Source organism: Pseudophryne corroboree, chromosome 3, assembly GCF_028390025.1.
Source record: "Pseudophryne corroboree isolate aPseCor3 chromosome 3, aPseCor3.hap2, whole genome shotgun sequence".
NCBI lineage: Eukaryota > Metazoa > Chordata > Amphibia > Anura > Myobatrachidae > Pseudophryne > Pseudophryne corroboree.
The window spans coordinates 24,491,453-24,635,631 of NC_086446.1; the positions used below are offsets into that span (position 1 = coordinate 24,491,453).

Sequence of the window (144,179 nt, forward strand, 5' to 3'; positions counted from 1 at the left end):
CATAACCCTTATGTAAGCAATAACTATATACAAGCCTTGCAGAAATATGTCCGCACTGGGACGGGCGCCCAGCATCCTCTACGGACTAGGAGAAAAAGATTTACCGGCAGGTTTAAAATCTTATTTTCTCTTACGTCCTAGAGGATGCTGGGGACTCAGTAAGGACCATGGGGATTATACCAAAGCTCCAGACTGGGCGGGAGAGTGCGGATGACTCTGCAGCACCAATTGAGCAAACACGAGGTCCTCATCAGCCAGGGTATCAAACTTGTAAAATTTTGCAAAAGTGTTTGAACCCGACCAAGTAGCTGCTCGGCACAGCTGTAATGCCGATGCGCCTCGGGCAGCCGCCCAAGAAGAGCCCACCTTCCTAGTGGAATGGGCCTTTACCGAATTTGGTAACGGCAATCCAGCCGTAGAATGAGCCTGCTGAATCGTGTTACAGATCCAGCGAGCAATAGTCTGCTTAGAAGCAGGAGCGCCAACCTTGTTGGCTGCAAACAGGACAAACAGAGCCTCTGTTTTCCTAACCCAAGCCGTCCTGGCTACATAAATTTTTAAGGCCCTGACTACATCAAGGGACTTGGAATCATCCAAGTCACCCGTAGCCACAGGTACCACAATAGGTTGGTTCATATGAAACGATGATACCACCTCAGGCAAAAATTGAGGATGAGTCCTCAACTCTGCTCTATCCACATGGAAAATCAGATAGGGGCTTTTGTGAGATAAAGCCGCCAATTTGGACACCTGCCATGCAGATGCCAAGGCCAACAACATGATCACCTTCCAAGTGAGAAATTTTAATTGAACCCTTTGAAGAGGTTCAAACCAGTGAGATTTTATGAACTGTAACACCACGTTAAGGTCCCATGGTACCACTGGGGGCACAAAAGGAGGCTGGATGTGCAGCACTCTCTTTACAAAAGTCTGGACTTCTGGAAGAGAAGCCAATTCCTTCTGAAAGAAAATTGATAGGGCCGAAATCTGTACCTTAATGGAGCCTAACTTTAGGCCCATATCCACTCCTGTCTGTAGAAAGTGGAGAAAACGGCCCAGATGGAAATCTTCCGTAGGAGCATTCTTGGCTTCACACCAAGATACATACTTCCTACAGATACAGTGATAATGTTTCACCGTCACCTCCTTCCTAGCCTTTATTAGAGTAGGGATGACTTCCTCCGGAATACCTTTCCCAGCTAGCATTTGGCGTTCAACCGCCATGCCGTCAAACGTAACCGCGGTAAGTCTTGGAACATGCAGGGCCCCTGCTGCAACAGGTCCCCCCTGAAAGGAAAAGGCCACGGATCTTCTGTGAGCATTTCCTGAAGATGTGAATACCAGGCTCTTCGAGGCCAATCTGGAACAATGAGTATTGTCCGCACTCTTTTTCGTCTTGTGATTCTCAATATTTTTGAGATGAGCAGAAGAGGAGGGAACACATAGACCGACTGAAACACCCATGGTGTCACCAGGGCGTCCACTGCTACTGCCTGAGGGTCCCTTGACCTGGCACAATACCTCCGAAGCTTCTTGTTGAGGCGTGACGTCATCATGTCTATTTGAGGAAGTCCCCAATGACTTGTTATCTCTGCAAAAACTTCTTGATGAAGTCCCCACTCTCCTGGATGGAGATCATGTCTGCTGAGGAAGTCTGCTTCCCAGTTATCCACTCCCGGAATGAAGATAGCTGACAGAGCGCTTAAGTGATTTTCCGCCCAGCGAAGAATCCTGGTGGCTTCCGCCATTGCCACTCTGCTCCTTGTTCCGCCTTGGCGGTTTACATGAGCCACGGCTGTGATGTCTGATTGAATCAGAATCGGTAGGTCGCGAAGAAGATTCTCCGCTTGTCGTAGGCCATTGTATATGGCCCTCAACTCCAGTACGTTGATGTGTAGACAAGCCTCCTGGCTTGACCAGAGTCCCTGAAAATGTCTTCCTTGTGTGCCTGCTCCATATCCTCGGAGGCTCGCATCCATGGTCATCAGAACCCAGTCTTGACAACCGAACCTGCGACCCTCGAGAAGGTGAGCACTCTGCAGCCACCACAGGAGAAAGACCCTGGCCCTGGTGGACAGGCTTATTTTCTGATGCATTTGTAGATGGGACCCCGACCACTTGTCCAGAAGGTCCCACTGAAATGTCCTCGCATGGAACCTGCCGAAGGGAATGGCCTCGTAGGCCGCCACCATTTTTCCCAGTACTCAAGTGCATTGATGGACTGACACTCTTTTTGGTTTTAGCAGGTCCCTGACCATGTTCTGGAGTTACTGGGCTTTTTCCATTGGGAGAAAAACCCTCTTCTGTTCCATGTCCAGAATCATGCCTAAGAAAGATAGCCGAGTCGTTGGAATCAACTGTGACTTTGGTAGATTTAGAATCCAGCCATGCTGCTGCAGCACTCTCAAGGAGAGCGATACGCTTTTCATCAACTGATCTCTCGATCTCGCTTTTATCAGGAGACCGTCCAAGTACGGGATAATTGTGACTTGCGCAGGAGCACCATCATTTCCGCCATTACCTTGGTGAAAATCCTCGGGCCGTGGAAAGCCCAAACGGCAACGTCTGAAACTGGTAATGACAGTCTTGTACAGCGAATCTCAGGTACGCCTGATGAGGATATATGGGGACATGAAGGTATGCATCCTTTATGTCTAGTGACACCATAAAATCCTCCCCTTCCAGGCTGAAGATAACTGCCCGGAGCGATTCCATCTTGAATTTGAACTTTTTCAAGTACAGGTTTATGGATTTTAGATTCAGAATGGGCCTGACCGAGCCATCCGGTTTCGGACCACAAACAGGGTTGAATAGTACCCTTTCCCCTGTGGGTCCAGGGGAACCTTGATAATCATTTGCTGTTGATACAGCTTTTGAATTGCAGCTAAAACTATTTCCCTCTCTGGGGGAGAAGCTGGCAAAGCAGACTTGAAAAATCGGCGAGGAGGTACCTCTTCGAATTCCAGTTTGTAGCCTTGGGATATAATTTCCATCGCTCAAGGATCCACATCTGACAGAACCCAGACCTGGCTGAAGAGTCGAAGACGTGCCCCCACCGGTGCGGACTCCCTCAGTGGAGCCCCAGTGTCATGCGGTGGATTTAGTAGAAGCCGGCGAGGACTTCTGCTCCTGGGAACTAGCCGTAGCGGGCATTCTTTTCCCTCTACCCTTACCTCTGGCGAGGAAGGAAGAGCCCCGACCTCTTCTGGACTTATGCGACCGAAAGGACTGCATCTGATATTGTGGTGTTTTCATCTGCTGTGGGGGAACATAAGGAAAAAAAGATTTACCCGCGGTAGCCGTGGAAACCAGGTCCGCGAGACCCTCCCCAAATAAGACCTCACCCGTGTAAGGTAAAACTTGCATATGTCTCTGAGTCGGCATCACCCGTCCATTGGCGGGTCCACAGGGCTCGCCTAGCAGAAATAGCCATGGCGTTGGCTCTTGAACCTAACAGCCCAACGTCTCTCGCAGCGTCTCACATATATAAGGCTGCATCTTTAATGTGACCCAAGGTCAATAAAATGCTCTCCCTATCTAGGGTGTCAACGTCAGATGGCAAGTTATCTGCCCATGCTGCTACTGCGCTACATACCCATGCCGACGCTACTGCCGGTCTGAGCAAGACAGTCATATGTGTATAAATTGATTTTAAGGTAGTTTCCTGTCTGCGATCAGCAGGATCCTTGAGGGCTGCCGTGTCCGGAGATGGCAGCGCCACCTTTTTGGACAAGCGCGTTAAAGCCTTGTCCACCCTGGGCGAGGATTCCCAACGTAACCTGTCCTGCGCGGGGAAAGGGTACGCCATAAGAATTCTCTTGGGAATCTGCAGTTTCTAGTCTGGAGTTTCCCAAGCCTTTTCAAATAACGCATTCAGCTCATGAGATGGGGGAAAGGTTACCTCAGGTTTCTTTTCCTTAACCATGCATACCCTCGTGTCAGGGACAGAGGGGTCATCTGTGATATGTAAAACATCCTTTATTGCAATAATCATATAATGAATACTTTTGGCTACCCTTGGGTGTAACCTTGCATCATCGTAATCGACACTGGAGTCAGAATCCGTGTCGGTATCAGTGTCTGCTATGTGGGACAGGGGACGTTTCTGAGACCCTGAAGGGCCCTGTGACACAGCCAAAGCCATGGAGTGACTCCCTGTTACTTCCCTGGACTCTGCTTTGTCCAATCGCTTATGTAATAAAGACACATTGCATTTAATACATTCCACATATCCAACCAATCAGGTGTCGGCGTCGCCAACGGAGACACCACAATCATCTGCTCAACCTCCTCCTTAGATGAGCCTTCCGCTTCAGACATGCCGACACACACGTACCGACACCCCCACACACTCAGGGATATATATCTATATGGAGACAGTCCCCCAATAAGGCCCTTAGGAGAGACAGAGAGAGAGTATGCCAGTACACACCCAGCGCCACCGGACCCTGGAATAAAATCCTAGTCAGTACAGTGCTTTTGTATATATAATACACTCACTGCGCCAAATAAATGTGCCCCCCCCCTTCTTTTGTACCCTCTGTACTTGTGTTCAGCAGGGGAGAGTCCGGGGAGCCAGCTTCTTTGCAGCGTGCTGTGGAGAAAATGGCGCTGGTTAGTGCTGGAGGATCAAGCTCCGCCCCCTCAACGGCGGGCTTCGGTCTTGCTCAAATGTTTATACTGGCGGGGGTTTCTGTAATATACTGCCTCCGCAGTATATATATCTATGCCAGTGTCCCTAGAAGTTTATGATTGCTGCCCAGTGCGCCCGCCTTGCACCCATACAGTGCCGTCAGTGTGTGTGAATGTGGGAGCAATGGCACGCAGCGTTACCGCTGCGCGGTACCTCAGTGAAGATCAGAAGTCTTCTGCCGCCTTTGAAGTCTTCTTTCTTCTTATACTCACCCGGCTTCTATCTTCCGGCTTTGTGAGGACGGCGGCGCGGCTCCGGGACGAACGAGGGTGAAACCTGTGTTCCGACCCTCTGGAGCTAATGGTGTCCAGTAGCCTAAGAAGCAGAGCCTATCATTTAAGTAGGTCTGCTTCTCTCCCCTCAGTCCCACGATGCAGGGAGCCTGTTGCCAGCAGTGCTCCCTGAAAATAAAAAACCTAACAAAAGTCTTTTTCAGAGAAACTCAGGAGAGCTCCCCTGCAGTGCACCCAGTCTCCTCTGGGCACAGGATCTAACTGAGGTCTGGAGGAGGGGCATAGAGGGAGGAGCCAGTGCACACCCACCTAAAGTCTTTAGAGTGCCCATGTCTCCTGCGGAGCCCGTCTATACCCCATGGTCCTTACGGAGTCCCCAGCATCCTCTAGAACGTAAGAGAAGGGATTTCTGGTGCCGCAACTTCCCCAGTTATATGGAATTGTTTCAGAAATTATTCCACACAATACTGTAAGTGTAAGACGTCATATGTAATGTGTACACACCGTAACCATAAGGTAAGTGACATACTCTCAATTATATATTATACCCACAGTGATGTCACTCTCTCATTTCCATGTTCTACCCGCAGTGATGTCACTCTCATTTATATATTATACCCACAGTGATGTTACTCTCTCATTTCCATGTTCTACCCGCAGTGATGTCACTCTCATTTATATATTATACCCACAGTGATGTCACTCTCTCTTTTCCATGTTCTACCCGCAGTGATGTCACTCTCTCATTTACATGTTATACCCGCAGTGATGTCACTCTCATTTACATATACCCACAGTGATCTCACTCTCTCATTTACATGTTATAGCCAGTCATGTCACTCTCTCATTTACATGTTATACCCACAGTGATGTCACTCCCTCATTTCCATGTTCTACCCACAGTGATGTCACTCTCATTTCCATGTTCTACCCGCAGTGATAACACTCTCTCATTTACATGTTATACCCGCAGTGATGTCGCTCTCTCATTTACATGTTATACCCGCAGTGATGTCGCTCTCATTTACATGTTATACCCGCAGTGATGTCACGCTCTCATTTACATGTTATACCAGCAGTGATTTACTCTCTCATTCACGTTATACCCGCAGTGATGTCACGCTCTCATTTACATGTTATACCCGCAGTGATGTCACTCTCTCATTTACATGTTATAACCGCAGTGATGTCACTCTCTCATTTACGTTATACCAGCAGTGATGTCTCGCTCATTTACATGTTATACCCGCAGTGATGTCACTCTCTCATTTACATGTTATACCCGCAGTGATGCCACTCTCATTTAGATATGTTATACCCGCAGTGATGTCACTCTCTCATTTACATGTTATACCCGCAGTGATGTCACTCTCTCATTTACATGTTATATCAGCATTGATGTCACTCTCTCATTTACATGTTATACCTGCAGTGATGTCACTCTCTCATTTACATGTTATACCCGCAGTGATGTCACTCTCTCATTTACATGTTATACCCACAGTGATGTCACTCTCATTTACATGTTATACCCGCATGAAGTCACTATCTCATTTACATGTTATACTCAGTGATGTCACTCTCTTATTTACATGTTATACCCGCAGTGATGTCACTCTCATTTACATGTTATACCCGCAGTGATGTCACTCTCTCATTTACATGTTATACCCGCAGTGATGTCGCTCTCTCATTTACATGTTATACCCGCAGTGATGTCGCTCTCTCATTTACATGTTATACCCGGAGTGATGTCACTCTCTCATTTACATGTTATACTCAGTGATGTCACTCTCTCATTTACATGTTATACCCACAGTGATGTCACTCTCTCACTTACATGTTACACCCGAAGAGATGTCACCATGTTTAGCCAATCACTATCATAACCTGATATCCCATAATGCTTCACACATCTGGCATCTATCACTAGCAACGTTCCTCATTTCCCATACAGCTGTCACTCAGGAGATTCCTGTGAATGATAATTACCCCACGCTCAGGCCCCTCATGATTTACCTCACATATAGCGTCACATTTAAGTGTAGGCTCTGCAGGGTGCAAGGTTTCGTATGGCTTTAGTTCTAATAATAAAAACTCATATAAAAAAAACAAAAACAAAGCAAATGTGTGTGTGTGTGTGTGTGTGTGTATATATATATATATATATATATATATATATAAATATAAAGGTACAGTACAGGTATAAATCCAACATCTCAAATTATAAAAAAAATGAAAAATAATCATCTGACAAGTCGTATACATAGGATTCTGATGTGGTATTGCCCAGCTGAGCTGAAACAATGATCCTCAATACAATGGGCCTCGGTCGGCATTCCCTGCTCAATTTATTTAATATTATGGATGGATTGTTGTGTGGAAAATGTGGCAAAGTTTTGTCTACTGATGGCACTGTGTACTGTCCATTCAGCTATTGTTGGTTCTCAAAACACAAGAGATAACACCAAAAGAATTGCAGTGTTCACAATATTTAAAGTATTGCATATCATGTCTATCAGCTCATGTTTTTAAAATGTATTTTTTGATGTACAACAATTTGTGATTTCCGTGTAAAACATTTCCCACACTCAGAGCATGAAAAGGGCTTCTCACCTGTGTGACTTCTCTCATGTCTAAAAAGTGGTGGTTTCTGTGTAAAACATTTCCCACACTCAGAGCACTTAAATGGTTTCTCACCTGTGTGACTTCTCTGATGTGTAACAAGATATGATTTACTTCTGAAATATTTCCCACACTCAAAACATGGAAATGGTTTCTCACCTGTGTGACTTCTCTGATGTGTTGCAAGATGTGATTTCTGTGTAAAACATTTCTCACATTCAGAACATGGAAATTGTTTCTCACCTGTGTGACTTTTCTGATGTGTAAAAAGATGTGATTTCTGTGTAAAACATTTCCCACACTCAGAACATGGAAATTGTTTCTCACCTGTGTGACTTTTCTGATGTGTAACAAGAACTGATTTCCTTGTGAAATATTTCCCACACTCAAAACATGGAAATGGTTTCTCACCTGTGTGACTTCTCTGATGTGTAACGAGATGTGATTTGTGCATAAAGCATTTCCCACACTCAGAGCATGGAAATGGCCTCTCACCTGTGTGACTTCTCTCATGTATAACAAGACCTGTTTTCCTTTTGAAACATTTCCCACACTCAGAGCATGGAAATGGCCTCTCACCGGTGTGACTTCTCTGATGTGAAATTAATGCTGTTTTCTGTGTAAAACATTTCCCACACTCAGAGCATGGAAATAGCTTCTCACCTGTGTGACATCTGAGATGCTTAACAAGATGTGATTTAAATGTAAAACATTTGCCACACTCAGAACATGGAAATGGCTTATCACCTGTGTGACTTCTCTCATGTACAACAAGAGCTGATTTCTGTGTAAAATATTTCCCACACTCAGAGCATGGAAATGGCTTCTCACCTGTGTGAATTCTCTCATGTATAACAAGATATGATTTCTGTGTAAAATATTTCCCACATTCAAAGCATGGAAATGGTTTCTCACCTGTGTGACTTCTCTGATGTGTAACAAGATATGATTTACTTCTGAAATATTTCCCACACTCAAAACATGGAAATGGTTTCTCACCTGTGTGACTTCTCTGATGTGTTGCAAGATGTGATTTCTGTGTAAAACATTTCTCACATTCAGAACATGGAAATTGTTTCTCACCTGTGTGACTTTTCTGATGTGTAACAAGAACTGATTTCCTTGTGAAATATTTCCCACACTCAAAACATGGAAATGGTTTCTCACCTGTGTGACTTCTCTGATGTGTAACGAGATGTGATTTGTGCATAAAGCATTTCCCACACTCAGAGCATGGAAATGGTTTCTCACCTGTGTGACTTCTCTGATGTGTAACGAGATGTGATTTGTGCATAAAGCATTTCCCACACTCAGAGCATGGAAATGGCCTCTCACCTGTGTGACTTCTCTCATGTATAACAAGACCTGTTTTCCTTTTGAAACATTTCCCACACTCAGAGCATGGAAATAGCTTCTCACCTGTGTGACATCTGAGATGCTTATCAAGATGTGATTTGAGTGTAAAACATTTGCCACACTCAGAACATGGAAATGGCTTATCACCTGTGTGACATCTGAGATGCTTAACAAGATGTGATTTGAGTGTAAAATATTTCCCACATTCAAAGCATGGAAATGGTTTCTCACCTGTGTGAATTCTCTCATGTGGAACAAGACTGCATTTCCTTGTGAAACATTTCCCACACTCAGGACAGGGAAATTTTTTATCACCTCTGTCAGCTGTACTGTGCGTAGTATTACTGGATATATCAGTAGAACATTCACCATGATTAGAGGGATCAGATGCTATATCTGCACTGCGAGGTACTGGGTGTATATATAGAGAAACTGGATTGTCTCCTGGAGAATCCTCAGTGATGTTATCTTCTATGTTACAATGTGGAGACAATATGTGATCTCCCTCCAAGGTATTCTTCATTGTGCCTCCATCTGCTGGGAATAAAATGTATGGAAACAGAATTATTTCCATTTTGTTTTAATTTACTAGGAACAAAACTGCATACTATGACTAAGTTCATGGTGATTAGTGGTTCATCTATTACAACACACATTTACAGTATAACAATGATGAGTCTTGTCTTACAATATAAAGACACCACATCACCCAGCTGTGACAGCTCTCTTCTGCTGGCATTGGCTATATCACAGAATTTACATCTGTGCCAAATATACTGCATGTGTAGTGTGGCTGAGGGGTACAGACGGCACATAAGGGAGTGTATAGCGGTAGTGCGGGTGAGGGGTACAGACGGCACATAAGGGAGTGTATAGCGGTAGTGCGGGTGAGGGTAACAGACGGCACATAAGGGAGTAACATACATAGTAACATAGTAACTAAGGTTGAAAAAAGACAATTGTCCATCGAGCTCAACCTATTTGTGGTCTCCTATGCAGTCTTATTATAGGACTACTCATTTTTATGTTAGGACTAGTTATTTTAACTATAATGCGTGCCTACGTACCATAACCCTGAATATCTTTATCCAATAGGAATTTATCTAACCCATTCTTAAAGTGTTGACTGAGTCCGTAGTTACTACTCTCTCAGGCAGGGAATTCCAAACACGTATTGTCCTTACTGTGAAAAAACCTAAGCAAGTGACCACGTGTCCTCTGTGCTGATCTTATAGAAAACAGGTCCTTCCCAAGCTCTGTGTATTGACCCCTTATATATTTGTAGAGGTTGATCATGTCCCCTCTTAGTCTCCTCTTTTCCAATGTAAACATGCCTAGCCTTGTAAGCCTTTCCTTGTATTCCAGCATCTCCATGCCCTTGATTAGTTTGGTTGCCCGCCTCTGAACCTTTTCTAGCTCCAGGATATCCTTTTTGTAAAATGGTGCCCAAAATAGCACACAGTATTCAAGATGTTGCCTCACTAGTGATTTATATAATGGGAGTATAACACTCTCGTCCCTAGCATCAATACCCCGTTTTATGCATGCTAATATCTTATTAGCCTTCTTTGCTGCAATTCTACTTTGGGTACTGCTGCTTAATTTGTTATCTATGTGAACCTAAGTCTTTTTCCAGTACAGAATCCCCTAATATTACCCCATTTAGTATGTAGGTGTTATTTTTGGTCTTGCCTCCACAGTGCATTACCTTACACTTGTCTGTGTTGAATCTCATTCTCCATTTTGCTGCCCATGTTTCCAGTTTAGTTAAGTCGTTCTGAAGAGACTCAGCATCCCCCTCCGTATTTATAACCTTACACAATTTGGTATCGTCTGCGAAAATTGATACCATGCTCTCTAGACCTACTGTTAGGTCGTTGATGAAAATGTTGAACAAAAGTGGTCCAAGTACAGACCCTTGTGGCACACCACTTAGTACTTTAGTCCAATTTGAAAATGATCCATTGACCACAAAGCGCAGCTCCCTATTAGCTAACCAATTACTGACCCAAGTGCATATTGTGCTCCCTAGCACTGCACTATTTCTTGTAGCTTGTAGATAAGACGCATGTGTGGTACAGTGTCGAAAGCTTTGTCAAAGTCTAAAAAGATTCTATCCACCTCCTTACCCTGATCCAGGTTCGCACTTACTGTTTCATAAAAGCCAAGTAAGTTGGTCTGACATGATCTGTCCTTCACAAATCCATGTTGGTTCCTTTTAATGACCTTATTTGCTTCAAGGAACTTTTGAATACTGTCCCTTAGAATACCTTCCAATACTTTCCCCACTGTAGATGTAAGACTAACTGGTCTATAATTACCAGGTTCAGCTTTGCTCCCCTTTTTAAATATCGGCACTACCTCCGCTATACGCCAGTCTTTGGGAACCATACCCGATTTAACCAAATCCATGAAGATCAAAAATAGAGGTCTTGCTAGTTCAGCGTGCAGCTCCATAAGGGTGAATTCCATCGGGACCAGGTGAGTTATTATTATTTAAATTTTTTAATCGGTCACCGACTAACTCCTCACATAAATAAGCATTTAGCAGTGTATAGCGGTAGTGCAGGGTACAGACGGCACATAAGGGAGTGTATAGCAGTAGTCTGGGTGAGGGGTACAGATGGCACATAAGGGAGTGTATAGCGGTAGTGTGGGTGAGGGGTACAGACGGCACATAAGGGAGTGTATAGCGGTAGTGTGGGTGAGGGGTACAGACGGCACATAAGGGAGTGTATAGCGGTAGTGAGTGTGAGGGGTACAGACGGCACATACGGGGGTGTATAGTGGTAGTGTGGGTGAGGGATACAGTCGGCACATAAGGGGGTGTATAGCGGTAGTGTGGATAAGGGGTACAGACGGCACATAAGGGGGTGTATAGTGGTAGTGTGGGTGAGGGGTACAGGCGGCACATAAGGAAGTGTATAGCGGTAGTGCAGGTGAGGGGTATAGATGGCACATAAGGGAGTGTATAGCGGTAGTGCGGGTAAGGGGCACAGACGGCACATAAGGGAGTGTATAGCAGTAGTGCGGCCGAGAGGTAGAGACAGCACATTAGGGAGTGTATAGCGGTAGTACAGGTGAGGGATAGAGACGGCACATAAGGGAATGTATAGCGGTAGTACAGGTGAAGGGTACAGACGGCACATAAGGGAGTGTATAGCGGTAGTGCGGCCGAGAGGTACAGACGGCGCAAAAGGGAGTGTATAGCGGTAGTGCGGATGAGGGGTACAGACGGCACATAAGGGAGTATATAGCGGTAGTGCAGGTGAGGGGTACAGACGGCACATAAGGGAGTGTATAGCGGTAGTGTGGGTGAGGGGTACAGACGGCACATAAGGGAGTGTATAGCGGTAGTGTGGGTGAGGGATACAGATGGCACATAAGGGAGTGTATAGCGGTAGTGCGGGTGAGGGGTACAGACGGCACATAAGGGAGTGTAAAGCGATAGTGTGGGTGAGGGATACAGACGGCACATAAGGGAGTGTATAGCGGTAGTGTGGGTGAGGGGTACAGACGGCACATAAGGGAGTTTATAGCGGTAGTGCGGGTGAGGGGTACAGACGGCACATAAGGGGTATAGCGGTAGTGAGGGTAAGGGGTACAGACGGCACATAAGGGAGTGTATAGCGGTAGTGCGGGGTACAGACGGCACATAAGGGAGTGTATAGCGGTAGTGTGGGTTTGGGGTACAGACGGCACATAAGGGAGTGTATAGCGGTAGTGTGGGTGAGGGGAACAGACGGCACATAAGGGAGTGTATAGCGGTAGTGAGGGTGAGGGGTACAGACGGCACATACGGGGGTGTATAGTGGTAGTGTGGGTGAGGGATACAGTCGGCACATAAGGGGGTGTATAGCGGTAGTGTGGGTAAGGGGTACAGACGGCACATAAGGGGGTGTATAGTGGTAGTGTGGGTGAGGGGTACAGGCGGCACATAAGGGAGTGTATAGCGGTAGTGCAGGTGAGGGGTATAGATGGCACATAAGGGAGTGTATAGCGGTAGTGCGGGTAAGGGGCACAGACGGCACATAAGGGAGTGTATAGCAGTAGTGCGGCCGAGAGGTAGAGACAGCACATTAGGGAGTGTATAGCGGTAGTACAGGTGAGGGATAGAGACGGCACATAAGGGAATGTATAGCGGTAGTACAGGTGAAGGGTACAGACGGCACATAAGGGAGTGTATAGCGGTAGTGCGGCCGAGAGGTACAGACGGCGCAAAAGGGAGTGTATAGCGGTAGTGCGGATGAGGGGTACAGACGGCACATAAGGGAGTATATAGCGGTAGTGCAGGTGAGGGGTACAGACGGCACATAAGGGAGTGTATAGCGGTAGTGTGGGTGAGGGGTACAGACGGCACATAAGGGAGTGTATAGCGGTAGTGTGGGTGAGGGATACAGATGGCACATAAGGGAGTGTATAGCGGTAGTGCGGGTGAGGGGTACAGACGGCACATAAGGGAGTGTAAAGCGATAGTGTGGGTGAGGGATACAGACGGCACATAAGGGAGTGTATAGCGGTAGTGTGGGTGAGGGGTACAGACGGCACATAAGGGAGTTTATAGCGGTAGTGCGGGTGAGGGGTACAGACGGCACATAAGGGGTATAGCGGTAGTGAGGGTAAGGGGTACAGACGGCACATAAGGGAGTGTATAGCGGTAGTGCGGGGTACAGACGGCACATAAGGGAGTGTATAGCGGTAGTGTGGGTTTGGGGTACAGACGGCACATAAGGGAGTGTATAGCGGTAGTGTGGGTGAGGGGAACAGACGGCACATAAGGGAGTGTATAGCGGTAGTGAGGGTGAGGGGTACAGACGGCACATACGGGGGTGTATAGTGGTAGTGTGGGTGAGGGATACAGTCGGCACATAAGGGGGTGTATAGCGGTAGTGTGGGTAAGGGGTACAGACGGCACATAAGGGGGTGTATAGTGGTAGTGTGGGTGAGGGGTACAGGCGGCACATAAGGAAGTGTATAGCGGTAGTGCAGGTGAGGGGTATAGATGGCACATAAGGGAGTGTATAGCGGTAGTGCGGGTAAGGGGCACAGACGGCACATAAGGGAGTGTATAGCAGTAGTGCGGCCGAGAGGTACAGACAGCACATTAGGGAGTGTATAGCGGTAGTACAGGTGAAAGATAGAGACGGCACATAAGGGAGTGTATAGCGGTAGTACAGGTGAAGGGTACAGACGGCACATAAGGGAGTGTATAGCGGTAGTGCGGCCGAGAGGTACAGACGGCGCAAAAGGGAGTGTATAGCGGTAGTGCGGATGAGGGGTACAGACGGCACATAAGGGAGTATATAGCGGTAGTGCAGGTGAGGGGTACAGACGGCACATAAGGGAGTGTATAGCGGTAGTGTGGGTGAGGGGTACAGACGGCACATAAGGGAGTGTATAGCGGTAGTGTGGGTGAGGGATACAGATGGCACATAAGGGAGTGTATAGCGGTAGTGCGGGTGAGGGGTACAGACGGCACATAAGGGAGTGTAAAGCGATAGTGTGGGTGAGGGATACAGACGGCACATAAGGGAGTGTATAGCGGTAGTGTTGGTGAGGGGTACAGACGGAACATAAGGGAGTTTATAGCGGTAGTGCGGGTGAGGGGTACAGACGGCACATAAGGGGTATAGCGGTAGTGAGGGTAAGGGGTACAGACGGCACATAAGGGAGTGTATGGCGGTAGTGCGGGGTACAGACGGCACATAAGGGAGTGTATAGCGGTAGTGTGGGTTTGGGGTACAGACGGCACATAAGGGAGTGTATAGCGGTAGTGTGGGTGAGGGGAACAGACGGCACATAAGGGAGTGTATAGCGGTAGTGTGGGTGAGGGGTACAAACGGCACATAAGGGAGTTTATAGCGGTAGTGCGGGTGAGGGGTACAGACGGCACATAAGGGGTATAGCGGTAGTGAGGGTGAGGGGTACAGACGGCACATAAGGGAGTGTCTAGCGGTAGTGCGGGTGAAGGGTACAGATGGCACATAAAGGACTGTATAGCGGTAGTAAGGGGTACAGATGGCACATAAGGGAGTGTATAGCGGTAGTGCGGGTGAGGGGTACAGACAGTACATAAGGGAGTGTATAGCGGTAGTTCGGGTGAGGGGTACAGACGGCACATAAGGGAGTGTATAGCGGTAGTGCAGGTGAGGGGTACAGACGGCACATAAGGGAGTGTATAGCGGTAGTGTGGGTGAGAGGTACAGATGGCACATAAGGGAGTGTATAGCGATAGTGCGGGTGAGGGGTACAGACGGCACATAAGGGAGTGTATAGCGGTAGTGCGGGTGAGGGGTACAGACGGCACATAAGGGAGTGTATAGCGGTAGTGTGGGTGAGGGGAACAGACGGCACATAAGGGAGTGTAAAGCGGTAGTGCGGGTGAGGGGTACAGACGGCACATAAGGGGGTGTATAGCAGTAGTGTGGGTGAGAGGTACAGACGGCACATAAGGGAGTGTATAGCGGTAGTGTGGGTGAGGGATACAGATGGCACATAAGGGAGTGTATAGCGGTAGTGTGGGTGAGGGATACAGATGGCACATAAGGGAGTGTATAGCGGTAGTGTGGGTGAGGGGTACAGACGGCACATAAGGGAGTGTATAGCGGTAGTGCGGGTGAAGGGTACAGATGGCACATAAGGGAGTGTATAGCGGTAGTGAGGGGTACAGATGGCACATAAGGGGGTGTATAGCGGTAGTGCGGGTGAGGGGTACAGACGGCACATAAGGGAGTGTATAGCGGTAGTGCGGGTGAGAGGTACAGACGGCACATAAAGGAGTGTATAGCAGTACTGCGGGTGAGAGGTATAGAAGACGCATAAGGAAGTATATAGCGGTAGTGCGGGTGAGGGGTACAGATGGCACATAAGGGAGTGTATAGCGGTAGTGTGGGTGAGGGGTACAGACGGCACATAAGGGAGTGTATAGCGGTAGTGTGGGTGAGGGGTACAGACGGCACATAAGGGAGTGTAAAGCGGTAGTGCGGGTGAAGGGTACAGATGGCACATAAGGGAGTGTATAGCGGTAGTGAGGGGTACAGATGGCACATAAGGGGGTGTATAGCGGTAGTGCGGGTGAGGGGTACAGACGGCACATAAGGGAGTGTATAGCGGTAGTGTGGGTGAGGGGTACAGATGGCACATAAGGGAAGTTATAGCGGTAGTGCGGGTGAGAGGTACAGATGGCACATAAGGGAGTGTATAGCAGTACTGCGGGTGAGAGGTATAGAAGACACATAAGGAAGTATATAGCGGTAGTGCGGGTGAGGGATACAGATGGCACATAAGGGAGTGTATAGCGGTAGTGTGGGTGAGGGGTACAGACGGCACATAAGGGAGTGTATAGCGGCAGTGTGGGTGAGGGGTATAGACGGCACATAAGGGAGTGTATAGCGGTAGTGCGGGTGAGGGGTACAGAGGGCACATAAGGGAGTGTATAGCGGTAGTGCGGATGAGGTACAGACGGCACATAAGGGGGTATATAGCGGTAGTGCGGGTGAGGGATACAGATGGCACATTAGGGAGTGTATAGTGGTAGTGTGGGTGAGGGGTACAGACGGCACATAAGGGAGTGTATAGCGGTAGTGCGGGTGAGGGGTACAGGCGGCACATAAGGGAGTGTATAGCGGTAGTGCAAGTGAGGGGTACAGACGGCACATAAGGGAGTGTATAGCGGTAGTGCGGGTGAGGAGTATAGAAGACACTTAAGGGAGTGTATAGCGGTAGTGCGGGTGAGAGGTAAAGACGGCACATAAGGGAGTGTATAGCGGTAGTGCGGGTGAGAGGTAAAGACTGCACATAAGGGGGTGTATAGCGGTAGTGTGGGTGAGGGGTACAGACGGCACATACGGGGGTGTATAGTGGTAGTGCGGGTGAGGGGTACAGACGGCACATAAGGGAGTGTATAGCGGTAGTGTGGGTGAGGGGTACAGATGGCACATAAGGGAAGTTATAGCGGTAGTGCGGGTGAGAGGTACAGATGGCACATAAGGGAGTGTATAGCAGTACTGCGGGTGAGAGGTATAGAAGACACATAAGGAAGTATATAGCGGTAGTGCGGGTGAGGGATACAGATGGCACATAAGGGAGTGTATAGCGGTAGTGTGGGTGAGGGGTACAGACGGCACATAAGGGAGTGTATAGCGGCAGTGTGGGTGAGGGGTATAGACGGCACATAAGGGAGTGTATAGCGGTAGTGCGGGTGAGGGGTACAGAGGGCACATAAGGGAGTGTATAGCGGTAGTGCGGATGAGAGGTACAGACGGCACATAAGGGGGTATATAGCGGTAGTGCGGGTGAGGGATACAGATGGCACATTAGGGAGTGTATAGTGGTAGTGTGGGTGAGGGGTACAGACGGCACATAAGGGAGTGTATAGCGGTAGTGCGGGTGAGGGGTACAGGCGGCACATAAGGGAGTGTATAGCGGTAGTGCAAGTGAGGGGTACAGACGGCACATAAGGGAGTGTATAGCGGTAGTGCGGGTGAGAGTTAGAGACGGCACATAAGGGAGTGTATAGCGGTAGTGCGGGTGAGAGGTACAGATGGCACATAAGGGAGTGTATAGCGGTAGTGCAGGTGAGGGGTACAGAGGGCACATAAGGAAGTATATAGCGGTAGTGAGGGGTACAGACGGCACATAAGGGAGTGTATAGCGGTAGTGTGGGTGAGGGGTACAGACGGCACATAAGGGAGTGTATAGCGATAGTGCGGGTGAGGGGTACAGACAGCACATAAAGGAGTGTATAGCGGTAGTGCGGGTGAGGGGTATAGAAGGCACATAAGGGAGTGTAGAGCGGTAGTGCAGGTGAGGGGTAAAGACGGCACATAAGGGATTGTATAGCGGTAGTGCGGGTGAGAGGTATAGACGGCACATAAGGGAGTGTATAGGGGTAGTGCGGGTGAGGGGTACAGACGGCACATAAGGGAGTGTATAGCGGTAGTGCGGGTGAGGAGTACAGACGGCAGATAAGGGAGGGTATAGCGGTGGTGCGGGTGAGGGGTACAGACGGCACATAAGGGAGTGTATAGCGGTAGTGCGGGTGAGGGGTAAAGACGGCACATAAGGGAGTGTATAGCGGTAGTGCGGGTGAGGGGTACAGACGGCACATAAGGGAGTGTATAGCGGTAGTGTGGGTGAGGGGTACAGACGGCACAAAATGGAGTGTATAGCGGTAGTGCGGGTGAGGGGTACAGACGGCACATAAGGGAGTGTATAGCGGTAGTGTGGGTGAGGGGTACAGATGGCACATAAGGGAGTGCATAGTGGTAGTGTGGGTGAGGGGTACAGACAGCACATAAGGGAGTGTATAGCGGTAGTGCGGGTGAGAGGTAAAGACGGCACATAAGGGAGTGTATAGCGGTAGTGTGGGTGAGGGGTACAGAAGGCACATAAGGGAGTGTATAGCGGTAGTGTGGGTGAGGGGTACAGATGGCACATAAGGGAGTGTATATCGGTAGTGCTGGTGAGGGGTAAAAGGCGGCACATAAGGGAGTGTAAAGCGGTAGTGTGGATGAGGGGTACAGATGGCAAACACAAATGTGAGTGGGAGTGATGGGAAAGTAATAGTTATGGTAGACTTACCATTGTTAACGATCTTTCTGCGAGGTAGAGCGGGTTCCACAAGGAAACATCGGGTGTAGAGCAAATCTTGATCCAGAGGCACCATCAGGCTAAAGCTTTAGTTGTTCTAGGATGCACTGGGGCCTCCTCTATAACCCCACCTCCAGGCACTGAGAGCTCAGTTTCATTGACCAGTCCAATGCAGGAGCAGGTAAGAGAGAAGGCAGATGTTAGTCACATAGGACCACATTCTCACGACAGGAGAAGGTACCAGCAGCTAATGCCATACAACCCAAAGGAGCTAGGTGCGTCATGGTGGGCACCCTATGGAACCCAATGTACTTTGCAGAAAGAGAGTTAACAATGGTAAGTCTACCATTACTTTTACTTTCTGCAGCAGGGTACACAGGTTTCCACAGCAGTTCTCAAGGAAGCGCCTTAGCGGGTAAGAGAACCCGGCGTCCAAAGGAAGCATCCTGGGAGTCGGAAGTATCAAAGGCATAGAACCTAATGAACGTGTTCACAGAGGACCAAGTAGCCGCCTTGCACACTTGTTCTGTGGAAGCGCCACAGCGGGCCACCGAAGAAGATCCAACAGAGTAGAATGGGCTTTAACTGCAGCAGGAGCGGGGAGTCCAACCTGCGCATAAGCTTGTGCAATTACCATTCTAATCCATCTGGCCAAGGTTAGCTTGTTCGCAGGACAGCCACGTTTGTGGAAATCAAACAGTATACAAAAAGGGCATCTGACCTCATGATAGAGGCAGTCCTCTCCATATAGAGCCCTTACTAGAGCCAAAGAACGTTCTTTGGGAGACAAGTCCGAAGAGATAAAGGCAGGAACCACAATCTCTTGGTTAAGGTGAAAAGATAACACCACCTTAGGTAAATAACCTGGGCGAGTTTATAGAACTGCCCGGTCCCGGTGAAATATGGGAAAGGGTAGACGACAGGACAAAGTGCCTAAGTCCAACACCTGTCTTGTAGAGGCAATAGCCAGCAAGAACAAGACCTTGGCCATCAGCCATTTAAGGCCCACCGATTCAAGAGGTTCAAATGGAGACTCTTGCAGGGCATTCAGCACAACAGACAAAGCCCATGGAGCCACAGGAGGGACACAGGGAGGCGGAATCCAAATAATGCCCTGAGTGAATGTATGAACATCAGGTATAGAGGCAATTTTTCTCTGAAACCAAATCGACAAGGCAGATATGTGAACCTTGAGGGAGGTCAGACGGAGACCTAAGTCCAGGCCTCTTTGCAGAAAAGCCAGTATTCTGGAAGTTCTGAATCTATGGACATCGTAATACTTATCAGCACACCAGGTGAAGTAAGGATTCCGAACCCTGTAATAAATCCGGGCAGAGGACGGTTTGCAGGCTTTTAACATTTTTTGAACAACCGCCTCTGAAAATCCTTTGGCTCTCAGGAGTGATGCTTCAAGAGCCACGTCGTTAAAGCCAGTCTTGCCAGATCTGGGTAGAGACAAAGGCCCTGTATGAGGATGTCTGGTCACTGAGGAAGTAGAAGGGAATGCCCTGTCGACAGACACTGCAGGTCTGAGAACCAATGCCGTCTGGGCCACGCTGTAGCGACTAGAAGTAGCATTCCTCCTTCCTGTTTGAACTTCCTTAGAACCCTGGGCAGGAGCGACACTGGAGGGAACAAGTAGGGGAGCCAAAAGTTCCATGGCACCACCAGTGTGTCCACGAACGCTGCTTGAGGATTCCTGGTCCGAGATCTGAAGACCAGTACTTTGTGTTTGTGTTGAGATGCCATGAGGTCTATGTCAGGTAGGCCCCACCTGGCCACTAGGAGTTGAAAGACTTCTGGATGAAGACTCCACTCTCCGGTGTGTATGTCCTAGTGACTGAGGTAGTCCGTTTCCCAGTTCAGGACACCCGGAATGAACACTACCAATATACTTGGCAGACGGCGTTCTGTCCAACAAAGGATCTTTGTCACTTCCCTCATTGCCATGCGGCTTCAAGTGCCGCCTTGATGGTTTATGTATGCCACCATAGTGGCGTTGTCTGATCAGACTTGAACAGGCATGTTCTGTACCAGAGGCAGGGCAAAAGACAATCTGTTGAACACTGCCCATAGCACTAAAATGTTTATTGGGAGGAGATTCCTCTTTGGTACACCAACCTTGAAAAGAGTGTTGCTCTAGCACCGCTCCCCATCCCCTCAGACTGGTGACTGTTGTCAGTAGGACCCAGTTGGGGATCCAGAAGGGATGGCCCCTGCTCAATTGCTGGTACTGGAGCCACCAGGTCAGTGACAAACGAACCTCCAGAGTTAATGAGATCATTAGAGATCTGATCCGATGAGGCAGGCCGTCCCACTTGGAAAGAATTGTTGCAGAGGGCGGGAATGAAATTGAGCATACTCTACCATGTCGAATGCCAACACCATCAGGCCAAGTACTTGCATCGCCAAGTGTATCGACACTCTGGGGCGATGGATGAAGTGTCTTATCCTGTCCTTAATTCTCAGGACCTTGATTGGAGACAGGAACAGCCTCTGACTGTGTGTGTCTAGAAGTGCCCCTAGGTGCACCATGGTCTGAGCTGGGATTAGCGAAGACTTCTTCCAATTGATCAGCCATCCATGGGCTTGTAGGCAACTCACTGTCAATTGCAGATGACTGAGGAGGACATTGTGGGAACTTGCCAGAATCAGCAGGTTGTCCAAGTACGGCAGGATTTTGACTCCCTGGCGACAGAGGTGGGCCGTCATCACGGCCATGACCGTGATGAAGATCTGAGGCCAGTCCAAATGGCAGAGCCTGGATTTGGTAGTGAATGTCACCAATAGAAAACCTCAGGAACTGCTTATGTGATATGGCAAGAGGACTATGCAGATATGCATCCTGTATATCCATGGATACCATGTAGTCTCCGGGTTCCATAGCCAGCACAATTGAGCGAAACGTTTCCATACGAAACTTAGCTATCCTCACAAATTTGTTCAGCGATTTGAGGTTGAGTATAGGCCGGAAAGACCCATTGGCTTTCTGTATTAGAAACAGGGTCGAATAATAGCCTCTGCCTCGCTGGGACTAAGGGACCGGCAAACCACTCCTGTACTCAGGAGGAACCTACAACCGTTTGCAGAGCCTGCGCTTTCAACGGATCCGCAGGTAGGACCATAGTGCAGAACTGGTGAGAGGGACGTCTGTTGAAGGAGACATCGTACCCGTGAGAGACAACTTCCAGTACCCAAGCGTCTGAAGTGGTCTTCAACCATACCTGGGCGAACTGTAGAAGTCGTTCTCCCACCCTGGGGTCCCCCAGGGGGAGGCCCTCTCTGTCATGCAGCAGGCTTGTCTTGTTTTGCAGCAGGATGACAGGCTGCCCAAGACTGTTTCGCCTTGGGCTTTGTTGTTTTGGGAGCACGTGATTGTCTCTGGTATGTCTGACCCTTAACTTTCTCTTGAGGCCGAAAGGAACGAAAAGTGGTACTCTTCACCTTCTGTGTAGAAGGATTTGTAGGCGGAAGAAAGGAAGTAACATAGTTAAAGAGGTTGAAAAGAGGCAAATGCCCATCTGGTTCAACCTGTATTCTGTATTAAGCTGAGTTCATTGTAATGTCCCTGCTGAAGTAAAGTTTTATGTCTAGTTATCAACTATAACTCATGTTCCTCCCAGGTTATCAATGTCAATATTTGAAATGCTATAACCTTGGATATCTTTTTCAGTCAAAAATTTATCCAATCCATTTTTAAATGCATTTACAGAGTCCGCCATTACCACCTTCTCTGGCAGGGAATTCCAAATCCTTATTGCCCTAACAGTGAAGAACCCTTTCCTACGATGCGTACGGAATTTTCTCTCCTCTAGCCTCAGCGAGTGCCCTCGTGTCCTATACAGAGTTCTTTTAATAAACAATTCCTCTGATAACTGTTTGTAGTGTCCCTTTACATATTTGAAGATATTAATAATGTCTCCTCTTAGGCGCCTCTTTTCCAGTGTATACATATTCAACATAGTAAGCTTTTCCTCATAATCCAATCCCTCTATCCCTTTAATCAATTTAGTAACTCGCCTTTGAACCCTTTCGAGTTCACAGATATCTTTTTTTATAATGTGGTGCCCAAAATTGAACACAATATTCCAGGTGCGGACGTGCCAATGATTTGTACAGCGGCAGGATTACTCTCTCATCCCTTGTCTCAATTCCCCATTCTATGCACAATAGCACCTTACTTGCCTTTTTTGCTGCACTTTGACTTTGTATACTGTTATTAATCCTATTATCTATGAGCACCCCCAAATCTTTTTCCAATACTGTTACACCTAGATTTTCCCCATTTAATATGTAGGATGCAAGTTTGTTTTTAGTCCCGAAATGCATAACTTTGCATTTTTCTATGTTGAACCTCATTCTCCATTTAGACGCCCAGATTTCAAGTTTAGATAAGTCATTCTGTAGAGCCTCCACATCTATTTCCGAATTAATTACCCTACACAGTTTAGTATCATCTGCAAAGATTGACACTGTGCTTTCCAGGCCTATTTCTAGGTCATTGATAAATATGTTGAACAGTAATGGCCCGAGTATGGACCCTTGAGGTATACCGCTGATTACTGGTGCCCAGCTGGAGGAGATCCCATTGACCACTACTCGCTGTATCCTGTTATCCAGCCAGTTACTTATCCATGTGCAAATAGTTTTTCCTAGGCCAAGCTCCTTTAATTTGATGATCAGTCTCCTGTGAGGCACTGTATCGAAGGCTTTTGCAAAATCTAAATAGACCACATCCACCGCTTTTTCCTGGTCAAGATTGTCGCTCACTTCCTCATAGAAGCTAACTAAGTTAGTTTCACATGATCTATCCCTCACAAACCCATGCTGGTTCTTGCTAATAATCTTAGCGGTCTGCAGATACTCATGTATGCCATCCCTTAAAATTCCTACCAATATTTTCCCCACTATAGATGTCAAACTAACTGGTCTGTAGTTACCTGGATGATTTTTAGATTCCTTTTTAAATAATGCCACTACCTCAGCTATACGCCAATCCTTCTGTACCATGCCTGATCTAATTGAACTATTGAAAATCAAGTATAGGGGTCTTGCTAGTTGTGACTTAAGCTCCATACGAACCCTCGGGTGAAGTCCATCTGGTCCAGGTGATTTATTAATCTTAATTTTGCTTAGTCTCTCCCGGACTACTTCTTCACTTAAACAAGCATCTAGCCATGAATCATTGCTGTCACTATCGTTATGCACTACTCCCACCGTCAGTTCTTCTCTGGTGAACACTTCAGTATTTCCTCTTTTATTTCGTCATAATTTATCAATACTCCAAATTCGTCTTTTATTGGACCTACGTTTTACTTTTTTTTAACCTTTTACTGTTTATGTATTTAAAAAACTTTTTAAGATTGGTTTTGCTCTCCATAGCAGTTTTTCGTTTTCAATTTTAGCTGCTTTTTTGATCTTTTATTGCATTCCTTGTAGTACTGGAATGACTCCTCCTTTCCATTAGATTTAAATGCTTTGAAAGCACGCTTCTTTTTATCCATTTCTTCCTTGACCTTCTTATTAAGCCACATCGGTTTGAGTTTGTTACTCCTGCGTTTACTGCCCATGGGAATGAATTTGTGAATATTGCTATCTAGTAACCCTTTTAAAGCATCCCACATTTCCGTAGTGTTCTTGCCATGAAACAAAACTTCCCAGTCAATGCGGTTTAGTGCACTCCTCAGCATACTGCAGTTAGCCTTCCTAAAGTTAAATGTTTTGGTTGATCCCATATAGTGATGTTTCTTGAAACTGATGTCGAATGTGACAGCTGCTAATTCAGACACTATTTTATTTAGGTCCTCTCCAAATAAAATGTCCCCAGTGAAGGGGAGTACCTCCAATGTCTTTTTGGAGTGTGTGTCCACCTTCCACGAACTTAACCACAATATGCGGGGAGCCAGGACATACGTGGTTGACGCTTTGGCTGCCAATGCTCCCGCCTCAGAGGACACCTCCTGAATGTAATAGGCGGTGGTGCAAATGTGAGTCAGGTATTTCTGGCATTATCAGAAATATCCTCGGGCAGCTCTTCCTCTAACGCCTGATCCCACACCTCAATACCTTTGCGGCCCAGGAGGCTGCTATAGTGGGTCCATGAATGGCCCTTGTAAGGGAGTATATAGATTTCAGTCATCCCTCCACACACTTATGTTCCTTCAGTGAGGTGACAGTGGTGACAGACAGAGTAGACAACACCTCGAGACAGATGACATGAGAATCCACCGGTGGCGGATTCTCCCTCTTATTAGATAACCCTGTAGGGAGAGGATAGCGAGCCAAAGCCCGTTTAGGAAGCGGGAATTTCTTGCCTGGATTAGACCAGGGTTCCCGTCTGATGTCCACAAGATGATCAGAATGGGGTAATACAGTTTTAACCACTTTCTGCTGTTTAAACATATCAGTTTTCTTTGCCACTGTAGTGGACTCCTCATCATCAGAGATTTGTAGGATCTGCTTAATAGCAACCACTAAGGCAGGGATATCAATTTGCGAGAGAGAATTCTCATCAGTAACACAGGATTAAGTGTCTGATAGGACAGTATGCTCCCCCTCCTCTTCAGATGAGACATCAGAGAGGTTAGTGGATTGTGAGGAGGAAGCAGTCCGTTTAGAAGACCCAGGGACACGGGAGTGACCTGGTGTAGATTTCTGTCTAACCAGAGACTGATTCAACTGCTGCAGCTGGTTAGACAAATTTTACACCCAAGACAGATTAACCATAGGAATAATTTGTAGTGGTAGTGGCACCGGAGGTCCCATAGGGGGGGGCTAACGGTCCACCAGAGTCCCCAGGAGGGTAGTGAACATGGCCCAGGGTGGCTCCATTGCAGTTACAGGAGCTACAGGCTGACTGGGAGGTGTATGACACGTAGTACACAGACCATCATACAATGCATCCCCCTCAGGTAAATTTCTGGAGCATGCCTGGCAAGTTACAGGAGCCTCCAGAGTTTTACTGCCCTTATTGTTAGACATTGTGAATAAGGCAACAACTGGACTAATTAGTACGATGAAGACAGACAGAGTACACAACCTGCGGATAAAATCCTGGTATTACGTGACTGTAACACAGTAGACTATCCGTTTAGCGATAAATACTGTGTACACTATATTAGCAGGTGCACCTAGTCCCTTAGGGTAGAGACTATAGTGATAGATATATCTGGGAAACACTGAGAGTGAAACCTCACAGCAGGTACAGGCACACACAGTCACAGGCAATGCAGAGATTATGATCTGAAATAAAGCTGCACTGGACTAGTATATATATATATATATATATATATATATATATATATATATAGAAAGAGCGTAGGTGCAGCACTCGGGTTCACAGTAGCATAAAAAACAGACGGAGACTGTATTCTTCAATCAACGTTTCAATATAGAAATATATCCTGAAGACAATATTTCTATATAGAAACGTTGACTGAAGAATACAGTCTCAGTCTGTTTTTTATGCTGCTGTGAACCCGAGTGCCGCACCTACGCTCTTTATATATTTTCAAATGTGAGGGTACCTGCTTAATTTATACAGCGCTAGGAAAACTGGATAAGGAAATAACAATATGTATTTTATTGTATAAGAGGTGTTGCAACACTTAATTTAAAAACATCGTCATAGATGTACATAGGTAAAAAGAAATTTTATAGATCTATATAAAATTATATATGCATATATATCCTATAAAATGGGCAAGCACAGCACAGCAATTCGTCTGGTATATTACCATGCAAGAAGAGGAGCAATCAGTTGGTATATGTATACTCCAAGGAACTCGTGCCACAGTCCTGGGGGCAATTTGCAATGCTGACAGATGAGAGTCCACAAATTTCTTAGGACCGACCTTTGCATGGTTTCCGAGCAGCAACTCAGTCCAGTTTGAAGCTTGGTCTCCTGTATTGTTAGTGGATAACTGTCAAATCCCCGTTTTTAGCTTGTGCGGACTTCTAGGCTTGTTCCTGATGCAGAGTGGTGGAGTTGATGATGCCCTCCTTCTCTTAACCAACGCGTTTCGCTGTACCAACAGCTTTCTCAAGGTATGTGTGCTTGCTGTGAAAGTGCCCTTTTTAAATGCTGTGCTAATTGCCCATTGTTAACAGCTGAGAGCGATTTCAACATCTAATATTTAAAAAATTATAATACCATATCCAGTTTGTTATATTAATAGGTGTAGGGGACAGATGTATATGTCAACATAAATCACTTTTATTGTATATTTCTTTGTTGACATATACATCTGTCCCCTACACCTATTAATATAACAAACTGGATATGGTATTATAATTTTTTAAATATTAGATGTTGAAATCGCTCTCAGCTGTTAACAATGGGCAATTAGCACAGCATTTAAAAAGGGCACTTTCACAGCAAGCACACATACCTTGAGAAAGCTGTTGGTACAGCGAAACGCGTTGGTTAAGAGAAGGAGGGCATCATCAACTCCACCACTCTGCATCAGGAACAAGCCTAGAAGTCCGCACAAGCTAAAAACGGGGATTTGACAGTTATCCACTAACAATACAGGAGACCAAGCTTCAAACTGGACTGAGTTGCTGCTCGGAAACCAAGCAAAGGTCGGTCCTAAGAAATTTGTGGACTCTCATCTGTCAGCATTGCAAATTGCCCCCAGGACTGTGGCACGAGTTCCTTGGAGTATACATATACCAACTGATTGCTCCTCTTCTTGCATGGTAATATACCAGACGAATTGCTGTGCTGTGCTTGCCCATTTTATAGGATATATATGCATATATAATTTTATATAGATCTATAAAATTTCTTTTTACCTATGTACATCTATGACGATGTTTTTAAATTAAGTGTTGCAACACCTCTTATACAATAAAATACATATTGTTATTTCCTTATCCAGTTTTCCTAGCGCTGTATATATTGTTCTTTTTGTGTTACTCATAGGGGCCAACTACCCCTTATTTAACAGCAGCTCTAAACGAAAAGCACCTCAGTCTCATAAGCGCTGAACCATTACCTCGGTAATTCCCCCTCCATACCTGCTTAATTTGCATTTAGCTGGATGGGAGTGCCGCACATCAGTAAATAATTGATTGGGGTTTAGTTAGTGAATTGCCCACGCACAGAAGCCTGCACACCAATCACCAAGGTACCCCAACTTCTTGCAGGTCCTACACTATCACAGAGTCTTAAAACCTGGCAACTGTTTCACATATAATATAACTGCAAATATGCCCACTTGGTTTAATGTGCACTAGTCACCTGACACTGGCTGATAAATTACTAAGGGACAGCTGACACAGGTTTAGGACCATTGAGTCTACAATTTTTCTGTTTGTATGTATTTAAAAAAAAATCGTAACTACCGCTGTCTGTATAGAGACATGTAGAATACTCAAGTGTTTTACAGGCGGGTTCACAAAGGAGACCTTGCCCTGTAGTCCCGGAAACCAGCCGCAACTATACATATAAGATGGCGCCCAGCGTCTCAGTCAGGGAATGAGGTAGAGTGTAAGGAAGCTCAAGGGCGGGAAATCTGCAAGGAGATGGCGCCCTGGGCCGGGGCTACAGGTCAAGTGCCGTCTCACCTATGCTGATCCTCACCGCCGGTACTACGGAACCTTATTAAAATGGGGTGTTAGTACACTCGACCTATGCCCTGGCAGTCTAGTGGGGCCCTTGCTCGGTGACAGTGTACACGCCAGCGTCGCAGTCCGTCTCCCCAGACTGCGACTTGGAACGCGATTTAATGGCGGGTCCCGCCTGGAGGACCCTCTTACCTCCTCCCTTCATAGCAGCCACGTGAACCAGGAGAGTAGTCTGCGACTGTGTGCCTAAGGCGGGACATCTCCGCCGCAAGTACCCGGGAGTATGCAATGCCGTTTGGGAGGTGACGGAGTCGCAGCGCTGAATGTCACACTGACATACCAACGCTGCTGCCCTTGAAGTCTTCTTAGAAAGCTTTTTCAGGTGTGCCCAGTGCAGCCCTCCTGTTAGGTGACCTGTTGCTGCAGGCACCACTTGAAACTGAGCTCTCAGTGAGTGGAGGCGGGGTTATAGAGGAGGCCCCAATGCATCATGGGACAGCCTAAAGCTTTAGGCTGATGGTGCCTCTGGATCAAGAACCGCTCTACACTCCGATGTTTCCCTGTGGAAACCAATGTACCTTGCTGCAGAAAACACAATGCCTATATTCTAACCCTGCCTCTTATCTATTCTTATACCAATTGTCAAGTCAATTTATTCACGTTTCGCCGTGATTGAGCAAAAAACATACAATGTTTCACTTTTCTAAATTATTAGGGACAGGGATGGAGGATTATGGGTAATGTGACATGAGTAGCACAGAGAGGATTATGGGTAACAACACACTACAGAACAAGCATCTACCTTTATTGTGTTGCCGCTAATACACACATCAGCACATGTATCTCTGACAACGTTGTGCTAACCCTCTATGGCTACAGTTAAGACTCCAAGTTTCTCTAACTGAGGTCTGGAGGAGGGGCATAGAGGAAGGAGCCAGTGCACACCCATACCTAAATTCTTTCTTAGTGCCCATGTCTCCTGCGGAGCCCGTCTATCCCCATGGTCCTTATGGAGTCCCCAGCATCCTCTAGGACGTAAGAGAAATAGGGGCTGATGGATCCTGATGTATGAGATACACCAGAGAGTGTGGGGAGGAGACTGGTAAGATCTCTGGGTAATACACAGTGACATGATGTGAGGAGGAGAGTATAGTAGGGGCTGATGGTTCCTGATGTAAGAGATACACCAAAGTGTGTGGGGAGAAGACTGGTCAGATCTCTGAGCTGGTAACACACAGTGACATGATGTGAGGGGGAGAGCAGGAGTATAATAGGGGCTGATGGCTCCTGATGTATGAGATACACCAGAGAGTGTGGGGAGGAGACTGGTCAGATCTCTGGGCTGGTAACACACAGTAACATGATGTGAGAGGGAGAACAGGAGTATAATAGGGGCTGATGGCTCCTGATGTATGAGACACACCAGACAGTGTGGGAAGGAGACCGGTCAGATCTCTGGGCTGATTACAGAGACAAGATGTGAGGAGGAAAGCAGGAGTTTAATAGGGGCTGGTGGCACCTGATGTATGCGATACACCAGAGAGTGTGAGGAGAAGACTGGTCAGATCTCTGGGCTGGTAACACACAGTAACATGATGTGAGGAGGAGAGCATGAGTATAAATAGGATTTTAATTGCCTACCAGTAAATCTTTTTCTCTTACGTCCTAGGGGATACTGGGAATCCATTTAGTACCATGGGTATGTACCAAAGCTCCCAAACCGGGTGGGAGGGTGCTGAGGTTCCTGCAGAACTGGTAGACCAAACTGAAGGTCCTCAGAGGCTAAGGTATCGAACTTGTAGAACTTAGCAAACGTGTTAGAACCCGACCAAGTAGCTGCTCGGCAGAGCTGTAAAGCCGAGATACCTCAGGCAGCCTCCCAAGAGGAACCCACTGACCGAGAAGAGTGGGCTTGAACAGATTTCGGAATCTGCAAACCTGCCGTCGAATAAGTATGCTGGATAGTGGGCCTGATCCAGCGTGCAATGGACTGCTTCGAAGCAGGACACCCAATTTTGTTGGGATCCTAAAGAACGAACAGCGAGTCTGATTTCCTGTGACGAGCAGTTCTCTTCACACAGACCTTCAAAGCCCTTACGACATCCAAAGACTTTGAAGCAGCAGAGGCATCCGTAACAGCCAGAACCACAATAGCTTGGTTGATGTGAAACACGGACACCAGCTTAGGAAGAAATAGCTGACGAGTCCTGAGTTCAGCTCTGTCCTCATGGAATAAAAGGATTTTGGTTACCTACCGGTAAATCCTTTTCTCTAACGTCCTAAGTGGATGCTGGGACTCCGTAAGGACCATGGGGAATAGCGGCTCCGCAGGAGACTGGGCACAACTAAGAAAGCTTTAGGACTAACTGGTGTGCACTGGCTCCTCCCACTATGACCCTCCTCCAGACCTCAGTTAGAATCTTGTGCCCGGCAAAGCTGGATGCACACTAGGGGCTCTCCTGAGCTCCTAGAGAGAAAGTATATTTTAGGTTTTTTATTTTACAGTGAGATCTGCTGGCAACAGACGCACTGCAGCGAGGGACTAAGGGGAGAAGAAGCGAACCTACCTAACTGGTGGTAGCTTGGGCTTCTTAGGCTACTGGACACCATTAGCTCCAGAGGGATCGACCGCATGGAACCGGCCATTGATGTTCGGTCCCGGAGCCGCGCCGCTGGCCCCCTTACAGAGCCAGAAGCAAGAAGAGTCCGGAAAATCGGCGGCAGAAGACATCAGTCTTCACCAAGGTAGCGCACAGCACTGCAGCTGTGCGCAATTGCTCCTCATACACACTTCACACTCCGGTCACTGATGGGTGCAGGGCGCTGGGGGGCGCCCTGAGCAGCAATAAAAACACCTTGGCTGGCAAAAATACCACAATATATAGCCCCAGAGGCTATATATGTGGTAAATACCCCTGCCAGAATCCATTAAAAAGCGGGAGAAAAGTCTGCCGAAAAAGGGGCGGAGCTATCTCCCTCAGCACACTGTCGCCATTTCTCCCTCACAGCTCCGCTGGAAGGAAGCTCCCTGGGTCTCCCCTGCAGTCTACACTACAGAAAGGGTAAAAAAAAGAGAGGGGGGGGGGGCACTAAATTTTGGCGCAATATACATATAGCAGCTATAAGGGGATATAATTTAGTTAATCCCTGTATTATATAGCGCTCTGGTGTGTGCTGGCATACTCTCTCTCTGTCTCCCCAAAGGGCTTTGTGGGGTCCTGTCTTCTGTCAGAGCATTCCCGGTGTGTGTGCGGTGTGTCGGTACGGCTGTGTCGACATGTTTGATGAGGAGGCTTATGTGGAGGAGGAGCAGGTGCCTATAAATGTGTTGTCACCCCCTACGGGGCAGACACCTGAGTGGATGGACTTGTGGAAGGATTTATGTGAAAGTGTCGACTCCTTACATAAAAAATTTGACGACATGCCAAATGCGGGACAGCCGGCTTCTCAGCTCGTGCCTGCCCAGACGTCTCAAAGGCCATCAGGGGCTCTAAAACGCCCGCTACCTCAGATGGCAGACACAGATGTCGACACGGATACTGATACCAGTGTCGACGACAAAGAGACTAATGTTATGTCCAGTAGGGCCACTCGTTACATGATTGAGGCAATGAAAAATGTTTTACACATTTCTGATGTGACCCCAGGTACCACAAAAAAGGGTATTATGTTTGGAGAGAAAAAACTCCCAGTAGTTTTTCCCCCTTCTGAAGAATTAAATGAAGTGTGTGAAGTAGCGTGGGCTTGCCCAGATAAAAAATTGGTAATTTCTAAAAAGTTACTAATGACGTACCCTTTCCCGCCAGAGGATAGGTCACGTTGGGAAACACCCCCTAAGGTGGATAAAGCGCTTACACGCTTATCAAAAAAGGTGGCACTACCGTCTCCGGATACGGCCGCCCTGAAGGAGCCTGCTGATAGGAAGCAGGAGGCTCTCCTGAAGGCTATATATACACACACTGGTATTATACTGAGACCAGCTATTGCTTCAGCATGGATGTGCAGTGCTGCTGCTACATGGTCAAATTGCCTGTCAGAAAACATTGACACCCTAGACAGGGACACTATATTGCTAAACATAGAGCATATTAAAGACGCTGTCTTATACATGAGAGATGCACAGAGGGATATTTGCCGGCTGGCATCGAAAATAAGTGCACTGTCCATTTCTGCCAGGAGAGGGTTATGGACTTGGCAGTGGACAGGTGATGCAGATTCTAAAAGGCACATGGAAGTTTTGCCTTATAAGGGTGAAGAGTTGTTCGGGGATGGTCTTTCAGACCTAGTGTCCACAGCAACGGCTGGGAAGTCAGCATTTTTACCACATGTCCCCTCACAACCAAAGAAAGTACCGTATTATCAGGTACAGTCCTTTCGTCCCCAAAAGAGCAGGCGGGTTAGAGGCGCGTCCTTTCTGCCCAGAGGCAGAGGTAGGGGAAAAAAGCTGCAGCATACAGCCAGTTCCCAGGAACAAAAGTCCTCCCCCGCTTCTTCTTTTAAGTCCGCCGCATGACGCTGGGGCTCAACAGGCGGAGCCAGGTACGGTGGGGGCCCATCTCAAAAACTTCAGCAATCAGTGGGCTCACTCACAAGTAGATCCCTGGATCCTTCAAGTGGTATCTCAGGGGTACAGGCTGGAATTCGAGACATTTCCCCCCCGCCGTTTCCTCAAATCTGCCTTGCCAACAACTCCCTCAGGCAGGGAGGCTGTGATAGAGGCAATTCACAAGCTGTATTCCCAGCAGGTGATAGTCAAGGTGCCCCTACTTCAACAAGGACGGGGTTACTATTCCACAATGTTTGTGGTACCGAAACCGGACGGTTCGGTGAGACCCATTTTAAATTTGAAATCCTTGAACACATATATAAAAAAATTAAAGTTCAAGATGGAATCGCTCAGAGCGGTTATTGCAAGCCTGGAAGAGGGGGATTACATGGTATCACTGGACATCAAGGATGCTTACCTGCATGTCCCCATTTACCATCCTCACCAGGAGTACCTCAGATTTGTGGTACAGGATTGTCATTACCAATTCCAGACGTTGCCGTTCGGCCTGTTCACGGCACCGAGGGTATTTACCAAGGTAATGGCCGAAATTATGATACTCCTTCGAAAAAAGGGAGTTTTAATTATCCCATACTTGGACGATCTCCTGATAAAGGCGAGGTCCAGAGAGCAGTTGTTGGTCGGGGTAGCACTATCTCGGGAAGTGCTACAACAGCACGGCTGGATTCTAAACATTCCAAAGTCACAGCTGGTTCCTGCGACACGTCTACTGTTCCTGGGGATGATTCTGGACACAGGCCCTCATTCCGAGTTGTTCGCTCGGTAAAAATCTTCGCATCGCAGCGATTTTCCGCTTAATGCGCATGCGCAATGTTCGCACTGCGCCAAGTAAATTTGCTATGCACTTAGGAATTTTACTCACGGCTTTTTCATCGTTCTGGCGATCGTAATGTGATTGACAGGAAATGGGTGTTACTGGGCGGAAACAGGCCGTTTTATGGGCGTGTGGGAAAAAACGCTACCGTTTCCGGAAAAAACGCAGGAGTGGCCGGAGAAACGGAGGAGTGTCTGGGCGAACGCTGGGAGTGTTTGTGACGTCAAACCAGGAACGACAAGCACTGAACTGATCGCAGATGCCGAGTAAGTCTGAAGCTACTCAGAAACTGCTACGAGGTGTGTAATCACAATATTGCAAATACATCGTTCGCATTTTTAAGATGCTAAGATTCACTCCCAGTAGGCGGCGGCTTAGCGTGAGCAACTCTGCTAAAATCGCCTTGCGAGCGATCAACTCGGAATGACCTCCACAGTCCAGAAAAAAGTGTTTCTCCCAGAGGAAAAAGCCAAGGAGCTGTCATCTCTAGTCAGAGGCCTCCTGAAACCAAAACAGGTGTCGGTGCGTCACTGCACGCGAGTCCTGGGAAAGATGGTAGCTTCCTACGAAGCAATTCCATTCGGCAGGTTCCATGCCAGAACCTTTCAGTGGGACCTGTTGGACCAATGGTCCGGATCGCATCTTCAAATGCATCGGCTGATAACCCTGTCTCCACGGACCAGGGTGTCTCTGCTGTGGTGGCTGCAGAGTGCTCATCTCAGAGAGGGCCGCAGATTCGGCATACAGGACTGGGTCCTGGTGACCAAGGATGCCAGCCTTCGAGGCTGGGGGGCAGTCACACAGGGAAGAAACTTCCAAGGACTATGGTCAAGTCAGGAGACTTCCCTACACATAAATGTTCTGGAACTAAGGGCAATTTACAATGCCCTAAGTCAGGCAAAACCCCTGCTTCAAAACCAGCCGGTACTGATCCAGTCAGACAACATCACGGCGGTCGCCCATGTAAACCGACAGGGCGGCACGAGAAGCAGGACGGCGATGGCAGAAGCCACAAGGATTCTCCAATGGGCGGAAAATCACGTGTTAGCACTGTCAGCAGTGTTCATTCCGGGAGTGGACAACTGGGAAGCAGACTTCCTCAGCAGGCACGACCTCCACCCGGGAGAGTGGGGACTTCATCCAGAAGTCTTCCAAATGATTGTAAACCGTTGGGAAAGGCCACAGGTGGACATGATGGCGTCCCGCCTAAACAAAAAGCTAGAAAAGTATTGCGCCAGGTCAAGAGACCCGCAGGCGATAGCTGTGGACGCTCTAGTGACACCGTGGGTGTACCGGTCGGTTTATGTGTTCCCTCCTCTTCCTCTCATACCAAAGGTACTGAGAATAATAAGGAGAAGAGGAGTAAGAACTATACTCATTGTTCCGGATTGGCCAAGAAGAGCTTGGTACCCGGAACTTCAAGAAATGATGTCAGAGGACCCATGGCCTCTGCCACTCAGACAGGACCTGCTGCAGCAGGGGCCCTGTCTGTTCCAAGACTTACCGCGGCTGCGTTTGACGGCATGGCGGTTGAACACCGGATCCTGAAGGAAAAGGGCATTCCGGAGGAAGTCATTCTTACGCTGATTAAAGCTAGGAAAGAAATAACCGCAAACCATTATCACCGCATATGGCGAAAATAAGAATTTACTTACCGATAATTCTATTTCTCGTAGTCCGTAGTGGATGCTGGGGACTCCGTCAGGACCATGGGGAATAGCGGCTCCGCAGGAGACAGGGCACAAAAGCAAAAGCTTTAGGATCAGGTGGTGTGCACTGGCTCCTCCCCCTATGACCCTCCTCCAAGCCTCAGTTAGGATACTGTGCCCGGACGAGCGTACACAATAAGGAAGGATCTTGAATCCCGGGTAAGACTCATACCAGCCACACCAATCACACTGTACAACCTGTGATCGGAACCCAGTTAACAGTATGATAAAACGTAGAAGCCTCTGAACAGACGGCTCACAACAATAACAACCCGATTTTTTTGTAACAATAACTATGTACAAGTATTGCAGACAATCCGCACTTGGGATGGGCGCCCAGCATCCACTACGGACTACGAGAAATAGAATTATCGGTAAGTAAATTCTTATTTTCTCTAACGTCCTAAGTGGATGCTGGGGACTCCGTCAGGACCATGGGGATTATACCAAAGCTCCCAAACGGGCGGGAGAGTGCGGATGACTCTGCAGCACCAAATGAGAGAACTCCAGGTCCTCCTCAGCCAGGATATCAATTTTGTAGAATTTTACAAACGTATTTGCTCCTGACCAAGTAGCTGCTCGGCAAAGTTGTAAAGCCGAGACCCCTCGGGCAGCCGCCCAAGATGAGCCCACCTTCCTTGTGGAGTGGGCATTTACAGATTTTTGGCTGTGGCAGGCCTGCCACAGAATGTGCAAACTGAATTGTACTACAAATCCAGCGAGCAATCGTCTGCTTAGAAGCAGGAGCACCCATCTTGTTGGGTGCATACAGGCTAAACAGCGAGTCAGATTTTCTGACTCCAGTCGTCCTGGAAACATATATTTTCAGGGCCCTGACAACGTCAAGTAACTTGGAGTCCTCCAAGTCCCTAGTAGCCGCAGGTACCACAATAGGTTGATTCATGTGAAAAACAGAAAACACCTTAAGGAGAAATTGAGGACGAGTCCTCAATTCTGCCCTGTCAGAATGAAAAATTAAGTAAGAGCTTTTATATGATAAAGCCGCCCATTCTGACACACGCCTGGCTGAAGCCAGGGTTAATAGCATCTTCACCTTCCATGTGAGATATTGTAAGTCCACAGTGGTGAGTGGATCAAACCAATGTGACTTTTAGGAAACTCAAACCAACATTGAGATCCCAAGGTGCCACTGGGAGCACAAAAGGAGGCTGTATATGCAGTACCCCTTTTACAAACGTCTGAACTTCAGGTACTGAAGCCAGTTCTTTCTGGAAGAAATTCGACAGGGCCGAAATTTGAACCTTAATGGACCCTAATTTTAGGCCCATAGACAGTCCTGTTTTCAGGAAATGTAGGAAACGACCCAGTTGGAATTTCTGTAGGGCCTTCTTGGCCTCACACCACGCAACATATTTTCGCCAAATGCGGTAAAAATGTTTTTCGGTTACATCCTTCCTGGCTTCGACCAGGGCAGGGATGACTTCATCTGGAATGCCCTTTCAGGATCCGGCGTTCAACCGCCATGCCGTCAAACGCAGCCGCGGCAAGTCTTGGAACAGACAAGGCCCCTGCTGGAGCAGGTCCCTTCTTAAAGGTAGAGGCCACGGGTCTTCCGTGAGCATCTCTTGAAGTTCCGGGTACCAAGTCCTTCTTGGCCAATCCGGAACCACGAGTATCGTTCTTACTCATCTCCTTCTTATGATTCTCAGTACTTTTGGTATGAGAGGCATAGGAGGGAACACATACCCTGACTGGTACACCCACAGTGTTACCAGAGCGTCCACCGCTATTGCCTGAGGGTCCCTTGACCTGGCGCAATATCTGTCTAGTTTTTTGTTCAAGCGGGACGCCATCATGTCCACCTTTGGTTTTTCCCAACGGTTTACAATCATGTGGAAAACTTCCCGATGAAGTCCCCACTCTCCCGGGTGGAGGTCATGCCTGCTGAGGAAGTCTGCTTCCCAGTTTTCCACTCCCGGAATGAACACTGCTGAGAGTGTTATCACATGATTTTTCGCCCAGCGAAGAATCCTTGCAGTTTCTGCCATTTACCTCCTGCTTCTTGTGCCGCCCTGTCTGTTTACGTGGGCGACTGCCGTGATGTTGTCCCACTAGATCAATACCGGCTGACCTTGAAGCAGAGGTCTTGCTAAGCTTAGAGCATTGTAAATTGCCCTTAGCTCCACCATATTTATGTGGAGAGAAGTCTCCAGACTTGATCACATTCCCTGGAAATTTTTTCCTTGTGTGACTGCTCCCCAGCCACTCAGGCTGGCATACGTGGTCACCAGGACCCAGTCCTGAATGCCGAATCTGCGGCCCTTTCATAGATGAGCACTCTGCAGCCACCGCAGAAGAAAACACCCTTGTCCTTGGAGACAGGGTTATCCGCTGATGCATCTGAAGATGCGATCCGGACCATTTTTCCAGCAGATCCCACTGAAAAGTTTCTGCGTGAAATCTACCGAATGGGATAGCTTTGTAAGAAACCACCATTTTCCACAGGACCCTTGTGCAATGATGCACTGATACTTTTCCTGGTTTTAGGAGGTTCCTGACTAGCTCGGATAACTCCCTGGCTTTCTTCTCCGGGAGAAAACATCCTTTTCTGGACTGTGTCCAGAATCATCCCTAGGAACAGTAGACGGGTCGTCGGAAAAAGCTGCGATTTTGGAATATTTAGAATCCACTCGTGCTGTCGTAGAACTACTTGAGATAGTGCTACTCCGACCTCCAACTGTTCTCTGGACCTTGCCCTTATCAGGAAAGCGTCCATATTTCTTTTAAGAAGAATAATTTCGGCCATTACCTTGGTAAAGACCCGGGGTGCCGTGGACAATCCAAACGGCAGCGTCTGAACTGATAGTGACAGTTCTGAACCACGAACCTGAGATACCCTTGGTGAGAAGGGCAAATTTGGACATGTAGGTAAGCGTCCCTGATATCCAGTGACACCATATCGTCCCCTTCTTCCTGGTTCGCTATCACTGCTCTTGAGTGACTCCATCTTGATTTGAACCCTTGTATGTAAGTGTTCAAATATTTCAGATCTCACCAAGCCGTCTGGCTTCAGTACCACAATATAGTGTGGAATAATACCCCTTCCCTTGTTGTAGGAGGGGTACTTTGATTATCACCTGCTGGGAATACAGCCTGTGAATTTTTTTTTTTTCCAATACTGCCTCCCTGTCGGAGGGAGACGTTGGTAAAGCAGACCTCAGGAACTTTTGAGGGGGAGACGTCTCGAATTTCCAATGTACACCTGGGATACTACGTGTAGGATCCAGGAGTCCACTTGCGAGTGAGTCCACTGCGTGCTGAAACTCTTGAGATGACCCCCCACCGCACTTGAGTCCGCTTGTACGGCCCCAGCATCATGCTGCGGACTTGGCAGAAGCTGTGGAGGGCTTCTGTACCTGGGAATGAGCTGCCTGCTGCAGTCTTGTTCCCTTTCCTCTACCCCTGGGCAGATATGACTGGCCTTTTGCCCGCCTGCTCTTATGGGGATGAAAGGACTGAGACTGAAAAGACTGTGTCCTTTTCTGTTGAGATGTGACTTGGGGTAACAAAAGGTGGATTTTTCAGCTGTTGCCATGGCCACCAGGTCCGATGGACCGCCCCTTTATACGGCAATACTTCCATGTGCCGTCTGGAATCTGCATCACCTGACCACTGTCGTGTCCATAAACATCTTCTGGCAGATATGGACATCGCACTTACTCTTGATGCCAGAGTGCAAATATCCCTCTGTGCATCTCGCATATATAGAAATGCATCCTTAAAATGCTCTATAGTCAATAAAATATTGTCCCTGTCAAGGGTATTAATATTTTTAGTCAGGAAATCCGACCAAGCCCCCCTCAGCGCTGCACATCCAGGCTGAGGCGATTGCTGGTCGTAGTATAACACCAGTATGTGTGTATATACTCTTAGGATATTTTTCAGCTTCCTATCAGCTGGCTCCTTGAGGGCGGCCGTATCTGGAGACGGTAACGCCACTTCTTTATAAGCGTGTGAGCGCCTTATCCACCCTAAGGTGTGTTTCCCAACTCGCCCTAACTTCTGGCGGGAAAAGGTATACCGCCAATAACTTTCTATCGGAGGAAACCCACGTATCATCACACACTTCATTTTATTTATCTGATTTAGGAAAAACTACAAGTAGTTTATTCACACCCTACATAATACCCTTATTTGTGGTACTTGTAGTATCAGAAATATGTAACACCTCCTTCATTGCCCTTAACATGTAACGTGTGGCCCTAAAGGAAAATACGTTTGTTTCTTCACCGTCGACACTGGAGTCAGTGTCCGTGTCGACCGACTGAGGTAAATGGGCGTTTTTACAAGCCCCTGACGGTGTCTGAGACGCCTGGACAGGTACTAATTTGTTTGCCGGCCGTCTCATGTCGTCAACCGACCTTGCAGCGTGTTGACATTATCACGTAATTCCTAAATAAGCCATCCATTCTGGTGTCGACTCCCTAGAGAGTGACATCACCATTACAGGCAATTTGCTCCGCCTCCTCACCAACATCGTCCTCCTACATGTCGACACACACGTACCGACACACAGCACACACACAGGGAATGCTCTGATAGGGGACAGGACCCCACTAGCCCTTTGGGGAGACAGAGGGAGAGTTTGCCAGCACACACCAAAAACGCTATAATTATACAGGGACAACCCCTTATACAAGTGTTTTCCCTTATAGCCTTTTCACATATGTAATCATATCGCCAATTAAGTGCCCCCCCTCTCTGTTTTAACCCTGTTTCTGTAGTGCAGTGCAGGGGAGAGCCTGGGAGCCTTCCTCACAGCAGAGCTGAAAATGGCGCCGTGTGCTGAGGAGAATAGGCCCCGCCCCCTAAAACGGCGGGCTCTTCTCCCGGAGTTTGTGAGATCTGGCAGGGGTTAAATACATCCATATAGCCTCAAGGGCTATATGTGATGTATTTTAGCCATAAAAAGGTATTATACATTGCTGCCCAGGGCGCCCCCCCCCCAGCGCCCTGCACCCTCAGTGACCGCTGGTATGAAGTGTGCTGACAACAATGGCGCACAGCTGCAGTGCTGTGCGCTACCTTATGAAGACTGAAAGTCTTCTGCCGCCTATTTCTGGACCTCTGGACCTCTTCAACTTCGGCATCTGCAAGGGGGGTCGGCGGCGCGGCTCCGGGACGAACCCCAGGGTGAGACCTGTGTTCCGACTCCCTCTGGAGCTAATGGTGTCCAGTAGCCTAAGAAGCCAATCCATCCTGCACGCAGGTGAGTTGAACTTCTCTCCCCTAAGTCCCTCGATGCAGTGAGCCTGTTGCCAGCAGGACTCACTGAAAATAAGAAACCTAAAAAACTTTTTCTAAGCAGCTCCTTAAGAGAGCCACCTAGATTGCACCCTGCTCGGACGGGCACAAAAACTGAGGCTTGGAGGAGGGTCATAGGGGGAGGAGCCAGTGCACACCACCTGATCCTAAAGCTTTTGCTTTTGTGCCCTGTCTCCTGCGGAGCCGCTATTCCCCATGGTCCTGACGGAGTCCCCAGCATCCACTTAGGACGTTAGAGAAAATATGTTGCGTGGTGTGAGGCCAGGAAGGCCCCAACGGAAGAATTTCAGCTGGGTCGTTTCCTGCACTTTCTACAGTCAGGGGTGACTAGGGGCCTAAAATTGGGTTCCATTAAGGTCCAGATTTCGGCTCTTTCGATTTTCTTCCAGAAAGAACTGGCTTCACTACCTGAAGTTCAAACTTTTGTTAAGGGAGTGCTGCATATTCAGACCCCTTTTGTGCTTCCAGTGGCACCTTGGGATCTCAATGTGGTGTTGGATTTCCTAAAGTCACATTGGTTTGAGCCACTTAAGACCGTGGATTTGAAGTATCTCATGTGGAAAGTGGTAATGTTGTTGGCCTTGGCTTCGGCCAGGCGTGTATCAGAATTGGCGGCTTTGTCATGTAAAAGCTCTTATCTGATTTTCCATATGGATAGGGCAGAATTGAGGACTCGTCCCCAGTTTCTACCTAAGGTGGTATCAGCTTTTCACTTGAACCAACCTATTTTTGTGCCTGCGGCTACTAGGGACTTGGAGGACTCCAAGTTACTGGACGTAGTAAGGGCCTTGAAAATTTATGTTTCCAGGACGGCTGGAGTCAGGAAGACTGACTCGCTATTTATCCTGTATGCACCCAACAAACTGGTTGCTCCTGCTTCGAAGCAGACTATTGCTCGCTGGATTTGTAGCACAATTCAGCTTGCGCATTCTGCGGCTGGCCTGCCGCAGCCTAAATCTGTAAAAGCCCATTCCACAAGGAAGGTGGGCTCTTCTTGGGCGGCTGCCCGAGGGGTCTCGGCTTTACAACTTTGCCGAGCTGCTACTTGGTCAGGGGCAAACACGTTTGCAAAATTCTACAAATTTGATACCCTGGCTGAGGAGGACCTTGAGTTCTCTCATTCGGTGCTGCAGAGTCATCCGCACTCTCCCGCCCGTTTGGGAGCTTTGGTATAATCCCCATGGTCCTTACGGAGTCCCAGCATCCACTTAGGACGTTAGAGAAAATAAGATTTTACTCACCAGTGAATCTATTTCTCGTAGTCCGTAGTGGATGCTGGGCGCCCGTCCCAAGTGCGGACTGTCTGCAATGCTTGTATATAGTTATTGTTACCTAAAGGGTTATTGTTGAGCCATCTGTTGAGAGGCTCTGTTATGTTCATACTGTTAACTGGGTATAATATCACGAGTTATACGTTGTGATTGGTGTGGCTGGTATGAGTCTTACCCGGGATTCAAAATCCTTCCTTATTGTGTCAGCTCTTCCGGGCACAGTATCCTAACTGAGGTCTGGAGGAGGGTCATAGTGGGAGGAGCCAGTGCACACCAGTTAGTCCTAAAGCTTTCTTAGTTGTGCCCAGTCTCCTGCGGAGCCGCTATTCCCCATGGTCCTTACGGAGTCCCAGCATCCACTACGGACTACGAGAAATAGATTTACCGGTGAGTAAAATCTTATCTTCTCGTAGTCCGTAGAGGATGCTGGGGTCCACATTAGTACCATGGGGTATAGACGTGTCCACAAGGAGCCATTGGCACTTTAAGAGTTTGAGAGTGTGGGCTGGCTCCTCCCTCTATGCCCCTCCTACCAGACTCAGTCTAGAAACTGTGCCCGAGGAGACGGACATCTTCGAGAGAAGGATTATACACAGATATTGGTGAGATTCATACCAGCTCACACATACAAGGAACGTCAAGCCAACGAAGCTTGAACACACAGCAACTGCTGAAACATTACATACCAAGTAACAATGCAGTACATAACTAAACAAAGTAGTTCCGAACCAAATAACGGTTGCAGGAAAACGAAGCGCTGGGCGGGTGCCCAGCATCCTCTACAGACTACGAGAAAAGGATTTACCGGTAGGTAACCAAAATCCTATTTTCTCTTACGTCCTAGAGGATGCTGGGGTCCACATTAGTACCATGGGGATGTAACAAAGCTCCCAGAACGGGAGGGAGAGCGCGGAGGCTCCTGCAGAACTGATTGACTGAACTTCAGATCATCAGAGGCCAAAGCATCGAACTTGTAAAACTTTGCAAATGTGTTCGACCCAGACCAAGTTGCAGCTCGGCAAAGTTGCATTGCCGAGATACCCCGGGCACCCGCCCAGGAAGACCCCACCTTACGAGTAGAGTGGGCCGTAACAGATTTTGGACACAGCAGTCCTGCCATAGAATAAGCGTGCTGGATAGTGAACCGAATCCAGCGAGAATAGTCTGCTTAGAAGCAGGACACCCAATTTTCTTGGGATCATATAGGACAAACAGAGAGTCCAACTTTCTGTGACGAGAAGTTCTCTTCACATATATCTTCAGAACCCTTACAACATCCAAGGACTTTGATGTAATTGAGGAGTCTGTAGCCACTATATTGCACCACAATAGGTTGGTTGATATGAAATGCCGACACAAACTTCAGAAGAAACTGCGGACGTCTCCGGAGCTCAGCTCTATCTTCGTGGAAGATCAAATAAGGGCTTTTACAGGATAAAGCCCCCAATTCAGACACGCGTCTAGCAGAAGCTAAGGCCAACAACGTGACCACCTTCCATGTAAGAAATTTGACCTCTACCTCCTGTAGAGGTTCAAACCAATCCGACCTGAGGAACTGCAACACCACGTTAAGGTCCCAAGGCGCCGTAGGCGGTACAAAGGGAGGTTTGATGTGCAGAACTCCCTTCAAAAAAGTCTGAACCTCAGGGGGGGGGGCAGCCAATTGTTTCTAAAAGAAAATGGATAGGGCCGATATCTGGACTTTCACAGATCCTAACCTCAGGCCCATAGGAAGAGGAGAAAACGTCCGAGTTGAAACTCCAATGCAGGAAACTTCTTGGATTCACACCAAGAGACATATTTCTTCCAAATACGATGGTAATGTTTAGACATACCCCTTTCCTAGCCTGTATGAGGGTAGGAATTACCTTCTTCGGAATGCCCTTCCGAGCAAGTATCAGGCGCTCAACTTCCATGCCGTCAAACGCAGCCGCGATAAGTCTTGATAGGCGAATGGCCCCTGCTGCAGCAGGTCCTCCCGAAGAGGAAGAGGCCTCTGCTCTTTTTGCAGTAGATTCAGAAGGTCCGCGTACTAAGCCCTTCTTGGCCAGTCTGTGGCAATGAGGATTGCTTGAACCCTTGTTCTCCTTACGAGCTTTAGGATTCTTGGGATGAGTGGGAGTGGTGGAAACACGTACACTGACTGAAACACCCACGGAGACACCAAGGCGTCCACTGCCACTGCCTGTGGGTCCCTTGACCTGGAACAATAACGCTGAAGCTTCTTGTTGAGATGATAGGCTATCATGTCTATTTGGGGTAATCCCCAAAGGTCTGTTATTTCCTTGAACACCTTCCGGGTGGAGACCCCACTCCCCTGGATGGAGATTGCGTCTGCTGAGGAAGTCTGCTTCCCAGTTGTCTACTCCCGGAATGAAGATGGCTGACAGCACCAAAGCGTGCTTTTCTGTCCAGAGGAGTATTCTTGTCACCTCTGACATTGCCGCTCTGTTCTTCGTTCCGCCTTGTCGGTTAATGTAAGCCACTGTTGTTAAGTTGTCCGACTGAACTTGAATGGCCTGATTTCTTAGTAGAGGGGCCGCCTGAAAAAGACCGTTGTAGACGGCTCTTAGTTCCAGGATGTTGATGGGCAGGCCGGCTTCCAGGCTTGACCAACATCCTTGGAAGGTCACTCCCTGAGTGACTGCTCCCAAGCCCCGAAGGCTCACATCCGTGGTTAGAAGGACCCAGTCCTGAATCCCGAACCTGCGGCCCTCCAGAAGGTGAGGCAATTGGAGCCACCAGAGGAGTGAAATCCTGGCCTTTGGCGACAGACGAATTCTCTGGTGCATGTGGCGATGAGAGCCCGACCACTTGTCCAGGAGATCCAGTTGGAAGGGCCAAGCATGGAACCTCCCGCACTGGAGAGCATCGTAAGAGGCCAGCATCTTTCCCAACACTTTTCCTGTGGAAGAAACACTTTCTGCTCTTCGGTATCCAGGATCATTCCCAGAAAGGACAACCTCTGGGTTGGTTTCAAATGTGACTTTGGAAGGTTCAGAATCCAACCATGACTCGTGAGAAGTTGTGTTGTGAGAACAATGGACTGCAGCAGCTTCTCCTTGGACGATGCCTTTATCAGCAGATCGTCCAGATATGGAATGATGTTCACACCCTGCTTGCGGAGGAGAACCATCATTTCTGCCATCACCTTGGTAAACACCCTCGGTGCTGTGGAGAGGCCAATGGCCGGGCCTGGAACTGGAAATGACAGTCCAGCAATGCGAAACGGAGATAAGCCTGATGCGGCAGCCAGATTGGAATGTGGAGGTACACATCCTTGATATCCAGGGATACCAGGAATTCCCCCTCTTCCAGACCTGATATCACCGCCCTGAGAGACTCCATCTTGAACTTGAACTCCTTTAGAAAGGGGTTCAACGATTTTAGGTTCAGAATGGGCCTGACCGAACCATCCAGTTTCGCTACCACGAAAAGGTTCGAATAGTAACCTGTGGCCTGCGCAGGAGGAGAAACTGGCACAATGACCTGTGCCTCCACCAGCTTTTGGACAGCTTCTTGTAGTACAGTGCTGTCTGCCAACAAAGCTGGTAAACCTGATTTGAAAAAACGATGAGGAGGGAGAGTTTGAAATTCCAGCCTGTATCCCTGGGATACAATATCTATCACCCAGGGATCCAGGCCGGACGATACCCAGACGTGACTGAAGTGTCTGAGTCTGGCTCCCACCGGCCCCACCTCCAGGCCGCACGATCCACCGTCATGCGGAGGACTTTGGCGTACCTGAAGCAGGATTATGTTCCTGGGAACCTGCAGCGGCAGTTTTCTTGGCCTTAAGTCGACCTCCCCTAAAGAAGGTATTGGACGGTCTGGCCTTTCTAGGCATGTTAGGCTGAAAGGACTGTGTTGCAGATGAAGAGAAGGAATTCTTCGCAGCAGCTGCTGCTGAGGGAAGAAACGGAGACTTACCCGCTGTAGCGGTGGATATCCACGTGTCTAGAGCTTCCCCAAAGACAGCCTGACCTGTATAGGGTAGGTACTCCACACTTTTTCTGGATTCCGCGTCGGCCGACCACTGGCGCAGCCACAGTCCCCGACGAGCTGAAACAGACACGTAAGATATTCCCGTAGCCATGGAACCCAAGTCTTTCATGGATTCTACCATAAAACCTGCTGAATCATGTATGTTGCGTAAATATAATGCATCGTCATCCCTATCCATTGTATCCAAATCCTCAAGTAAGGAAGCCGACCACTTTACTATCGCCTTTGCAATCCATGCACTAGCAATAGTGGGACATAATATGGCCCCTGAAGCAGTGTACATTGATTTAAGTGTGTTACAAATTTTTCCCTCCTCAGGGAAAGGAAATGCCACCTGGACTCTTTTAGGGATCTGGAATTTTTTCTCAGGGTTCTCCCATGTTTTCTCAAATATAACATTTAATTCCCTTGACGCAGGGAAGGTTAGCAAGGCTTTCTTATTTTCAGTGAAGAAAGACTCCTCAACCTGCTCAGGTGTGGTATCATTAACATTCAACACATCCCTGATAGCATCAATCATCAATTGCACCCCCTTTGCAAGAGATGCGGACCCCCGCAACACATCCCCATCACCGTCTGTGGTGTCAGAATCGGTATCCGTGTCGTCTTGTGTGACCTGCACAAGCGCACGCTTATGTTGATATATAGCGGACCGTCCTGAGGTACCAGAAACCGTCCATACTGCCATAGAGCTCTGTAATACCTGGGCTGCAGATTCATTACTTGCAACCCTGTCAGGCATATGAGAAATCCAAGATTTGATAGAGGAAAACTACTCAGGCTCCATTGCTGGTATCAAACCAGTGCTATCCTGATTACATGGAATGGGATCATCCTTAGGAGGATAAATCCTCTGCAGCATATGACACAGTGTCCCTGGACATAGCTAAAGGAGACCACAAAACACTCCACACTCACACAGGTGAGGGCAGACAGAGTTTCCCCCCCAAGAATGGCAAGAGAGACACAGAGATTAGAGCCAACCCACACACAGCGCTTTTACCAAAGGGAGACCCCTTGTCAGCGCTGACTGTGCACCTTAATAGGACACACAGTCGTATTACAGCCCCCCCCCCCACTTCTACAACCCCCTGGAATCATTTACAGATAGCTGGAGTTGCTGTGGAGAGACCTGATTCTCCTTCTCAGCGCTGTGCAGGCAGGAAAATGGCGCTGAAACGCTGCTGGGTCCGCTATGAAGAGAAGCTCCGCCCCTTTAATGGCGCTGTCTTTCCGCTCTTCATGGATTATACTGGCCTGAGGAATTAGTGCTGACTGAGATCCGGGGACCCCGACAGGCTTCTGGACCAGTGTAGGGTGTCGCGCTGGCTCAGGGTGCCCCTCACAGCGCCGCACCATGTACCACTGAGCCATCCCCGGAGAGCAGTTAATACTGCGCTCCCTCCCCGCTGCCCCCATCTTCACACCGACCCTCCGCTTGCTAGGGGGGTTGGTGTCTCACTCGCCACTGATTCTTCAGCTCTGCAAGGGGTTGGCGGCATGCTGCTGGGGTGAGCGGTTCCCCTGCGGCGGAGAATGATCAGACCCCTCTGGAGCTCAGTGTCCAGTCATCAGAGACAGTGGCTCAGACCCCGCAGGGCGGACACTGCTCCACCCCTTAGTCCCTCACTGCAGGGAGGCTGTTGCCAGCAGCCTCCCTGTAAAATAATAAACTCTAAAAAACACATTTACCAGGAAAACTCAGGAGAGCTCCCCTAGCTGTGACCGGCTCTTCCGAAACACATTTTCTAAACTGGGTCTGGTAGGAGGGGCATAGAGGGAGGAGCCAGCCCACACTCTCAAACTCTTAAAGTGCCAATGGCTCCTGGTGGACCCGTCTATACCCCATGGTACTAATGTGGACCCCAGCATCCTCTAGGACGTAAGAGAAATAGGGGCTGATGACTCCCCCACTTTGCAGATACATTTTTCTCATTAGTTTGAAACGACAGAGGACAGAGGAGGGTGTAGGATAAGAGATTGCAGTAGTGACTGAGCAAGGAGAATATGTGACTCTGCTCTGTAACAAGTGTTTATTACTCACCTGTGCTGATATCTGTAGGGATTTCCTCCTCCTTACACTGCTGATCACCCCTCACATACGTCTCTTCTTCTCCCTTCTTTATATCTTCTACCTTTTTATTAGTCAGATCTTCACCCTTAATAACCCAGATATAAATTAATGACTGAAAATGCCAGACATCATTTAGTCAGAGTAATCAGGAGACTGTCAGAGTATTAGACACCCAGAGCGCTGTACAGACCATATAGTGCAATGGCTGGGTACCCCCTTGCAGTCCCTGTTGTGTTATATGTACCCCTGACACCTGGAAAGCAATACGTTTGGAATGAATATAATTCAGATAAAATATTTAGGTGCCTTAGGAGTCTAGAAAAAGTCCCGGTGCATTGTTAGATGAAACCGGTTAAATGCACGGCTCCGAGACCTCACCTTCACTAAGCTTCTGCCTCTGTATAGACGCACACTACAGACGGCACTTAATACATCGGAGAGACGCACAGCAGCAGAGACCATCCAATTTTATCTATTTGTACCGAGTGCTTAGAGAAAGGTGTTACACTTTCTTCTTTATTCTATGGGCAATCCGTATTGATTTTATTTATGGGACATATCACAATTTCTGAAAAATGTAAAATGTACAATAAATCTGTGATCCCCATCTGCTTTCTTATACAGGGATAGATGTTTTCATGTTGTTATCAGGGTCCTACTGTGGTGCATGGGGCTAGAGACCCCCAATTACACTGCTTTCCCTGTGTGTCTCATTATCAATGGGATATCCTGCACCACAACATTTTTCAGTACCCCTGGACTTCACAGCAAGTATTCCTGGGGGTATTAGTACACAAGGCAGAGAACAACTGTGAAAAGTAACTTTGGTATATTAGTGAGACCCTAAATCCCACCTACCTTATCCTCCTGTGGGATCCTGTGATTCTCCTCTGTACGATCCTGGGAATACAGAGGACGGGGACATCTCTCTGGGGTATCTCTGTTACTGGGCCCATCTGTAGGAGACACACAGTGACCGAGTACAGTGTATATAATAAGAATTTACTTACCGATAATTCTATTTCTCGTAGTCCGTAGTGGATGCAGGGGACTCCGTCAGGACCATGGGGAATAGCGGCTCCGCAGGAGACAGGGCACAAAAGTAAAAGCTTTAGGATCAGGTGGTGTGCACTGGCTCCTCCCCCTATGACCCTCCTCCAAGCCTCAGTTAGGATACTGTGCCCGGACGAGCGTACACAATAAGGAAGGATTTTGAATCCCGGGTAAGACTCATACCAGCCACACCAATCACACTGTACAACCTGTGATCTGAACCCAGTTAACAGCATGATAACAGCGGAGCCTCTGAAAAGATGGCTCACAACAATAATAACCCGATTTTTGTAACAATAACTATGTACAAGTATTGCAGACAATCCGCACTTGGGATGGGCGCCCAGCATCCACTACGGACTACGAGAAATAGAATTATCGGTAAGTAAATTCTTATTTTCTCTGACGTCCTAAGTGGATGCTGGGGACTCCGTCAGGACCATGGGGATTATACCAAAGCCCCCAAACGGGCGGGAGAGTGCGGATGACTCTGCAGCACCGAGTGAGAGAACTCCAGGTCCTCCTCAGCCAGGGTGTGCCCCTGACCAAGTAGCAGCTCGGCAAAGTTGTAAAGCCGAGACCCCTCGGGCAGCCGCCCAAGATGAGCCCACCTTCCTTGTGGAATGGGCATTTACATATTTTGGCTGTGGCAGGCCTGCCACAGAATGTGCAAGCTGAATTGTACTACACATCCAACTAGCAATCGTCTGCTTAGAAGCAAGAGCACCCAGTTTGTTGGGTGCATACAGGATAACAGCAAGTCAGTTTTCCTGACTCCAACCGTCCTGGAAACCTATATTTTCAGGGCCCTGACAACATCTAGCAACTTGGAGTCCTCCAAGTCCCTAGTAGCCGCAGGTACCACAATAAGCTGGTTCAGGTGAAACGCTGACACCACCTTAGGGAGAAACTGGGGACGAGTCCGCAGCTCTGCCCTGTCCGAATGGACAATCAGATATGGGCTTTAGTGAGACAAAGCCGCCAATTCTGACACTCGCCTGGCCGAGGCCAGGGCCAACATCATGGTCACTTTCCATGTGAGATATTTCAAATCCATAGATTTGAGCGGTTTAAACCAATGTGATTTGAGGAATCCCAGAACTACGTTGAGATCCCACAGTGCCACTGGAGGCACAAAAGGGGGTTGTATATGCAGTACTCCCTTGACAAACTTCTGGACTTCAGGAACTGAAGCCAATTCTTTCTGGAAGAAAATCGACAGGGCCGAAATTTGAACCTTAATGGACCCCAATTTGAGGCCCATAGACACTCCTGTTTGCAGGAAATGCAGGAATCGACCGAGTTGAAATTTCTTCGTGGGGCCTTCCTGGCCTCACACCACGCAACATATTTTCGCCACATGTGGTGATAATGTTGTGCGGTCACCTCCTTCCTGGCTTTGACCAGGGTAGGAATGACCTCTTCCGGAATGCCTTTTCCCTTAGGATCCGGCGTTCAACCGCCATACCGTCAAACGCAGCCGCGGTAAGTCTTGGAACAGACATGGTACTTGCTGAAGCAAGTCCCTTCTTAGCGGCAGAGGCCATGAGTCCTCTGTGAGCATCTCTTGAAGTTCCGGGTACCAAGTCCTTCTTGGCCAATCCGGAGCCACGAGTATAGTTCTTACTCCTCTACGTCTTATAATTCTCAGTACCTTAGGTATGAGAAGCAGAGGAGGGAACACATACACCGACTGGTAGACCCACGGTGTTACCAGAACGTCCAGTTATTGCCTGAGGGTCTCTTGACCTGGCGCAATACCTGTCCAGTTTTTTGTTCAGGCGGGACGCCATCATGTCCACCGTTGGTCTTTCCCAACGGTTCACAATCATGTGGAAGACTTCCCAATGAAGTCCCCACTCTCCCGGGTGGAGGTCGTGCTGAGGAAGTCTGCTTCCCAGTTGTCCACTCCCGGAATGAACACTGCTGACAGTGCTATCACATGATTTTCCGCCCAGCGAAGAATCCTTGCAGTTTCTGCCATTGCCCTCCTGCTTCTTGTGCCGCCCTGTCTGTTTACGTGGGCGACTGCCGTGATGTTGTCCCACTGGATCAATACCGGCTGACCTTGAAGCAGAGGTCTTGCTAAGCTTAGAGCATTGTAAATTGCTCTTAGCTCCAGTATATTTATGTGGAGAGAAGTCTCCAGACTTGATCACACTCCCTGGAAATTTTTTCCTTGTGTGACTGCTCCCCAGCCTTTCAGGCTGGCATCCGTGGTCACCAGGACCCAGTCCTGAATGCCGAATCTGTGGCCCTTTAGTAGATGAGCACTCTGCAGCCACCACAGAAGAGACACCCTTGTCCTTGGAGACAGGGTTATCCGCTGATGCATCTGAAGATGCGATCCGGACCATTTTTCCAGCAGATCCCACTGAAAAGTTCTTGCGTGAAATCTGCCGAATGGAATCGCTTCGTAAGAAGCCACCATTTTTCCCAGGACCCTTGTGCAATGATGCACTGACACTTTTCCTGGTTTTAGGAGGTTCCTGACTAGCTCGGATAACTCCCTGGCTTTCTCCTCCGGGAGAAACACCTTTTTCTGGACTGTGTCCAGAATCATCCCTAGGAACAGCAGACGTGTCGTCGGAGACAGCTGCGATTTTGGAATATTTAGAATCCACCCATGCTGTCGTAGAACTACTTGAGACAGTGCTACTCCGACCTCCAACTGTTCTCTGGACCTTGCCCTTATCAGGAGATCGTCCAAGTAAGGGATAATTAAGACGCCTTTTCTTTGAAGAAGAATCATCATTTCGGCCATTACCTTGGTAAAGACCCGGGGTGCCGTGGACAATCCAAACGGCAGCGTCTGAAACTGATAGTGACAGTTTTGTACCACGAACCTGAGGTACCCTTGGTGAGAAGGGCAAATTGGGACATGGAGGTAAGCATCCTTGATGTCCAGGGACACCATATAGTCCCCTTCTTCCTGGTTCGCTATCACTGCTCTGAGTGACTCCATCTTGATTTGAACCTTTGTATGTAAGTGTTCAAATATTTCAGATTTAGAATAGGTCTCACCGAGCCGTCTGGCTTCAGTACCACCATATAGTGTGGACTAATACCCCTTTCCTTGTTGTAGGAGGGGTACTTTGATTATCACCTGCTGGGAATACAGCTTGTGAATTGTTTCCAATACTGCCTCCCTGTCGGAGGGAGACGTTGGTAAAGCAGACTTCAGGAACCTGCGAGGGGGAGACGTCTCGAATTTCCAATCTGTACCCCTGGGATACTACTTGTAGGATCCAGGGGTCCACTTGCGAGTGAGCCCACTGCGCGCTGAAACTCTTGAGACGACCCCCCACCGCACCCGAGTCCGCTTGTACGGCCCCAGCGTCCTGCTGAGGACTTGGCAAAAGCGGTGGAGGGCTTCTGTTCCTGGGAATGGGCTGCCTGCTGCAGTCTTCTTTCCTTTCCTCTATCCCTGGGCAGATATGACTGGCCTTTTGCCTGCTTGCCCTTATGGGGACGAAAGGACTGAGGCTGAAAAGACGGTGTCTTTTTCTGCTGAAATGTGACTTGGGGTAAAAAAGGTGGATTTTCCAGCTGTTGCCGTGGCCACCAGGTCCGATGGACCGACCCCAAATAACTCCTCCCCTTTATACGGCAATACTTCCATGTGCCGTATGGAATCTGCATCACCTGACCACTGTCGTGTCCATAAACATCTTCTGGCAGATATGGACATCGCACTTACTCTTGATGCCAGAGTGCAAATATCCCTCTGTGCATCTCGCATATATAGAAATGCATCCTTTAAATGCTCTATAGTCAATAAAATACTGTCCCTGTCAAGGGTATCAATATTTTCAGTCAGGGAATCCGAGCAAGCCACCCCAGCGCTGCACATCCAGGCTGAGGCAATCGCTGGTCGCAGTATAACACCAGTATGTGTGTATATACTTTTTAGGATATTTTCCAGCCTCCTATCAGCTGGCTCCTTGAGGGCGGCCGTATCTGGAGACGGTAACGCCACTTGTTTTGATAAGCGTGTGAGCGCCTTATCCACCCTAAGGGGTGTTTCCCAACGCGCCCTAACTTCTGGCGGGAAAGGGTATAACGCCAATAATTTTCTATCGGGGGAAACCCACGCATCATCACACACTTCATTTAATTTATCTGATTCAGGAAAAAATAAGAATTTACTTACCGATAATTCTATTTCTCGGAGTCCGTAGTGGATGCTGGGGTTCCTGAAAGGACCATGGGGAATAGCGGCTCCGCAGGAGACAGGGCACAAAAAGTAAAGCTTTAGGATCAGGTGGTGTGCACTGGCTCCTCCCCCTATGACCCTCCTCCAAGCCAGTTAGGTACTGTGCCCGGACGAGCGTACACAATAAGGGAGGAATTATGAATCCCGGGTAAGACTCATACCAGCCACACCAATCACACCGTACAACTTGTGATCTAAACCCAGTTAACAGTATGATAACAGCGGAGCCTCTGAAAAGATGGCTCACAACAATAATAACCCGATTTTTGTAACTATGTACAAGTATTGCAGATAATCCGCACTTGGGATGGGCGCCCAGCATCCACTACGGACTCCGAGAAATAGAATTATCGGTAAGTAAATTCTTATTTTCTCTATCGTCCTAGTGGATGCTGGGGTTCCTGAAAGGACCATGGGGATTATACCAAAGCTCCCAAACGGGCGGGAGAGTGCGGATGACTCTGCAGCACCGAATGAGAGAACTCCAGGTCCTCTTTTGCCAGGATATCAAATTTGTAGAATTTTACAAACGTGTTCTCCCCTGACCACGTAGCTGCTCGGCAGAGTTGTAATGCCGAGACCTCTCGGGCAGCCGCCCAAGATGAGCCCACCTTCCTTGTGGAATGGGCCTTAACCGATTTAGACTGTGGCAGGCCTGCCTCAGAATGTGCAAGTTGAATTGTGTTACAAATCCAACGAGCAATCGCCTGCTTAGAAGCAGGCGCACCCAACTTGTTGGGTGCATACAGTATAAACAGCGAGTCAGATTTTCTGACTCCAGCTGTCCTGGAACATATTTTCAGGGCCCTGACAACTCCTAGCAACTTGGAGTCCTCCAAGTCCCTAGTAGGTGCAAGGCACCACAATAAGCTGGTTCAGGTGAAACACTGACACCACCTTAGGGAGAGAACTGGGGACGAGTCCGCAGCTCTGCCCTGTCCGAATGGACAAACAGATATGGGCTTTTTTGAGAAAAAACCACCAATTTGACACTCGCCTGGTCCAGGCCAGGGCCAAGAGCATGGTCACTTTTTATGTGAGATGCTTCAAATCCACATATTTGACTGGTTTTAAACCAATGTGATTTGAGGAATCCCAGAACTACGTTGAGATCCCACAGTGCCACTGGAGGCACAAAAAAGGGGTTTGTATATGCAATACTCCCTTGACAAACTTCTGGACTTCAGGAACTGAAGCCAATTCTTTCTGGAAGAAAATTTACAGGGCCGAATTTGAACCTTAATGGACCCCAATTTGAGGCCCATAGACACTCCTGTTTGCAGGAAATGCAGGAAACGACCGAGTTGAAATTTCTTTGTGGGGCCTTCCTGGCCTCACACCACGCAACATATTTTCGCCACACGTGGTGATAATGTTGTGCGGTCACCTCCTTTCTGGCTTTGACCAGGGTAGGAATGACCTCTTCCGGAATGCCTTTTTTCCCTTAGGATCCGGCTTTCCATCGCCATGCCGACAAACGCAGCTGCGGTAAGTCTTGGAACAGACATGGTACTTGCTGAAGCAAGTCCCTTCTTAGCGGCAGAGGCCATAAGACCTCTGTAAGCATCTCTTGAAGTTCCGGGTACCAAGTCCTTCTTGGCCAATCCGGAGCCATGAGTATAGTTCTTACTCCTCTACGTCTTATAATTCTCAGCACCTTAGGTATGAGAAGCAGAGGAGGGAACACATACACCGACTGGTACACCCACGGTGTTACCAGAACGTCCACATCTATTGCCTGAGGGTCTCTTGACCTGGCGCAATACCTGTCCCGTTTTTTGTTCAGACGGGACGCCATCATGTCCACCTTTGGTATTTCCCAACGGTTTACAATCATGTGGAAAAAACTTCTCAATGAAGTTTCCACTCTCCCGGGTGGAGGTCGTGCTGAGGAAGTCTGCTTCCCAGTTTCCATTCCCGGGATGAAAAACTGCTGACAGTGTTATCACATGATTTTCCGCCCAGCGAAAAGTCCTTGCAGTTTCTGCCATTGCCCTCCTGCTTCTTGTGTCGCCCTGTCTGTTTACGTGGGCGACTGCCGTGATGTTTTTCCCACTGGATCAATACCGGCTGACCCTGAAGCAGAGGTCTTGCTAAGCTTAGAGCATTATAAATTTACCCTTAGCTCCAGTATATTTATGTGGAGAAAAGTCTCCATACTTGATCACACTCCCTGGAATTTTTTTCCTTGTGTGACTGCTCCCCAGCCTCTCAGGCTGGGCTCCGTGGTTACCAGCATCCAATCCTGAATGCCGAATCTGCTGCCCTCTAGAAGATGAGCACTCTATAACCACCACAGGAGAGACACCCTTGTCCTTGGATATTGGGTTATCCGCTGATGCATCTGAAGATGCGATCCGGACCATTTGTCCAGCAGATCCCACTGAAAAGTTCTTACGTGAAATCTGCCGAATGGAATTGCTTCGTAGGAAGCCACCATTTTTACCAGGACCCTTGTGCAATGATGCACTGTTTTTAGGAGGTTCCTGACTTGCTCGGATAACTCCCTGGCTTTCTCTTCCGGGAGAAACACCTTTTTCTGGACTGTGTCCAGAATCATCCCTAGGCACAGCAGACGCCTAAGCTAAACTTTCCTAAGCAGCTCTTTAGGAGAGCCACCTAGATTGCACCCTTCTCGGCCGGGCACAAAAATCTAACTGGCTTGGAGGAGGGTCATAGGGGGAGGAGCCAGTGCACACCACCTGATCCTAAAGCTTTACTTTTTGTGCCCTGTCTCCTGCGGAGCCGCTATTCCCCATGGTCCTTTCAGGAACCCCAGCATCCACTAGGACGATAGAGAAACTACAGGTAGTTTTTTCACACCCCACATAATACCCTCTTTTGTGGTACTTGTAGTATCAGAAATATGTAACACCTCCTTCATTGCCCTTAACATGTAACGTGTGGCCCAAATGGAAAATACGTTTGTTTCTTCACCGTCGACACTGGAGTCAGTGTCCGTGTCTGTGTCGACCGACTGAGGTAAATGGGCGTTTTAAAGCCCCTGACGGTGTTTGAGACGCCTGGACAGGTACTAATTGGTTTGCCGGCCGTCTCATGTCGTCAACCGACCTTGCAGCGTGTTGACATTATCACGTAATTCCCTAAATAAGCCATCCATTCCGGTGTCGACTCCCTAGAGAGTGACATCACCATTACAGGCAATTGCTCCGCCTCCTCACCAACATCGTCCTCATACATGTCGACACACACGTACCGACACACAGCACACACACAGGGAATGCTCTGATAGAGGACAGGACCCCACTAGCCCTTTGGGGAGACAGAGGGAGAGTTTGCCAGCACACACCAAAACGCTATATTATACAGGGACAACCTTATATAAGTGTTTTCCCTTATAGCATCTTAATATATAATAATATCGCCAAATAAGTGCCCCCCCTCTCTGTTTTAACCCTGTTTCTGTAGTGCAGTGCAGGGGAGAGCCTGGGAGCCTTCCTAGCAGCGGAGCTGTGTAGGAAAATGGCGCTGTGTGCTGAGGAGAATAGGCCCCGCCCCCTTTTCGGCGGGCTTCTTCTCCCGTTTTTTTGACAACCTGGCAGGGGTTAAATACATCCATATAGCCCCAGGGGCTATATGTGATGTATTTTTAGCCAGCATAGGTACTTTCATTGCTGCCCAGGGCGCCCCCCCAAGCGCCCTGCACCCTCAGTGACCGTTGGTGTGAAGTGTGCTGAGAGCAATGGCGCACAGCTGCAGTGCTGTGCGCTACCTCATGAAGACTGAGAAGTCTTCAGCCGCTGATTTCTGGACCTCTTCTCTCTTCAGCATCTGCAAGGGGGTCGGCGGCGCGGCTCCGGTGACCCATCCAGGCTCTACCTGTGATCGTCCCTCTGGAGCTAGTGTCCAGTAGCCTAAGAAGCCAATCCATCCTGCACGCAGGTGAGTTCACTTCTTCTCCCCTAAGTCCCTCGTTGCAGTGAGCCTGTTGCCAGCAGGACTCACTGAAAATAAAAAACCTAACAAAACTTTTACTCTAAGCAGCTCTTTAGGAGAGCCACCTAGATTGCACCCTTCTCGGCCGGGCACAAAAACCTAACTGAGGCTTGGAGGAGGGTCATAGGGGGAGGAGCCAGTGCACACCACCTGATCCTAAAGCTTTTACTTTTGTGCCCTGTCTCCTGCGGAGCCGCTATTCCCCATGGTCCTGACGGAGTCCCCAGCATCCACTTAGGACGTCAGAGAAATGTGATTATCAGGTGATGTGTGTATATAGGGGCCCCCATACCTGCTCTCCCCTGTACAATACAGGACAGTCTCCTCTTACCCAGTGATGTGAGGGGCCGGTGATTCTCCATCATCACGTCCTTGTACAGACCCCTGTGTTCCTCTATATACTCCCACTCCTGCATGGAGAGATAGACAGTGACATCTTGACACCTTATAGGAACCTCGTATAAAAACTACTTTCTTTGTCCACTGCTCAGCTTACTTAACATAAGGAATAAGCAATATTTGTTGACTACTCTATATATGATTTGTACTTAACAAATCAAGTGAAAGATGCTCCTTAGAGTTATGTAAGCTGGTAAGGATATGGAGAAGAAAAGACTATAATTGTAGAGAATTACTGAGAACAGTCACACCTAGGCATTGGGCTTCCCTGAGAGAGAATTACTGAGGGCGGTCACACCTAGGCAATGGGCTTCCCTGAGAGAGAATTACTGAGGGCGGTCACACCTAGGCATTGGGCTTCCCTGAGAGAGAATTACTGAGGGCGGTCACACCTAGGCATTGGGCTTCCCTGAGAGAGAATTACTGAGGGCGGTCACACCTAGGCATTGGGCTTCCCTGGGAGAATTACTGAGGGCAGTCACATCTAGGCATTGGGCTTCCCTGAGAGAGAATTACTGAGGGCGGTCACACCTAGGCATTGGGCTTCCCTGAGAGAATTACTGAGGGCGGTCACACCTAGGCATTGGGCTTCCCTGAGAGAATTACTGAGGGTGGTCACATCTAGGCATTGGGCGTCCCTGAGAGAATTATTGAGGGCGGTCACACCTAGGCATCGGGCTTCCCTGAGAGAATTACTGAGGGCAGTCACACCTAGGCATTGGGCGTCCCTGAGAGAGAATTACTGAGGGCGGTCACACCTAGGCATTGGGCTTCCCTGAGAGAATTACTGAGGGTGGTCACATCTAGGCATTGGGCATCCCTGAGAGAATTATTGAGGGCAGTCACACCTAGGCATTGGGTTTCCCTGAGAGAATTACTGAGGGCGGTCACACCTAGGCATTGGGCGTCCCTGAGAGAATTACTCAGGGCAGTCACACCTAGGCATTGGGCTTCCCTGAGAGAATTACTGAGGGCGGTCACACCTAGGCATTGGGCTTCGCTGAGAGAATTACTGAGGGCAGTCACACCTAGGCATTGGGCTTCCCTGAGAGAATTACTGAGGGTGGTCACACCTAGACATTGGGCTTCCCTGTGAGAGAATTACTGAGGGCAGTCGCGCCTAGGTCTTGGACTTGGGATCCGGTCTGAAGATCGACAGTGTCTAGGTCGACAATGTTTAGGTCGACCACTATAGGTCGACAGTCACTAGGTCGACATGGATGGAAGGTCGACAGGGTTTCTAGGTCGACATGTGCTAGGTCGACAGGTCTAAAGGTCGACATGAGTTTTTCACATTTTTTTTGGGGGGGGGGGTTTCATACTTAACGTTCCACGTGGACTATGATTGGAACGGCAAAGTGTGCCGAGCGAAGCGGCAGCGGAGCGAAGGCACCATGCCCGAAGCATGGCGAGCGAAGCGAGCCATGCGAGGGGACGCGGTGCACTAATTTGGGATCCCGGTCACTCTACGAAGAAAACGACACAAAAATAAATAAATCCTCATGTCGACCTTTAGACCTGTCGACCTAGCACATGTCGACCTAGAAACCCTGTCGACCTTCCATCCATGTCGACCTAGTGACTGTCGACCTATAGTGGTCGACCTAAACATTGTCGACCTAGACACTGTCGATTTAATGAACCACACCCCTTGGACTTCCCTGAGAGAATTACTGAGGGCGGTCACACCTAGGCATTGGGCTTCCCTGAGAGAATTACTGAGAGCGGTCACACCTAGGCATTGGGCTTCCCTGAGAGAATTACTGAGGGCAGTCACACCTAGGCATTGGGCTTCCCTGAGAGAATTACTGAGGGCGGTCACACCTAGGCATTGGGCTTCCCTGAGAGAATTACTGAGGGCAGTCATACCTAGGCATTGGGCGTCCCTGAGAGAGAATTACTGAGGGCGGTCACACCTAGGCATTGGGCTTCCCTGAGAGAATTACTGAGGGTGGTCACATCTAGGCATTGGGCATCCCTGAGAGAATTATTGAGGGCAGTCACACCTAGGCATTGGGTTTCCCTGAGAGAATTACTGATTGCGGTCACACCTAGGCATTGGGCGTCCCTGAGAGAATTACTCAGGGCAGTCACACCTAGGCATTGGGCTTCCCTGAGAGAATTACTGAGGGCGGTCACACCTAGGCATTGGGCTTCCCTGAGAGAATTACCGAGGGCAGTCACACCTAGGCATTGGACTTCCCTGAGAGAATTACTGAGGGTGGTCACACCTAGACATTGGGCTTCCCTGTGAGAGAATTACTGAGGGCAGTCGCGCCTAGGTCTTGGACTTGGGATCCGGTCTGAAGAACGACAGTGTCTAGGTCGACAATGTTTAGGTCGACAGTCACTAGGTCGACATGGATGGAAGGTCGACAGGGTTTCTAGGTCGACATGTGCTAGGTCGACAGGTCTAAAGGTCGACATGAGTTTTCACATTTTTTTGGGGGGGGGATTTTTTCATACTTAACGATCCACGTGGACTACGATTGGAACGGCAAAGTGTGCCGAGCGAAGTGGCAGCGGAGCGAAGGCACCATGCCCGAAGCATGGCGAGCGAAGCAAGCCATGCGAGGGGACGCGGTGCACTAATTTGGGATCCCGGTCACTCTACGAAGAAAACGACACAAAAAATAAGAATTTACTCACCGGTAATTCTATTTCTCGTAGTCCGTAGTGGATGCTGGGCACTCCGTAAGGACCATGGGGAATAGCGGGCTCCGAAGGAGGCTGGGCACTCTAGAAAGATCTTAGACTACCTGGTGTGCACTGGCCCCTCCCACTATGACCCTCCTCCAAGCCTCAGTTAGGTACTGTGCCCGGACGAGCGTACACAATAAGGAAGGATTTTGAATCCCGGGTAAGACTCATACCAGCCACACCAATCACACCGTACAACTCGTGATATGAAACACAGTTAACAGTATGAAACAATAGAGCCTCTCAACAGATGGCTCAACAACAACCCGATTTAGTTAACAATAACTATGTACAAGTATTGCAGATAAACCGCACTTGGGATGGGCGCCCAGCATCCACTACGGACTACGAGAAATAGAATTACCGGTAAGTAAATTCTTATTTTCTCTAACGTCGTAGTGGATGCTGGGAACTCCGTAAGGACCATGGGGATTATACCAAAGCTCCCAAACGGGCGGGAGAGTGCGGATGACTCTGCAACACCGAATGAGAGAACTCCAGGTCCTCCTTAGCCAGGGTATCAAATTTATAGAATTTTGCAAACGTGTTTGCCCCTGACCAAGTAGCAGCTCGGCAAGTTGTGAAGCCGAGACCCCTCGGGCAGCCGCCCAAGATGAGCCCACCTTCCTTGTGGAATGGGCATTGACAGATTTTGGCTGTGGCAGGCCTGCCACAGAATGTGCAAGCTGAATTGTACTACAAATCCAACGAGCAATAGTCTGCGCAGAAGCAGGAGCACCCAGCTTGTTGGGTGCATATATGATAAACAGCGAGTCAGATTTTCTGACTCCAGCCGTTCTGTAACCATATATTTTCAGGGCCCTGACCACGTCTAACAACTTGGAGTCCTCCAAGTCCCTAGTAGCCGCAGGCACCACAATAGGCTGGTTCAGGTGAAACGCTGACACCACCTTAGGGAGAAACTGGGGACGAGTCCTCAATTCTGCCCTATCCATATGGAAAATCAGATAAGGGCTTTTACATGATAAAGCCGCCAATTCTGATACTCGCCTGGCCGAAACCAAGGCCAATAACATGACCACTTTCCAAGTGAGATATTACAGATCCACGGTCGTTAGTGGTCCCAAGGTGCCACAGGAGGCACAAACGGGGGCTGAATATGCAGCACTCCTTTTATAAATGTCTGAACTTCATGTACTGAAGCTAGTTCTTTTTGAAAGAAAATCGACAGAGCCGAGATCTGTACCTTAATGGAACCTAATTTAAGGCCCATAGTCACTCCTGCTTGCAGGAAATGCAGAAATCGACCTAGTTGAAATTCCTCTGTTGGGGCCCTTTCGGCCTCACACTATGCAACATATTTCCGCCATATGCGGTGATAATGATTTGCTGTAACCTCTTTCCTGGCTTTAGTAAGCGTAGGAATGACTTCCTCCGGAATGCCCTTTTCCTTCAGGATCCGGCGTTCAACCGCTATGCCGTCCAACGCAGCCGCGGTAAGTCTTGGAACAGACAGGGCCCCTGCTGCCGCAGGTCCTGTCTGAGTGGCAGAGGCCATGGGTCCTCTGATATAATTTCTTGAAGTTCTGGGTACCAATCTCTTCTTGGCCAGCCCGGAACCACAAGTATCGTTCTTACTCCTCGCCTTCTTATTATTCTCAGTACCTTTGGTATGAGAGGCAGAGGGGAGAACACATAAACCGACTGGTACACCCACGGTGTTACCAGAGCGTCCACAGCTATCGCCTGAGGGTCCCTTGACCTGGCGCAATATCTTTTATAGCTTTTGTTGAGGCGGGACGCCATCATGTCCACCTGTGGCCTTTCCCAATGGTGTACAATCCTTTGGAAGACTTCTGGAGGAAGTCCCCACTCTCCCGGGTGGAGGTCGTGTCTGTTGAGAAGATCTGCTTCCCAGTTGTCCACTCCGGGAATGAACACTGCTGACAGTGCTAACACATGATTTTCCGCCTATTGGAGAATCCTTGTGGCTTCTGCCATCGCCATCCTGCTTCTTGTGCCGCCTTGTTGGTTTACATGGGCGACTGCCGTGATGTTGTCTGATTGGATCAGTACCGGCTGGTTTTGAAGCAGAGGCCTTGCCGGCCTCAGGGCATTGTAAATGGCCCTCAGGTCCAGAATGTTTATGTGTAGGGAAATCACCTGACTTGACCAAAGTCCCTGGAAGTTTCTTCCCTGTGTGACTGCCCCCCCAGCCTCAAAGGCTGGCATTCATGGTCACTAGGACCTAGTCCTGTATGCCGAACCTGCGGCCCTCTTGAAGATGGGCACTCTGCAGCCACCACAGTAGAGATACCCTGGTCCTTGGAGACAGGGTTATCAGCCTATGCATCGGAAGATGCGGTCCGGACCACTTGTCCAACAGGTCCCTCTGAAAAGTTCTTGTATGGAACCTGCCTAATGAGATTGCTTCGTAGGAAGCTACCATTTTTCCCAGGACTCGCGTGCCATGATGCACCGCTACCTGTTATGGCTTCAGGAGGTCTCTGACTAGAGATGACAACTCCTTGGCTTTCTCCTCCCGGAGAAAACTATTTCTGGTTTATGTCCAGAACCATCCCCAGGAACAGTAGACGTGTCATAGGAACCAGCTGTGACTTTGGACTGTTTAGAATCCAACCGTGCTGTTGTAGCACTTTCCAAAATAGTGCTACCCCGACTACCAACTGCTCCTTGGACCTCGCCCTTATAAAGAGATTGTCCAAGTGCGGGATAATTAAAACTCCCTTTTTTCGAAGGAGTATCATCATTTCGGCCAATACCTTGATAAAACACCCTCGGTGTCATGTACAGTCTAAACGGCAGTGTCTGGACTTGGTAATGGTAATCCTGTACCACAAATCTGAGGTACTCCTGGCGAGGATAGTAAATGGGGACATGCAGGTAAGCATCCTTGATGCCCCGGGATACCATGTAATCCCCCTCGTCCAGGCTTGCAATAACCGCCCTGAGCGATTCCATCTTGAACTTGAATTTTTTATGTATGTGTTCAAGGATTTTAAATATAAGAAGGGTCACACCGAACTATGCGGTTTCGGTACCCCAAACCGTGTGGAATAGTAACCCCGTCCTTGTTGAAGTAGGGGCACCTTGAGTATTACCTGCTGGGAATACCGCCTATTAATTGCCTCTAGCACAGCCTCCCTGCCTGAGGGAGTTGTCAGCAAGGCATATTTAAGGAAACGGCTGGGGGGAGACATCTCTAATTCCAGCTTGTACCCCTGAAATACTACTTGAAAGAAACAGGGATCACCTGTGAGCGAGCCCACTAATTGCTGAAATTTTTTGAGACGGCCCCCCACCATACCTGGCTACACCTGTGGAGCACCCGCGTCATGCTGTGGACTCACAGGAAGCGGGGGAAGAATTTTGATTCTGGGAACAGGCTGCTGGTGCAGCTTTTTCCCTCTTCCCTTGTCTATGTACAGAAAGGAAGCGCCATTTGACCCGCTTGCTTTTCTGAAGCCGACAGGACTGTACCTTTTTCTGTGAGGAAACCTGAGGTAAAAATATTTCTTCCCAGCACATTGCTGTGGATACGAGGTCCCAGAGACCACCCCCAAATAATTCCTCACCCTTATAAGGCAGAATCTGTATGCGCTTTTTAAGTCAGCATCACCTGTCCAGTGACAGGTCTCTAATACCCTCCTGACAGAATGGACATTACATTCATTTTGGATGCCAGCCGGCAAAATATCCCTCTGTGCATCCCTCATATATAAGACGACGTCTTTAATATGTTCTCATATTAGCAAACTAGTATGCTTAACAGGGTCACCGACCACGCTGCAGCAGGACGATCTGCAGGTTTCAGTCTAGTACCTGAGTGTGTAAATACAGACTTCAGGATAGCCTCCTGCTTTTTATCAACAGGTACCTTCAAAGTGGCCGTTCCTAAAACGGCAGTGCCACCTTTTTTTGACAACCGTGTGAGCGCCTTATCCACCCTAGGGGATACCTCCCAGCGTAACTTATCCTCCTGGCGGGAAAGGGTACGCCATCAGTAACTTTTTATAAATTACCAGTTTCTTAACGGGGGAACCCACGCTTTTCACACACTTCATTTATTCATCTGATGGGGGAACAAAACACTGCCTGTTTTTTCTCCCCAAACCTAAAAACCCATTTTCAGAGGTGCTTGGGTTAATGTCAAAAATATATAACACATTTTTTATTGCCGGGACCAAGTCACGGCTGTTCCTAGTGGATTTTGTATATGTCTCAACCTTGTCGACACTGGAGTCAAACTCCATGTCGACATCTGTGTCTGCCATCTGAGAGAGCGGGCGTGTTTGAGCCCCTGATGGCCTTTGAGACGCCTGGGCAGGCGCGGGCTGAGAAGCCGGCTGTCCCACAGCTGTTACGTCATCCACCCTTTTATGTAAGGAGTTGACACTGTCGGTTAATACCTTTTACCTATCCATCCACTCTGGTGTCGGCCCCACAGGGGGCGACATCACATATATCGGCCTCTGTTCCGTCACCATAAGCCTCCTCATTCAACATGTCGACACAGCCGTACCGACACACCGCAGACACACAGGGAATGCTCTAAACGAGGACAGGACCCACAAAAGCCCTTTGGGGGGACAGAGTGAGAGTATGCCAGCACACACCAGAGCGCTATATACTGCAGGGACTAACTGAGTTATGTCCCCTATAGCTTTATATATATATATAATGTATACTGCGCCTAAATTTAGTGCCCCCCCTCTCTTTTTTTAACCCTTGTAGACTGCAGGGGAGAGCCAGGGAGCTTCCCTCCAACGGAGCTGTGAGGGAAAATGGCGCCAGTGTGCTGAGGAGATAGTCTCCGCCCCTTTTTCGCGGCCTATTCTCCCGTTTTTTATGGACTTCTGGCAGGGGTATTTACCTCATATATAGCCCCTGGGGCTATATATTGAGGTATTTTTGCCAGCCAAGGTGTTTTTATTGCTGCCTCAGGGCGCCCCCCCCCAGCGCCCTGCACCCTCAGTGACCGAAGTATGAAGTGTGTGAGAGGAGCAATGGCGCACAGCTGCAGTGCTGTGCGCTACCTTGGTGAAGACTGAGTCTTCATGCCGCCGATTTTCCGGACCATCTTCTTGCTTCTGGCTCTGTAAGGGGGACGGCGGCGCGGCTCCGGGACCGAACATCAAGGCTGGGCCTGCGGTCGATCCCTCTGGAGCTAATGGTGTCCAGTAGCCTAAGAAGCCCAATCCGGCTGCAAGCAGGCGAGTTCGCTTCTTCTCCCCTTAGTCCCTCGCTGCAGTGAGCCTGTTGCCAGCAGGTCTCACTGAAAATAACAAATTCTAAGACTATAACTTTCTAAGAGCTCAGGAGAGCCCCTAGTGTGCATCCAACCTCGGCCGGGCACGAAATCTAACTGAGGCTTGGAGGAGGGTCATAGTGGGAGGGGCCAGTGCACACCAGGTAGTCTAAGATCTTTCTAGAGTGCCCAGCCTCCTTCGGAGCCCGCTATTCCCCATGGTCCTTACGGAGTTCCCAGCATCCACTAGGACGTTAGAGAAATAAATAAATCCTCATGTCGACCTTTAGACCTGTCGACCTAGCACATGTCGACCTAGAAACCCTGTCGACCTTCCATCCATGTCGACCTAGTGACTGTCGACCTATAGTGGTCGACCTAGACACTGTCGATTTAATGAACCACACCCCTTGGACTTCCCTGAGAGAATTACTGAGGGTGGTCACACCTAGGCATTGGGCTTCCCTGAGAGAATTACTGAGGGCGGTCACACCTAGGCATTGGACTTCCCTGAGAGAATTACTGAGGGCGGTCACACCTAGGCATTGGGCTTCCCTGAGAGAATTACTGAGGGCGGTCACACCTAGGCATTGGGCTTCCCTGAGAGAATTACTGAGGGCGGTCACACCTAGGCATTGGACTTCCCTGAGAGAATTACTGAGGGCGGTCACACCTAGGCATTGGGCTTCCCTGAGAGAGAATTACTGAGGGCAGTCACACCTAGGCATTGGGCTTCCCTGAGAGAATTACTGAGGGCGGTCACACCTAGGCATTGGACTTCCCTGAGAGAATTACTGAGGGCGGTCACACCTAGGCATTGGGCTTCCCTGAGAGAATTACTGATGTGTGAAATATGGTGTGTGTGCCCACTTTGCCAGCGTATTTCATGCCCAAAACAGTGTTGGTCCAGGCAAAATACAAGTGGGTCACATGCAAGTAGCCACCCTCTGTTGTTTCTGGGGGTCAAATTTGTGGCCCAAGACTAGTTAACCCTTGCACAAGGAAATTTTCTGAATAAGAAGCTGGAGCTCGAAGAAGAAGCTAACTTCAGCATCGTAGGACGTAAGAGAAAATGCTCTGTTCCTGGACTTTCCTGGTAATGTATGATTGCCAGCACCTGTGGTGAGCTAGTTAATTGATAAGAAAGGCGTTTCACCACAGGTGATGGCAATCATACATTACCAGGTAAGTCCAGGAACAGAGCATTTTCTCCCTCATGGAGAGGGTCAGGTAGGCAAGTATAGTTATTCCTTTCCCTAACCGCTCATTACTGTTATTAGTCTGCAGCTGCTGCTATAGTAACAGGACACCACAGGCTGCTCCCCCTGTATAATATTAATAACAGTACACCACATGCTGCTCCCCCTGTATAATATTAATAACAGTACACGACATGCTGATCCCCCTGTATAATATTAATAACAGTACACCACATGCTGCTCCCCCTGTATAGTAAGACGCCATTACCTGATCTCGACGGACACAGAAAGGCCGCGACAGTCGATGACAACGCCCTTCCGGGGATTCCTGTGTGAACCGCATAGGGCGGAAGTAAGGTGGAACGCACAGACCGGAAGTAGGGTATGATTGGCACAGGCTGCATCCTGGTGACTGGCCCCTCCCCTCCTACACCTAGGACACAGCACCGCCCTCTATAATTACTTTTACCATATATGTCCTCAGTGCAAGAAGCCGGCGGCCATTTTCTTGTAGACCAGTCCGGAAGCAGCAATAGGTTCCCTGGCCTTGTAGTGAGTGTGACGTCAGGTGCGGCGGCCATTTTCCCCTGGTCTGAGCTCCGCCTTCCTTCTATCATTCACACAAGGTAGCAGGAGCACAGAGCAGCCATTGCTGTGTCTGGCAGCAGGTAATGATATTATTATTATTATTATTATTATTATTATTATTATTATTCTGTAGGCTGAGCAGCTCTGGTGTCAGGTTGCTGTAATACAGGGGGAGCAGCCACTGGTTCCTTGTTATAGTGCAGCTGGAGCAGCCTCTGGTGCTGCATTATGCCTGTACAGGTGGCTGACACTCTAGTGTCCTATTACTGTAATACAGGTGGCGCAGACCCCGCCGTTACCCTAATACAGGTGGCACGGACCCTGCCGTTACCGTAATACAGATGGAGCGGACCCCGGTATTACCGTAATACAGGTGGCGACGACCCCGCCGTTACCGTAATACTGGAGGCGCAGACCGCACCGTTGCCGTAATACTGGAGGCGCAGACCCCGCCGTTACCGTAATACAGGTGGAGCAGACCCCACCGTTAACGTAATACAGGTGGCGCAGAACCGCCAGTACCGTAATACAGGTGGCGCAGAGCCCGCCATTACCGTAATGCAGATGGTGCAGAGTCCGCCGTTACCGTAATACAGGTGGCGGAGACCCTGCCGTAATACATGTGGCGCAGACCCTGCTGTTATCATAATACAAGTGTTGCAGACCCCGCCGTTACCGTAATACAGGAGGCGCAGACCCCGCCGTTACTGTATAACTGGAGGCGCAAACCCTGCCATTACCGTAATACGGCTGGGGCAGGACCCCCTTACCGTTATACAGGTAGCACACACCCCGCCGTTACTGTAATACAGTGGCACAGACCCCGCCTTTACCATAATACAGATGGTGCAGAGCCCGCCATTACCGTAAAACAGCTAGTGTAGACCCCACCGTTACTGTAATACAGGTGGCGCAGACCCCACCATTACCGTAACACATGTGGTGCTAGGTTGGCTTCAGGCACCAGTCTGGAACACTCTTCAGCAGCCCAACCAGATCGGTTATTCCCTTAGTGCTAGAGGTCACTGCTCAGGGCCAGCGCCACATACGGTGAGGTGCCTCAGCACTGTTCTGCCTTCTGAAGCAGTGGTGGTTCCTCCACACAGCAAGTTCATCGTAGCTCTGAGGGGGAGATGTACTAAGCAGTGAAAAGAGTGGAGAATTGAGCCAGTGGAGAAGTTGCCCAAGACAACCAATCAGCTGCTCTGTATAATTTTATAGTATGCATATTATAAATGTTACATCAATGCTGATTGGTTGCCATGGGCAACTTCTCCACTGTCACACTTCACCACTCTTTTCACTGCTTAGTACATCTCCCCATTAGTCTGTTACCTCAGGCAGTTCTCTTCTTTTTATTGGCAGGCAGCCATACCCAGTTACCTGCAGTGTTGGCTGGCTCTTCTCTTTTGGTGCCCCACTGCTCAACTGCTGCTGCTCACTGCTTCTCATTAAGTCTGGCAGCCTCACATGTCACAGCTACCCACTGGCAGTCGCCAGACTCCTGACACTCCTCACACTGGTGAGAGTGATCTTGGAGCGTCACACTGACATAACTTATATCTATAGTAATTATACAGCGACATGACTGGGGAGGTGAGGAGGACCTGGGAGTGACACAGTGACATCACTTATATCTGTAGTAATCATACAGGGACATGACTGGGGAGGTGAGGGGATCTGCGAGCATCACAGTGCCATCATTTATATCTATAGTAATAATATAGGGACATGACTGGGGAGGTGAGGGGATCTGGGATTGTCACAGTGACATCACTTATATCTAGAGTAATTATACACGGACATGACTGTGGATGTGAGGGGACCTGGGAGTGTCACAGTGACATCAAATATATATAGTTCTAATACGGGGACATGACTGGGGAGGTGAGGTTGTTTGGGAGGGTCACAGTGACATCACATATCTATAGTAATAATACAGGGACATGACTGGAAAGGTGAGAGGATCTGGGTGCGTGACTGTGACATCACTTATTTCTTCATCGGGGTACATAGGATTCCACAGGGAACCATAGAGGTTATAGTGGTGGATGAGAATCTGGGCACAAAACATAGCTTTCAGGCGTATTTGAGAATGCTTGGCTTCCCTAATCACATACCCTCCAACATGACCCGCCCTTACTAGGTACAAAATGCTCTGTTTCTGGACTTCCCTCTTAATTTATTATTGCCATCACCTGTGAAGAAACAGCTTTCTTATAATTTAACTAGTTCAACACAGGTGATGGAAATCATAAATTAAAAGGGAAGTCCAGAAACAGAGCATTTTGTACCTAGTGGGGCGGGTTATGTTGGAGGGTCTGTAATCAATAACCTTGCCTCCAGGCACAGGCAATCAGTTTTGAGTTGGTGCCTGCAGAAAGCAGGATCTGGGAGCGTCACAGTGATATCACTTATACCTAGAGTAATAATTGGGACATGACTGGGGAGGTGAGGGGATTTGAGAGAGTAACAGTGACATCACTTATAATACAGGGACATGACTGGGGAGGTGAGGGAATCGGGGAGTGTCACAGTGACATCACATATCTATAGTAATAATACAGGGACATGACTGGGAAGGTGAGGGGATCTGGGAGATTTACATTGACATCACTTATATCAGGCATGTCCAAACTGCGGCCCTCCAGCTGTTGTGAAACTACATATCCCAGTATGCCCTGACACAGTTTTGCTGTCAGAGAATGCTAAAGTTATGTCAGGGCATGCTGGGATGTGTAGTTTCTCAACAGCTGGAGGGCCGCAGTTTGGACATGCCTGACTTATATCTTCAGGGACACGACTGTGGATGTGAAGGAATCTGGGAACATCACAGTGATGTCACTTATATCTGCTATAGTAAAAATATAGGGACATGACTGGGTAGGTTAGGGGATCTGGGAGCATCACAGTGATGTCACTTATACCTAGAGTAATAATTAGGCCATGACTGGGGAGGTGAGGGGATCTGGTAGTGTTACAGTGACATCACATATATAAATATATATATATATATCTATATATATATATATATATAGTAATAATACAGGGACATGACTGGGGAGGTGAGGGGATTCAAGAGTGTCACAGTGACAACACTTGTATCTATAGTAATAATACAGGGAAGTGAATGGCTAGGTGAAGTGATCTGAGTGACACATTTACGTCATTAATATCTATAGTAATAATACAGGGACATGACTGGGGAGGTGAGGGGGTCTGGGAGTGTCACAGTGACATCACATATCTATAGTAATAATACAGGGACATGACTGGAAAGGTGAGATGATCTGGGAGCGTGACTGTGACATCACTTATTTATTCATTGGGGTACATATGGTTCCACAGGAAACCATAGGGGTTGTAGTGGTGGATGAGAATCCGGGCACCAAACAGAGCTTTCAAGTGTATTTGAGAATGCTTGGCTTCCAACCTCAATAACCTTGCCTCCAGGCACAGGCAATCAGTTTTGAGTTGGTGCCTGCAGAAAGCAGGAACTGGGAGCGTCACAGTGATATCACTTATACCTAGAGTAATAATTGAGACATGACTGGGGAGGTGAGGGGATCTGGAAGCGTCACAGTGACATCACTTATATCTATAGTAATGGGTGTAGTATTGTATGCCGGCGGCCGGGCTCTCAGCGACCAGCATACCGGCGCCGGAATCCCGACCGCCAGCATACCGACAGTGTGGCGAGCGCAAATGAGCCCCTTGCGGGCTCCCTGCGGGCACGGTTGCCTGCTACGCGCACCATGCTATTTATTCTCCCTCTAGGGGTGTCGTGGACCCCCAAGAGGGAGATAAAGTGTCGGTATGCCGGCTGTTGGGATTCTGGCGCTGGTATACTGTGCAGCGGGATCCCGACAGACGCTAAACTGAAGACCACTCTATAGTAATAATACAGGAACATGACGGGAGGTGAGGGGATCTGAGAGCGTCACACTGACATCACTTATATCTATAGTAATAATACAGGAACATGACTGGGAAGGTGAGGGGATCTGGGAGCATTACAGTGACATCACTTATATCTATAGTAATAATACAGGGACATGACTGGGGAGGTGAGGGGATCCGGGAGTGTCCCAGTGACATCACTTATATCTATAGTAATAATACAGGGACATGACTAGGGAGGTGAGGGGATCTGGGAGTGTCCCAGTGACATCACTTATATCTATAGTAATAATACAGGGACATGACTGGGGAGGTGAGGGGATCTTGGAGTGTCACAGTGACATCACTTATATCTATAGTAATAATACAGGGACATGACTGTGGATGTGAGGGGATCTGGGAGCATCACAGTGATGTCACTTATACCTAGAGTAATAATTGGGACATGACTGGGGAGGTGAGGGGATCTGGGAGTGTCACAATTACATCACTTATATCTACAGTAATAATAGAGGGACATGACTGGAAAGGTGAGATGATCTGGGAGTGTGACTATGACATCACTTATTTCTTCATCTGGGTACATAGGGTTCCACAGGGAACCATAGGGGTTGTAGTGGCGGATGAGAATCCGGGCACCAAACAGTTAGAGCTTTCAAGCGTATTCGAGAATGCTTGGCTTCCCTCCTCAATAACCTTGCCTCCAGGCACAGGCAATAAGTAGCCCCAAAAGCTTTTTATTTTTACTCAAGGAGAGATTTTTTATTGTTTCTTTCTGGGTCGTCAGTGTTGTAACTCAGGCTGACTTCAGCGCTGCAGCTCAGTCACCAAACAGCTGGCGCCAAAACTCCCGCTTGTCCAGAGCCTCAGATTGGGTACTTGTGGCTGGGCACGCACACTGCGACTAGAACCGCAGGCTGTGGGGATCCCAGGACTGCCTGGCCGGCACCCAGGGGGCAGGTAAAAGGGTTCCCTCTATGGGACCCGCATCTACATCATTGTCCGCCATGGTCTAGTGAGATGGACTGCGACACTGGCGAGGACATTGTCTCCGGACAGGGAACCCACTTGACCACCAGTGTGTCTATTGGCATAGGTCTAGGTGGTAAAACACCTATTTAATAAGGCCCAATAGTACCTGGGGTGGATGACCAGCATAGGGAAGGTGACGCTTGACCTGTAGCCCCTCCCCCAGCTCTGGGCGCCATCTACTGCGGATTTCCTGCCCTTGAGCTGCCACCTTCTCCCTCCTTCCCTCACAGAGACCCGGGCAGCCATCTTACAGCAAAGCAGCAAGCAGGTCTCCGGGAACGCTGGGCTAAGTCACCCTGTAAAAACGTCTGACACGGGGGCGTGGCCTAACGTCTGCACAGCAAGGACGTGCTTCTGAAGAGCTCCGGGGCCCAGCGGAATAAAAGCCCTGCAAAGTGCCTCCTGCTGCGGGCATCGGGCTTCCCCTGTCTACCTGAGACCCACTGGAGCCGGCCACCGACGGTCACGGAGCCGGGGAACAGCCTGCTCTGTCCCTGCGGGTTGTGGCCTAGGCGAGCCGGAAAGCCGGGGACTGGAGTTTGGGGCCGACCCGCAAGTTGAGCTCCACGGCGCGGGTGCCCCGCGACCGGGCCGGAAATCAACAAGGGACCCCTCCTGACATCCTCACATCTCCTACCTGCACTCCCTAGGGCCTGCTGTCCCCTGCAGCGGTAGGGGGGACCCCCACACAGCCCCACAGGAGATAGAAGAAGGGAGAGAAGCAGCTCTGTGTGTGCTGCGGCGGCCATCTTGGATTCCGGGGACACAGTCTGGAGTAAGCTGTGCACTCTTGTGTGCAGCCGTGGATGTCTATATAACACACATGAAGGCTGCATTCCCTTCAGTGCCCAGCCCATCTGGAATACAGTGAGTAATTGCTGCTGCCACAGCAGCCATTCCTTATTTGCTCCCCTGCTCCATAGAAGCCTGTGACAGGAGTCCAGGGCCGCCACCTTGCTTCCTGGCAACCAGCCAGAGTAAAGATAAGCTGCACTACATCACACTCTCCTCACTCCTGCAGGCGCCCGTAGTGGAGACGACCATGAAAATGCTTTAACACCCACCATGCGTGCCCGGGCCACTATGTGAAAGGTCGGGCTGCGATCCACCCCAGATGCAGGGATAGCACCTGAAAGGGTTACGGCTCCATTACTGTGACGATCGGATCCACACATCCCCGAAACACCCTCAAGATGATATAACGCAACACAATAAAATACTACGCGTGCCATAATTAAGTAGCTGGACTTTATATATAATACTCTCTGGCACTTTACTCCCAACTCCGTGGCTGGAGTACCTAAAGCTGGCAAATCCATCCCCCTCTGGCGGTCGTTACTGTTAGCTACTTGTTCTACACTAACTGAAACCCGGAATACGTCGCAGTTTGGACCCCGATTACTCTCTAAGTACTTGCTGCGGCTCACCCCTCCGTCCTCCGGGCTCCCTGGAGCCTGCAATACTTGTTTTCCATCCCCATAGGAACCCGGCGCGGAGTGGTGGACCAGCAGCCTGACCTGCCTGGATTACTCGCTCACTGTACAATCTACGGACTGTGTCCATCATCCAATAATTTTCCGATCCTTTTTCTTTTTCTCTCCCACTCCCACCCCCCTTTTCATACATGCCATTATGTCCAAGAACAAAAAAGTAACGCAAGCCCCGACTAACTTCTTTGGCTCAAAGTCTAAGGGCCCGCAGAACCCCAACATGACCACGAGCTCCCCTCCCTCTCCGTGCTCTTCGGAAGTGGGTATCGATCCCCAGATACAGGCGGTAATGTTGAGCCTACTGGAGGGAGTGTAGTCTGCATTCAAACAGGAACTCTCGAACGCCATTGCAGAATTTAAGTCGGATCTCACAGCCCTCGGTAACCGAACAGACGCCTTGGAAACAAAGACCGACGATCTCTGCCGCTCCCAACATCGCCTTGACAGAGAGCTCACTAGGCTACACGAGGAAATGGAGACCCTTAAAGAGCGACAAGAAGACCAGGAAAATCGCTCGCGTAGAAATAATTTGCGCATACGCAGTGTTCCAGAATTGGTCCTCGGCCCTTCGCTGCCGTCATTTCTGAGAGAATTCTTCATACACCTCGTACCAGACCTCACGGACGAAGAGTGTCTCTGTGACAGGGCTCATAGAGCACTTCGTGCTAAACCGTCTCCTGCTCAACCGCCCAGGGATGTTATTGTCCGTTTCCATTATTTCCGCTCAAAAGAGAAAATCCTATCCTCCGTCCGAGACTCCCCAGAGATCCTGTTTAAAGGTATGCAGCTACAGATCTTTCAGGACCTGGCTCCCTCCACTATCCAAAAACGACGGGACCTCCAATCGGTCACCCGGGTCCTGCGACAGCACCAGATCAGATACAGATGGGGATTCCCCTTTCAACTCCACGTCTCGGCCAACAACGCTGTTCACTCTGTCAAGACTTTAACTCAAGGCCAGGAACTGCTTGCAAAGCTGGATCTCCTCCCTGCATCATCTGTAGCCGACATGGCGGCCTCATCATCTAAACCGCCACACTCTCAGTCTCCCCTGCCTGAATGGACAAGGGTGACACGACAACGCACTGTGGACAGCGACCCTCCCTGACCTGGGGTGACCCCCCGCTACGGCTTGTCCACGAAATGTTGGTGCAGCCCTGAAACGAGCAACGGCTGCGGAAGATTTGACCTCCGTCCAAAATCTAATGTCGTAACTATTCTTTGTTATTGCTGTTATAGTTAAGTTTAATTAATTTGTACTCCTGTGGTATCCCCCCCTTTTTTTTTTCTCTCCTCCCCCTCCCCCCCCCCTCCCCTTTTTTTTCCTTAACTTTTTGTTTGTAATTTTACTGCCTGGACACAGTTCTCCATGTTCTATATTATACTCTGTTCTTTATAAATGAAAAATGGCCACGACCATTCTCAACCCTTGTGGCCCGGGTGACATACACCCTCTCACATGGTATCTCTGTTACCCCCCCACAATCCCTTATTGTTGCTTACATTGTTACATATACAATTTTTTTTTCCCTGCGGCCCCCGAATGGGACCCACAATTTCAGGGATGTTTCCCCGTTTGGGGTTTTTCTTCTCTATGTTCTTCCCCCTCTCTCTTTTCATGTGGCCTCTGCTTGACCTTCCCGCTCCTTTTCTTGCTCTGCCCAGAGGGGTGGCCTCCTCCAGGCTCAAACTGTACGTTATCGGATCATGTTTGGCAATCTGTCATATTCCCTCACGTGACTAGCCATGTTCCTTAAAATATTTTCGGTCAATGTAAATGGCCTGAACTCCCCTAGGAAGCGTACTGTGTTTCTGAGTGCTTGCAGACGTGAGAAAGTCGACATAGCATTCCTTCAGGAAACACATCTCACCGGTTCCCACACTCAGCTTAAGGGCAAATGGTTCTCCCAGTCCTACTTCGCCTCGGCAGACTGTAAAAAACGTGGTGTGGCCATTTTAATTCACCGCAACATCCCGTTTATCCACTCTAGGCCAGTGACAGACCCAGACGGACGGTTCCTTATGGTAATGGGTACCCTCCGCTCTATGGCTCTCACTTTGGTCTCCACCTACGCCCCCAACCAAGACCAATCTCTGTTTTTTGACTCTCTCTAAACGCCTGTCACGAGAAGCACAGGGAAGCATTATCATGGGTGGTGATTTTAATACCATAATCGACCCGTCGTTAGATAGATCCGGCCCTCCACCTCACGCTTCCATGACGACCCTACCTCGGGCCTCCCGTACACTCACCGCCACCATGAAACACCACGGCCTTTGTGACACTTGGCGTTCCCAACACCCCCACACCAAAGATTTTACCCATTTCTCAGCTCCGCACCAACACTATTCCAGGATCGATATGATTCACATCTCCTCTGCCCTCGCACCTCTGATTACTGATGCGGGCATCACGCCACTGACATGGACAGACCATGCTGGGGTCTACCTCCTCATAGATATATACCGCACGCCCCGTCGGAAATATAAATGGCGTCTTGACGACTCGCTCTTGCAACACCCCTCTGCACTAGAGGAAATTAGACTGGCAATCACACACTATTTCACCGAAAATATGTCTCCTGATATCTCACTTAATGTCCTTTGGGAAGCTCACAAAGCCACGATTCGCGGCGCTTTGCTGGCGAAATCGTCGGCGATTAGGAAAAAAAACGCGCAGGAGATCGCCTCCCTCGAATCAGAACTAGCCACCTTACTATCCAAACATAAGGCATCCCCCGACGCTTCCCTGCTCCCTCAGATCGATTCCCTCCGGGGACAACTTAACACCCTCCTCTCTAACCGTGCAGCACTAATTCTTCGGAAACTGCAGCAACGTTTTTATGATAAAATGGACAAAATAGACTCCCTACTGGCCAACAAACTACGTCGCAAGCAGGCGCTGGGCGCAATAGATAAGTTGTACTCGCCACAAAGGGGAACCTATACATATGACCCTGAAGTGATGACCGAAGATTTCCGCCTGTTTTATAGCTCCCTTTATAACCTGTCTGACCCGCCCCCTCTGTCGCCTGACGGGGCTGGGGGAGCACGCGCATACTTGTCTGATACCCCCCTCCCAGCCCTATCTGACACCCAGTTAGAAGCCCTTAATAGTCGGATCTCGGAGGAGGAGACAATAGCCGCCATACGTTCCATGCGCTCGTCAGCCGCACCAGGCCCGGATGGTTTCACAGCCCAATATTATAAACTGTTCGTGAAAGAGCTTGCCCCACACCTATCCTCCCTATTTAACGATATTCTTGAGGGAGCCTCCTTCCTGCCGGAGACGACCTGGGCCGACATAGTGGTAATCCCAAAGCCTGACAAAGACCCGACCAGTTGCTTAAATTATAGACCAATCTCCTTATTGAATGTCGACCTGAAAATATATGCGAAAATATTAGCTAACCGTCTGGCTCCCCTGATGCCCGGTCTGGTCCACCCGGATCAGGTCGGCTTCATCCCTGGACGCCAGGCGTCTGATAACACTAGAAGGGCTATAGATCTAATTTACTCAATTCAAAAACGGAAATCTCCCTCTCTTATTCTGGCTCTCGACGCAGAGAAGGCCTTCGACCGCATTTCGTGGTCTTTTGCCTTTGCGGTCCTAGACAAAATGGGATTCTCTGGAAAATTCCTAGAGGGGATTAAAGCACTCTACCGCTCCCCGTCGGCCCAGGTTTTGGTTAACGGTGTCTCATCCACCAGCTTTGGGATTACCAATGGTACCAGGCAGGGATGCCCCCTCTCCCCTTTAATCTTCGCACTAGTCATGGAACCCCTTGCAGCAAAGATCCGTGATAACACCACTATCCACGGAATATCCACAGGCCTATCCGAACACAAGATAGCGTTATATGCTGATGATGTCCTGATCTCCCTCACAGACCCAGCCTAGTCCCTCCCCGCTCTCTTATCTGAGATCAGTTCGTATTCACAGTTATCTGGTTATAAAATAAATATTAACAAAACAGAGGTCCTCAACTTTCATATCCCGGCAGCTCTCAAACAAGACCTTCAAACTATCCTTCCCTGTAACTGGTATGCAAAGAAAATCAAATACCTCGGTGTGTACCTGACCCATCATCACCATCAGCTTTTCCAAGCATACTATCCCCGCTTATTGCAGACAATCCAGGAAGATTTGCTGGAATGGTCCAGCTACTTCATCTCATGGATAGGCAGAATAAACTCCGTCAAGATGAGCGTGCTCCCTCGACTTCTGTATTTATTTCAGACTCTCCCGATTTATGTTCCTACCTACGTCTTTAAGACATTACAACGCCAATCCTCCTTTTTTATCTGGAATCATAAACGTCCCCGCGTTAGACTCAAATTGCTTCAGCGCCCCACCAGAAATGGGGGCCTGGGTATTCCGGACTTTCAGAAATATTTTTATGCTGCGCAACTCTCTCAATGTGCACAATGGTGCAACGAGGGCGGGACGCGGAAGGTTTGGGTGGGGATCGAGGCAGAGGAGACAAGTCTAGCTACACTATCCTCCCTATTATGGCTCCACCAGAACCAACGCCCCCGGACAGCCCTCTCACACCCGGTAGTAAGTCGCTCACTAGCGACATGGGACGTGACAAACAGACGGTTCAGTTTGGCCCCATACCCGTCCCCGTTAATTCCGCTCTTTCATAATCCAGCCTTCCCCCCAGGTATGTGTAGAACCTCGCATACATCCTGGCGCTCGAGTGGTTTGCTATATGTTAACGACATCACCTCCTATGCCACCTTCCCACAATTTGCAGATATCCGAGAAGGAACGGTAATCCCTCCCTCATACTTCTTTCGTTATCTGCAAATTCGACATTTCCACTCCACCACTACCACTACCCTTCTCCACAGACAATTATCCCCCTTCGAATACATTAGCTGGAAACGCACCAGCACCAAGTGCCTCATTTCAGATATTTATGCTTTACTTAGCGATTACCCCACTTCACCCCGGACCCCCCACGAGTTAGCATGGGAAAAGGAGCTGGGATTTACTATAGATAATGAAGATTGGGTTGACATCTGGGATAATGCGGCCTCCAGCTCCATATGTGTGAGAATAAAAGAAAATATCTACAAATTACTATACCGCTGGTATTATGTTCCTTCCCGTCTACATACTATGTTTCCTGACACTCCAGATAGCTGCTGGAGGGGTTGTACGGATGTTGGCTCATTCTTACACATATGGTGGACCTGCCCAAAAATCTTTAAAATTTGGGGTGAACTTATTACCTTGCTCTCGCGCTTATTTGACACCTCCATCCCTCCTGACCCCCAATACTTTTTGCTCCCCATGACCCTCCCTACTCTTAACAGACACCAAAACAAGCTATTTCGACATGTAGTTTCGGCAATGACATGCCAAATAGCCACGGACTGGAAGAGCCCGACTCCCTCCCCAATGCCGGTGATAATCTCCCGAATTTGGTATGTCCACAAAATGGAATATATGACCGCTGTCATACGTAACACCTCAAAGCAATTTGATAAAGTATGGTCCCCGTGGCTAAGCCTACAACAGGCTCCCTCCCCATTTGCAACATGACATGGCACACCGCTGCTCTGCCCACCTCTTGTCTCTGAAGGCCACCCCTTCACCCCCTTCTACCCCCCTTCCTTCTTTTCTGAATTGATATGCTCTGCCCCCTCTACCTTTCCGACCCCTTCTATCCTCTCTCTGAGTATTCTTTTCTTCTTATTTCCTCCGCTAACTCTCTTTGACGGACGGCCACTCCGTTGCCGAGAGTTACCCACTTCAAATGCCTTAACTTTAATCTTTTACAAAAGGAAAAAAAAAAAAAAAAGGATCCACTCAGTTGATGTAACAATTTATTGTAGCTACATTTGCTCTTTAAATGCCCATTTTGTCTGGGTGTTCTGTTATTATTGTAACCAATTTGTGATCCATCTAATAAAATGTGTTTAAAAAAAAAAAAAAAAAGTCTGACACGCCAGGTTTTTACATTCACGGATATATTCTACCTGCTTCAAAACATGCTGAGTAGTTGATTCAAGCGTTCTTTACAGTACTATTGTATATTCTCTGCATTGTATGTGACCGTGCTAGTTCTGCTGCCTGTTTTCACTTTCAGTGTATCTATCCCGGTTATTTCTCAAAGTGTATGTATATATATATATATAGATATGTGTGTTTAGTCACGTACCACGCTCTGCACTTGTATCTCACTGCATTTAGTGTGCAGGGTGAGACCACTTTGTTCTGACATGTCTAACACAAAGGGACGCAAACAAGCAGAATCCCCTGTGTTACTCTCATGCAGAGTTTGCTCGGGAGGGTTACCTGCGGAGGATGTCATACATGATGTCCTCTGTGCTAACTGTTATACACCCCCTAGTTGGTCAACACTTCCTGCCTCCACGCAGGAGCTTCCCTGGGCTGCCTCTTCTACACTGTTAGGTACTTTTGTAGACCACCAAATGCCTACTATGGCACTACCTCCTAATATAGTACCAATAGTAAATCCACCTTGGGGAGATAACCTGTCTAATCAGATGGAACAATTAACGCAGACCCTGACTAGACAAAAGGCTCCGTCAGGGCATCAGCATGTCACTGGTTCCTCTAAGCAGGCTACCTCATCCTCCCAATCCACAGTCTTCTCAGACGTGTCATCTGAGGAGGAAGGTGAGCATACAGCTCTATCTGACACTGACTGCTGTGCTGCAGAAGAGGAAACTTCCATTTTGATAGATGTTCCTGCTCTTGTAGAAGCAATTAAACACATTCTTCAACTCTCGGATGAGGAAGAACCCACAGCGGTTGCTAAGAAAACTTATATGTTTAAAAAGCAAAAGGTGATTTAAATTGAATTATTCCAATCTGATCATTTGATGGAAATTAGGCAGGAATCCTGGAACACTTCTGGTAAGAAGTTCTCTTTATCTAAGCGTACATTAGCTCGTTATCCTCTGTCAGTGGCTATCTGTAACAGGTGGAAAACCCCACCTCCAGTGGACTCTCATGTCACCCGTCTTGTGGTGTCGTCCACTCTGCCTGTCATCACTGTCACCTCAGTGAAGGAACCAACAGACAAACATATTGAAAGCTGTCTAAAATCTATTTATTTCCTCACAGGGGCTATACATAGTCCCACTGTGGAGGCTTCTTTGGCCGCAAAGGCTATTGAAGCATGGGTGCAGGAACTTGAGGAGGAATTGCCTTCCGTATATGTCAGATGAAGGCAGTATGTATCTGTTTCTCATTATATTCAGGAAGCTTTACCTGAGGCTGGCGTGTTGGCTGCTAAGGCATCAGCTACATCTATATTAGCACGCCTACATACTTGGAAGGTAGATTTAGATTCCAAGAAAACTTTAGAAATTCTTCCCTTTACTTTAGAAATTCTTTTTGGGGAGGAGATAAATAAAATTGTGTCTTGGCTGCAGCCAAGACGGCCTTTTTGCCCCGGACCAAGCCTGCTCAGAGGGCCAAAAATGCTACTTTTCGTCTTTTTCGTCCACAAGGAAAAGCTAAAGGACAGTCATTCCCTAGATAGTCACGCCCGGAAAAACCATCTAAGCCCAAGATCAAGCAACCCTGGGCAGCTCATCAACCTGCAGCAAAGTCTGACAAGCCTGCAGACTGACGAGGTGGGCCGCTTTCTGGGGGACCCCAGGGTGGGAGACCAACTTCTGCACCTTGTACGGGTTTGGAACACAACCACTTCAGATGCCTGGGTGCTAGAAGTTGTCTCACGGGTACACCGTATCATTCAAGGGACGTCCCCCTCAACAGTATTTCACCATGGGCCTACCATCAGACCCGGAAAAGGCACAAATTCTACAGACTGTGGTCAGTTCTCTCCTACACTCAGGAGTGATTGTGTTGGTTCCTCAGTCCCAACGGGGCAGAGGCTACTACTCGACCCTGTTCCTGGTTCCAAAATCCAACGGGTCACACTGGCGTATTCTAAATCTCAAATCTTTGAACAAGTTTGTGAGAGTTTCCAAGTTTCACATGGAACCATTGCGTTCCATAGTTCTAGCCATGGAACCTGGGGACTTCATGGTTTCCCTAGATATACAAGATGCATGTCTGTATATTCCTATTGCTCCTTCGCATCAGCGGTTCCTGCGTTTTGCTATTGGCAACCAACATTATCAATTCCAGTCTCTGCCATTTGGCCTGGCTATGGCACATTGCATTTTTACCAAGGTCACGGCTGTCATGACTGCATATTTCTGTCGCCAGAGTATACGGATTCTTCCACACCTGAACGATTTGCTGAATCTGGTGAACTCACGCGACGTTCTCCTCCGTCATCTCCAACTGACAATGGCCTTCCTGCAGAATCACGGCTGGCTGATAAATTGGAACAAGTCCTCCCTTACTCCATCACAAAGGATGGTGCATCTGGGAGCACTTCTAGACACAGTCAACGACTGTACCTATCACCGAACAAAGTCTTGAAACTACAGAGCAGGATACAACACTTCCTTCACCATACTCGGGTGTCTGTGCATTCAGCAATGTAAATTCTCGGGCTGATGGTGTTAACATTCGACATGGTCGAGTTTGCTCAGTATCACTCCCGTCCCCTGCAACGTCTGATCCTTTCCAGGTGGAACGGCCAGCCTCATCTCATCAGATCACAAATGATGTCTCTGACTATGGAGATTTGCCTGTCACTGACCTGGTGGCTCCAGGACCAGCAACTGAACAGGAGATCTTCAACTGAGTCCTGCTTATGACGAATGCCAGCCTGTGCAGCTGGGGAGCAGTGACCGAACAGCACTCTTTTCAGAGACGTTGGACCCGGGTAGGGTCTCACCTGCCAATCAATGTGTTGGAATTGAGGGCAGTGTTCAATGAATTAACCCTAGCCCGCCCTCTAATACAAGAAAGACCACCACGGTGGCTTATATCAATCATCAGGGTGGCACTTGCAGCAAGATGTAGATGCAAAGGTGTCCAAAATTATCAGATGGGTCGAACGTCATCTGCCGCCATTTCTGCGGTATTCATTCTGGGCGTACTCAACTGGGAAGCAAACTTCCCGTCGTCAGGATATTCTCACCGGAGAGTGGTCTCTTCACCCAGGGGACAGATCTCCAGACGTGGATCTCATGGCTTCTCGGCACAATTACAAATTTCCGGTCTTTGGATCACGAACCAGGGATCCTCAGGAAGCATTCATAGATGCATTTTCAGTCCCGTGGACGGGTCCTTCGGAAGTTCAAACAAGAAGGAGGAAACCTCATTCTGGTAGCTCCAGCAAGGCCCAGATGTCATTGGTTCGACGATCACCAGGGCCTCTCAGCAGGGCAACCCCTTCCACTTCCTCAGCGATGGGACGTTCCCTCTCAGGGCCCATATCTCCATCCGGACCTGGCCCGGCTGTCTTTGACGGCGTGGCTCTTGAATCAGCGATCCTGAAGATAAAAGGATTTACTATAGAGTATGGCACACTTACTTCACTTGGTGCGCTGTCAAGCGTTATGATGCCACTCATTTTCGAACCTCCAGAATTCTTGCATTTCTTCAAAGAGGTTTAGACTTAGGCCTTCGTCTTGCCTCTGTCAAGGTACACATTTCTGCCTTGTCTGGTTCCAAAGCAGGATTGCCTCACTACCTGATGTGCACACGTTTCTTCAGGGTGTCATTCCCATTGAACCTCCCTATGGGCCTAATTCAGACCTGATAGATGTGCGAAAAAACGCACATCTATGATCAAAATCTTAGACATGCGGGGGGACGCCCAGCACAGGGGAAGTCCGCTCCGCATGCTGGGTCCTGCTCCCCCCCGCAGACATGTGAAAGCATCACACGCCGGCAATGCTTTCGCACCTGCAGAGTAGCTCTCTGCCTACACAGCCTAGGGTGGCAGGTGGCTACCCGCCATGTTTAGAGTCTCAGTGGCTGCGTGTGACGTCACGCAGCAGCCTCGGCCCCACCCTGCAAATGGTCCGGAGACGACTGCATTGTCAAGCCTGCACACCCCCAACGCCGCCGAAACGCTCGCGTCCGCCCCGCAACCGCATCTGCTTGTCAATCAGGCAAAGGCAATCGCACAAGTGAGATGCCGTCACATCTCCCTGTGTGCGCACGCGCAGTGCGGCTGCCGCGCGTTCGCGCACAGCACAGGGCTTCAGCCAGCGTATGCTGCAGCAACCAGGTCTGAATTAGGCCCTATGTCCCTCCTGTGGCTCCATGGGATCTGTCTGTTGTGTTGGACACTCTTCAGGAGGCCCCCTTTCAACCTCTGGTCTCAAATGGCTGACTGCCAAGACACTTTCTCTTGCGTCCTAGAGGATGCTGGGAACTCCGTAAGGACCATGGGGTATAGACGGGCTCCGCAGGAGACATGGGCACCCTAAAGACTTTTTATGGGTGTGAACTGGCTCCTCCCTCTATGCCCCTCCTCCAGAGGGGCATAGAGGGAGGAGCCAGTTCACACCCATAAGAGGAGATCCTGTGCCCAGAGGAGACTGGTTGCACACTAGGGGAGCTCTACTGAGTTTCTCTGAAAAGACTTTGTTAGGTTTTTTTATTTTCAGGGAGCACTGCTGGCAACAGGCTCCCTGCATCGTGGGACTGAGGAGAGAGAAGCAGACCTACTTAAGTGATAGGCTCTGCTTCTTATGGTACTAGACACCATTAGCTCCAGAGGGTCGGAACACAGGTGTCGTCCTTGCTGTTCGTCCTAGAGCCGCGCCGCCGTCCTCCTCACAGCGCCGGAAGATAGAAGCCGGGTAAGTAAGGAAGCAAGTATACTTCAAAGGCGGCAGAAGACTTCAGATCTTCACTGAGGTACCGCGCAGCGGTCGCGCTGCGCACCATTGCTCCCACACACACACAAGGCACAGCAAGGGTGCAGGGCGCAGGGGGGGGCGCCCTGGGCAGCAATTATGGCCTCAGAATTAGACTGGCAGATATATAGATACTGCAGAGGCAGTATATATTAAAAACCCCGCCAGTATAAAGAAAATTAGCGGGACCGAGGCCCGCCGTCGAAGGGGTGGAGCTTGATCCTTCAGCACTAACCAGCGCCATTTTCTCCACAGCATGCTGCAGAGAAGCTGCTCCCGGACTCTTGCCCTGCTGTACAAGTAACACATGGCAAAAACGAGGGGGGGGGGACATTTATTTGGTGCTAATTTTGTTATAAAAGCACTTTACAGGTCTGGGACTTTGTTTGAGAGCGTAGGGGCGCTGGGTGTGTGCTGGCATACTCTCTCTCTGTCTCTCCAAAGGGCCTTATTGTGGGTCTGTCCCCATATCCATATATCCCAGTGTGTGTGAGGGTGTCAGTACATGTGTGTCGACATGTCTGAAGCGGAAGGCTCGTCTAGGGAGGAAGCAGAGCAGATGGTGGTGGTGTCTCCGTCGGCATATGGAGGTTTTACCTTACAAGGGTGAGGTTTTATTTGGGGAAGGTCTCGCGGACCTGGTTTCCACAGCTATCGTGGGTAAATCTACTTTTTTGCCTTTTGTTCCCCCACAGCAAAAGAAAACTCCACAATATCAGATGCAGTCCTTTCGGTCGCATAAGTCCAGAAGAGGTCGGGGCTCATCCTTCCTCGCCAGAGGTAAGGGTAGAGTGAAAAGAACGCCTGCTACGGCTAGTTCCCACGAGCAGAAGTCCTCCCCGGCTTCCACTAAATCCACCGCATGACGCTGGGGCTCCACTGAGGGAGTCCGCACCGGTGGGGGCACGTCTTCGACTCTTCAGCCAGGTCTGGGTTCTGTCAGACGTGGATCCTTGGGTGCTGGAAATTGTGTCCCAAGGCTACAAACTGGAATTCGAAGAGGTGCCTCCTCGCCGATTTTTCAAGTCGGCCTTGCCAGCTGCTCCCCCAGAGAGGGAAATAGTGTTAGCTGCAATTCAAAAGCTGTGTCAACAGCAAGTGATTATCAAGGTTCCCCTAGTCCAACAGGGGAAAAGGTATTATTCAACCCTGTTCGTGGTCCCGAAACCGGATGGCTCAGTCAGACCCATTTTAAATCTAAAATCCCTAAACCAGTACTTGAAAAAGTTCAAATTCAAGATGGAATCGCTCCGGGCTGTGATCTCCAGCCTGGAAGGGGGGGATTTTATGGTGTCACTAGACATAAAGGATGCATACCTTCATGTCCCCATATATCCCCCTCATCAGGAGTACCTGAGATTCGCTGTACAGGACTGTCATTACCAGTTTCAGACGTTGCCGTTTGGGCTTTCCACGGCCCCGAGGATTTTTACCAAGGTGATGGCGGAGATGATGGTGCTCCTGCGCAGGCAGGGAGTCACAATTATCACGTACTTGGACGATCTCCTGATAAAAGCGAGATCGAGAGATCAATTGCTGAAAAGCGTGTCTCAATCCCTGAGAGTGCTACAACAGCACGGTTGGATTCTAAATCTACCAAAGTCTCAATTGATTCCAAAGACTCGTCTATCATTCTTAGGCATGATTCTGGACACAGAACAGAAGAGGGTTTTTCTCCCAATGGAAAAAGCCCAGGACCTCCAGAACATGGTCAGAGACCTGCTAAAACCAAAAAGAGTGTCTGTTCATCAATGCACTCGAGTTCTGGGAAAAATGGTGGTAGCCTACGAGGCCATCCCCTTCGGCAGGTTCCATGCGAGGACATTTCAGTGGGACCTTCTGGACAAGTGGTCCGGGTCCCATCTACAAATACATCAGAAGATAAGCCTGTCCCCCAGGGCCAGGGTGTCTCTCCTGTGGTGGCTGCAGAGTGCTCACCTTCTAGAGAATCGCAGGTTCGGCATTCAAGACTGGGTTCTGATAACCACGGATGTGAGCCTCCGAGGATGGGTGTGAAGATACGGGGTTCTTCTAATCACTCAGACACAGAGCCGATGAAACCAAAGTGATGGTTTATTTCTCACAGCACACAGGAATAGATAATTCACAGGAAGCAGAAGTAAATATAGCCCAGAAACAGTATACAGGTAGCAGTCCAGATAGTAAGTCCCAGTAGAGGATTTAGGTCCACAGCAATACCGTGCAGAAGTTCCAGATAAACAGGTCCACACAGCAGAACTATCACTGAGTCCACACAGCAGTGATAGCAGATTAGTCCATGCGGTAGTAAGTACATATGGTGATGCGTTCCACAAGGTTCCCTGGCAGAGAATCACCCCTTAGCCAGAGTCCTGCGACTAACATGCAGAGCTGACCTGCGCAACCTCTTTTAAAACCTTCCAAATGCCCATCATGCCGCGCTCACCTGGGGAGGAGACGCAGGTTCCTGATTGGTGGTATCCCACCTCGGGTATTTCCCTGCTCCCTCCCACAGCTGGCCTTCTCCTGCTGACCACATGCTGGGTCAGGCTCCGCATTGTCTGTGAGGGACCAGGATGGAACAGAGGAAAGTAAACAGAAGGAACAATGACAGGGAAATTGGTTTAAGTCCTGATTGTCCCCTGTGGAGGAGAAGCTTCAAAGAGACATTACTTGGTCCTCAAATGTATTTCCTGTGTGACCATATAAGGATCACAAGATGGACTCAATAGGCATAGCAATGATAACCTGTAATAACCTCATACCAGACTGGCATTCTCCTACAATAACATAACATGACAGCACTATGTGCCAGGTCACAGCACACCTGTATTTACCTGGGTAAGATTATAGTACAGAATATATAGGCTAATGGATGAACACACACATGGGGTAATAGTGACACAAGCCAGAGAGACATGGGAACAGAAGGAATAAAAAGTACATTAAACGCTATAAAGATTGAAACACCACAAATACAGTATTAGCCCCTCGATATCCCCACATTCCTTCCTCTACTTTTTTATTCCTGTTCTGAAGTGTTGAGGAAACAATACCACCCAGGAGCGGTGGGTGCAGGGGAGAGAATATCATGCATGTGTGTACCACCTGAGTCCCACAGGGTGATGTCACACCAGACCCATGTGGTAAGAGGCAGTAGTGTTAAACAACCAGCAAGGACAATATTACAATATGACACATTCATTTTCACCAGCAGGGGATTTAGCAATTCAGGTGTTTGGTATCCCCACTCCGCAACATTGCAAACTTTTACACCCGGCACACCTAGTGGGTGTACTAATACCTGTGCCTCTGGCACAACGGGGCAGGGAGTACCTTCCACCTCCCCCCCTTGCACAAGGAACAGCTGCCTAAAGGCAGACCAATGTTGGTGTTCTGCCCCCAGCACTTCCGCAACTCTGTCCAGTCCTTCCTTCCTCAAACCCCAACTAGGGGGCGGGCAAATCTCCGTACAGCACGTGGTCTCAATACCCAGTGCTGAGGATGGACCCTTCATCAGAAACAATTCAGCTGGTGGCTGCAGGGGAGTCACCAGCACAGGCTGGTCCTGTGCCCGCGCTTCCCCCTCAAAAGCCAGTATCTCACCTGCAGCGCCTTCTGCGCACTCCTCCTCCTGGATAACCTCCTCCCCCGCCAGTCCTGTGCGCTTGGTAGCTGGTGGGGTACCAGTCAGGGTTTTAACAACTGAAGCTTCCACAATTATCTCCACAACTTTCTCTTGCTCTGCAGATGGAAGGGGAGCGGGTTGCACTGTGCCTTCACCCAGGTAAAGGAGACAAGGTAACAAGCGGCATCTCCCAACCTCCACTTGATCTGTAGTTGCTTGGATCTGGCTTATGGCAGGCACATCCCTCGGCACATAGTTACAGTCCACACTTTCACAGGTATTACGGTGGTGCAACACATCCTTTTCTAGTTCCTGCTCTGATATTATGTCAACAGTCTCTGCTACCAATGTCACTTTTGAATCACAGGGTACGTACCAGTATTCACATCGTAGCTCCTCATTCTCCAAATCGTTAAAATGGAATAATCCTTCATAATCTTCTTGTGGAGTTAGGGTAGCAGGAGATACACAGGGCATGTTCTCATCAGCCTTCCTCAGTGAAATGAATGGGGCTGCCATTGCCAATCCATCGCGATGAGCCTCCCCCAGCTGAATAAGCTGGGCATCCTGGAGCAAGAGGCCATCCGTGACTGGTATGTTTGTAGTTGGGGAGTGGAACAATACTCCCCCATCCATGGTGATCTCTTGGGCACAGTCTTCATAGATTCCCTGGCAGCTGGTTACTAGGTCTACATCTTCCACCTCAGCAAAAGGGAAGGTGTAGCACAGCTCCTCCTGGGATGACTGTATTGTGGGCATAGCCTTCACTTCAGCGCTAGCCTCTCCCAGCATAGTACACCGGGCAACTGCTTCCCTTGGGTGTGGGAGAAGCTGTTGCAGACGGTGCCTTTCTCCATCCACCCTACAACACTGGTCTAGCCATGCTGGGGTATCCAGGAGCCCCTGATCCATTGCCTCTTCCTCTGCCACAATGAAGCACTCCTCCAGACACTCCAGCTGTTCCCACACACTCATCCCTGGGCCGAGACGAAGGATCCACGCCCGGTAATCGGTGAACGCTTTTGTTGGATCCCGCTGATCCTGGAGAATAAGCTGGAGGATTTCCCTGCGAGTGCAGAATTGGAAAGGGATGCCTCGCAGCTGGCATTCTGCTATCAGCTCCTCCATGCTCATTTCTTCCAATGTGGTTATGGGCCCCGTTGACAATGACTTTGCTCCCTTGGTAACAGGCACTTGCAAGGCGGACCCCTCAGTCATCTGCCCGGGTTGCACTGGCCCCATTTTGGATATTTCCTCTGTCTCTAACCCAGAAGATAATTGATTCTGGACTTGCCCTTCAGCCTCAGAATATTGACTTCTCTGTATCATTTGGGTCACTGTAGCACTCACTTCCTCTGTGAATTCTACAAACTCTGGCTCCCTCAGCAGATTCCATGAGGCTGCCTCACTTTTACAGTGCAGGAATGCATCCCCCAGGTAACACAACTTGTCCTGTATGCTGGATACTCTCCAGCCACTGATCATCCGCCTAGCTTCATTCCAGTACTCCCAAATGTACTGCATCTTTATAGCACTCAATAACAGATCCGGCTTACCAGCCTGCCGATACACCGACACACCTCCATCCACGAGCTCCACTGCCCTGGGCGACTTGAGGCGTTCATTTTCTTTCCTTGGAAACATTTTATTTTGCACAGGACTGACACCTGCTCACTTGTTACCACCTCACTGCAGATCCTCTTGCATTACATATGGCCTGTTCCTCTGCTCTCTGCTGGGCCTTCACGCTTCCTGCGGTCGTTGTTTGGTGTCTGAATGATCCCACCGCTGCCGCCAAATGTGAAGATACGGGGTTCTTCTAATCACTCAGACACAGAGCCGATGAAACCAAAGTGATGGTTTATTTCTCACAGCACACAGGAATAGATCATTCACAGGAAGCAGAAGTAAATATAGCCTAGAAACAGTATACAGGTAGCAGTCCAGATAGTAAGTCCCAGTAGAGGATTTAGGTCCACAGCAATTCCGTGCAGAAGTTCCAGATAAACAGGTCCACACAGCAGAACTATCACTGAGTCCATACAGCAGTAATAGCAGATTAGTCCTTGCAGTAGTAAGTACATATGGTGATGCGTTCCACAAGGTTCCCTGGCAGAGAATCACCCCTTAGCCAGAGTCCTGCGACTAACATGCAGAGCTGACCTGCGCAACCTCTTTTAAAACCTTCCAAATGCCCATCATGCCGCGCTCACCTGGGGAGGAGACGCAGGTTCCTGATTGGTGGTATCCCACCTCGGGTATTTCCCTGCTCCCTCCCACAGCTGGCCTTCTCCTGCTGACCACATGCTGGGTCAGGCTCCGCATTGTCTGTGAGGGACCAGGATGGAACAGAGGAAAGTAAACAGAAGGAACAATGACAGGGAAATTGGTTTAAGTCCTGATTGTCCCCTGTGGAGGAGAAGCTTCAAAGAGACATTACCTGGTCCTCAAATGTATTTCCTGTGTGACCATATAAGGATCACAGGATGGACTCAATAGGCATAGCAATGATAACCTGTAATAACCTCATACCAGACTGGCATTCTCCTACAATAACATAACATGACAGCACTATGTGCCAGGTCACAGCACACCTGTATTTACCTGGGTAAGATTATAGTACAGAATATATAGGCTAATGGATGAACACACACATGGGATAATAGTGACACAAGCCAGAGAGACATGGGAACAGAAGGAATAAAAAGTACATTAAACGCTATAAAGATTGAAACACCACAAATACAGTATTAGCCCCCCGATATCCCCACAATGGGGAACAGTCACACAAGGAAGGAATTTTCAGGGACTATGGTCAAGCCAGGAGGCTTGTCTACACATCAACGTACTGGAATTGAGGGCCATATACAACGGCCTACGACAAGCGGAGAATCTTCTTCGCGACCTACTGGTTCTGATTCAATCAGACGTCACAGCCGTGGCTCATGTAAACTGCCAAGGCGGGACAAGGAGCAGAGTGGCGATGGTGGAAGCCACCATGATTCTTCGCTGGGCGGAAAATCACGTAAGCGCTCTGTCAGCAGTCTGCATTCCGGGAGTGGACAACTGGGAAGCAGACTTCCTCAGCAGACACGATCTCCATCCAGGAGAGTGGGGACTTCATCAAGAAGTTTTTGCAGAGATAACAAGTCATTGGGGACTTCCTCAAATAGACATGATGGCGTCACGCCTCAACAAGAAGCTTCGGAGGTATTGTGCCAGGTCAAGGGACCCTCAGGCAGTAGCGGTGGACGCCCTGGTGACACCATGGGTGTTTCAGTCGGTCTATGTGTTCCCTCCTCTTCCTCTCATCTCAAAAATATTGAGAATCTTAAGACGAAAAAGAGTGCAGACAATACTCATTGTTCCAGATTGGCCTCGAAGGGCCTGGTATTCAGATCTTCAGGAAATGCTCACAGAAGACCTGTGGCCTCTTTCTCTCAGGGAGGACCTGTTGCAGCAGGGGCCCTGCGTGTTCCAAGACTTACCGCGGTTACGTTTTACGGCATGGCGGTTGAACACCGAATCCTAGCTGGGAAAGGTATTCCGGAAGAAGTCATCCCTACGCTGATAAAGGCTAGGAAGGAGGTGACGGCGAAACATTATCACCGTATCTGGAGGAAGTATGTATCTTGGTGTGAAGCCAAGAATGCTCCTACGGAAGATTTCCATCTGGGCTGTTTTCTCCACTTTCTACAGACAGGAGTGGATATGGGCCTGAAGCTAGGCTCCATTAAGGTACAGATTTCGGCCCTATCTATTTTCTTTCAGAAGGAATTGGCTTCTCTCCCAGAAGTCCAGACATTTGTAAAGGGAGTGCTGCACATCCAACCTCCTTTTGTGCCCCCAGTGGCACCATGGGACCTTAACGTGGTGTTACGGTTCCTAAACTCTCACTGGTTTGAACCGCATCAGACGGTTGAATTAAAATTTCTCACTTGGAAGGTGGTCATGTTGTTAGCCTTGGCATCTGCGAGGCGGGTGTCCGAATTGGCGGCCTTGTCTCACAAGAGCCCCTGTCTGATTTTCCATCCGGATAGAGCGGAGTTGAGGACTCGTCCTCAATTTTTGCCCAAGGTGGTTTCATCATTTCATAAGAACCAACCTATTGTGGTGCCTGTGGCTACGGGAGACTTGGAGGATTCCAAGTCCCTTGATGTAGTCAGGGCCTTAAAAATTTACGTAGCCAGGACTGCTAGGGTTATGAAAACAGAGGCTCTGTTTGTCCTGTATGCAGCCAACAAGGTTGGTGCTCCTGCTTCTAAGCAGACTATTGCTCGCTGGATCTGTAACACGTTTCAGCAGGCGCATTCTACGGCTGGATTGCCATTACCAAATTTGGTAAAGGCCCATTCCACTAGGAAGGTGGGCTCTTCTTGGGCGTCTGCCCGATGCGTCTCGGCTTTACAGCTTTGCCGAGGAGCTACTTGGTCGGGTTCAAACACTTTTGCAAAGTTCTACAAGTTTGATAACCCTGGCTGGGGAGGACCTCATGTTTGCTCAATCAGTGCTGCAGAGTCATCCGCACTCTCCCGCCCGGTCTGGAGCTTTGGTATAAACCCCATGGTCCTCACGGAGTCCCCAGCATCCTCTAGGACGTAAGAGAAAATAAGATTTTAAACCTACTGGTAAATCTTTTTCTCCTAGTCCGTAGAGGATGCTGGGCGCCTGTCCCAGTGCAGAATATTTCTGCAAGACTTGTATATAGTTATATATATATATATATATAGTATATAGTTATAGGGTTATGTTACAGTTGAGATCAGTCTCTGGCTGATACTGTTTGTTCATGCTGTTAACTGGTTGCGTATATTCCATGTTATATGGTGTGGATGGTGTGGGCTGGTATGAATCTTGCCCTTAGATTAACAAAATCCTTTCCTCGTACTGTCCGTCTCCTCTGGGCACAGTTCTATAACTGAGGTCTGGAGGAGGGGCATAGAGGGAGGAGCCAGTTCACACCCGTAAAAGGTCTTTGTAGTGCCCATGTCTCCAGCGGAGCCCGTCTATACCCCATGGTCCTTACGGAGTCCCCAGCATCCTCTACGGACTAGGAGAAAAAGATTTACCGGTAGGTTTAAAACCTTATTTCTCTGACGTCCTAGTGGATGCTGGGACTCCGTCAGGACCATGGGGAATAGCGGCTCCGCAGGAGACAGGGCACAAAAGTAAAAGCTTTAGGATCAGGTGGTGTGCACTGGCTCCTCCCCCTATGACCCTCCTCCAAGCCTCAGTTAGGTTTTTGTGCCCGACCGAGCAGGGTGCAATCTAGGTGGCTCTCCTAAAGAGCTGCTTAGAAAAAAGTTTGTTAGGTTTTTTATTTTCAGTGAGTCCTGCTGGCAACAGGCTCACTGCATCGAGGGACTTAGGGGAGAGAATTTCAACTCACCTGCGTGCAGGATGGATTGGATTCTTAGGCTACTGGACACCATTAGCTCCAGAGGGAGTCGGAACACAGGTCTCACCCTGGGGTTCGTCCCGGAGCCGCGCCGCCGACCCCCTTGCAGATGCCGAAAAGTGAAGAGGTCCAGAAACCGGCGGCAGAAGACTTTTCAGTCTTCATAAGGTAGCGCACAGCACTGCAGCTGTGCGCCATTGTTGTCAGCACACTTCATAGCAGCGGTCACTGAGGGTGCAGGGCGTTGGGGGGGGCGCCCTGGGCAGCAATGATAGTACCTTATTCTGGCTAAAAATACATCACATATAGCCCCTGGGGGCTATATGGATGTATTTAACCCCTGCCAGGTCTCAGAAAAACGGGAGAAGAAGCCCGCCGAAAAGGGGGCGGGGCCTATTCTCCTCAGCACACAGCGCCATTTTCCCTCACAGAAATGCTGGTGGGAAGGCTCCCAGGCTCTCCCCTGCACTGCACTACAGAAACAGGGTAAAAACAGAGAGGGGGGGCACTTATTGGCGATATTTATAATATTTGAGCTGCTATAAAGGGAACACACTTATTAAGGTTGTCCCTATATATATTTATAGCGCTTGGGTGTGTGCTGGCAAACTCTCCCTCTGTCTCCCCAAAGGGCTAGTGGGGCCCTGTCTTCTATCAGAGCATTCCCTGTTTGTCTGCTGTGTGTCGGTACGTGTGTGTCGACATGTATGAGGACGATGTTGGCGTGGAGGCGGAGCAATTGCCTGTAATGGTGATGTCACCCCCTAGGGAGTCGACACCAGAATGGATGGCTTTGTTTATGGAATTACGGGATAGTGTCAGCACGCTACAAAAGTCGGTTGACATGAGACAGCCGGCAAACCAGTTAGTACCTGTCCAGGCGTCTCAGACACCGTCAGGGGCTGTAAAACGCCCTTTACCTCAGTCGGTCGACACAGACCCAGACACTGACACTGAATCCAGTGTCGACGGTGAAGAAACAAACGTATTTTCCAGTAGGGCCACACGTTATATGATCACGGCAATGAAGGAGGCTTTGCATATCTCTGATACTGCAAGTACCACAAAAAGGGGTATTATGTGGGGTGTGAAAAAACTACCGATAGTTTTTCCTGAATCAGAGGAACTGAATGAAGTGTGTGATGAAGCGTGGGTTACCCCAGATAGAAAACTGCTAATTTCAAAGAAGTTATTGGCATTATACCCTTTCCCGCCAGAGGTTAGGGCGCGCTGGGAAACACCTCCTAGGGTGGATAAGGCGCTCACACGCTTATCAAAGCAAGTGGCGTTACCGTCTCCTGATACGGCCGCCCTCAAGGATCCAGCTGATAGGAGGCTGGAGAATACATTAAAAAGTATATACACACATACGGGTGTTATACTGAGACCAGCAATCGCCTCAGCCTGGATGTGCAGTGCTGGCGTGGCTTGGTCGGAGTCACTGTCTGAAAATATTGATACCCTGGATAGGGACAGTATTTTACTGACTATAGAGCAGTTAAAGGATGCATTTCTTTATATGCGAGATGCACAGAGAGATATTTGCACTCTGGCATCAAGAGTAAGTGCGATGTCCATATCTGCCAGAAGAAGTTTATGGACGCGCCAGTGGTCAGGTGATGCGGATTCCAAACGACATATGGAAGTATTGCCGTTTAAGGGGGAGGAATTATTTGGGGTCGGTCTATCGGATCTGGTGGCCACGGCAACGGCCGGAAAATCCACCTTTTTACCCCAGGTCACCTCCCAGCAGAAAAAGCCGCAGGCTTTTCAGCCGCAGTCCTTTCGTTCCTATAAGAACAAACGAGCAAAAGGACATTCCTATTTGCCCCGAGGCAAAGGAAAGGGTAAGAGACTGCAACAAGCAGCTCCTTCCCAGGAGCAGAAGCCCTCCCCGGCTTCTACAAAGGCGTCAGCATGAAGATGGGACCTTACAAGCAGACTCAGGGGCGGTGGGGGGTCGCCTCAAACATTTCAGCGCACAGTGGGCTCACTCGCAGGTGGACCCCTGGATCCTGCAGGTAGTATCTCAGGGTTACAGGTTGGAATTCGAGAAGTCCCCTCCTCGCCGTTTCCTAAAGTCTGCTTTGCCAACGTCTCCCTCCGACAGGGCGACGGTATTGGAGGCCATTCACAAGCTGTATTCTCAGCAGGTGATAGTCAAGGTACCCCTCCTACAACAGGGACAGGGGTATTACTCCACGCTATTTGTGGTACCGAAGCCGGACGGCTCGGTAAGACCGATTCTAAATCTAAAATCTCTGAACCTGTACATACAAAAATTCAAGTTCAAGATGGAGTCACTCAGAGCAGTGATAGCGAATCTGGAAGAGATCCTTCTTCGAAGAGAAGGCGTCTTAATTATCCCTTACTTGGACGATCTCCTGATAAGGGCAAGATCCAGAGAACAGCTGGAGGTCTGAGTAGCACTAACCCAAGTAGTGTTCCAACAACACGGGTGGATTCTGAATTTTCCAAAATCCCAACTGATCCCGACGACACGTCTGTTGTTCCTAGGGATGATTCTGGACACTGTTCAGAAAAAGGTATTTCTTCCGGAGGAGAAAGCCAGGGAGTTATCCGATCTAGTCAGGAACCTCCTAAAACCAGGAAAAGTATCTGTGCATCAATGCACAAGAGTACTGGGAAAAATGGTAGCTTCTTACGAAGCGATTCCATTCGGCAGATTCCATGCACGAACTTTTCAGTGGGATCTGCTGGACAAATGGTCCGGATCGCATCTGCAGATGCATCAGCGGATAAAATTGTCCACAAGGACAAGAGTGTCTCTGCTATGGTGGTTGCAGAGTGCTCATCTGTTAGAGGGCCGCAGATTCGGCATACAGAACTGGGTCCTAGTGACCACGGATGCCAGCCTGAGAGGCTGGGGAGCGGTCACACAGGGAAGAAACTTCCAGGGCGTGTGGTCAAGCCTGGAGACGTCTCTTCACATAAATATACTGGAGCTAAGAGCAATCTACAATGCTCTAAGCCTGGCAAAACCTCTGCTTCAGGGTCAGCCGGTGTTGATTCAGTCGGACAACATCACGGCAGTCGCCCACGTAAACAGACAGGGCGGCAAAAGAAGCAGGAGGGCAATGGCAGAAGCTGCAAGGATTCTCCGCTGGGCAGAAAATCATGTGTTAGCACTGTCAGCTGTGTTCATCCCGGGAGTGGACAACTGGGAAGCAGACTTCCTCAGCAGACACGATCTGCACCCGGGAGAGTGGGGACTTCATCCAGAAGTCTTCCACATGATTGTGGTCCATTGGGAAAGACCAATGGTGGACATGATGGCGTCCCGCCTCAACAAAAAACTGGACAGGTATTGCGCCAGGTCAAGAGACCCTCAGGCAATAGCTGTAGACGCTCTGGTAACACCATGGGTGTACCAGTCAGTGTATGTGTTTCCTCCTCTGCCTCTCATACCAAAAGTACTGAGAATTATACGGCAAAGGGGAGTAAGAACGATACTCGTGGCTCCGGATTGGCCAAGAAGAACTTGGTACCCGGAACTTCAGGAGATGCTCACGGAAGATCCGTGGCCTCTACCTCTAAGACGGGACCTGCTTCAGCAGGGACCGTGTCTATTCCAAGACTTACCGCGGCTGCGTTTGACGGCATGGCGGTTGAACGCCGAATCCTAAGGGAAAAAGGCATTCCGGAAGAGGTCATCCCTACCCTGGTAAAAGCCAGGAAGGAGGTGACTGCACAACATTATCACCGCATTTGGAGAAAATATGTTGCGTGGTGTGAGGCCAGGAAGGCCCCGACGGAGGAATTTCAACTGGGTCGATTCCTACATTTCCTGCAAACAGGATTGTCTATGGGCCTCAAATTAGGGTCCATTAAGGTTCAAATTTCGGCCCTGTCGATTTTCTTCCAGAAAGAATTGGCTTCAGTTCCTGAAGTCCAGACTTTTGTAAAAGGAGTACTGCATATACAGCCCCCGGTTGTGCCCCCAGTGGCACCGTGGGATCTTAATGTAGTTTTGGATTTTCTCAAATCCCATTGGTTTGAGCCACTCAAATCGGTGGATTTGAAATATCTTACATGGAAAGTAACCATGCTACTGGCCCTGGCTTCAGCCAGGAGAGTGTCAGAATTGGCGGCTTTATCGTATAAAAGCCCATATCTGATTTTCCATTCGGACAGGGCAGAACTGCGGACGCGTCCTCACTTTCTGCCTAAGGTGGTTTCAGCGTTTCACCTGAACCAGCCTATTGTGGTGCCTGCGGCTACTAGCGATTTGGAGGATTCCAAGTTGCTGGACGTTGTCAGAGCATTGAAAATATATATTTCAAGGACGGCTGGAGTCAGAAAATCTGACTCGCTGTTTATACTGTATGCACCCAACAAGCTGGGTGCTCCTGCTTCTAAGCAGACGATTGCTCGTTGGATTTGTAGCACAATTCAACTTGCACATTCTGTGGCAGGCCTGCCACAGCCTAAATCTGTCAAGGCCCATTCCACAAGGAAGGTGGGCTCATCTTGGGCGGCTGCCCGAGGGGTCTCGGCATTACAACTCTGCCGAGCAGCTACGTGGTCAGGGGAGAACACGTTTGTAAAATTCTACAAATTTGATACCCTGGCTAAGGAGGACCTGGAGTTCTCTCATTCGGTGCTGCAGAGTCATCCGCACTCTCCCGCCCGTTTGGGAGCTTTGGTATAATCCCCATGGTCCTGACGGAGTCCCAGCATCCACTAGGACGTCAGAGAAAATAAGATTTTACTTACCGATAAATCTATTTCTCGTAGTCCGTAGTGGATGCTGGGCGCCCATCCCAAGTGCGGATTGTCTGCAATACTTGTACATAGTTATTGTTACAAAAAAATCGGGTTGTTATTGTTGTGAGCCGTCTGTTCAGAGGCTCCTACGTTTGTCATACTGTTAACTGGGTTCAGATCACAAGTTGTACGGTGTGATTGGTGTGGCTGGTATGAGTCTTACCCGGGATTCAAAATCCTTCCTTATTGTGTACGCTCGTCCGGGCACAGTATCCTAACTGAGGCTTGGAGGAGGGTCATAGGGGGAGGAGCCAGTACACACCACCTAGTGGTCAAACTTTTAAATTTTGTGCCCTGTCTCCTGCGGAGCCGCTATTCCCGATGGTCCTGACGGAGTCCCAGCATCCACTACGGACTACGAGAAATAGATTTATCGGTAAGTAAAATCTTATTTTTTCCTACTTGCTATTGCTTCAGCTAGAAGGGTATCGGACTTGGGAGTACTATCCTGTAGTGCCCTCTTCCTGATTTTCCACCATAACAGGGCGGTTCTCCGAACCAGACCTGGTTACCTCCCTAAGGTGGTTTCTTCTTTTCACCTTAATCAAGAGATTGTGGTTCCAGCCTTTATCTCACCAGACTTGTCGGCAAAAGAACGTTTATTGGATGTGGTTACTGCCTCTGTCAGATGTTCTGATGCCCTTTATGTTCTCTTTGGATTTCACAAGCATTGCTGGCCTGCTAATAAGAAAACGCTGGCCAGATGGATTCGAATGGTCATTGCACATGCTTACACTCAAGCTAGCATTCCGTTACCAGTATCGATTTCTGCCCATTCTACTCAGTCTGTAGGACCTTCATGGGCGGCATGACGTGGAGTGTCCACCGAACAATTGTGCAAGTCGGTCCTCACCTTTCTTAGGTTTTAGGTCTTTGATACATTCGCCTACCAGGATGCTTCCTTTGGATGTCGGATTCTCATATCCTCTCAGGCACGTCCCCACCCTTGAAGTACTGCTTTATGACTTCCCCAATGTTTCTCTGTGGAACCATATGTACCCCGATGAAGAAAATTAGTCACAGTAGACTTAGCTTTGTTAACTCTCTTCCTTCTAAGTACATAGGGTCCACAGGGCGCCCACCCTAACGCACCTGGCCTCTCTGGGTTTTTGCGGCAATGGCCTCCAATTCCTTTCTCCTGTCAGTGAGAATGTGTTCTTACGTACCTGACATCTTTCTTCTATCCTTTTTACTTCCTGCATTGAGCTGGTTAACAAAACTGATTGCCTGTTCCTGGAGTTTGGGTTATCGAGGAGGGATGAAGAGCATTCTGAGATACTCTTGAAAGCTTTAACTGTTTGGTGCCCGGATTCTTATCCACCACTACAACCCCCGATGTTTCACTGTGGACACTATGTACTTTGAAGAAAGAGAGTTAACCAAGGTAAGTCTACCATAACTGTCCTTATCTATAGTAATATTACAGGGACATGACTGGGAAGGTGAGGGGATTTTTGAGTGTTTGCAGTGATTGTGTACTTTCCAATACACAGGATTACACAGTAGTGAAGAAGACATCCGGTGAGTGTGAGACACCCAACAGCTGTCCCCTTGTGTCAGGAGGACTGAGGAGGACCCAGAGCCCCATCACGGTGCCTCCACCTCACTCACTGATACATGAGAGGCACAATGACCAGAAGATCCTGGAACTCACCAACAAGATCATTCAGCTGCTGACTGGAGAGGTGACTGCTGGGAATGGGACATTATACAGTAACACCAGGGGATGTGTCTGTGCGATGACTGGAGAGGTGACTGCTGGGAATGGGACATTATACAGTAACACCAGGGGACGTGTCTGGGTGATGGCTGGAGAGGTGACTGCTGGGAATGGGACATTATACAGTAACACCAGGGGACGTGTCTGGGCGATGACTGGAGAGGTTTCTGCTGGGAATGGGGCATTATACAGTAACACCAGGGGATATGACTGGAGAGGTGACTGCTGGGAATTGGACATTATACAGTAACACCAGGGGATTTGTCTGGGTGATGACTGGAGAGGTGACTGCTAGGAATGGGGCATTATACAGTAACACCAGGGGATGTGTCCGGTTGATGACTGGATAAGTGACTGCTGGGAATAGGACATTATACAGTAACTCCAGGGGACGTGTCTGGGTGATGACTAGAGAGGTGACTGCTGGGAATGGGGCATTATACAGTAACACGGGGGGATGTGCCTGGGTGATGACTGGAGAGGTGACTGCTGGGAATGGGGCATTATACAGTAACACCAGGGGACGTGTCTGGGTGATGACTGGAGAGGTGACTGCTGGGAATGGGGCCTTATACAGTAACACCAGTGGATGTGTCTGGGTGATGACTGGAGAGGTGACTGCTGGGAATGGGGCATTATACAGTAACACCAGGGGACGTGTCTGGGTGATGACTGGAGAGGTGACTGCGGGGAATGGGACATTATACAGTAAAACCAGGGAATGTGTCTGGGTGATGACTGTATTATTGTGTGTATCAGGATGTCACTGTCTATCTCTCCATGCAGGAGGGGGAGTATATAGAGGAACACAGGGGTCTGTACAAGGATGTGATGATGGAGAATCACCGGCCCCTCACATCACTGGGTAAGAGGAGACTGTCATGTATTGTACAGGGGAGAGCAGGTATGAGGGCCTCTATATACACACATCATCTGATAATCACATATATACACTGTACTCAGTCACTGTGTGTCTCCTACAGATGGATCCAGTAACAGAGATACCCCAGAGAGATGTCCCCGTCCTCTGTATTCCCAGGATTGTACAGAGGAGAATCACAAGATCCCACAGGAGGATCAGGTAAGTGGTATGTAAGATCTCACCACATAACGTGACAAATCTTATGTTGTCACATACACTTCTAATCTTCTGTTTTTCTCTGACGTCCTAGTGGATGCTGGGAACTCCGAAAGGACCATGGGGAATAGCGGCTCCGCAGGAGACTGGGCACAAAAGTAAAAGCTTTAGGACTAGCTGGTGTGCACTGGCTCCTCCCCCTATGACCCTCCTCCAAGCCTCAGTTAGATTTTTGTGCCCGAACGAGAAGGGTGCAATCTAGGTGGCTCTCCTGAGCTGCTTAGAGTAAAAGTTTAAATTAGGTTTTTTATTTTCAGTGAGTCCTGCTGGCAACAGGCTCACTGCAGCGAGGGACTAAGGGGAGAAGAAGCGAACTCACCTGCGTGCACAGTGGATTGGGCTTCTTAGGCTACTGGACATTAGCTCCAGAGGGACGATCACAGGCCCAGCCATGGATGGGTCCCAGAGCCGCGCCGCCGTCCCCCTTACAGAGCCAGAAGAGCAGAAGAGGTCCGGAAAATCGGCGGCAGAAGACGTCCTGTCTTCAATAAGGTAGCGCACAGCACCGCAGCTGTGCGCCATTGCTCTCAGCACACTTCACACTCCGGTCACTGAGGGTGCAGGGCGCTGGGGGGGGCGCCCTGAGACGCAATAAAAATACCTTAGATGGCAAAAAATACATCACATATAGCTCCTGGGCTATATGGATGCATTTAACCCCTGCCAGAATACATAGAAAAACGGGAGATAAGGCCGCCGATAAGGGGGCGGAGCCTATCTCCTCAGCACACTGGCGCCATTTTCCCTCACAGCTCCGTTGGAGGGAAGCTCCCTGGCTCTCCCCTGCAGTCACTACACTACAGAAAGGGTTAAAAAAGAGAGGGGGGGGCACTGATTACGCGCAGTATTAAAGATACAGCAGCTATAAGGGAAAAAACACTTATATAAGGTTATCCCTGTATATATATAGCGCTCTGGTGTGTGCTGGCAAACTCTCCCTCTGTCTCCCCAAAGGGCTAGTGGGGTCCTGTCCTCTATCAGAGCATTCCCTGTGTGTGTGCTGTATGTCGGTACGTTTGTGTCGACATGTATGAGGAGAAAAATGATGTGGAGACGGAGCAGATTGCCTGTAATAGTGATGTCACCCCCTAGGGGGTCGACACCTGAGTGGATGAACTGTTGGAAGGAATTACGTGACAGTGTCAGCTCTGTATAAAAGACAGTGGTTGACATGAGACAGCCGGCTACTCAGCTTGTGCCTGTCCAGACGTCTCATAGGCCGTCAGGGGCTCTAAAGCGCCCGTTACCTCAGATGGCAGATATAGACGCCGACACGGATACTGACTCCAGTGTCGACGGTGAAGAGACAAATGTGACTTCCAGTAGGGCCACACGTTACATGATTGAGGCAATGAAAAATGTTTTACACATTTCTGATAATACGAGTACCACCAAAAAGGGGTATTATGTTCGGTGAGGAAAAACTACCTGTAGTTTTCCTGAATCTGAGAAATTAAATGAGGTGTGTGATGATGCGTGGGTTTCCCCCGATAACAACTGATAATTTCTAAAATGTTATTGGCATTATATCTTTTCCCGCCAGAGGTTAGGGTGCGTTGGGAAACACCCCCTAGGGTGGATAAAGCGCTCACACGCTTGTAAGGGCTCTACCCTCTCCTGAGATGGCCGCCCTTAAGGATCCTGCTGATAGAAAGCAGGAGGGTATCCTATAATGTATTTACACACATACTGGTGTTATACTGCGACCAGCAATCGCCTCAGCCTGGATGTGCAGTGCTGGGTTGGCGTGGTCGGATTCCCTGACTGAAAATATTGATACCCTAGATAGGGACAGTATATTTTTGCCTATAGAGCATTTGAAAGATGCATTTCTATATATGCGTGATGCACAGCGGAATATTTGCCGACTGGCATCAAGTCTAAGTGCGTTGTCCATTTCTACCAGTAGAGGGTTATGGACACGACAGTGGTCAGGTGATGCGGATTTCAAACGGCATTTGGAAGTATTGCCTTATTAAGGGGAGGAGTTATTTGGGGTCGGTCTTTCAGACCTGGTGGCCACGGCAACAGCTGGGAAATCCACGTTTGTACCCCAGGTCGCCTCTCAACATGAGAAAACGCCGTATTATCAGGCGCAGTCTTTTCGTGGACAAGCGGGCAAAAGGTTCCTCATTTCTGCCCCGTGACAGAGGGAGAGGAAAAAGGCTGCAGAAATCAGCCAGTTCCCAGGAACAGAAACCCTCTCCCGCCTCTGCTAAGCCCTCAGTATGACGCTGGGGCTTTACAAGCAGAATCAGGCACGGTGGGGGGCCCATCTCAATGAATTTCAGCGCGCAGTGGGCTCACTCGCAAGTAGACCCCTGGATCCTTCAGGTATCTCAGGGGTACAAATTGGAATTCGAGACGTCTCCCCCTCGCCGTTTCCTAAAGTCGGCTTTACCGAGGTCTCCTTCTGACAGGGAGACAGTTTTGGAAGCCATTCACAAGCTGTATTCCCAGCAGGTGATAATCAAGGTACCCCTCCTGCAACAGGGAATGGGGTATTATTCCACACTGTTGTGGTACCGAAGCCGGACGGCTCGGTGAGACCGATTCTAAATCTAAAATCTTTGAACACTTACATACAGAGGTTCAAATTCAAGATTGAGTCACTCAGAGCAGTGATTGCGAACCTGGAAGAAGGGGACTACATGATGTCTCGGGACATCAAGGATGCTTACCTTCATGTCTAAATTTACCCTTCTCACCAAGGGTACCTCAGGTTTATGGTACAGAACTGTCACTATCAGTTCAGACGCTGCCGTATGGATGGTCCACGGCACCCCGGGTCTTTACCAAGGTAATGGCCGAAATGATGATATTCCTTCGAAGGAAGGGAATTTTAGTTATCCCTTACTTGGACGATTCCCTGATAAGGGTAAGATCCAGGGAACAGTTGGAGGTCGGTGTAGCACTATCTCATGTAGTGTTGCGGCAGCACGATTGGATTCTCAATATTCCAAAATCGCAGCTGGTTCCGACGACTCGTCTTCTGTTCCTAGGGATGATCCTGGACACAGTCCAGAAAAAGGTGTTTCTCCCGGAGGAGAAAGCCAGGGAGTTATCCGAGCTAGTCAGGAACCTCCTAAATCCGAGCCAAGTCTCAGTGCATCAATGCACAAGGGTTCTGGAAAAAATGGTGGCTTCCTACGAAGCAATCCCATTCGGCAGATTCCACGCAAGAACTTTCCAGTGGGACCTGCTGGACAAATGGTCCGGGTCGCATCTTCAGATGCATCAGCGGATTACCCTGTCACCAAGAACAAGGGTGTCCCTCCTGTGGTGGTTGCAGAGTGCTCATCTTCTAGAGGGCCGCAGATTCGGCATTCAGGACTGCGTCCTGGTGACCACGGATGCCAGCCTGCGAGGCTGGGGAGCAGTCACACAGGGAAGGAATTTCCAGGGCTTATGGTCAAGCCTGGAGACATCACTTCACATAAATATCCTGAAGCTAAGGGCCATTTACAATGCTCTAAGCTTAGCAAGACCTCTGCTTCAAGGTCAGCCGGTGTTGATCCAGTCGGACAACATCATGGCAGTCACCCACGTAAACAGACAGGGTGGCACAAGAAGCAGGAGGGCAATGGCAGAAGCTGCAAGGATTCTTCGCTGGGCGGAAAATCATGTGATAGCACTGTCAGCAATTCCGGGAGTGGACAACTGGGAAGCAGACTTCCTCAGCAGACACGACCTCCACCCGGGAGAGTGGGGACTTCACCCAGAAGTCTTCCACATGATTATAAACCGTTGGGAAAAACTCGACAGGTATTGCGCCAGGTCAAGGGACCCTCAGGCAATAGCTGTAGACGCTTTGGTAACACCGTGGGTGTACCAGTCAGTGTATGTGTTCCCTCATCTGCCTCTCATACCCAAGGTACTGAGATTGATAAGATGGAGAGGAGTAAGCACTATATTCGTGGCTCCGGATTGGCCAAGAAGGACTTGGTAACCGGAACTTCAAAAGATGCTCACGGAGGATCCGTGGCCTCTACCTCTAAGAAGGGACCTGCTTCAGCAAGGACCCTGTCTGTTCCAAGACTTACCGCGACTGCGTTTGACGGCATGGCGGTTGAACGCCGGATCCTGAAAGAAAAAAAAGGCATTCCGGATGAGGTCATCCCTATCCTGATCAAAGCCAGGAAGGATGTAACCGCAAAACATTATCACCGCATTTGGCGAAAATATGTTGCGTGGTGCGAGGCCAGTAAGGCCCGACGGAGGAAATTCAACTGGGTCGATTACTACATTTCCTGCAAACAGGAGTGTCTATGGGCCTGAAATTGGGGTCCATTAAGGTTCAAATTTCGGCCCTGTCAATTTTCTTCCAAAAAGAACTAGCTTCAGTCCCTGAAGTTCAGACGTTGTAAAAGGGGTACTGCATATACAGCCTCCTTTTGTGCCTCCAGTGGCACGTTGGGATCTCAATGTAGTTTTTGGGTTCCAAAAAGTCACATTGGTTTGAACCACTTAAATCTGTGGAGTTAAAATATCTCACATGGAAAGTGGTCATGCTGTTGGCCCTGGCCTGGGCCAGGCGCGTGTCAGAATTGGCGGCTTTATCCTGTAAAAGCCCTTATCTGATTTTCCATTCGGACAGGGCGGAATTGAGGACTCGTCCTCAGTTTCTCCCTAAGGTGGTTTCAGCGTTTCACCTGAACCAACCTATTGTGGTGCCTGCGGCTACTAGGGACTTGGAGGACTCCAAGTTGCTAGACGTTGTCAGGGCCCTGAAAATATATGTTTCCAGGACGGCTGGAGTCAGAAAATCTGACTCGCTGTTTATCCTGTATGCACCCAACAAGCTGGGTGCTCCTGCTTCTAAGCAGACTATTGCTCGTTGGATTTGTAGTACAATTCAGCTTGCACATTCTGTGGCAGGCCTGCCACAGCCAAAAATCTGTAAATGCCCACTCCACAAGGAAGATGGGCTCATCTTGGGCGACTGCCCGAGGGGTCTCGGCTTTACAACTTTGCCGAGCAGCTACTTGGTCAGGAGCAAATACGTTTGTAAAATTCTACAAAATTGATACCCTGGCTGAGGAGGACCTGGAGTTCTCTCAATTGGTGCTGCAGAGTCATCCGCACTCTCCCGCCCGTTTGGGAGCTTTGGTATAATCCCCATGGTCCTTTCGGAGTTCCCAGCATCCACTAGGACGTCAGAGAAAATAAGAATTTACTTACCGATAATTCTATTTCTCATAGTCCGTAGTGGATGCTGGGCGCCCATCCCAAGTGCGGATTGTCTGCAATACTTGTACATAGTTACAAAAATCGGGTTATTATTGTTGTGAGCCATCTTTTCAGAGGCTCCTCTGTTATCATGCTGTTAACTGGGTTCAGATCACAAGTTGTACGGTGTGATTGGTGTGGCTGGTATGAGTCTTACCCGGGATTCAAAATCCTTCCTTATTGTGTACGCTCGTCCGGGCACAGTATCCTAACTGAGGCTTGGAGGAGGGTCATAGGGGGAGGAGCCAGTGCACACCAGCTAGTCCTAAAGCTTTTACTTTTGTGCCCAGTCTCCTGCGGAGCCGCTATTCCCCATGGTCCTTTCGGAGTTCCCAGCATCCACTACGGACTATGAGAAATAGAATTATCGGTAAGTAAATTCTTATTTTTTATGGCCTACAGTGTGCACCAATACTATCAGAGATTAGCATATACTGCTGGGCAAAGTTGTATATGGGGGTCATTGTTCTGATTAATGTCATTCTTTCATAAAAGAATTAAGTGGCTTACTACAAAATTACATAATTTATATATTATTATAATGTAATTTATTATTCTATGTGTTATTAGGGAGAAGAGCTGACTAATATTAAGGTAGAAGATATAGAGGGAGAAGAAGAGACGTATGTGACTGATATGAAGGCAGAAGATATAGAGAGAGAAGAAGAGACGTATGTGACTGATATGAAGGCAGAAGATACAGAGGGAGAAGAGACGTATGTGACTGATATGAAGGCAGAAGATATAGAGGGAGAAGAAGAGACATATGTGACTGATATGGAGGCAGAAGATACAGAGGGAGAAGAAGAGACGTATGTGACTGATATGAAGGCAGAAGATATAGAGGGAGAAGAAGAGACGTATGTGACTGATATGAAGGTAGAAGATATAGAGGGAGAAGAAGAGACGTATGTGACTGATATGAAGGCAGAAGATACAGACGGAGAAGAAGAGACATATGTGACTGATAATAAGGCAGAAGATATAGAGGGAGAAGAAGAGACGTATGTGACTGATATGAAGGCAGAAAATATAGAGGGAGAAGAAGAGACGTATGTGACTGATTGTCACAACTGAGGGCCTGAGCTGACGGGAGGCAGCCTCAGTTGTAGGGGCTGAGATGTACCGGAACCTGGGAGGTTGTATCAGACCCCTGGACATGTAAGTAACATGAATAATAACTGCCCGAAGGCGTGACCACGACAACTTAGATAAAAGTCAATGATGTTTATTATGACAACTCCGCATCACAGCAGCAATAAAAGAAAACGTAAAAGTCAGCAAAGAATAAATACAGTTCCTGAGTACTACAGCATGGCAGGAGCCACAGGGCACTGGTAGTGTGAGATAGTTCTTATGATCTTCTAGATGGAAAGTCCTTACCAGGCCCGGGTGTAGCAATGGAGATAACCCAGGATTGTACCAGCTGGTGTTCCAGGAAGAGCTGGGTTGCTGAAGGTAAAACAGCTGCTGTGGATACTGGCTGGAACCAGACTGTTGTTAGCACGGAGTGGATACTGGCTGGAACCAGTTAAATAATAAATGAACTTTGGGAGCGATGAAATGTGAACTGAAATGTAGAACTTGAGAGCGGAGAAATAATAATTCCGGTGGAGAGTGGTAAAGTGTAGAAAGGACACCGGCCCTTTAAGGGAAGCTGTACTCTGCTGGAAGCAGGTAGTGTTGTAGCTGGAAACAGATGAATCCACAATGGATTGGAGAGTCAGGCTACACCGCAGGTGGAATGCTGGTGCGGGTCTCTATGGTGGAAGTCTTGAGACAGGAGCTGGAACCTGGAAGACAATCATAGAAGAGAGACAAACAGGAACTAGGTTTGACAACCAAAGCACTGACGTCTTCCTTGCTCAGGTACAGCTTACTTATACCTGCAGCAAGGAAGGGGTTGGCTAGGCAATTATGCAAATCAACAACACAGACAGCAGATTGGTGGAAATGATCAGATGACAGAATCCAAGATGGCTGCGCCCATGCAGACACTTGGAGGGAAGTTTGGTTTGTAATCCATGTGGTCTGGGAAACAGTAATGGCGGCGCCGGCCACCGGAGACAGGAGACGCCAGGCTGATAGATGCACATTTAACCACGCGGGCACAGCGGAGGCCGCGGCTGATGAAAAGACCACTCTGCATGTGGAAACTCAGGAACAGCGGAATCCGGTCCTGGAACGCTGAGCCCGCCTTAGGAGGCATCTGAAGGGTAAGTAATGGCGTCCAGATACCCGGATCGTGACAGCACCCCCCCCTTTAGGAGTGGCCCCAGGACGCTTCTTAGGCTTTAAAGGAAACTTTGCGTGGAAATTTCGGACCAAGGCAGGAGCATGGACGTCAGAGGCATTGGTCCAAGAGCGTTCTTCAGGACCATAGCCCTTCCAGTCAATGAGATACTGAAGTTGACCGTAACGGTGACGTGAGTCCAGGATCTTGGCCACTTCATACTCAACGCCTCGTTGAGTTTGGACTTTCGGAGTTGGTGGAAGTGAGGAATGAAACCGATTCAAGATTAGCGGTTTCAACAGGGAAACATGGAATGTCCTGGGTATTTTTAAGAAGGGAGGTAACTGGAGTCTGTAAGCAACAGGATTGATGACTTGATCAATTTTAAAAGGACCGATGTAGCGAGGTGCAAACTTCATACTGGGAACTCTTAACCTCAAATTCTTCGTGGATAACCATACCCGATCACCCACCTTGAGAGCAGGAACTGCTCGACGCTTCTTATCCGCAAACTTCTTGTACCTGAACGATGCCTTGAGCAGAGCTGATCGTACGCTCTTCCAGATATTGGCAAACTGATGCAAGGTGATATCCACTGCGGGAACAGAAGTTGCTGGAAGCGGTTGGAACTCAGGGACTTTAGGGTGGAATCCAAAGTTGGTGAAGAATGGTGTTGAGGAAGATGAAGAATGATACTGGTTGTTATGACAGAACTCGGCCCAGGGAAGTAATTGAACCCAGTCATCTTGAGAGGAGGACACATAGATGCGGAGGAAGGCCTCCAAGTCCTGATTCACCCTCTCAGTTTGACCATTGGTCTGAGGATGGTAAGCCGTGGAAAACTTTAACTTGACTTGGAGGACTTGACATAAACTTCGCCAGAATTTGGCTGTGAATTGAACTCCTCGATCTGAGATAATTTCTTCTGGAAGACCGTGGAGTCGGAAGATCTCTTGTATGAATACTTGAGCCAACTTGGAAGCTGACGGAAGACCGGTGAGAGGAATGAAGTGTGCCATCTTGGTGAACCGGTCAACTACCACCCAGATGGTATTGAACTTGTTGCACATGGGCAAATCTGTAATAAAATCCATCGACAAATGGGTCCATGGTCGACGGGGAACAGATAGTGGAACCAGTTGCCCCGCAGGCGACTGGCGGGATACTTTATGTTGAGCACACTTTGGGCAAGATGCAATAAACTCCAAAACGTCCTTTTTCAGAGTTGGCCACCAATAGGACCTAGAGATAAACTCCAGGGTTTTTTGGATACCTGTATGTCCGGCAAAACGGGAAGCATGGGCCCAATGCATGAGCTTCTTCCTTAGTGTCGGCTTCACAAAACTTTTCCCTGATGGGGGCGTAGAGTCCATCCCTACCGTGGAGAATGCCAACGGATTTATAATAGGATGCTTGTCTGAAGACTCTGACTCATTTTCTTGCTCCCATGAGCGGGAAAGGGCATCGGCCTTGCGATTCTGAGAGCCCGGACAGAACTGGAGTTTAAAGTCGAACCTGGAAAAGAAAAGTGCCCATCTGGCCTGACGAGGGTTGAGACATTGTGCGCCTTTTAGATATAGAAGGTTCTTGTGGTCTGTAAGGATGGTGATTGAATGAGAAGCTCCCTCCAACAGATATCTCCACTCCTCTAGAGCGAGCTTGATGGCTAGCAACTCCTGGTCGCCAATGGCATAGTTGCGCTCCGCTGGGGAGAACTTCCGTGAGAAGAAACTGCAAGGATGTAAATGACCATCTTTAGCCCTCTGAGATAACACCGCTCCTACTCCAACGGAGGAGGCATCCACCTCTAAGATGAAAGGAGAGTCGATGTCAGGCTGTTTCAGGACAGGTGCAGAGATGAACCTCTGTTTTAAAAGATGAAAAGCTTGCATGGCTTCTTCAGACCACTTGGACGGGTTAGCACCCTTCTTGGTGAAAGCAGTAATAGGCGCCACAATGGTGGAAAAGTCTCGTATAAACTTTCGGTAATAATTGGCGAACCCTAAGAACCTCTGGACCCCTTTGAGGGTTAAGGGTACCGGCCAATTCTGGATTGCTTGTAGTTTCTCAGGATCCATCTCTAGTCCGGAACCGGACACAATGTACCCTAGAAACGGAATGGACTTGACTTCAAAGACGCATTTCTCTAATTTGCAGTAGAGATGATTGACACGGAGACGGGACAGAACCTCCTTTACCCAGAAACGATGTTCCTCTAAATCGTTGGCAAAAATGAGGATATCATCTAGATAGACCACGACATGACGGTACAGAATGTCTCTGAAGATCTCATTGACGAAATGCTGGAAGACAGCTGGAGCATTGCTCAATCCGAAAGGCATGACGAGGTACTCATAATGTCCGTCACGGGTGTTAAATGCGGTCTTCCACTCGTCACCCTCACGGATCCGGATGAGATTGTATGCACCTCTCAGGTCCAGCTTTGTAAAGATGGTAGCTCCGCTAACTCTGTCAAAGAGCTCAGTAATCAGGGGTAAAGGATAGCGGTTCTTGATGGTAATGTCGTTCAAACCTCTGTAGTCGATGCACGGCCGCAGACCACCATCTTTCTTCTTTACAAAAAAGAAGCCTGTGCCGGCTGGAGAAGAAGAAGGTCGAATGAACCCCTTTGCTAGGTTCTCTTTAATGTATTCCTCCATAGAATGCGTCTCGGGGAGAGACAACGGATAAGTTCGGCCTCGAGGTGGAACCTTCCCTGGAACGAGATCAATCGGGCAGTCCCATTCTCTATGAGGAGGAAGGATATCAGCAGAAGCTTTACTGAACACATCCGTGAAATCTTGATATGGAGGAGGTGGAACATCAGACGACCTGGGGGAGGAAGAACAGACAGGCAATACTTTAAACAAACATGTCTCTGCACAGGAGGAACCCCATGCCAGGATTTGCGTAGTCGTCCAATCAATTGTAGGATTGTGAAGACGGAGCCATGGAAGGCCCAGGACCACAGGATGTGTGGCTCTTGGAATCACTAAAAGTGAAATAAGTTCAGAATGAAGAACTCCCACTCTCAGACGAACTGGTAGAGTCCTTAGAGCAATAACAGTATCAAAAATTTTACTGCCATCCACGGCAGTTAAGGAAAAGGAGGAAGGAAGTCTCTTGGTGGGTAGGGACCACCGTTTAACATAGGCTTCAGTAATAAAGTTCCCAGCTGCTCCGGAATCAAGGAGAGCAATGACGTTCCGATAACGTTGAGCAACTTGAAGCGAGACTGGGAGATTACAATCATGAGGAGATGGAGAGGAGATCATTACTCCTAGCCGGCCCTCTCCTGGGCGAGCTAGGGTTTGGAGTTTTCCCGGACGTTCGGGACAGGCATTGATGGTGTGAGACGGAGCTGCACAGTAAAGACAAAGAGACTCAGAGAGACGTCTTCGGCGCTCAGCAGGAGTTAAACGGGAACGGCCAATTTGCATGGGCTCATCTCTAGATGGTGACAGTTGACGAGGAGGAGGAGCAGAAGATTTTGGAGCAGATGATCTTCCACGCTCAGTTGCTCTCTCTCTGAAACGTAAATCAACTTTCGTGCAGAGTGAGATTAGCTCATCTAACTTAGAAGGTAAGTCTCTGGTAGCTAACTCATCTTTAATAAGCTCAGATAAGCCATGCCAGAATGCAGCATACAGGGCCTCGTCGTTCCATGCCAGTTCGGATGCCAGGATCTGAAACTGTATCAGATATTGTCCTACAGTACGTGACCCCTGGCGTAAACGGAGAATCTCGGATGAAGCTGAGGTTACCCGGCCTGGCTCGTCGAAGATGCGCCTGAATGTTAACACGAATGCAGTGTAAGAAGATAGCAGGGTGTCGGACCTCTCCCATAACGGTGATGCCCAATCAAGGGCGGAGCCACTGAGAAGAGAGATGATGTAGGCAATTTTTGTACGGTCACTGGGAAAATTGCCAGGTTGTAGCTCAAACTGAATCTCACACTGGTTGAGAAATCCCCTGCAGAATCTTGGAGATCCGTCAAATTTTGCTGGCGTTGGAAGATGAAGACGTGGAGCAGAAATGGGTAAGGTGGGTGGGGTTATAGCTGGAGTCACTGTGGTTGACGCACCAGATGCGCCTGATCCACGGAGAGTTGTCTGAATCCCATCCAGCCGAGTAGAGAGATCCTGGAGACAGCGGATGATGTGGCCCTGTGCAGCCTCCTGATGTTCTAGTCGGGCTGCCAGTTCTTGCATCGGCCTGGCCGCTTGATCCTGGTCTCCGGCTGGATTCATTAGGTCAGTGCTTACTGTCACAACTGAGGGCCTGAGCTGACGGGAGGCAGCCTCAGTTGTAGGGGCTGAGATGTACCGGAACCTGGGAGGTTGTATCAGACCCCTGGACATGTAAGTAACATGAATAATAACTGCCCGAAGGCGTGACCACGACAACTTAGATAAAAGTCAATGATGTTTATTATGACAACTCCGCATCACAGCAGCAATAAAAGAAAACGTAAAAGTCAGCAAAGAATAAATACAGTTCCTGAGTACTACAGCATGGCAGGAGCCACAGGGCACTGGTAGTGTGAGATAGTTCTTATGATCTTCTAGATGGAAAGTCCTTACCAGGCCCGGCTGTAGCAATGGAGATAACCCAGGATTGTACCAGCTGGTGTTCCAGGAAGAGCGGGGTTGCTGAAGGTAAAACAGCTGCTGTGGATACTGGCTGGAACCAGACTGTTGTTAGCACGGAGTGGATACTGGCTGGAACCAGTTAAATAATAAATGAACTTTGGGAGCGATGAAATGTGAACTGAAATGTAGAACTTGAGAGCGGAGAAATAATAATTCCGGTGGAGAGTGGTAAAGTGTAGAAAGGACACCGGCCCTTTAAGGGAAGCTGTACTCTGCTGGAAGCAGGTAGTGTTGTAGCTGGAAACAGATGAATCCACAATGGATTGGAGAGTCAGGCTACACCGCAGGTGGAATGCTGGTGCGGGTCTCTATGGTGGAAGTCTTGAGACAGGAGCTGGAACCTGGAAGACAATCATAGAAGAGAGACAAACAGGAACTAGGTTTGACAACCAAAGCACTGACGTCTTCCTTGCTCAGGTACAGCTTACTTATACCTGCAGCAAGGAAGGGGTTGGCTAGGCAATTATGCAAATCAACAACACAGACAGCAGATTGGTGGAAATGATCAGATGACAGAATCCAAGATGGCTGCGCCCATGCAGACACTTGGAGGGAAGTTTGGTTTGTAATCCATGTGGTCTGGGAAACAGTAATGGCGGCGCCGGCCACCGGAGACAGGAGACGCCAGGCTGATAGATGCACATTTAACCACGCGGGCACAGCGGAGGCCGCGGCTGATGAAAAGACCACTCTGCATGTGGAAACTCAGGAACAGCGGAATCCGGTCCTGGAACGCTGAGCCCGCCTTAGGAGGCATCTGAAGGGTAAGTAATGGCGTCCAGATACCCGGATCGTGACACTGATATGAAGGCAGAAGATATAGAGGCAGAAGAAGAGACGTATGTGACTGATATGAAGGCAGAAGATATAGAGGGAGAAGAAGAGACGTATGTGACTGATAAGAAGGCAGAAGATATAGAGGCAGAAGAAGAGACGTATGTGACTGATAAGAAGGCAGAAGATATAGAGGCAGAAGATACAGAGGGAAAAGAAGAGACGTATGTGACTGATAAGAAGGCAGAAGATATAGAGGCAGAAGAAGAGACGTATGTGACTGATATGAAGGCAGAAGAAGAGACGTATGTGACTGATAAGAAGGCAGAAGATATAGAGGGAGAAGAAGAGACGTATGTGACTGATATGAAGGCAGAAGATATAGAGGGAGAAGAAGAGACGTATGTGACTGATATGAAGGCAGAAGATATAGAGGGAGAAGAAGAGACTTATGTGAGGGGTGATCAGCAGTGTAAGGAGGAGGAAATCCCTGCACATATCGGCACAGGTGGGTAATAAAAGAAGATTTATGGTAGACTTACCATGGTTAAATCTCTTTCTTCGAGGTACACTGGGTTCCACAGGGAATACATTGGGGTGTAGAGATGGATCTTGATCCAGAGGCACCAACAGGCTAAAGCTTTAGACTGTCCCAGGATGCAATATGCAGCCTCCTCTATAACCCCGCTTCCAGGCACTGTGAGCTCAGTTTTGTTAACCAGTCCAATGTGGCAGCAGGTACAGAGAAGGCAGATGTTAGTCACATAGAACCACGTTCTCACGACAGGAGAAGGGACCAGCGGCTAATGCCATACAAACCCATAGAAGCTAGGTGCATCAGGATGGGCGCCCTGTGGAATCCAGTGTACCTCGCAGAAAGAGATTTAACCATGGTAAGTCTACCATAACTCTCCTTTTCTGCAGCAGGGTACACTGTGTTCCACAGGGAATACATCGGGGATGTCCTAAAGCAGTTCCTCAAGGGAAGGGATGCGCCTTAGTGGTTATGAGAACACGGCGTCCAAAGGAAGCATCCTGGGAGGCGGGCACACTTTGGGCAAGATGCAATAAACTCCAAAACGTCCTTTTTCAGAGTTGGCCACCAATAGGACCTAGAGATAAACTCCAGGGTTTTTTGGATACCTGTATGTCCGGCAAAACGGGAAGCATGGGCCCAATGCATGAGCTTCTTCCTTAGTGTCGGCTTCACAAAACTTTTCCCTGATGGGGGCGTAGAGTCCATCCCTACCGTGGAGAATGCCAACGGATTTATAATAGGATGCTTGTCTGAAGACTCTGACTCATTTTCTTGCTCCCATGAGCGGGAAAGGGCATCGGCCTTGCGATTCTGAGAGCCCGGACAGAACTGGAGTTTAAAGTCGAACCTGGAAAAGAAAAGTGCCCATCTGGCCTGACGAGGGTTGAGACATTGTGCGCCTTTTAGATATAGAAGGTTCTTGTGGTCTGTAAGGATGGTGATTGAATGAGAAGCTCCCTCCAACAGATATCTCCACTCCTCTAGAGCGAGCTTGATGGCTAGCAACTCCTGGTCGCCAATGGCATAGTTGCGCTCCGCTGGGGAGAACTTCCGTGAGAAGAAACTGCAAGGATGTAAATGACCATCTTTAGCCCTCTGAGATAACACCGCTCCTACTCCAACGGAGGAGGCATCCACCTCTAAGATGAAAGGAGAGTCGATGTCAGGCTGTTTCAGGACAGGTGCAGAGATGAACCTCTGTTTTAAAAGATGAAAAGCTTGCATGGCTTCTTCAGACCACTTGGACGGGTTAGCACCCTTCTTGGTGAAAGCAGTAATAGGCGCCACAATGGTGGAAAAGTCTCGTATAAACTTTCGGTAATAATTGGCGAACCCTAAGAACCTCTGGACCCCTTTGAGGGTTAAGGGTACCGGCCAATTCTGGATTGCTTGTAGTTTCTCAGGATCCATCTCTAGTCCGGAACCGGACACAATGTACCCTAGAAACGGAATGGACTTGACTTCAAAGACGCATTTCTCTAATTTGCAGTAGAGATGATTGACACGGAGACGGGACAGAACCTCCTTTACCCAGAAACGATGTTCCTCTAAATCGTTGGCAAAAATGAGGATATCATCTAGATAGACCACGACATGACGGTATAGAATGTCTCTGAAGATCTCATTGACGAAATGCTGGAAGACAGCTGGAGCATTGCTCAATCCGAAGGGCATGACGAGGTACTCATAATGTCCGTCACGGGTGTTAAATGCGGTCTTCCACTCGTCACCCTCACGGATCCGGATGAGATTGTATGCACCTCTCAGGTCCAGCTTTGTAAAGATGGTAGCTCCGCTAACTCTGTCAAAGAGCTCAGTAATCAGGGGTAAAGGATAGCGGTTCTTGATGGTAATGTCGTTCAAACCTCTGTAGTCGATGCACGGCCGCAGACCACCATCTTTCTTCTTTACAAAAAAGAAGCCTGCGCCGGCTGGAGAAGAAGAAGGTCGAATGAACCCCTTTGCTAGGTTCTCTTTAATGTATTCCTCCATAGAATGCGTCTCGGGGAGAGACAACGGATAAGTTCGGCCTCGAGGTGGAACCTTCCCTGGAACGAGATCAATCGGGCAGTCCCATTCTCTATGAGGAGGAAGGATATCAGCAGAAGCTTTACTGAACACATCCGTGAAATCTTGATATGGAGGAGGTGGAACATCAGACGACCTGGGGGAGGAAGAACAGACAGGCAATACTTTAAACAAACATGTCTCTGCACAGGAGGAACCCCATGCCAGGATTTGCGTAGTCGTCCAATCAATTGTAGGATTGTGAAGACGGAGCCATGGAAGGCCCAGGACCACAGGATGTGTGGCTCTTGGAATCACTAAAAGTGAAATAAGTTCAGAATGAAGAACTCCCACTCTCAGACGAACTGGTAGAGTCCTTAGAGCAATAACAGTATCAAAAATTTTACTGCCATCCACGGCAGTTAAGGAAAAGGAGGAAGGAAGTCTCTTGGTGGGTAGGGACCACCGTTTAACATAGGCTTCAGTAATAAAGTTCCCAGCTGCTCCGGAATCAAGGAGAGCAATGACGTTCCGATAACGTTGAGCAACTTGAAGCGAGACTGGGAGATTACAATCATGAGGAGATGGAGAGGAGATCATTACTCCTAGCCGGCCCTCTCCTGGGCGAGCTAGGGTTTGGAGTTTTCCCGGACGTTCGGGACAGGCATTGATGGTGTGAGACGGAGCTGCACAGTAAAGACAAAGAGACTCAGAGAGACGTCTTCGGCGCTCAGCAGGAGTTAAACGGGAACGGCCAATTTGCATGGGCTCATCTTTAGATGGTGACAGTTGACGAGGAGGAGGAGCAGAAGATTTTGGAGCAGATGATCTTCCACGCTCAGTTGCTCTCTCTCTGAAACGTAAATCAACTTTCGTGCAGAGTGAGATTAGCTCATCTAACTTAGAAGGTAAGTCTCTGGTAGCTAACTCATCTTTAATAAGCTCAGATAAGCCATGCTAGAATGCAGCATACAGGGCCTCGTCGTTCCATGCCAGTTCGGATGCCAGGATCTGAAACTGTATCAGATATTGTCCTACAGTACGTGACCCCTGGCGTAAACGGAGAATCTCGGATGAAGCTGAGGTTACCCGGCCTGGCTCGTCGAAGATGCGCCTGAATGTTAACACGAATGCAGTGTAAGAAGATAGCAGGGTGTCGGACCTCTCCCATAACGGTGATGCCCAATCAAGGGCGGAGCCACTGAGAAGAGAGATGATGTAGGCAATTTTTGTACGGTCACTGGGAAAATTGCCAGGTTGTAGCTCAAACTGAATCTCACACTGGTTGAGAAATCCCCTGCAGAATCTTGGAGATCCGTCAAATTTTGCTGGCGTTGGAAGATGAAGACGTGGAGCAGAAATGGGTAAGGTGGGTGGGGTTATAGCTGGAGTCACTGTGGTTGACGCACCAGATGCGCCTGATCCACGGAGAGTTGTCTGAATCCCATCCAGCCGAGTACAGAGATCCTGGAGACAGCGGATGATGTGGCCCTGTGCAGCCTCCTGATGTTCTAGTCGGGCTGCCAGTTCTTGCATCGGCCTGGCCGCTTGATCCTGGTCTCCGGCTGGATTCATTAGGTCAGTGCTTACTGTCACAACTGAGGGCCTGAGCTGACGGGAGGCAGCCTCAGTTGTAGGGGCTGAGATGTACCGGAACCTGGGAGGTTGTATCAGACCCCTGGACATGTAAGTAACATGAATAATAACTGCCCGAAGGCGTGACCACGACAACTTAGATAAAAGTCAATGATGTTTATTATGACAACTCCGCATCACAGCAGCAATAAAAGAAAACGTAAAAGTCAGCAAAGAATAAATACAGTTCCTGAGTACTACAGCATGGCAGGAGCCACAGGGCACTGGTAGTGTGAGATAGTTCTTATGATCTTCTAGATGGAAAGTCCTTACCAGGCCCGGCTGTAGCAATGGAGATAACCCAGGATTGTACCAGCTGGTGTTCCAGGAAGAGCTGGGTTGCTGAAGGTAAAACAGCTGCTGTGGATACTGGCTGGAACCAGACTGTTGTTAGCACGGAGTGGATACTGGCTGGAACCAGTTAAATAATAAATGAACTTTGGGAGCGATGAAATGTGAACTGAAATGTAGAACTTGAGAGCGGAGAAATAATAATTCCGGTGGAGAGTGGTAAAGTGTAGAAAGGACACCGGCCCTTTAAGGGAAGCTGTACTCTGCTGGAAGCAGGTAGTGTTGTAGCTGGAAACAGATGAATCCACAATGGATTGGAGAGTCAGGCTACACCGCAGGTGGAATGCTGGTGCGGGTCTCTATGGTGGAAGTCTTGAGACAGGAGCTGGAACCTGGAAGACAATCATAGAAGAGAGACAAACAGGAACTAGGTTTGACAACCAAAGCACTGACGTCTTCCTTGCTCAGGTACAGCTTACTTATACCTGCAGCAAGGAAGGGGTTGGCTAGGCAATTATGCAAATCAACAACACAGACAGCAGATTGGTGGAAATGATCAGATGACAGAATCCAAGATGGCTGCGCCCATGCAGACACTTGGAGGGAAGTTTGGTTTGTAATCCATGTGGTCTGGGAAACAGTAATGGCGGCGCCGGCCACCGGAGACAGGAGACGCCAGGCTGATAGATGCACATTTAACCACGCGGGCACAGCGGAGGCCGCGGCTGATGAAAAGACCACTCTGCATGTGGAAACTCAGGAACAGCGGAATCCGGTCCTGGAACGCTGAGCCCGCCTTAGGAGGCATCTGAAGGGTAAGTAATGGCGTCCAGATACCCGGATCGTGACACTGATATGAAGGCAGAAGATATAGAGGCAGAAGAAGAGACGTATGTGACTGATATGAAGGCAGAAGATATAGAGGGAGAAGAAGAGACGTATGTGACTGATAAGAAGGCAGAAGATATAGAGGCAGAAGAAGAGACGTATGTGACTGATAAGAAGGCAGAAGATATAGAGGCAGAAGATACAGAGGGAAAAGAAGAGACGTATGTGACTGATAAGAAGGCAGAAGATATAGAGGCAGAAGAAGAGACGTATGTGACTGATATGAAGGCAGAAGAAGAGACGTATGTGACTGATAAGAAGGCAGAAGATATAGAGGCAGAAGAAGAGACGTATGTGACTGATATGAAGGCAGAAGATATAGAGGGAGAAGAAGAGACGTATGTGACTGATATGAAGGCAGAAGATATAGAGGGAGAAGAAGAGACGTATGTGACTGATATGAAGGCAGAAGATATAGAGGGAGAAGAAGAGACTTATGTGAGGGGTGATCAGCAGTGTAAGGAGGAGGAAATCCCTGCACATATCGGCACAGGTGGGTAATAAAAGAAGATTTATGGTAGACTTACCATGGTTAAATCTCTTTCTTCGAGGTACACTGGGTTCCACAGGGAATACATTGGGGTGTAGAGATGGATCTTGATCCAGAGGCACCAACAGGCTAAAGCTTTAGACTGTCCCAGGATGCAATATGCAGCCTCCTCTATAACCCCGCTTCCAGGCACTGTGAGCTCAGTTTTGTTAACCAGTCCAATGTGGCAGCAGGTACAGAGAAGGCAGATGTTAGTCACATAGAACCACGTTCTCACGACAGGAGAAGGGACCAGCGGCTAATGCCATACAAACCCATAGAAGCTAGGTGCATCAGGATGGGCGCCCTGTGGAATCCAGTGTACCTCGCAGAAAGAGATTTAACCATGGTAAGTCTACCATAACTCTCCTTTTCTGCAGCAGGGTACACTGTGTTCCACAGGGAATACATCGGGGATGTCCTAAAGCAGTTCCTCAAGGGAAGGGATGCGCCTTAGTGGTTATGAGAACACGGCGTCCAAAGGAAGCATCCTGGGAGGCGGGCGGAAGAATCAAAGGCACAGATCCTGATGAACGTGTTCACCGAGGCACCTTGCACAATTGTTCTGCGGACGCACCACGGCGGGCCGCCCAAGAAGGTCCAACAGACCGAGTAGAGTGGGCTTTAATAGCAGCAGGAGCTGCAAGTCCAGCCTGCACATAGGCTTGTGCAATCATAATTTTAATCCATATGCCCAGGGTTTGCTTATTCACAAGCCAGCCACGTTTGTGGAAACCAAACAGTACAAAAAGGGTATCTGACCTGATAGACGCAGTCCTCTCCACATATATACTACATCCAAAGACCGCTCTTTGGAGGACAATTCAGAAGAGATGAAGGCCAGAACCACAATCTCTTGGTTAAGGTGAAAAGATGACACCACCTTAGGCAAGTAACCAGAGCGAGTTCGTAAAACTGCCTGGTCATGATGAAATATCAGAAAGGGCGGACGACAGGACAAGACGCCTGAGTCAGACACCCATCTGGCAGAGGCAATAGCCAGCAGAAACAGGACTTTGGCTGTAAACCATTTAAGATTCACCGACTCAAGAGGTTCAAATGGAGACTCTTGCAGGGCATTCAGATAATGGACAAATTCCATGGAGCCACCGGAGGGACATAGAGAGGCTGAATCCGTAACGCCCTGAGTGAAGGTATGAACGTCCGGTATAGACGCAATGTTTCTCTGGAACCACACAGACAAGGCAGATATGTGAACCTTGAGGGAGGCCAGACGCAGTCCTAAATCCAGGCCTTGTTGCAAAAAAGTCAAAAGTCTGGAAGTACTGAATTTGTAAGCATCATAATTCTTAGCAGCACACCAGGTGAAGTAAGAATTCCAGACTCTCTAATAAATACGTGCAGAAGCCGGTTTGTGGGCCATTTGCATAGTTTGACTAACCGCCTTGAAGAATCCTTTGGCTGTCAGGAGAGAAGCTTCAAGAGCCACGCCGTTAAAGCCAGTTTGTCCAGGTCCGGGTAGACACAAGGGCCCTGAACGAGGAGTTCTGGGCATTGAAGAAGTAGACGAGGACGCTCTATCGACAGACCCTGCAGGTCTGAGAACCAATACCGTCTGGGCCACGCTGGAGCGACTAGAAATAGTATTCCTCCTTCTTGCTTGAACTTCCGTAGCACCCTGGGCACGAGTGACACTGGAGGGAACACGTAGGGCAGCCGCTTGTGGATCCCTGGTTCTTGTTCCGAAGACTGGAACTTTGTGATTGTGTCGAGACGCTATCAGGTCTAGATCTGGTAGACCCCACTTGTCCACTAGGAGTTGAGAGACTTCCTGATGAAGACTCCACTCTCCGGAGTGCACATCCTGACGACTGATGAAATCTGCTTCCCAATTGAGGACTCCCAGAATGAACACTGCCGATATTGCTGGCAGATGGCGTTCCGCCTAACGAAGGATTTTTGACACTTCCATCATTACCATGCAGCTTCGAGTGCCGCCCTGATGGTTTATGTATGCCACCGTGGTAGCGTTGTCTAATCGTACTTGAACAGGCCTGTTCTGTATCAGGCAGGGCAAGAGACAAAGCATTGAACACTGCCGCAATTCCAGAATGTTTATCGGGAGGAGTGATTCCCGCCTTCGTCCACCGACCCTGGAAAGGGTATTGCTCCAACACCGCACCCCAACCCCTCAGAGTGGCGTCCGTAGTCAGCAGGACCCAGTTGGGTATCCAGAAGGGATGGCCCCTGCTCAACTGCTGGTCCTCTAGCCATCAGCTCAGGGACAGATGGACCTCTGGAGTCAGGGAAATCATTTGAGACCTGATCCGATGATGTAGTCCGTCCCAATTGGAAAGCATTAACCTCTGCAGAGGACGGGAATGAAATTGAGCGTACTCTACTATGTCGAAAGCCGACACCATGAGTCCCAGTACTTGCAACGCCGAGTTTATCTACACTCTTGGGCGAGAGAGGAAGTATCTGATCCTGTCCTGAAGTTTCAGGACTTTCTCTGGGGACAGAAACAACCGTTGATGTTGTGAGTCCAGTAGTGCTCCCAGGTGCACCATGTTCCGAGCAGGGACCAGAGTGGACTTCTTCCAGTTTATTAGCCACCCGTGTATCACTGACCTGGTTTGAGGAGGTTGTGGACTCGGGGATTCTTCCGATGACCGGGAAGTGGAACCGCAACTGGGCCGCAGCAGAGATGGCCGGATGTAAGTCTTCCTCATGCAGGATCTGATCGGCGGACAGGAGGCACGTGCGGACGCTGAAGGTCTCCTGAAAGAGAGAACTTGACAGGTGCTGGTAAATCACGAAGGTGCTGGGAGGCACGGAGGTGCTTGGAGGCACGGAGGTACGAAGGTGCTGGAGGCACGGAGGTGCTTGGAGGCACGGAGGTGCTGGAGGCAAGGAGGTGCTGGAGGCACGGAGGTGTTGGAGGCACGGAGGTGCTTGGAGGCACGGAGGTGCTGGAGGCACGGAAGTGCTTGGAGGCACGGAAGTGCTTGGGGGCACGGAGGTGCTTGGAGGCACGGGTGTGCTGGAGGCACGGAGGTGCTGGAGGCACGGAAGTGCTTGGGGGCACGGAGGTGCTTGGGGGCACGGAGGTGCTTGGAGGCACGGAGGTGCTTATAGGCACGGATGTGCTGGAGGCACGGAAGTGCTTGGAGGCACGGAGGTGCTGGAGGAACGGAGGTGTTTGGAGGCACGGAGGTGCTTGGAGGCACGGAAGTGCTTGAAGGCACGGATGTGCTGGAGGCACGGAGCACTGGAGATCACAGGTACAGTTGAACGATGATACTCAGGTGCCGGAGCACTGCCCGGCGTCTGAATTTAAACTTCCCGCCAGGGCCTGATTGGAGGACGGGCCGATGACGTCACCCGCAGCTCCCGAGGACGTCGGACGTGGAGGCCTGCTAGACGGAGCGCCGGACGCCGGGGACCCGCCAGCGAGGACGGCCGCACGGAGACCCAGCGCGCCCGGAGAGGTAAGTATGAAGACCGCGGCGCCGTGACACCGTGCTCTTGTAGGAAGTTTATCGTCAGCTGCAGATGACTGAGGAAGACATCGTGGGAGTTCGCCAGGATCAGCATGCCGTCCAGATACGTGCCATCTGTACCTCTCACACACACTACCGCTATACACTCCCTTATGTGCCGTCTGTACCCCTCACCCGCACTACCTCTATACACCCCCTTATGTGCCGTCTGTACCGCTCACCCGCACTACCGCTATACACTCCCTTATGTGCTGCCTGTACCGCTCACCCGCACTACCGCTATATACTCCCTTATGTGCCGTCTGTACCCCTCACCCACACTACCTCTATACACTCCCTTATGTGCCATCTGTACCTCTCACCCGCACTACCGCTATACACTCCCTTATGTGCCGTCTGTACCTCTCACCCGCACTACCACTATACACTCCCTTATGTGCCGTCTGTACCTCTCACCCACACTACCGCTATACACTCCCTTATGTGCCGTCTGTACCTCTCACCCACACTACCGCTATACACTCCCTTATGTGCCGTCTGTACCTCTCACCCGCACTACCGCTATACACTCCCTTATGTGCTGCCTGTACCGCTCACCCGCACTACCGCTATATACTCCCTTATGTGCCGTCTGTACCCCTCACCCACACTACCTCTATACACTCCCTTATGTGCCATCTGTACCTCTCACCCGCACTACCGCTATACACTCCCTTATGTGCCGTCTGTACCTCTCACCCGCACTACCACTATACACTCCCTTATGTGCCGTCTGTACCTCTCACCCGCACTACCGCTATACACTCCCTTATGTGCCGTCTGTACCCTTCACCCACACTACCGCTATACACTCCCTTATGTGCCGTCTGTACCCCTCACCCACACTACCGCTATACACTCCCTTATGTGCCATCTGTACCCCTCACCAGCACTACCGCTATACACTCCCTTATGTGCCGTCTGTACCCCTCACCCACACTACCGCTATACACTCCCTTATGTGCCGTCTGTACTCCTCACCCGCACTACCGCGCTACACTCCCTTATGTGCCATCTGTACCTCTCACCCGCACTAGCGCTATACACTCCCTTATGTGCCATCTGTACCCCTCACCCACACTAGCGCTATACACTCCCTTATGTGCCGTCTGTACCCCTCACCCACACTACCGCTATACACTCCCTTATGTGCCATCTGTACCCCTCACCCGCACTACCGCTATACACTCCCTTATGTGCCGTCTGTACCTCTCACCCGCACTAGCGCTATACACTCCCTTATGTGCCATCTGTACCCCTCACCCGCACTAGCGCTATACACTCCCTTATGTGCCGTCTGTACCCCTCACCCACACTACCGCTATACACTCCCTTATGTGCCATCTGTACCCCTCACCCGCACTAGCGCTATACACTCCCTTATGTGCCATCTGTACCCCTCACCCGCACTAGCGCTATACACTCCCTTATGTGCCATCTGTACCCCTCACCCACACTACCACTATACACTCCCTTATGTGCCGTCTGTACCCCTCACCCACACTACCGCTATACACTCCCTTATGTGCCGTCTGTACCCCTCACCCGCACTACCGCTATACACTCCCTTATGTGCCGTCTGTACTCCTCACCCGCACTACCGCTCTACACTCCCTTATGTGCCATCTGTACCTCTCACCCACACTACCGCTATACACTCCCTTATGTGCCATCTGTACCGCTCACCCGCACTACCGCTATACACTCCCTTATGTGCCGTCTGTACCCCTCACCCACACTACCGCTATACACTCCCTTATGTGCCGTCTGTACCCCTCACCCGCACTACCGCTATACACTCCCTTATGTGCCGTCTGTACTCCTCACCCGCATTACCGCTATACACTCCATTATGTGCCGTCTGTACCTCTCACCCGCACTACCGCTATACACTCCCTTATGTGCCCTCTGTACCCCTCACCCACACTACCGCTATACACTCCCTTATGTGCTGCCTGTACCGCTCACCCGCACTACCGCTATACACTCCCTTATGTGCCGTCTGTACCCCTCACCCACACTACCGCTATACACTCCCTTATGTGCCGTCTGTACCCCTCACCCGCACTACAGCTATACACTCCCTTATGTGCCGTCTGTACCCCTCACCCACACTACCGCTATACACTCCCTTATGTGCCGTCTGTACCCCTCACCAGCACTACCGCTATACACTCCCTTATGTGCCGTCTGTACCCCGCACTACCGCTATACACTCCCTTATGTGCCGTCTGTACCCCTCATCCGCACTACCGCTATACACTCCCTTATGTGCCGTCTGTACCCCTCATCCGCACTAGCGCTATACACTCCCTTATGTGCCGTCTGTACCCCTCACCCACACTATCGCTATACACTCCCTTATGTGCCGTCTATACCTCTCACCCGTACTACCCCTATACACTCCCTTATGTGCCGTCTGTACCCCTCACCTGCATTACCGCTATTCACTCCCTTATGTGCCGCCTGTACCCCTCACCCACACTACCGCTATACACTCCCTTATGTGCCGTCTGTACCCCTCACCCACACTACCGCTATACACTCCCTTATGTGCCGTCTGTACCCCTCACCCACACTACCGCTATACACTCCCTTATGTGCCGTCTGTACCCCTCACCCACACTACCGCTATACACTCCCTTATGTGCCGTCTGTACCCCTCACCCGCACTACAGCTATACACTCCCTTATGTGCCGTCTGTACCCCTAACCAGCACTACCGCTATACACTCCCTTATGTGCCGTCTGTACCCCGCACTACCGCTATACACTCCCTTATGTGCCGTCTGTACCCCTCATCCGCACTACCGCTATACACTCCCTTATGTGCCGTCTGTACCCCTCACCTGCATTACCGCTATACACTCCCTTATGTGCCGCCTGTACCCCTCACCCACACTACCGCTATACACTCCCTTATGTGCCATCTGTACCCCTCACCCACACTACCGCTATACACTCCCTTATGTGCTGTCTGTACCCCTCACCCGCACTACCGCTATACACTCCCTTATGTGCCGTCTATACCCCTCACCCGCAATACCGCTATTCACTCCCTTATGTGCCATCTGTACCGCTCACCCACACTACCGCTATACACTCCCTTATGTGCCGTCTGTACCTCTCACCCGCACTACCGCTATACACTCCCTTATGTGCCCTCTGTACCCCTCACCCGCACTACCGCTATACACTCCCTTATGTGCCCTCTGTACCCCTCACCCGCACTACCGCTATACACTTCCTTATGTGCCGTCTGTACCTCTCACCCACACTACCGCTATACACTCCCTTATGTGCCGTCTGTACCCCTCGCCCGCACTACCGCTATACATTCCCTTATGGGCCGCCTGTACCCCTCACCCGCAATACCGCTATACACTTCCTTATGTGCCGTCTGTACCCCTCACCAGCACTACCGCCATACACTCCCTTATGTGCCGCTTGTACCTCTCACCCACACTACCGCTATACACTCCCTTATGTGCTGCCTGTACCCCTCACCCGCACAACCGCTATACACTCCCTTATGTGCCATCTGTGCCTCCCACCCGCACTACCGCTATACACTCCCTTATGTGCCGTCTGTACCCCTCACCAGCACTACCGCTATACACTCCCTTATGTGCCGTCTGTACCCCGCACTACCGCTATACACTCCCTTATGTGCCGTCTGTACCCCTCATCCGCACTACCGCTATACACTCCCTTATGTGCCGTCTGTACCCCTCATCCGCACTAGCGCTATACACTCCCTTATGTGCCGTCTGTACCCCTCACCCACACTATCGCTATACACTCCCTTATGTGCCGTCTATACCTCTCACCCGTACTACCCCTATACACTCCCTTATGTGCCGTCTGTACCCCTCACCTGCATTACCGCTATTCACTCCCTTATGTGCCGCCTGTACCCCTCACCCACACTACCGCTATACACTCCCTTATGTGCCGCCTGTACCCCTCACCCACACTACCGCTATACACTCCCTTATGTGCCGTCTGTACCCCTCACCCACACTACCGCTATACACTCCCTTATGTGCCGTCTGTACCCCTCACCCACACTACCGCTATACACTCCCTTATGTGCCGTCTGTACCCCTCACCCACACTACCGCTATACACTCCCTTATGTGCCGTCTGTACCCCTCACCCGCACTACAGCTATACACTCCCTTATGTGCCGTCTGTACCCCTAACCAGCACTACCGCTATACACTCCCTTATGTGCCGTCTGTACCCCGCACTACCGCTATACACTCCCTTATGTGCCGTCTGTACCCCTCATCCGCACTACCGCTATACACTCCCTTATGTGCCATCTGTACCCCTCACCTACACTACCGCTATACACTCCCTTATGTGCCGTCTGTACCCCTCACCTGCATTACCGCTATACACTCCCTTATGTGCCGCATGTACCCCTCACCCACACTACCGCTATACACTCCCTTATGTGCCATCTGTACCCCTCACCCACACTACCGCTATACACTCCCTTATGTGCTGTCTGTACCCCTCACCCGCACTACCGCTATACACTCCCTTATGTGCCGTCTATACCCCTCACCCGCAATACCGCTATTCACTCCCTTATGTGCCATCTGTACCGCTCACCCACACTACCGCTATACACTCCCTTATGTGCCGTCTGTACCTCTCACCCGCACTACCGCTATACACTCCCTTATGTGCCCTCTGTACCCCTCACCCGCACTACCGCTATACACTCCCTTATGTGCCCTCTGTACCCCTCACCCGCACTACCGCTATACACTTCCTTATGTGCCGTCTGTACCTCTCACCCACACTACCGCTATACACTCCCTTATGTGCCGTCTGTACCCCTCGCCCGCACTACCGCTATACACTCCCTTATGGGCCGCCTGTACCCCTCACCCGCAATACCGCTATACACTTCCTTATGTGCCGTCTGTACCCCTCACCAGCACTACCGCCATACACTCCCTTATGTGCCGCTTGTACCTCTCACCCACACTACCGCTATACACTCCCTTATGTGCTGCCTGTACCCCTCACCCGCACAACCGCTATACACTCCCTTATGTGCCATCTGTGCCTCCCACCCGCACTACCGCTATACACTCCCTTATGTGCCGTCTGTATCCCTCACCTGCATTACCGCTATACTCACCCTTATGTGCCGTCTGTACCCCTCACCCACACTACCGCTATACACTCCCTTATGTGCTGTCTGTACCTCTCACGCTCACTACCGCTATACACTCCCTTATGTGCCATCTGTACCCCTCACCCGCACTACCACTATACACTCCCTTATGTGCCATCTATACCCCCTCACCAGCACTACCGCTATACACTCCCTTATGTGCCGTCTGTACCCCTCATCCGCACTACCGCTATACACTCCCTTATGTGCCGTCTGTACCCCTCACCTGCATTACCGCTATACACTCCTTATGTGCCGTCTGTACCCCTCACCCGCACTACCGCTATACACTCCCTTATGTGCCCTCTGTTCCCTCACCCACACTACCGCTATACACTCCCTTATGTGCCGTCTGTACCCCTCACCCGCACTACCGCTATACACTCCTTTATGTGCTGCCTGTACCCCTCATCCGCGCTACCGCTATACACTCCCTTATGTGCCGTCTGTACCCCTCACCCACACTACCACTCTACACTCCCTTATGTGCCATCTGTACCCCTCACCCACACTACCGCTATACACTCCCTTATGTGCCATCTGTACCTCTCACCCGCACTACCGCTATACCCTCCCGTATGTGCCGTCAGTACCCGTCACCGACACTACCGCTATACACTCCCTTATGTGCCGACTGTACCCCTCACCCGCACTACCGCTATACACTCCCTTATGTGCTGCCTGTATCGCTCACCTGCACTACCGCTATACACTCCCTTAAGTGCCGTCTATACCCCTCACCCACGCTACCACTATACACTCCCTTATGTGCCGTCTGTACCCCTCACCCACACTACCGCTATACACTCCCTTATGTGCTGCCTGTACCCCTCATCCGCACTACCACTATACACTCCCTTATGTGCCGTCTGTACCCCTCACCCACACTACCGCTATACACTCCCTTATGTGCCATCTGTACCTCTCACCCTCACTACCGCTATACACTCCCTTATGTGCCGTCTGTACCCCTCACCCACACTACCGCTATACACTCCCTTATGTGCCGTCTATACCCTCTCACCAGCACTACCGCTGTACACTCCCTTATGTGCCGTCTGTACCCTGCACTACCGCTATACACTCCCTTATGTGCCGTCTGTACCCCTCACCCACACTACCACTCTACACTCCCTTATGTGCCACCTGTACCCCTCACCCGCACTACCGCTATACACTCCCTTATGTGCCGCCTGTACCGCTCACCCGCACTACCGCTATACACTCCCATATGTGCCGTCTGTACCCCTCATCCGCACTGCCGCTATACACTCCCTTATGTGCCATCTGTACCCCTCACCCGCACTACCGCTATACACTCCCTTATGTGCCATCTGTACCCCTCACCCGCACTACCGATATACACTCCCTTATGTGCCGTCTGTACCCTGCACTACCGCTATACACTCCCTTATGTGCCGTCTGTACCCCTCACCCAGACTACCGCTATACACTCCCTTATGTGCCGCCTGTACCGCTCACCCGCACTACCGCTATACACTCCCTTATGTGCCGTCTGTACCCTGCACTACCGCTATACACTCCCTTATGTGCCGTCTGTACCCCTCACCCACACTACCGCTATACACTCCCTTATGTGCCATCTGTACCCCTCACCCGCACTACCGCTATACACTCCCTTATGTGCCGTCTATACCCCTCATCCGCACTACCGCTATACACTCCCTTATGTGCCATCTGTACCCCTCACCCGCACTACCACTATACACTCCCTTATGTGCCATCTGTACCCCTCACCCACACTACCACTATACACTCCCTTATGTGCCGTCTGTACCCCTCACCCACACTACCGATATACACTCCCTTATGTGCCGCCTTTACCCCTCACCCGCACTACAGCTATACACTCCCTTATGTGCCGCCTTTACTGCTCACCCGCACTACCGCTATACACTCCCTTATGTGCCGTCTGTACCCCTCACCCACACTACCGATATACACTCCCTTATGTGCCGTCTTTACCCCTCACCCGCTCTACCGCTATACACTCCCTTATGTGCTGCCTGTACCGCTCACCCGCACTACCGCTATACACTCCCTTATGTGCCGCCTGTACCGCTCACCCGCACTACCGCTATACACTCCCATATGTGCCGTCTGTACCCCTCATCCGCACTACCGCTATACACTCCCTTATGTGCCATCTGTACCCCTCACCCGCACTACCGCTATACACTCCATTATGTGCCATCTGTACCCCTCACCCGCACTACCGCTATACACTCCCTTATGTGCCGTCTGTACCCTGCACTACCGCTATACACTCCCTTATGTGCCGTCTGTACCCCTCATCCGCACTACCGCTATACACTCCCTTATGTGCCATCTGTACCCCTCACCCGCACTACCGCTATACACTCCCTTATGTGCCATCTGTACCCCTCACCCGCACTACCGCTATACACTCCCTTATGTGCCGTCTGTACCCCTCACCTGCATTACCGCTATACACTCCTTATGTGCCGTCTGTACCCCTCACCCGCACAACCGCTATACACTCCCTTATGTGCCATCTGTGCCCCTCACCCGCACTACCACTATACACTCCCTTATGTGCCGTCTGTACCCCTCACCCGCACTACCGCTATACACGTCTGTACCCCTCACCTGCATTACCGCTATACTCACCCTTATGTGCCGTCTGTACCCCTCACCCACACTACCGCTATACACTCCCTTATGTGCCGTCTGTACCCCTCACCCACACTACCGCTATACACTCCCTTATGTGCCGTCTGTACCCCTCACCCGCGCTACCGCTATACACTCCCTTATGTGCCGTCTGTACCCCTCACCCACACTACCGCTCTACACTCCCTTATGTGCCATCTGTACATCTCACCCACACTACCGCTATACACTCCCTTATGTGCCGTCTGCACCCCTCACCCGCACTACCGCTATACACTCCCTTATGTGCCATCTATACCCCCTCACCAGCACTACCGCTATACACTCCCTTATGTGCCATCTGTGCCTCCCACCCGCACTACCGCTATACACGTCTGTACCCCTCACCTGCATTACCGCTATACACTACCTTATGTGCCGTCTGTACCCCTCACCCGCACAACCGCTATACACTCCCTTATGTGCCATCTCTACCTCTCACCCGCACTACCGCTATACACGCCCTTATGTGCCGTCTGTACCCCTCACCTGCATTACCGCTATACTCACCCTTATGTGCCGTCTGTACCCCTCACCCACACTACCGCTATACACTCCCTTATGTGCCGTCTGTACCCCTCACCCACACTACCGCTATACACTCCCTTATGTGCCGTCTGTACCCGTCACCCTCACTACCGCTATACACTCCCTTATGTGCTATCTGTACCTCTCACCCGCACTACAGCTATACACTCCCTTATGTATCATCTGTACCCCTCATCCGCACTACCGCTATACACTCCCTTATGTGCCGTCTGTACCCCTCACCCACACTACCGCTATACACTCCCTTATGTGCCGTCTTTACCCCTCATCCGCACTACCGCTATACACTCCCTTATGTGCCGTCTGTACCCCTCACCTGCATTACCGCCATACACTCCCTTATGTGCCGTCTATACCCCTCACCCGCACTACCGCTATACACTCCCTTATGTGCCGTCTGTACCCCTCACCTGCATTACCGCCATACACTCCCTTATGTGCCGTCTATACCCCTCACCCTCACTACCGCTATACACTCCATTATGTGCCGTCTGTACCCCTCACCCACACTACCGCTATACACTCCCTTATGTGCCGTCTGTACCCCTCACCCACACTACCGCTATACACTCCCTTATGTGCCGTCTGTAACCCTCACCCGTGCTACCCCTATACACTCCCTTATGTGCCGTCTGTGCCCCTCACCCACACTACCGCTCTACACTCCCTTATGTGCCATCTGTACCTCTCACCCACACTACCGCTATACACTCCTTTATGTGCCGCATGTACCTCTCACCCACACTACCGCTATACACTCCCTTATGTGCCGTCTGTACCCCTCACCCTCACTACCGCTATACACTCCCTTATGTGCCATCTGTACCCCTCACCCGCACTACCACTATACACTCCCTTATGTGCCATCTGTACCCCTCACCCACACTACCGCTATACACTCCCTTATGTGCTACCTATACCCCTCACCCACACTACCACTATACACTCCCTTATGTGCCGTCTGTACCCCTTACCCACACTACCGTTATACACTCCCTTATGTGCCATCTGTACCCCTCACCCACACTACCGCTATACACTCCCTTATGTGCCATCTATACCCCTCACCCACACTACCGCTATACACTCCCCTATGTGCCGCCTTTACCCCTCATCCACACTACCGCTATACACTCCATTATGTGCCATCTATACCCCTCACCCGCACTACCGCTATACACTCCCTTATGTGCCATCTGTGCCCCTCACCCGCACTACCGCTATACACTCCCTTATGTGTCATCTGTACCCCTCACACCACACTACCGCTATACACTCCCTTATGTGCCATCTGTACCCCTCACCCACACTACCGCTATACACTCCCTTATGTGTCATCTGTACCCCTCACCCGCACTACCGCTTTACACTCCCTTATGTGCCATCTGTACCCCTTACCCTCACTACCGCTATACACTCCCTTATGTGCTACCTATACCCCTCACCCACACTACCGCTATACACTCCCTTATGTGCCGTCTGTACCCCTCACCCACACTACCGCTTTACACTCCCTTATGTGTCATCTGTACCCCTCACACCACACTACCGCTATACACTCCCTTATGTGCCATCTGTACCCCTCACACCACACTACCGCTTTACACTCCCTTATGTGCCATCTGTACCCCTCACCCTCACTACCGCTTTACACTCCCTTATGTGCCATCTGTACCCCTCACCCTCACTACCGCTATACACTCCCTTATGTGCTACCTATACCCCTCACCCACACTACCGCTATACACTCCCTTATGTGCCGTCTGTACCCCTCACCCACACTACCGCTTTACACACCCTTATGTGTCATCTGTACCCCTCACACCACACTACCGCTATACACTCCCTTATGTGCCATCTGTACCCCTCACACCACACTACCGCTTTACACTCCCTTATGTGCCATCTGTACCCCTCACCCTCACTACCGCTATACACTCCCTTATGTGCTACCTATACCCCTCACCCACACTACCGCTATACACTCCCTTATGTGCCGTCTGTACCCCTCACCCGCACTACCGCTATACACTCCCTTATGTGTCATCTGTACCCCTCACACCACACTACCGCTATACACTCCCTTATGTGCCATCTGTACCCCTCACACCACACTACCGCTTTACACTCCCTTATGTGCCATCTGTACCCCTCACCCTCACTACCGCTATACACTCCCTTATGTGCTACCTATACCCCTCACCCACACTACCGCTATACACTCCCTTATGTGCCATCTGTACCCCTCACCCGCACTACCACTATACACTCCCTTATGTGCCATCTGTGCCCCTCACCCGCACTACCACTATACACTCCCTTATGTGCCGTCTGTACCCCTCACCCACACTACCACTATACACTCCCTTATGTGCCTTCTGTACCCCTCACCCAAACTACCACTATACACTCCCTTATGTGCCGTCTGTACCCCTCACCCACACTACCGCTATACACTCCCTTATGTGCCGTCTTTACCCCTCACCCACACTACCGCTATACACTCCCTTATGTGCCGTCTGTACCCCTCACCCACACTACCGCTATACACTCCCTTATGTGCCGTCTTTACCCCTAACCCGCACTACAGCTATACACTCCCTTATGTGCCGTCTGTACCCCTCACCCACACTACCGAAATACACTCCCTTATGTGCCGTCTGTACCCCTCACCCGCACTACCGCTATACACTCCCTTATGTGCCGTCTATACCCCTCACCCACACTACCCCTATACACTCCCTTATGTGTCGTCTGTACCCCGCACTACCGATATACACTCCCTTATGTGCCGTCTGTACCCCTCACCCACACTACCGCTATACACTCCCTTATGTGCCGTCTATACCCCTCACCAGCACTACCGCTATACACTCCCTTATGTGCCGTCTGTACCCTGCACTACCGCTATATACTCCCTTATGTGCCGTCTGTACCCCTCACCCACACTACCGCTATACACTCCCTTATGTGCCGTCTGTACCCCTCACCCGCACAACCGCTATACACTCCCTTATGTGCCATCTGTACCTCTCACCCGCACTACCGCTATACACTCCCTTATGTGCCGTCTGTACCCCTCACCTGCATTACCGCTATACTCACCCTTATGTGCCGTCTGTACCCCTCACCCACACTACCGCTATACACTCCCTTATGTGCCGTCTGTACCCCTCACCAGCACTACCGCTATACACTCCCTTATGTGCCGTCTGTACCCCTCACCCGCATTTCCGCTATACACTCCCTTATGTGCTGTCTATACCCCTCACCCACACTACCGCTATACACTTCCTTATGTGCCGTCTGTACCCCTCACCCACACTACCGCTATACACTCCCTTATGTGCCGTCTGTACCCCTCATCCACACTACCGCTATACACTCCCTTATGTGCTGCCTGTACCGCTCACCCGCACTACCACTATACACTCCCTTATGTGCCCTCTGTACCCCTCACCCGCACTACCGCTATACACTCCCTTATGTGCCGTCTATACCCCTCTCCCGCACTACCACTATACACTCCCTTATGTGCCGTCTATACCCCTCACCCACACTACCACTATACACTCCCTTATGTGCCGTCTGTACCCCTCTCCCGCACTACCGCTATACACTCCCTTATGTACCGTCTATACCCCTCACCTGCACTACCGCTATACACTCCCTTATGTGCCGTCTGTACCCCTCACCCACACTTCCGCTATACACTCCCTTATGTGCCGTCTATACCCCTCACCAGCACTACCGCTATACACTCCCTTATGTGCCGTCTGTACCCTGCATTACCGCTATACACTTCCTTATGTGCTGTCTGTATCCCTCATCCGCACTACCGCTGTACACTCCCTTATGTGCCGTCTGTACCCCTCACCTGCATTACCGCTATACACTCCCTTATGTGCCGTCTGTACCCCTCACCCACACTACCGCTATACATTCCCTTATGTGCCGTCTGTACCCCTCACCCGCACTACCGCTATACACTCCCTTATGTGCCGTCTGTACCCCTCACCCACACTACCGCTCTACACTCCCTTATGTGCCGTCCGTACCCCTCACCCACAATATCGCTATACACCCCCTTATGTGCCGTCTGTACCCCTCACCCACACTACCGCTATACATTCCCTTATGTGCAGTCTGTACCTCTCACCCACACTACCGCTATACACTCCCTTATGTGCTGCCTGTACCGCTCACCCGCACTACCGCTATACACTCCCTTATGTACCGTCTATACCCCTCACCCACACTACCGCTCTACACTCCCTTATGTGCCGTCTATACCCCTCACCCACACTACCGCTATACCCTCCCTTATGTGCCGTCTGTACCCCTCACCCGCACTACCGCTATACACTCCCTTATGTGCCGTCTGTACCCTGCACTACCGCTATACACTCCCTTATGTGCCGTCTGTACCCCTCACCCACACTACCGCTATACACTCCCTTATGTGCCGCCTGTACCGCTCACCCGCACTACCGCTATACACTCCCTTATGTGCCGTCTGTACCCTGCACTACCGCTATACACTCCCTTATGTGCCGTCTGTACCCCTCACCCACACTACCGCTATACACTCCCTTATGTGCCATCTGTACCCCTCACCCGCACTACCGCTATACACTCCCTTATGTGCCGTCTATACCCCTCATCCGCACTACCGCTATACACTCCCTTATGTGCCATCTGTACCCCTCACCCGCACTACCGCTATACACTCCCTTATGTGCCATCTGTACCCCTCACCCACACTACCACTATACACTCCCTTATGTGCCGTCTGTACCCCTCACCCACACTACCGATATACACTCCCTTATGTGCCGTCTTTACCCCTCACCCGCACTACAGCTATACACTCCCTTATGTGCCTTCTGTACCCCTCACCCAAACTACCACTATACACTCCCTTATGTGCCGTCTGTACCCCTCACCCACACTACCGCTATACACTCCCTTATGTGCCGTCTTTACCCCTCACCCGCTCTACCGCTATACACTCCCTTATGTGCTGCCTGTACCCCTCACCCACACTACCACTATACATTCCCTTATGTGCCGCCTGTACCGCTCACCCGCACTACCGCTATACACTCCCATATGTGCCGTCTGTACCCCTCATCCGCACTACCGCTATACACTCCCTTATGTGCCATCTGTACCCCTCACCCGCACTACCGCTATACACTCCATTATGTGCCATCTGTACCCCTCACCCGCACTACCGCTATACACTCCCTTATGTGCCGTCTGTACCCTGCACTACCGCTATACACTCCCTTATGTGCCGTCTGTACCCCTCATCCGCACTACCGCTATACACTCCCTTATGTGCCATCTGTACCCCTCACCCGCACTACCGCTATACACTCCCTTATGTGCCATCTGTACCCCTCACCCGCACTACCGCTATACACTCCCTTATGTGCCGTCTGTACCCCTCACCTGCATTACCGCTATACACTCCTTATGTGCCGTCTGTACCCCTCACCCGCACAACCGCTATACACTCCCTTATGTGCCATCTGTGCCCCTCACCCGCACTACCGCTATACACTCCCTTATGTGCCGTCTGTACCCCTCACCCGCACTACCGCTATACACGTCTGTACCCCTCACCTGCATTACCGCTATACTCACCCTTATGTGCCGTCTGTACCCCTCACCCACACTACCGCTATACACTCCCTTATGTGCCGTCTGTACCCCTCACCCACGCTACCGCTATACACTCCCTTATGTGCCGTCTGTACCCCTCACCCGCGCTACCGCTATACACTCCCTTATGTGCCGTCTGTACCCCTCACCCACACTACCGCTCTACACTCCCTTATGTGCCATCTGTACATCTCACCCACACTACCGCTATACACTCCCTTATGTGCCGTCTGTACCCCTCACCCGCACTACCGCTATACACTCCCTTATGTGCCATCTATACCCCCTCACCAGCACTACCGCTATACACTCCCTTATGTGCCATCTGTGCCTCCCACCCGCACTACCGCTATACACGTCTGTACCCCTCACCTGCATTACCGCTATACACTACCTTATGTGCCGTCTGTACCCCTCACCCGCACAACCGCTATACACTCCCTTATGTGCCATCTCTACCTCTCACCCGCACTACCGCTATACACGCCCTTATGTGCCGTCTGTACCCCTCACCTGCATTACCGCTATACTCACCCTTATGTGCCGTCTGTACCCCTCACCCACACTACCGCTATACACTCCCATATGTGCCGTCTGTACCCCTCACCCACACTACCGCTATACACTCCCTTATGTGCCGTCTGTACCCGTCACCCTCACTACCGCTATACACTCCCTTATGTGCTATCTGTACCTCTCACCCGCACTACAGCTATACACTCCCTTATGTGCCGTCTGTACCCCTCATCCGCACTACCGCTATACACTCCCTTATGTGCCGTCTGTACCTCTCACCCACACTACCGCTATACACTCCCTTATGTGCCGTCTTTACCCCTCATCCGCACTACCGCTATACACTCCCTTATGTGCCGTCTGTACCCCTCACCTGCATTACCGCCATACACTCCCTTATGTGCCGTCTATACCCCTCACCCGCACTACCGCTATACACTCCCTTATGTGCCGTCTGTACCCCTCACCTGCATTACCGCCATACACTCCCTTATGTGCCGTCTATACCCCTCACCCTCACTACCGCTATACACTCCATTATGTGCCGTCTGTACCCCTCACCCACACTACCGCTATACACTCCCTTATGTGCCGTCTGTACCCCTCACCCACACTACCGCTATACACTCCCTTATGTGCCGTCTGTAACCCTCACCCGTGCTACCCCTATACACTCCCTTATGTGACGTCTGTGCCCCTCACCCACACTACCGCTCTACACTCCCTTATGTGCCATCTGTACCTCTCACCCACACTACCGCTATACACTCCCTTATGTGCCGCATGTACCTCTCACCCACACTACCGCTATACACTCCCTTATGTGCCGTCTGTACCCCTCACCCTCACTACCGCTATACACTCCCTTATGTGCCATCTGTACCCCTCACCCGCACTACCACTATACACTCCCTTATGTGCCATCTGTACCCCTCACCCACACTACCGCTATACACTCCCTTATGTGCTACCTATACCCCTCACCCACACTACCACTATACACTCCCTTATGTGCCGTCTGTACCCCTTACCCACACTACCGTTATACACTCCCTTATGTGCCATCTGTACCCCTCACCCACACTACCGCTATACACTCCCTTATGTGCCATCTATACCCCTCACCCACACTACCGCTATACACTCCCCTATGTGCCGCCTTTACCCCTCATCCACACTACCGCTATACACTCCCTTATGTGCCATCTATACCCCTCACCCGCACTACCGCTATACACTCCCTTATGTGCCATCTGTGCCCCTCACCCGCACTACCGCTATACACTCCCTTATGTGTCATCTGTACCCCTCACACCACACTACCGCTATACACTCCCTTATGTGCCATCTGTACCCCTCACACCACACTACCGCTTTACACTCCCTTATGTGCCATCTGTACCCCTCACCCTCACTACCGCTATACACTCCCTTATGTGCCATCTGTACCCCTCACCCGCACTACCACTATACACTCCCTTATGTGCCATCTGTGCCCCTCACCCGCACTACCACTATACACTCCCTTATGTGCCGTCTGTACCCCTCACCCACACTACCACTATACACTCCCTTATGTGCCTTCTGTACCCCTCACCCAAACTACCACTATACACTCCCTTATGTGCCGTCTGTACCCCTCACCCACACTACCGCTATACACTCCCTTATGTGCCGTCTGTACCCCTCACCCACACTACCGCTATACACTCCCTTATGTGCCGTCTTTACCCCTAACCCGCACTACAGCTATACACTCCCTTATGTGCCGTCTGTACCCCTCACCCACACTACCGAAATACACTCCCTTATGTGCCGTCTGTACCCCTCACCCGCCCTACCGCTATACACTCCCTTATGTGCCGTCTATACCCCTCACCCACACTACCCCTATACACTCCCTTATGTGTCGTCTGTACCCCGCACTACCGATATACACTCCCTTATGTGCCGTCTGTACCCCTCACCCACACTACCGCTATACACTCCCTTATGTGCCGTCTATACCCCTCACCAGCACTACCGCTATACACTCCCTTATGTGCCGTCTGTACCCTGCACTACCGCTATATACTCCCTTATGTGCCGTCTGTACCCCTCACCCACACTACCGCTATACACTCCCTTATGTGCCGTCTGTACCCCTCACCCGCACAACCGCTATACACTCCCTTATGTGCCATCTGTACCTCTCACCCGCACTACCGCTATACACTCCCTTATGTGCCGTCTGTACCCCTCACCTGCATTACCGCTATACTCACCCTTATGTGCCGTCTGTACCCCTCACCCACACTACCGCTATACACTCCCTTATGTGCCGTCTGTACCCCTCACCCACACTACCGCTATACACTCCCTTATGTGCCGTCTGTACCCCTCACCCGTGCTACCGCTATACACTCCCTTATGTGCCGTCTGTACCCCTCACCCGCACTACCGCTATACACTCCCTTATGTGCTGCCTGTACCGCTCACCCGCACTACCGCTATACACTCCCTTATGTGCCGTCTATACCCCTCACCCACACTACCACTATACACTCCCTTATGTGCCGTCTGTACCCCTCACCCACACTACCGCTATACACTCCCTTTTGTGCCCTCTGTACCCCTCACCCACACTACCACTATACACTCCCCTATGTGCCGCCTTTACCCCTCATCCACACTACCGCTATACACTCCCTTATGTGCCATCTATCCCCCTCACCCGCACTACCGCTATACACTCCCTTATGTGCCATCTGTGCCCCTCACCCGCACTACCGCTATACACTCCCTTATATGCCATCTGTACCCCTCACACCACACTACCGCTATACACTCCCTTATGTGCCGTCTGTACCCCTCACCCGCACTACCACTATACACTCCCTTATGTGCCATCTGTACCCCTCACCCACACTACCTCTATACACTCCCTTATGTGCTACCTATACCCCTCACCCACACTACCACTATACACTCCCTTATGTGCCGTCTGTACCCCTCTCCCACACTACCACTATACACTCCCTTATGTGCCTTCTGTACCCCTCACCCACACTACCACTATACACTCCCTTATGTGCCGTCTGTACCCCTCACCCACACTACCGCTATACACTCCCTTATGTGCCGTCTTTACCCCTAACCCGCACAACAGCTATACACTCCCTTATGTGCCGTCTATACCCCTCACCCACACTACCGCTATACACTCCCTTATGTGCCGTCTGTACCCCTCACCCACACTACCGATATACACTCCCTTATGTGCCGTCTGTACCCCTCACCCGCACTACCGCTATACACTCCCTTACGTGCCGTCTATACCCCTCACCCACACTACCCCTATACACTCCCTTATGTGTCGTCTGTACCCCGCTCTACCGATATACACTCCCTTATGTGCCGTCTGTACCCCTCACCCACACTACCGCTATACACTCCCTTATGTGCCGTCTATACCCCTCACCAGCACTACCGCTATACACTCCCTTATGTGCCGTCTGTACCCTGCACTACCGCTATATACTCCCTTATGTGCCGTCTGTACCCCTCACCCACACTACCGCTATACACTCCCTTATGTGCCGTTTTTACCCCTCACCCGCACAACCGCTATACACTCCCTTATGTGCCATCTGTACCTCTCACCCGCACTACCGCTATACACTCCCTTATGTGCCGTCTCCCACATAAGGGAGTGTATAGCGGTAGTGTGGGTGAGGGGTACAGACGGCACATAAGGGAGTGTATAGCGGTAGTGTGGGTGAGGGGTACAGACGGCACATAAGGGTGAGTTTAGCGGTACCGCTCACCCGCACTACCGCTATACACTCCCTTATGTGCCGTCTATACCCCTCACCCGCACCACCGCTATACACTCCCTTATGTGCCGTCTATACCCCTCACCCACACTACCACTATACACTCCCTTATGTGCCCTCTGTACCCCTCACCCACACTACCACTATACACTCCCTAATGTGCCGTCTGTACCCCTCACCCACACTACCGCTATACACTCCCTTATGTGCCTTCTATACCCCTCACCAGCACTACCGCTATACACTCCCTTATGTGCCGTATGTACCCTGCACTACCGCTATATACTCCCTTATGTGCCGTCTGTACCCCTCACCCACACTACCGCTATACACTCCCTTATGTGCCGTCTGTACCCCTCACCCGCACAACCGCTATACACTCCCTTATGTGCCATCTGTACCTCTCACCCGCACTACCACTATACACTCCCTTATGTGCCGTCTGTACACCTCACCCGCGCTACCGCTATACACTCCCTTATGTGCCGTCTGTACCCCTCACCCGCACTACCGGTATACACTCCCTTATGTGCTGCCTGTACCGCTCACCCGCACTACCGCTATACACTCCCTTATGTGCCGTCTATACCCCTCACCCGCACCACCGCTATACACTCCCTTATGTGCCGTCTATACCCCTCACCCACACTACCACTATACACTCCCTTATGTGCCGTCTGTACCCCTCACCCACACTACCGCTATACACTCCCTTTTGTGCCGTCTGTACCCCTCACCCACACTACCACTATACACTCCCTAATGTGCCGTCTGTACCCCTCACCCACACTACCGCCATACACTCCCTTATGTGCCGCCTGTACCGCTCACCCGCACTACCGCTATACACTCCCTTATGTGCCGTCTGTACCCTGCACTACCGCTATACACTCCCTTATGTACTGTCTGTACCTCTCATCCGCACTACCGCTGTACACTCCCTTATGTGCCGTCTGTACACCTCACCCACACTACCGCTATAAACTCCCTTATGTGCCGTCTATACCCCTCACCCGCACTACCGCTATACACTCCCTTATGTGCCGTCTATACCCCTTTACCAGCACTACCGCTATACACTCCCTTATGTGCCGTCTGTACCCTGCACTACCGCTATACACTCCCTTATCTGCCGTCTGTACCCCTCACCAGCACTACCGCTATACACTCCCTTATGTACCGTCTGTACCCCTCACCAGCACTACCGCTATACACTCCCTTATGTGCCGTCTGTACCCCTCACCCGCATTACCGCTATACACTCCCTTATGTGCCGTCTGTACCCCTCACCAGCACTACCGCTATACACTCCCTTATGTGCCGTCTGTACCCCTCACCCGCATTACCGCTATACACTCCCTTATGTGCTGTCTATACCCCTCACCCACACTACCGCTATACACTTCCTTATGTGCCGTCTGTACCCCTCACCCACACTACCGCTATACACTCCTTTATGTGCCGTCTGTACCCCTCACCCACACTACCGCTATACACTCCCTTATGTGCTGCCTGTACCGCTCACCCGCACTACCACTATACACTCCCTTATGTGCCCTCTGTACCCCTCACCCGCACTACTGCTATACACTCCCTTATGTGCCGTCTATACCCCTCTCCCGCACTACCACTATACACTCCTTTATGTGCCGTCTATACCCCTCACCCACACTACCACTATACACTCCCTTATGTGCCGTCTGTACCCCTCTCCCGCACTACCGCTATACACTCCCTTATGTACCGTCTATACCCCTCACCTGCACTACCGCTATACACTCCCTTATGTGCCGTCTGTACCCCTCACCCACACTTCCGCTATACACTCCCTTATGTGCCGTCTATACCCCTCACCAGCACTACCGCTATACACTCCCTTATGTGCCGTCTGTACCCTGCATTACCGCTATACACTTCCTTATGTGCTGTCTGTATCCCTCATCCGCACTACCGCTATACACTCCCTTATGTGCCTTCTGTACCCCTCACCTGCATTACCGCTATACACTCCCTTATGTGCCGTCTGTACCCCTCACCCACACTACCGCTATACATTCCCTTATGTGCCGTCTGTACCCCTCACCCGCACTACCGCTATACACTCCCTTATGTGCCGTCTGTACCCCTCACCCACACTACCGCTCTACACTCCCTTATGTGCCGTCCGTACCCCTCACCCACAATATCGCTATACACCCCCTTATGTGCCGTCTGTACCCCTCACCCACACTACCGCTATACATTCCCTTATGTGCAGTCTGTACCTCTCACCCACACTACCGCTATACACTCCCTTATGTGCTGCCTGTACCGCTCACCCGCACTACCGCTCTACACTCCCTTATGTGCCGTCTATACCCCTCACCCACACTACCGCTATACCCTCCCTTATGTGCCGTCTGTACCCCTCACCCGCACTACCGCTATACACTCCCTTATGTGCCATCTGTACCTCTCACCCACTCTACCGC

At 49.8% G+C, this 144,179-nt stretch overlaps 2 protein-coding genes across 2 annotated transcripts in view; one reads left to right on the top strand and one right to left on the bottom strand.

Moving 5' to 3' along the window:
- Positions 1 to 5,257: 5,257 nt before the first annotated feature.
- Positions 5,258 to 66,875, bottom strand: LOC135054567 (zinc finger protein 260-like). The gene is made up of 5 exons (XM_063957723.1): positions 66,817 to 66,875; positions 57,352 to 57,430; positions 48,653 to 48,750; positions 47,765 to 47,879; positions 5,258 to 9,441 (listed from the first exon to the last, which is right to left on the bottom strand). Exons 2-5 carry the CDS (start codon positions 57,383 to 57,385, stop codon positions 7,445 to 7,447), a joined length of 2,244 nt encoding a protein of 747 aa, XP_063813793.1. The 5' UTR covers positions 57,386 to 57,430; positions 66,817 to 66,875; the 3' UTR covers positions 5,258 to 7,444.
- Positions 66,876 to 99,484: 32,609 nt separating this feature from the next.
- Positions 99,485 to 144,179, top strand: part of LOC135057089 (gastrula zinc finger protein XlCGF17.1-like) — a 74,799-nt gene continuing 30,104 nt past the window's right edge. The window contains exons 1-2 of the mRNA XM_063962988.1: positions 99,485 to 99,514; positions 99,624 to 99,651. Of these exons, the coding sequence (XP_063819058.1) occupies positions 99,485 to 99,514; positions 99,624 to 99,651 (58 nt within the window). The remainder of the gene's footprint in view (positions 99,515 to 99,623; positions 99,652 to 144,179) is intronic.

Bases quoted from the DNA above. Each gene is read 5' to 3' on its own strand.
- LOC135054567 (XM_063957723.1), bottom strand. From the start codon at position 57,385: ATGATGGAGAATCACCGGCCCCTCACATCACTGG. The intron at 48,751-57,351 runs GTAAGAGGAGAC...TGTCTCCTACAG, and splicing joins CCGGCCCCTCACATCACTGG to ATGGGCCCAGTAACAGAGAT. The intron at 9,442-47,764 runs GTGAGTAATAAA...TATTCCCAGCAG, and splicing joins CCCTACAGATATCAGCACAG to ATGGAGGCACAATGAAGAAT.